The following is a 144179-nucleotide window of genomic DNA, read 5'->3' as shown; positions in this document are numbered from 1 at the left end:
GCGTGAACGGGAAAAGGAACATCAACAGGAATGAGGGGAATCCCTAACGCTAAACAAAACTTCTTATCAATAAAATTCCCAGCCGCGCCTGAATCTACCAGCGCCTTATGCTGGGAATGAGGTGCCACCTGTGGAAAACGTGACAGGCATACAAAAATGGGCAACAGTGAGCTCTGGGTGAGTGGGGCGCCTACTCACCTGGAGGAATCCCCAGTGCGGGACCTGTCGTCATCTCCCCTAGGAGGCCATCCCCATCACCTAGCCGCGGTGTGTCCTCCCCCGACCACAGTTGGTGCAGTGGATGGACCCCTAGCCTGCCGACTCCTCCTCTCTCTAGCGCCAGCGCCCCAGCTCCATAGGACAAGGCTCGGAGGCGCTGGAGGGTGGAATGGACGGGACCCTCCGCAGGACGTCCCGCGGGTAGCCAGCAGGGTATCCAGCCTGATGGACATATCAACCAGCTGGTCGAAAGTGAGGCTGGTGTCCCTACAAGCCAGCTCCCGACGGACGTCCTCTCGTAGGCTGCATCGGTATAGATCGATGAGGGCCCGATCATTCCACCCTGCATCTGCCGCTAGAGTCACGAATTCGAGCGCAAATTCCTGGGCACTTCTCCTCCCCTGCCGGAGGAAGACCAGACGCTCCCCCGCTTTCCCCTCCGGGGATGGTCAAACACTGCCCTGAAGCGGCGGAGAACTCGGTGTACGTAATCGTCGTGGCGTCGATCTTCCTCCACCCGCGTTGGCCCACTCCAACGCTTTTCCGGCCAGGCAGGAGATCAGGGCGGACACGCTCTCATGCCCTGAAGGTGCCGGGTGCACTGTGGCCAGGTATAGTTCTACCTGGAGCAGGAATCCCTGACACCCAGCCGCGGTCCCGTCGTAGGCCCTCGGGAGAGATAGTCGGACTCCTCGAGGTTCCGGCGCTGGAATGGGCGGGCTGGCCGATGGTGCTGGCAGGGCGGGCGGCGGTGGAGGCGGACCCCAGCCTCGGATTGTGGTCATCACCTCCCTGCAGGGCGGCCCCCATCTGCAGGAGCTGCTCTTGCTGGTCCCGAACCTGGGCTTCCAGTCTTGTCTGGGCTGCTTCGGCTCCTGCTGATTCCATTTGTGGTATATGATTCTGTCAGGGCGTGTTGTAGGTGTAGTGTAGGAATCAAACGCAGGAAGCAGACTGAATGTTCCAAAAGCTGTATTACTGGCCTAAACACAGGCAACAGGACAACTAAGCCCGACAGCAAAAAAACACGCACGAAGGCGAAGGTAAATGCGCACTAACAGGTCGACAAAATGAAACGGTGCACAAACAAGTGCAAATAAGCTCCAGCACAGTGGAGAAATATGCTCAACCGAGCAAGACACAAACACTGACGGAAACAATCATATACAACACTAGACAAACACAACGAGAAACTTATAGGACACTAATTACGTCAAAACAGAAACAGGTGTGAAACAAACAGACAAAAGCAAACGAACATGAAACATCTATCGGTGGCAGCTAGAATTCGGAGACGACGAACGCGAGGCCTGCCCGAACAAGGGAGAGAGAGCAGCCTCGGCCGAAACCGTGACATGGTCAGTGAGTTAAACAACACTGTCTCTAGTCATTTTTCCTCTCCCATTTTCCCATTTATTTTTGTTGTTTTCATAATCCATAGGCTAATCGTTTTTCCATTTTCATAGTCCTAAAACAATATTAAACCAACACTACATTCCCTCTCTGTGTGTGTGTGTGTGTGTGTGTGTGTGTGTGTGTGTGTGTGTGTGTGTGTGTGTGTGTGGCGTCGTGTGTGTGTGTGCGCGTGTGTGTGTGTGTGTGTGTGTGTGTGTGTGTGTGTGTGTGTGTGTCCCTGGAAGAGGAAATGTAATCTCATGTTTTGTCCACAGAAACCAACAGGAGAGATCAGAGTCAGAGATTCTCAGTGGTCAGTCTTCCCAGAGTCATCAAACAGACTGGCCTCCATATTCAGTGTATGTGGTCCTGTTAAATACATTTGTTTTTGTTTACCTCAAGTAAAAGTTGATCTGTCAATCATTCATTAATGTGTTAATGAGAAAGCATTTAGTTTCTTGCTTAACTGATTTACTTGATTTATTTCAGTTGCTTGAAGAGAATATTATGACATTTGTGAAGAACGAAAGCTGAAGATGTTCAAGAGGATTCTTAGTCCAGAACTCCCAGAAGGCTTTGAGAGTCAGAAGCAGGATAAGGAAGTGGTGGATGCTGAAGATGAGAAGCAGGAGAGCAATGCCAGAGAGGGGGCTCGAAGATCACACTGCACGTCCTGAGGAAAATGAACCAGAAGGAGCTTGCTGACACACTGGAGAAAAGTAAGAGCTGTCTGCCTCATGTTGAAAGCTGTTTTAGAACATTTAAAAGCTATAGCTAAAGTACAGCTAAAGTAGCTGTGTAACTAAATGATATTGTAGCAGCCTTAAACACAAACACCTAGTGACCTCATTAAGTAGCAGCAGGGATGTGTTGTGTTGATTAATTGAGAGAGAGAGAGAGAGAGAGAGAGAGTGAGAGAGAGAGAGAGAGAGATAGAGAGAGAGAGAGAGAGGGAGAGAGAGAGAGAGAGAGAGAGAGAGAGAGAGAGAGAGAGAGAGAGAGAGAGAGAGGAGAGAAGAGAGAGAGAGAGACACACACAATAATACTATAATCAGTCACACCAGTCTGTAATGCATTATGAAAACATTTAAACATTTATACAGTCAGTTAAGAGAATAAAGTATTATAATTTAAAATGTTATAACAGTCTTAGAATACTGTAGGCATTAAAACAGATGTAATATTAATATCCTCTGTGTTATTTCTAGATTCAGATGAGCTTGCTGTGATTTGCCAACGTGAACTCAAATCTAATCTAAAGAAGAAGTTTCAATGTGTATTTGAGGGGATCGCTAAACAAGGGAAACCCAACACTTCTCAATAAGATCTACACAGAGCTCTACATCACAGAGGGTGGAACAGGAGAGGTCAATAATGAACATGAGCTGAGACAGATTGAGACAACAATCAGGAAACAAGCAAGACCAGAGACTGCAATCAAATGTAACAACATCTTCAAACCTTTAACTGGACAAGACAAACATATCAGAACTGTGCTGACAAAGGGAGTCGTTGGCATTGGAAAAACAGTCTCTGTGCAGAAGTTCATTCTGGACTGGGCTGAAGGAAAAGCAAATCAGGATGTCCAATTTGTATTTTCATTCCCTTTTCGGGAGCTGAATTTGATGAAAAAGGAAAAACACACTTTGATTGAACTTCTCAATCACTTCTCAATGGAAACCAAAGAATCAAGAATCTCCAACTACGACAAGTACAAAGTTCTGTTCATCTTTGATGGTCTGGATGAGTGCCGACTGCCCCCTAGACTTCCAGAAGAACAAGATCTGTTGTGACGTCACAGAGTCCACCTCACTGGATGTTCTGCTGACAAATCTCATCAAGGGAAATCTGCTTCCCTCTGCTCTCCTCTGGATAACTACCCGACCTGCAGCAGCCAATCAGATCCCTTCAGGGTGTGTTGACCAGGTGGCAGAGGTACGAGGGTTCAATGACCCACAGAAGGAGGAGTACTTCAGGAAGAGATTCAGTGATGAGGACCTGGCAAGCAGAATCATTTCACACATAAAGACATCAAGGAGCCTCCACATCATGTGCCACATTCCAGTCTTCTGTTGGATCTCTGCAACAGTCCTTGAACACATGCTGAAACATAAGAGAGAAGAGATGCCCAAGACTCTGACTGAGATGTTCATACACCTTGTGGAGTTTCATACCAAACAGAAGAATGAAAAGTATCTTGGGAAAGAAGAGACAGGTCCACACTGGAATAAAAGAGAGCATTCTGTCACTGGGAAAACTGGCTTTTCAACAGCTTGTTGAGGGCAATCTGATTTTCTATGAAGAAGACCTGAAAAGGGCTGGCATTGATGTCAATGAAGCCTCAGTGTCCTCAGGATTGTGCACACAGATCTTTAAAGAGGAATGTGTGCTGTACCAGGAAAAGGTGTACTGCTTCGTGCATCCGAGCATTCAGGAGTTTATGGCTGCTGTATATGTGTTCCTCTCATTCATCAACAACAATGAGAATCTAATGGCCAAACCTCAATCAACCAGGAACTTTTTTGCACTGTTCAGAGACAAGCCTGAAGTTACTTTCTACAAGAGTGCTGTGGATAAAGCCTTACAAAGTGAGACAGGAAACCAGGACCTTTTCCTCCGCTTCCCTTCTGGGCCTCTCACTGGAGTCCAATCAGAAGCACTTACGAGGTCTACTGACAAAGACAAGAAGCAGCTCACAGAGCCATGAAGAAACAGTCAAGTACATCAAGGAGAAGATCAGGAGAATCCCTACAGAGAGGTGCATCAATCTGTTCCACTGTCTGAATGAACTGAATGACCATTCTCTAGTGGAGGAGATCCAAAGCTACCTGAGATCAGGAAGTCTCTCAGAAGAAGAACTGTCACCTGCACAGTGGTCAGCTCTGGTCTTTGTGTTGCTGACTTCAGAAAAGGAGCTGGATGTGTTTGACCTGAAGAAATACTCCAGATCAGAGGAAGGTCTTCTGAGGCTGCTGCCTAGTGATCAAAGCCTCCAGAGCTGCTCTGTGAGTACATCAAATGACATATAAGAACTAATCATCAGGAAGAAATATTCAGTTTAGAGAAATATATGTATTATTGAAAAACATATTGAATCAATGCATTGATGTTCACATTAGTATAACAATATGACCATATGATTCTAGGAGACGGAAGATGAATCTATAAGTTGTTTAAGAGAATAAACCAAATGCATCTGCCATTGTCCTACACTACTGGTGTTAAATTAACAGTGTTTTTGTGAAATCATGGATTATCTCTTTGCAGGCTGTCAGGCTGTGGAGTCACAGAGGAAGGCTGTGCTTCTCTGGTCTCAGCTCTGAAGTCAAACCCCTCACACACTGAGAGCTGGATCTGAGTAACAATGACCCGAAGGATTCAGGAGTGAAGCTGCTCTCTGCTGGACTGGGGAATCCCCACTGTAAACTGGAGACTCTGAGGTCAGTATTCCTGTAGTTGGTCAACAAGTGATAACTGTTCACCAGATCAACATGTGTTTACCAGGCACACATAATCCACACCATATGTGTTTGGACAGCGAAGCTTACAGTTTTAAATGTGGTTTTTAGATACAATGTTTCATATTATGCAACAGTACAGAATGTCACCTTTTATTTAAAGATTTTCATACACTATGTGAGGGAAAAAAGTATTTGATCCCCTGCTGATTTTGAACATTTGCCCACTGACAAAGAAATGATCAGTCTATAATTTTAATGGTAGGTTTATTTGAACAGTGAGAGACAGAATAACAACAAAAAAATCCAGAAAAACGCATGTCAAAATGTTATAAATTGATTTGCATTTTAATGAGGGAAATAAGTATCTGACCCCTCTCAATCAGAAAAGATTTCTGGCTTCCAGGTGCTCTATACAGGTAATGAGCTGAGATTAGGAGCACACTCTTAAAGGGAGTTCTCTAATCTCAGTTTGTTACCTGTATAAAAGACACCTGTCCACAGAAGCAATCAATCAATCAGATTCAAACTCTCCACATGGCCAAGACCAAAGAGCTCTCCAAGGATGTCAGGGACAAGATTGTAGACCCTACACAAGGCTGGAATGGGCTACAAGACCATCGCCAAGCAGCCTTGGTGAGAAGGTGACAACAGTTGGTGCGATTATTCGCAAATGGAAGAAACACAAAATAACTGTCAATCTCCCTTGGCCTGGGGCTCCATGCAAGATCTCACCTCGTGGAGTTGCAATGATCATGAGAACGATGAGGAATCAGCCCAGAACTACACGGGAGGATCTTGTCAACTGATCTCAAGGCAGCTGGGACCATAGTCACCAAGAAAACAATTGGTAACACACTACGCCATGAAGGACTGAAATCCTGCAGTGCCCGCAAGGTCCCCTGCTCAAGAAAGCACAACATGCCCGTCTGAAGTATGCCAATGAACATCTGAATGATTCAGAGGAGAACTGGGTGAAAGTGTTGTGGTCAGATGAGACCAAAATCGGCTCTTTGGCATCAACTCAACTCGCCGTGTTTGGAGGAGGAGGAATACTGCTCCTATGACCCCAAGAACACCATCCCCACCATCAAACATGGAGGTGGAAACATTATGCTTTGGGGGTGTTTTTCTGCTAAGGGGACAGGACAACTTCACAGCATCAGGGACGATGGACGGGGCCATGTACCGTCAAATCTTGAGTGAGAACCTCCTTCCTCAGCCAGGGCATTGAAAATGGGTCGTGGATGGGTATTCCAGCATGACAATGACCCAAAACTCACGGCCAAGGCAACAAAGGAGTGGCTCAAGAAGAAGCCCATTAAGGTCCCGGAGTGGCCTAGCCAGTCTCCAGACCTTAATCCCATAGAAAATCGAAGGAGCTGAAGGTTCGAGTTGCCAAACGTCAGCCTCGAAACCTTAATGACTTGGAGAAGATCTGCAAAAGAGGAGTGGGACAAAATCCCTCCTGAGATGTGTGCAAACCTGGTGGCCAACTACAAGAAACGCCTGACCTCTGTGATTGCCAACAAGGGTTTTGCCACCAAGTACTAAATCATGTTTTGCAGAGGGGGTCAAATACTTATTTCCCTCATTAAAATGCAAATCAATTTATAACATTTTGACATGCGTTTTTCTGGATTTTTTGTTGCTATTCTGTCTCTCACTGTTCAAATAAACCTACCATTAAAATTATAGACTGATCATGTCTTTGTCAGTGGGCAAACGTACAAAATCAGCAGGGGGATTAAATACTTTATTCCCTCACTGTATATTTTACCGTTTAGAAATGAAAGTACTTTATTATGTAGTTCTCCCATTTGAAAAAGTCATAATTATTTAGACAAATTAATTTAGTCAAATGTTTAGTATTTGGTCCCATATTCTTACCCACAGTGATTACATCAAGCTTGTGATTCTACAAACTTGTTGAATGCATTTGCAGTTTGTCTTGGTTGTGTTTTAGATTATGTTTTTCCCAATAGAAACTGAATGGTGAATAATGTCCTGTCATTTTGGAGTCACTTCACTTGTATTGTCAGTAAGAATAGAAGATGTTTCTGAACACTTCTACATTCATGTGGACGCTACCATGATTATGAATAATCATGAATGAATCGTGAATGATGATGAATGAGAAAGTTACAGAGGCACAAGGATCATACCCCTCTGTTATTGGTAATGGTGAGAGGTTAGCATGTTTTGCTGTAGCCTGACTATAAGCCGCGCTTTTCCAATTTTTTCGACCCCTGCGGCTTATATAACGGTGCGGCTAATCTATGGATTTTTACAGCAACAGCACTAGAAGACCTCCTACATCTATGGATTTACAGGTTACAGTCCACCAACTTTAACTCTATGGCTCTATGACCGGTCCGCGCCCCCACCTTTAGCGGCGGGCTCCAGCAGGAAAAGCTGGAGGCTGGAAAAGAGTGAGACAGGTAGCGCGCAAAAGTAAAAGTGGAACCGAGAGTGGTACGAGAGACAGAACGAGACAGAACGAGAGCAAGACAGACAGACATACGAGAGCGAGACAGTTTGTGTAAAGGATGTTTTCATGCACAAACCCTCATTTTGGAAAAACAAACGCAGAAATGCATATGATGCAGCTTAAAGGCAGTCAATCTGGCTGTAAAAAGAAGGAAATAGAGCTGCCGCACGTAGCCTTGGCATCAATGAGTCAATGGTGAGACGTTGAGACGCCAGCGAAGAACTGTCTCAATGCAAAAGTCAAAAAAAGCTTAGAGGTAATAAAAGCAGATGGCCCGAACGAAGACTTTCTTGAAGATTGGGTGAACACACAGAGAGCAGACGGCCGAGGTGTTTCCACCGTGCAGATCCGACTGAAAGCTGAAACAGTCGCCACCGAAATGAAAATTGAACATTTTAGAGGTGGACCATCCTGGTGTTTCAGATTTATGAGACGAAAGGGACTCTCCATCAGGCGCGGACGACTGTGTGTCGCAACTCCCCTCCCGACTACCAGGAAAAAATAACAAACTTTGGCGAATTCACACAAAGAATGATAGAGGAATATCTCCATCGGACCGACCAGAATCATAAATATGAATGAAGTTCCTTTGACGTTTGACCTGCCTCTCACTAGGACTGTTAACAAGAAGGTGAATCGTCCATCACGCTGAGAACCACTGGCCACGAGAGAACGAATTTCACTTGTGTTCTTGGCTGCACAACATCTGGATTAAAGCTTCCGCCAATGGTGATTTTAGCCGGATTACAATGCCAAAAGAAAAGATCCTGAACGGCATCTCCTTTAAAGTCAACAAGAAAGGGTTGATGATGGAAAGTATAATGAATGAGTGGCTGAATGAGTGCTACGTCAAAGCGCCCTGGAGGATTCTTTTCGCCAAAAAAAGCTTTGCTCGTTTTGGACAGCATGAGGGCCCATATAACGGATTATGTGAAAGCAGCCATCAAGAGCACAAACTCCATTCCAGCTGTGATTCCTGGGGGCACAACGAAGCATCTGCAGCCACTGACATCAGTGTCACGTGCGCTCAAAGTGGCACTACGCGCTCAGTGGGGGGCGGATGACTAGCGCCGATAAATCATTCACAAAACTGGTCGTATGCGAAAAGCAACTTTCGGTCAAGTTTGCAAGTGGATCCTGATAGCGTGAGGAGTGTCAAAACATCCACGATCATTAACGGGTTCCGAAAGGCTGGACTGCTGCGTGATGAAGAGGAGGACGCCGCCACAGCTGAGGCCCTTCAGAGGCTGTTCGATTCCGACAGTGACGAAGAGGAGTTCGTTTGTTTTGAGAGCATCAACGAAGGAGAGAGGAGAGTGGCTGACGAAGCCACCCCTGAGCCTGTTCATTTCGACACTGGAGATGAGGACTTTGGTGGTTTTAGTACGCAGGAAGAAGACGGAGATGAGGATTAATGACTTGACTTTTCTGGTTACAGCCGTTGTACTGCACCTTAGCCTAAAAGATGAAGACGAGGATTAATGACTTTTCTGGTAGGCTGATTACCGTATATTTTAAGCAGCCGTGTTGCTGCAACTTTAGGTTTACGGGCTTACTGTCGTGTTACAGGCACTTTTATTTTGCACTTTAAAAAAAACACATTTAATTTAGCCATTGATATTGCCTCGTCAAGCGCTGTAAGCTTTGTTTTTTGTTATGGTACTACTGTAGGCTATAATGTAGATACATATTCAAAGATGTGCACACTTTTTCAAGGTTTTTCAAAAATAACCAAAGTTAGTGGTTAAATGATTGTGACGCTATTAACTAATTTTGCTGGAATACGTTATGCAAATATGCAACTTGTTTGTTGAAATGTTAATAAATGGGAGCTTCCTCAAGCAGCCATCTCTTTCCCTGACAATCCCCTCTGTGCACGAACCCTTACATATGGTAATTAAACATTAAAACACCTGCGGCTTATAGTCCAGTGCAGCTTATATATGTACACATCATTCAATTTAGCTGCTGCGGCTTATACCGGTGCGCTTTATAGTGTGGAAAATACGGTAAATCTGATACCTCACTGTCTGTCTTTTGACTGATACTGCTTTTTAAACTGTTCTGGTCAGTCAACTCAAATATTCGTACTATACATGTTTCTCTCTACAAGCAATATTATGGTCATTTCTAATAATGATACATTAATTTATGAATGGATATGGTGGGTTTCAGGACACTGATATATATTTGAATATGTTGTAAAAAATATACTGCCACTATTTTCACCACCAAAGAATAGCAGTGTGCTTTGAATATGATTTTACTCTTTGCAGGCTGTCAGGCTGTCTAGTCACAGAGGAAGGCTGTGCTTCTCTGGTCTCAGCTCTGAAGTCAAACCCTCACACCTGAGAGCTGGACCTGAGTAACAATGACCTGGAGGACTCAGGAGTGAAGCTGCTCTCTGCTGGACTGGGGAATCCCCACTGTAAACTGGAGACTCTGAGGTCAGTATTCCTGTAGTTGGTCAACAAGTGATAACTGTTCACCAGATCCACATGTGTTTACCAGGCACACATAGTCCACACCATATGTGTTTGGACAGTGTAGCTTACAGTTTTACATTTGGTGTATGCTCCAGCATTTTGGATTTGAGATATAATGTTTCATATTAGGCAGCAGTACAGAATGTCACCTTTATTTAAAGGTATTTATAAAAATTTATTTTTACCGTTTAGAATTGAAAGCACTTTACGTATCTAGTTCGCCTTTTAAGTCGTAATTACTTTGGACCAATTCCATTAGTCAAAAGTTTAGTGTTTGGTCCAATATTCTTTGCCTGCAGTGATTACATCAAGTTTGTGATTCTGCAAACTTGTTGAATACATTTGCAGTTTGTCTTGGTTGTGTTTTGGATTATGTTTTTCCCAATAGAAACTGAATGGTGAATAATGTCCTGTCATTTTGGAGTCACTTCACTTGTATTGTCAGTAAGAATGGAAGATGTTTCTGAACACTTCTACATTCATTTGATGCTACCATGATTATGAATAATCATGAATGAATCGTGAATGATGATGAATGAGAAAGTTACAGAGGAACAAGATCATACGCAGGTAGCTTAGTGGGTAAGAGCATTGTGCCAGTAACCGAAAGGTCGCTGGTTCTAATCCCGAGCGACTAGGTGAAAAAATCTGTTGATGTGCCCTTGAGGAAGGCACTTAACCCTAATTGCTCCTGTAAGTCGCTCTGGATAAGAGCTTCTGCTAAATGACAAAAATACAAATAAATATCCCCTCTGTTATTGGTAATGGTGAGAGGTTAGCATGTTTTGTTGTAGCCTCTGTAACTCTCTCACTAATTATTATTAATAATTAATTCATTATTTTTCTTAATCATGGCATCATCAGGATTAATTTAGTAATGTTTAGAAACATGTTATCTACTCACTTAGACAGAAAATTACTCCAGACATCATCCACCATTCAGTTACTATTGGGCAAAACATAACCCAAAACACAACCAAAACAAACTGCAAATGCAACCAACAAGTTTGGACCAAATACTCAACTTTTGACTACTTTAACACACTATGAGTGAATTGGTCAGAATACTTATGACTTCTTCAAATGGGGGACTAGATACATAAAGTGCTTTCATTTCTAAATGTTGAAACAGATATGTATTAAAATACCTCAAATAAAAAGGTGACATTATATACTGTCACCTCATATGAAGCATTTGATCTCAAATCCAAAATGAGCATAGAGCCACATTTAAAATGTTAGCTTCACTGTCAAAATTGTCACGATCGTCTAATGAGGGAGTGGACCAAAGCGCAGCGCGTTGAGCGAACATGACTTTATTTAATTAAAGTGCAACACGAAAACCACAAAACAAATGACGATACGAGAAGTCCACAGTGACAATGACTGTACAGGAACAAAAACCCACAAACACAAGGTGAAAACACACAGACTAAATATGGCTCCCAATCAGAGATAACGAGCCGACAGCTGACACTCGTTACCTCCGATTGGGAGTCACATGACTACACAAGAACACAACCCAAATGAACACACCCTATAACCAACAAAACGAATACACCCTGGCTCAAATACAAGTCCCGGAGCCAGAGTGTGACAGTACCCCTAAAGGCGCGGACCACGACCGCGCCTAAATACAAGCAACACAGGGGAGGGCTGGTGGGCATTCCTCCTCGGCGGCGCCCCGGCTCGGGCTTGCCCACCACCCTCAACAAACCCCCCATAGCGCCCTGGTCCGGGTCTGGCCCCGCTGGCTGGAGCTGGACCGGACGTAGCAGGAGCGGGCTGACCAGGGCCCGACGACTGCACTTTGGCTTGGTGCGAGTAACAGGAACGGGCTGGACCAGGCTGTCAACTCGCACCCTTGGCTTGGTGCGGTAGCAGAACGAGCTGGACCAGGCTGTCAACTCGCACCCTTGGCTTGGTGCGAGTAGCAGGAACGAGCTGGACCAGGCTGTCAACTCGCACCCTCGGCTTGGTGCGAGTAGCAGGAACGGGCTGGACCAGGCCGACGCACACCGTAGGTTTTGGTGCGTGGAGCAGGAACCGGCCGGGCTGGGCTGGCGACGCACACCGTGGCCTGGTGCGTGGAGCAGGAACCGGCCGGGCTGGGCTGGCGACGCACCCCGTAGGCTTCGTGGCGTGGAGCAGGAACAGGCCGACCTGGGCTGGTGACGTACGCCACAGGCGTAGTGCGTGGAGCAGGAACAGGCCGGGTTGGGCTGGCGACGCACACCATGGACCTGGTGCGTGGAGCAGGAACCGGCCGGGCTGGGCTGGCGACGCACACCATGGGCCTGGTGCGTGAAGCAGGAACCGGCCGGGCTGGGCTGGCGACGCACACCGTGGGCCTGGTGCGTGGAGCAGGAACCGGCCGGGCTGGGCTGGCGACGCACCCCGTATGCTTCGTGCGTGGAGCAGGAACAGGCCGGGCTGGGCTGGTGACGCACACCACAGGCGTAGTGCGTGGAGCAGGAACAGGCCGGGCTGGGCTGGCGACGCACCCGTAGGCTCGTGCGTGGAGCAGGAACAGGCCGGGCCGGGCTGGTGACGCACACCACAGGCGTAGTGCGTGGAGCAGGAACAGGCCGGGCTGGGCTGGCGACGCGCACCGTACTCTTGGTGCGAGGAACAGGAACAGGCCGAGCCGGGCTGGCGACGCGCACCGGACATTTGGTGCGAGGGGCCGGAACAGTCCACACCGTACTGGGGACACACACCACTGGCTCTACCTCGGGATCTGAACGGGCCGGACCGGACTGGTTACACACCCCCAGTACCTCTCGCCGTGCCTCAACACCAACCTTCCCTGCCTTGACCAGTGGCCCCGTAACCTGGTGGCCTTCTGAACCCGCCCCTTCTCTGCCTCCGTCAGCCCCGTCTGCCCCTGCCGTGTGCCCCCCTAAAAATTTTTTGGGGTTGCCTCTCGCCTGTCCACTGTTGATCCTGCTGACGCCGCTGCTCCCACTTCCAGGCTGCCGATTCCTGGACACGCTGCTTGGTCCTGATTTGGTGGGTTTTTCTGTCACGATCGTCTAATGAGGAGTGGACCAAAGGCAGCGTGTTGAGCGAACATGACTTTATTTAATTAAAGTGCAACACGAAAACCACAAAACAAATGACGATACGAGAAGTCCACAGTGACAATGACTGTACAGGAACAAAAACCCACAAACACAAGGTGAAAACACACAGACTAAATATGGCTCCCAATCAGAGATAATGAGCCGACAGCTGACACTCGTTACCTCCGATTGGGAGTCACATGACTACACAAGAACAACAACCCAAATTGAACACACCCTATAACCAACAAAACGAATACACCCTGGCTCAAATACAAGTCCCGGAGCCAGAGTGTGACAAAAATAGATATGGTGTGGACTGTATACTCAATACAATCTAAATCTGATACCTCACTGTCTGTCTTTTGACTGATACTGCTTTTTAAACTGCTCTGGTCAGTCTACTCAAATAATTGTACAATACATGTTTCTCTCTACAAGCAATATTATGATAATATCTAATAATGATACATCAGTGTCCTGAAGCCTGCCATATCTATTCATAAATTAATGTATCTTAATATGTAGAAAAAATATACTGCCACTGTTTTCACCACCAAAGAATAGCAGTGTGGTTTTAATATGATTTGACTCTTTGCAGGCTGTCAGGCTGTCTAGTCACAGAGGAAGGCTGTGATTCTCTGGTCTCAGCTCTGAAGTCAAACCCCTCACACCTGAGAGCTGGATCTGAGCTACAATCACCCAGGAGACTCAGGAGTCAGACTGCTCTCTGCTGGACTGGAGGATCCACACTGCAGACTGGAGAAACTCAAGTATGTATAGGGTTTTATGTCAATGTTCATATCAGACATGTTGGAGTTATCAGGCTAGTTAAGACAAACATTCTGACCACCACTTGGACTAAGTTATATAAAGACTGTGTGTGTGTGTGTGTGTATGTGTGTGTGTGTGTGTGTGTGTGTGTGTGTGTGTGTGTGGGGTCCAGTGTGTGTGTGTGTGTCCAGTGTGTGTGTGTGTGGGTCCTGTGTGTGTGTGTGTGGGTTCAGTGTGTGTGTGTGTGTGGGTCCAGTGTGTGTGTGTGTGTGGGTCCAGTGTGTGTGTGTGTGTCCAGTGTGTGTGTGTGTCCGGTGTGTGTGTGTGTGTGTGTGTGTGTGTCTGTGTGTGTCCAGTGTGTGTGTGTGTCTTTGTCCAGTGTGTGTGTCCAGTGTGTGTGTGTCTCCAGTGTGTGTTTGTGTCCAGTGTGTGTGTGTGTCCAGTGTGTGTGTGTGTGTCCAGTGTGTGTGTGTCTTTGTCCAGTGTGTGTGTCCAGTGTGTGTGTGTGTCCAGTGTGTGTTTGTGTCCAGTGTGTGTGTGTGTCCAGTGTGTGTGTGTGTGTTCCAGTGTGTGTGTGTCCAGTGTGTGTGTGTGTGTGTGTGTGTGTGTGTGTGTGTGTCCAGTGTGTGTGTGTGTCCAGTGAGTGTGTGTGATCAGTGTGTGTGTCCAGTGTGTTTGTGTGTGTCCAGTGTGTTTGTGTGTCTAGTGTGTTTCTGTGTCTGTGGTCCAGAATGTGTGTGTGTGTGTGTGTGTGTGTGTGTCAGTGTATGTTTGTGTGTGTGCACAAACTGGACACTCACACACACTCACACTGGACACACACACACACTGGACAAACACACACACACACTGGACACACACACACACACACTGACACACACACACACAGGACACACACTGGACACACACACACACAGGACACACACACACACACACTGGACACACACACACACACATACACACTGGGCACACAAAGAGGACACACACACACACACACACACTGGACACACACAAACAGGGACACACACACATACACACTGGACACACACACATACCACACACACACACACACACACACATTGGACACACACACACACTGACACACACACACTGGATACACACACACACACACTGGACACACACTGGACACACACACACACACACAGACAAACATTCTACCACCACTTGTACAAAGTTATACACACTGGAAACATACGCACAAAGGACACAAACATACACACACAAAGGAAACACACACACACACACACACACTGGACACACACACACACACACACACCTGGACACACACATACACACACAAAGGAAACACACACACACTGGACACACACACACACACACACTGGACACACAAACACTGGACACACACACACACACACACACTGGACACACTGGACACACACACACACAGACAAACATTCTTACCACCACTTGTACAAAGTTATACACACTGGAAACATACGCACAAAGGACACACACATACACACACAAAGGAAACACACACACACACTCACACTGGACACACTCAAACTGGACACACACACACACACACACACTTGGACAAAGGTATATGCTGACTGTGTGTGAGTGTGAGTGTGTGTGTGTGTGTGTGAGTTCAGGTGTATCCCTCAATGACTGTCTGTTCTTCTGCTTACCCTACAGTGTGGAACATGGTGGAGAGAACACAATGAAACCTGGACTTAGAAAATGTGAGTGTTGACTGCTGTGAAGAATATGACTAAGAATAAGTCTTAATTCAAGTGAAGTCAAAGTCAAAGACCACCATCATTACTTACTTGGTCATATTAAATATCAGCTGTAGTTCTACAGAAGCACAAATCAGGGACACCAAAGTTTACAAAGAGTTGATTTGACAATGTGTGTGTCTGGGTGTGTGTGTGACGTGTTTGTGTTACTTTAGAAATGTGTGTGTGTGTTCATGCATGCATACAGGTGTGTGTCTGTGTATGTGTGTGGCGTGTTCGTGTTACGTTAGAAATGTGTGTGTGTGTGTGTATCCAGTGTGTGTGTATGTGTGTGTTCAGGATGTGTGTGTGTGTGTGTGTGTGTGTTCAGTGTGTGTGTTTTTGTGTGTGTTTTTGTGTGTAATTAATGGGAATAAGTGTGTTTTATATTACCATACAGTATAACATATGATCATTGAACAAATCTCAAGTTACCTTAACTTCTCCTTTTGATACTTAGAAACATCTACATTAAATGAATTAGTGAAAAGTGAGTTAACATTATAATGTGAATGATGATGATTTCTAATATTGTGTCTGGTTTCATCCATCAGATGTCTGTGATCTCACACTGGACCTAAACACAGTAGACAGATTCCTCTCTCTGTCTGAGGAGAACAGAAAGGTGACATGGAGGAGAGAGAAGCAGCCGTATCCTGATCACCCAGAGAGATTTGAGGGCTGTAGACAGGTTCTGTGTAGAGAGGGTCTGACTGGGCGCTGTTACTGGGAGGTAGAGTGGAGTGGGAGTGAGGCTGTTATAGGAGTGACATATAAAGGAATCAGCAGGAGAGGAGGGGGTGATGACAGTAGGATTGGATACAATGACAAGTCCTGGAGTCTGTTCTGCTCTGACAACAGTTACTCTGCCAGGCACAATCATAAGTCCACTACCATAGACGTCCCCTCCTCCAGCTCCCACAGAGTAGGAGTGTATCTGGACTGGCCAGCCGGCACTCTGTCCTTCTACAGAGTCTCCTCTGACACACTGACCCACCTGAACACATTCCACTCCACATTCACTGAGCCCCTCTATCCAGGGTTTTGGGCTTATGGTGTTGACTCCTCAGTGTCCCTGTAAATAATAACCATGGTAGCACTGACACACACACACACACTGGACACACACACACACACACACACACACACACACACACACACACACACACACACACACACACTGGACACACACACACTGGACACACACACACACACTGGGGACACACACTGGACACATACACACACAGGACACACACACACACACACACACACACTGGACAAACACACACTGGACACACACACACTGTGGACACACACACACACACTGGACACACACACACACACACACACACACACACACACTGGACACACACACACACACACACACACACACACTGAACACACACACACACCGGACACACACACACACTGGACACACACACACTGGGCACACACACGCTGAACACACACACACACACGAACACACACACACACACACACACACACTAGACAAACACACACACACACACTGGACACACACACACACACTGGACACATTTCCTTGTGTTGGATTTTGATGAAAGGAAATCCCATATAGCCTACTGGACAGGACTTTGCTATGGCATCTTCTGTTTGGGTGTCTCAGGTCAGGTCTGAGCAATGATCAGAATGTGTCTCTGTGTCTATTTCCAGCCCTGCCATTTCTACCTGTCCTGATCTAGTGTTTCACCCCTGACCTCCTTACACCGTCTCACTGTCCATGTCTGCTTTTAGCTCCCACCTCTACTTCACTGTGTTATAATAGACCTTATGCTTGTTATGTCACCTCTGGAACCAGTTATCAAACATACTGACCTTTCTGACCCTATCCCATGGCCCTACTTTCCACAACTGAACATTTAAATTCCTCTATGAGTTTTGTTTCGTGTCCATTTACTTATGTATGTATTTGTTGTATATTGGGGTTGTGCTGCAGAGCATCATGGGGGTTTGTATGTGTTGAGATGATCACGTTCCAGATAAATGGTTGAACTGATTCCTGTCTCCTGTCTCATCATTATTGAATTGTTGTACAGACGTGGTTATGAAACCCACGAGACATAACAAAAGATTGGTGATGAGTAAGTCTGAATCTACAGGAACTATTCTGTCTGGAAGAAGTGGGTTTTTACAACTGTTTAAAACTGTTATTTTCTGTGGTCCAGAATAGGCTATTGTTAGCACAGTGTATTGATAGCAGAGGCAAGTGCATAGTTCAGCTAACTAAGAAAGAGTTAACATCGTTATGGACGGCAGAAAAGGACTCGAGACGGACGTCGGAGCGGGAAAACAACTTGATTAAAAAGGAGGAATATACATTGATTAAAGGAAAGGACATTTATGCAACTGTGAAGACAAACCTTTTAATTAAATCTGCTAAATGAGCGAACTTAGGAGGAAACATCAGTGAGTGAAGTGAATGAAGATCACGTGACTGAGGAAAATATTGCTGTGGTTGAGGACAATACTGAAGTGAGTGACAATCAGGAGTCTATTGAGAAATTAACAATTATTGGAATTGTTGGAAACTTTGGACAGTTTGATGAAAGTATTGAGCAGTGGAGCTCATATACAGAACGGTTTGAATATTTTGTTCTTGTAAATTACATTGATGAGGACAACATTGTGCCTCCATGTTTCAGTGTAATGGGGCCAAAGACATTTAATTTACTAGGCAGCCTGCTACAGCCAGACTGTAACGTGAATGCTGGGAGTCAGGAAGCAAGTACAGGAAATGAATTTAATAATACATAGAACAAAACAAGAAACAGAAGTAGCGTACAGACATGAAGCACTGAAACAGAATCAATAACTCCTGGGGAAGGAACCAAAGGGAGTGACTGATATAGGGGAGGTAATCAGGAATGTGATGGAGTCCAGGTGAGTCTGATTGGGCGCAGGGGGTGTAACGATGGTGACAGGTGTGCATAATAATGAGCAGACTGGTGACCTGGAACGCCGGAGAGGGAGTATACGGGACACAGACAGAACAGGTAATAAGACGTGTGGGTATATTGGGGAGATACTTAAGTAGAATTTACCTGGTCCTGACTTCAATTAAACTCTGTCTGGGAAACCGCTCCTCAGTCTCTCATCTACTCTGAGCTCAGATGGGGAAACATGAGAAGAGTTTCATTCCAAAACGCTATATATCACTTTTCAGAAGTTTTAGTAAATTAGCCTTTATTGTTTAAAGAAATTATGAAAGAGATTGGTGCGTTTTTTCACTATCTAATCATGGCATGGGATTGTTCAATGACAGACATGTATTTGTTTAAAATCTATCACTTGATGGTTTCATTTCAGATAGACAAATAATCATGTATTTTTTTGTGCAAAATTGTCACGGTTTCGGCCGAGGCAGCTCCTCCTCCTTGTTCGGGCGGGTTTCGCGGTCGCCGTCTCCGGAGTACTAGCTGCCACCGCTCCTTGTTTCCTGTTTGATTAGTTTTGTCTGTTAGCCACACCTGTCTTGTGTTATGTCTAATTAAGCACCCTATTTCGTTTCCCTGTTGTTAGTGTAGTGTTGTGTGTAATTGTTTTGTGTCAGGTGTTTGTGCGTTACCCGTGTTTCGGTACGCCATAGCTATTTAGCTTCCTCCTCGGTTGAGGAGAGTTTTGCGCCCTGTGTTGTGCGCTCGTGTTTTGACGCCTGTGTGCGTCTTTTTGGCCTCTGGCTGTTTTGGATGTTATTTTGCACTCTCCAGTAAAGTCTTGTTGGACTGTCAATCTGCCTCTGCACCTGATTCCACACCACACCATTTCTAACATCGTGACAGAATTACACACCTCCAAATGGAATCAGCAGGAGCACACGTCGACAGCGTGGAGGAACGTCTCCTGGGACAAGAGCATCGCATAAATCGGATCGGGCACGCTTTGGATGGCGTCATGGATACACTTCGGCGATGGGAGATCAGCGGTGTTCCCACAGCCCCACCTGTCGCTCCTTCACCACCAGACAACCAGCCCACCCCTCTACCGGAACCCAGTGGAATTCGGCTCTCGGCTCCCGAGGGCGTACGACGGCTCCGCTGCCGGGTGTCAGGGGTTCCTTTTGCAAGTGGAGCTCTACCTGGCCACCAGACACCCGGCGCCCTCGGGATACGAGAGCGTTTCCGCCCTCATCTCCTGTCTCACCGGCAAGGCGTTGGAGTGGGCCAACGCCGAATGGAGGGGAATAGACTCCGCCACAGTCACCTATGCGGAGTTCTCCCGCCGTCCGTGCGGTCTTTGACCATCCACCAGAGGGAAGAGCGGCGGGGGAACGTCTATTCCACCTCCGACAGGGGATGAGGAGCGTTCAAGAATTTGCGCTGGAGTTCCGGACACTAGCGGCTGATGCGGGGTGGAATGAGAAGGCCCTCATAGACCACTTTAGGTGTAGCCTTAGGGAGGACGTCCGCAGGGAGTTAGCTTGTAGGGACGCTACATTAATGTTCGACCAGCTTGTGGACATGGCTATTCGTCTGACAACCTACTCACGACCCGCGGACGTCCCAGATGGGGGCCTCCCATTCCATCCTCCAGCGCCTCCGAACAGAGTCCGATGGAGCTTGGAGGGGCTGGCGCTAGAGGGAGAAGAGGTAGGAACCCGAGGGGGGCAGTCTCCCTGCACCATGTGTGGCCGCGGAGGGCACACCGCGGCTAGGTGCTGGGGAGGGTCCTCTGAGGAGGGAGATGGCAGGCCATACAGTGGGGGAGTCCTCCCAGGTGAGTAGGCGCCCTACTTACCCAGAGCTTTCTGTCGTCCACTTTACATTACCTGTTTGTTTTCCACAGGTTGCACCTCGTTCCCAGCATAAGGCGCTAGTCGATTCAGGCGCAGCTGGGAATTTTATAGATCATAAATTCTGTGTTAAGTTAGGGATTCCCCTCCTTCCAGTCGATAAGCCTTTCCCCCGTACATGCTTTAGATAGTCGTCCGTTAGGATCTGGGTGGATTGGGGAGCTTACAGCTCCACTTAGGATGATGACGCAGGGGGGTCATGAGGAGACGATTCAACTCTATCTGATTGACTCTCCTGCGTATCCGGTGGTACTGGGGCTTCCCTGGTTGACTACCCATGATCCTACTATTTCGTGGCGAGAGAAGGCTCTAAAGGGTGGTCTGCTCAGTGTGAGGGGTTATGTCTGGGTGTTTCCGTAGGGGCGACCTCGGTGGAAAGTCCGAACCAGATGCCAGCACTGCACATTCCTCCTGAGTATGAGGATTTGGCACTCGTGTTTAGTAAGACCCGAGCGGCACGGTTGCCACCTCATAGACAGGGGGATTGTGCGATAGACCTCCAGACAGGAGCCGCGCTTCCCGCTGGAGCCATGTGTATCCTTTGTCACAGGAGGAGAAAAGGGCAATGGAAACTTACATTGCCGAGTCTCTGAGACAGGGATACATACGGACCTCTACTTCTCCCGCGTCCTCGAGCTTCTTTTTGTGAAGAAGAAGGATGGAGGTTTGCGTCCGTGTATTGACTACGGCGGTCTCAATCAGGTGACTGTTAAATATAGTTATCCACTTCCGCTGATTGGGACTATGACGGAGTCATTACACGGGGCACGGTTCTTCACAAAATTGGACCTCAGGAGCGCATATAATTTGGTGCGCATTAGGGGAGGGGGTGATGAGTGGAAGACAGCATTTAGTACTACCTCCGGCCATTACGAGTATCTCGTCATGCCATATGGGTTAATGAATGCTCCATCAGTCTTCCAATCGTTTGTAGATGAAATCTTCCGGGACATGCAGGCGCAGGGAGTGGTGGTGTACATAGATGATATTCTTGTGTACAGTTCTACTCGGGCCGAGCATGTAGCCCTGGTGCGCAGGGTATTGAGGAGACTGTTGGAGCATGACCTGTATGTCAAGGCTGAGAAATGTCTGTTCTTTCAGGAGTCAGTTTCCTTTTTGGGTTACCAGTTGTCTGCGTCAGGGGTGAGAATGGAGGTGGACCGAGTGTCCGCCGTGCGTAATTGGCAAACCCAACGACGGTTAAAGAGGTGCAGCGGTTTTTGGGTTTTGCGAATTACTACCGGAGGTTTATCCGGGGTTTTGGACAGGTGGCAGCTCCCATTACGTCTCTTCTGAAGGGGGGTCCGGTGCGCTTGCAGTGGTCGGCTGAGGCGGACAGGGCTTTTGGGAGACTGAAGGACCTGTTTACCTCGGCTCCGGTGTTGGCGCACCCGGATCCCACTTTACCTTTCCAAGTTGAGGTGGACGCGTCTGAGGCCGGTATCGGGGCCGTTCTATCTCAACGCTCAGGTACACCACCTAAGCTCCGCCCCCTGTGCTTTTATTCTAAGAAGCTCAGTCCGGCGGAGCGGAATTATGACGTAGGAGACAGGGAGCTGTTAGCCGTAGTACAGGCCCTAAAGGTGTGGAGGCATTGGCTTGAGGGGGGCCCCAGCACCCTTTCCTCATTCTGACCGATCACCGTAACCTGGAATACATTCGGGCAGCTAGGAGACTGAATCCTCGCCAGGCTCGATGGACTATGTTTCTCGCCCGGTTTGTGTTTAAGATCACTTACATCCCTGGGTCCCAGAACGGGAAGGCAGATGCTCTGTCCCGCCGGTATGACGCGGAGGAGAGGTGCGTGGAGTCCATTCCCATACTACCGGAGTCCTGTCTGGTGGCACCGGTGGTGTGGGAGGTCGATGCGAGATCGAGCGGGCGTTCGTGCTACCGACCCTAGTCCTCCACTGTGTCCGGTGGGTCGGACGTCACGTCCGCTCGAGGTCCGGGATCGGTTGATTAATTGGGCTCACACGTCTCCCTCCTCTGGACATCCGGTTATTGGTCGGACAGTGCACTGCCTTAGTCACGAAGTACTGGTGGCCAACGTTAGCCAGGGATGTGAGGGTTTATGTCTCCTCCTGCTCAGTGTGTGCCCAGTGTAAGGCACCCAGACACTTGCCCAGGGGTAAATTACAGCCCCTGCCTGTTCCACAACGACCCTGGTCTCACCTATCGGTGGATTTTGTTACCGATCTTCCCTCCTCACAGGGGAATACCACCATCCTGGTCGTTGTGGATCGGTTCTCTAAGGCCTGTCGCCTCCTTCCCATGCCGGGTCTTCCTACTGCCCTACAGACCAATGAGGCTCTATTTACTCACGTCTTCCCGGCATTACGGGGTACCCGAGGATATAGTGTCCGATCGAGGCCCCCAGTTTACCTCCAGAGTCTGGAGAGCATTTATGGAACGCTTTGGGGGTCTCGTGAGCCTTACCTCGGGTACCACCCGGAAAGCAATGGGCAGGTTGAAAGAGTCAACCAGGATGTGGGTAGGTTTCTGAGGTCATATTGTCAGGGCCGGCCGGAGGAGTGGGCGAGATATGTGCCCTGGGCCGAGATGGCACAGAACTCTCTCCGCCACTCCTCCACCCAACTAACCCCTTTTCAGTGTGTATTAGGGTACCAGCCGGTTCTGGCACCGTGGCATGAGAGCCAGATCGAGGCCCCCGCTGTGGATGAGTGGGTAAGGCGCTCGGAGGAGACGTGGAACGCTGCTCACGTCCATCTGCAGCGTGCCATACGTCGACAAAAGACGAGCGCCGACCTACACCGCAGTGAGGGGCCAGTGTACGCACCTGGAGATCGAGTCTGGCTCTCAACCAGAAACCTACCCCTCCGCCTGCACCCTGCCGGAAGCTGGGTCGGCGGTTTGTGGGGCCTTTTAAAGTCCTGAGGAGATTGAATGAGGTGTGTTACAGGTTAGAACTACCTATTGATTACAAGAATATTAACCCCTCATTCCATGTGTCTCTCCTCAGGCCGGTGGTAGCTGGTCCACTCCAGGACTTCGAGATTGAGGAGACTCCTCCGCCCCCGTTGGAGATCGAGGGGGCTCCGGCGTACACTGTTCGGACCATCCTGGATTCGAGACGCCGGATGGGGGGTCTCCAATATCTCGTGGAGTGGGAGGGGTACGGTCCGGAGGAGCGGTGCTGGGTGCCGAGGAGGGACATTCTGGATCCGTCCCTGATGACCCGATCCCACCGTGGTCATCCTACGCGCCCCTGCTCCGCGTCCTCCTGGTCGTCCCGAGGCCGGAGGCGGCGCGCTGGCTGGTACCGCGCGTCAGGGGGGGGCACTGTCACGGTTTCGGCCGAGGCAGCTCCTCCTTCTTGTTCGGGGCGGGTTTCGCCGGTCGTCGTCTCCGGAGTACTAGCTGCCACCGCTCCTTGTTTCCTGTTTGATTAGTTTTGTCTGTTAGCCACACCTGTCTTGTGTTATGTCTAATTAAGCACCCTATTTAGTTTCCCTGTTGTTAGTGTAGTGTTGTGTGTAATTGTTTTGTGTCAGGTGTTTGTGCGTTACCCGTGTTTCGGTACGCCATAGCTATTTAGCTTCCTCCTCGGTTGAGGAGAGTTTTGCGCCCTGTGTTGTGCGCTCGTGTTTTGACGCCTGTGTGCGTCTTTTTGGCCTCTGGCTGTTTTGGATGTTATTTTGCACTCTCCAGTAAAGTCTTGTTGGACTGTCAATCTGCCTCTGCACCTGATTCCACACCACACCATTTCTAACATCGTGACAAAAATGCTATATATCTGCCTCACTCTCAGAGAAATAAGTAGTACTGATAGGTTTTACACAGTCAAATGTAAAAAGAACTACATTTTTAATAAAGAACTGTACAAATATAATATCTGTAAAATCAATACTTAAATTTTTTTCAAAAAATACAGTAATATGATATTTGTGTTTAAAACCTTACATTTTAAATTTTAGTCATTTAGCAGATGGTCTCATCCAGGGTCCGGTTTTCCAAAAGCATCTTAAGGCTAAGTTCATCGCTAGCACCTTTGTAGGAGCATCGTTAAATCTCTGAGCAGTTCCTCAAAACCATCTCTGAGCAGTTCCTCAAAACCATTGTTATTAACGTTACACTTGAAAACGCTTGTAATCTAACGCCTGCCTCAGACCATTCGTACTCGTGAGAACAGCCAAATATCAGGGGTTAAAGCAAAAAAATATATCCTTATGTCAGACCTCAGATTGATTGTCTTGTGCTAAATTAATCTCGCCTTTCATGTAAACAAGTCAGTGCAAATTTGACCAATTCCAGTCCCCTTGCTTAGGTTTCCCAGGGTGCTCCTGGGGAAACTTATTGAGAAGCTCAGTTCTAAGAAGCTCAGTTCTGGTGAAAAGAAAAAGGCCGTTCTACTCCAGAATGAATGAAAATACAATAATGCTGACACCATCTAAAATATCATTTCCACCTCCAAAAATGAGCCCAATAAGATATTGGTAAAGATGATGTTAAATTATTTTGATGTAGCCTGTAATATAGCCTGTATGCATGGTCTATTATCAGATGTTAAATGATTTTAACATATTGAACCATATAGCCTGTATGCATGGTCTATTATCAGATGTTAAATGATTTTAACATATTGAACCATATATCCTGTATTCATGGTCTATTATCAGATGTTAAATGATTTTAACATATTGAACCATATAGCCTGTATGCATGGTCTATTATCAGATGGTAAATTATTTTAACATATTGAACCATATAGCCTGTATTCATGGTCTATTATCAGATGTTAAATGATTTTAACATATTGAACCATATATCCTGTATTCATGGTCTATTATCAGATGTTCTATTAGCAATAAGCATGATCCCCTGTAGCCCAACGGATGCAGCATAGTGGATGCAGCATATTATTATTCACTCAGAATTGTTGTTGTTGGGGGTTTCTATTACAAAGTGTGCAATTGCCCTTTTAAGATGCCGTTGCCCCTTTAAGAGCTCTGTTGTGAATGTGCCTAAACCATGCTTGACACTCCGGTTGCAACTGTATTTTTAAAACAACGCATTAGCGCAATTGTAGGAGTATAGAAATAAACGTGTTATCAATGGAAAGCTTGGATCCCCATCTTTTTTAACAAAGGTCAAAACTGCTTTCAAAAGTGTTTTCCCCCGTGATTGCATTAAGAGTTGTTGTCCGTTGACTGCTTGAATAAACGGCCCTACAAAGGCAAAGAGCATCAACTAGAAAACAGTACAACTGAAGACAAAAAAGGCTTTAAAGTTGTTTTTGCTGTTCAGTCGAATATGTCGTAGGTAGATAAGTGTAAATGCACTGATGTATCATCTTATTATGACCACTGATCTGACCTATGACCCCTAAAATGCTGATACTGCACTCTGCCTTTGTATGACCTTAAACAGCTGTATGTGGCGCAGTGGTCTAAGGCACTGCATCGCAGTGCTAGCTGTGCCACTAGAGATCCTGGTTCGAATCCAGGCTCTGTCGTAGCCGGCTGCGACCGGGGAGACCCATGGGCGGCGCACAATTGGCCCAGCGTCGTCCAGGGTAGGGGAGGGAATGGCCGGCAGGGGATGTGGGTTCGATTCCTACGGGGGTATGAAAAAAAAAAAAAAAGTTATGTATGCACTAACTGTAAGTCGCTCTGGATAAGAGCGTCTGCTAAATGACGTAAATGTAAATGCAAAAGCACCAAGTGCGTTTGTTATCTAAAAAATCTAAATGTGTTTATCCAGCTTTCTTGTGGTTTTTAATGGTGTTGTGTAGTTGTGTTTTCATGTTTTGAATGTTGTATTGTAGCAACCCTCAAGCTGTTTTTATCCATAAGGTAAGAACTATTTCATCACGGAGAATGTTTATCCTTATGTGACTTTGTATTAATATCAATGCTGACCTTTTCTTTATGTTAGCGAGCGTTTCAATATTTTGTTTGCTATCTTTCTTACCATTATCTGGGTATTTTGCATTTCAATGCGAGTTACACCATAATGTTTCTGCGTGATTGTGCCATGTTTTATTCTGGTGATAACTGGATCACTGGCTGTCTCATGGAGTGTGTGAGGGTGAGTGTGATGGTCGGGATGGCCTGAACTCAGAGCCTGATAGAATACCAAGGAAAACCGTAGTAACTGCAGTAGAACATGGTGGAACAAAGCCAGATGGCAGTAACCTCACTTACTGCTGTTTCCTTGGTTTTTACTGGGATTTTGTAGTTACAGCAAATTTGACCCTCCATTTTCTCTGAAACAGAAGATAATTGAACCAGGACACTTTGTCACAAGATATAACAGATACTACGAAGCCTGATTTAGGTCTGAACTCATCTTTGACCAAATGTGTAGCAGCAGTTTGCAATTGTACAGCAGAATAGCTGTGTACATAATCCTAATACCTCTTCACGGACTACATTTGAACACTTGAACAGTGTCTTCTGTTAGGGCGTGAACTGGTATGGTATGATTACTTAGTGGGGACAGTAACTGAAAGGTTGCTGGTTCGAATACCTGAGCCGTCAAGGTAAAAATCTGTCTGTGCCCTTAAGCAAGGCACTTACACCTGATTTGCTCCAGGGGCGCCATACTACTATGACCCTGTAAAACAACAAATTTCACTGCATCTATCCGGTGTCTGTGACAATACATTTACAAATATTTTATTTCTTTATTACAACAGTTAATTTAACAATGCTGGTTATAAATCTTGTTGACATTCATCCAAGGACACCTTGACTTGCATTACACTCTCACTCCAGAAAAATATTCTCATGAAATCATATGACCTATAATTAGAGAAAAGGATTCCTGTGAACGCGGCCTGCTACAAGCAGGAAACAAGTTATGGATGTGTGATCTATCTTGGCATCTTTTTGGGGTAACCACATTGGAACATTCCAACATTCATCTTTAAGGACATGAACTGGCAGAACAGGTTTCAGCAAAGTATGGAGTCATTGTTTTCAGGAAGGTGTCTCCATGGCGATAGGAGGGACAGGAGGCAGACTAAGGGCAAGGGAAGCCACCTGAACTACTGCCCTACAAAGGCAAAGAGCAGTCTACGCAAACAGTGAATCTGAGACAAATGGCTTTAAAGTTGGGTTTTTTGTCCAATCATATCAACCATGACCACTGATCTGACCTATGACCCCTTAAATGCTGATACTGCACTCTGCCTTTGTATGACCTTAAACAGCTGTATGGGTAATGCAAAAGCAAAGTGCAGTATGTAGAAATCTAAATGTGTTTATCCAGCTTTCTTGTTGTTTTTCTGTATGATGGAAACAGTTTGAGTGTTGTAACTATATTCCAACTTTATTTAATGGTATTATGTAGTCGTGTTTTCATGTTTTCAATGTTGTATTGGAGTAGGCCTAACCCTCACCAATATTTCTGTTGATGGAGAGAGACACCAGACAAGACGAAAGACATCAATAGACGACACAGAGAAAGTGATGGAGAGAGACAGAGGAGGGGAGAACACACAGTAGACTGTCACTAAAAGCTGATATACTGTAGGGATTAATGCACTGTGTGTGTGTGTGAGAGAGAGAGAGAGAGAGAGAGAGAGAGAGAGAGAGAGAGAGAGAGAGAGAGAGAGAGAGAGAGAGAGAGAGAGAGAGAGAGAGAGAGAGAGTTTAGGTACTGTGGGATTCTTTAATCAGTTTGGCTCATTGGACAGGTCAGAGTCTATGTTTGAAGTTCTTGAGTGGTTTTTGGCAATACACTGGTGACGTATTCATGGATTTACCTGTTGAAATTCCTTCCGGACCCTCCTACTGGCTATTGGCTAGGAAGAGCTTATCGACTGGTGATTGTTGGGGCACGTTTGGCAGGAGCTTCAGTGATGAAGACTGCTGAACTTGCTGATGTTTCACAATATGCCATGGCCGTCTCAGTCACCAGGTCTCAACCCAATTGAAGACAACCATCAACAAAACACCAAATTATGGAATTTATTGTGGAAGAATGATGTCACATCCCTCCAATAGAGTTTTCTTTTTTCAACCTTGACAATAAACATTTTAATGAACCACAAACACTTGACGTTTAGGGATGGCACACACATAGGGAGACAGTTTGCGTTCCTTCTCACATATGCACCTAGGAAGATGCAGTGTTTCTCAACCTGTCATTTTACATAATGTCGCAAGACACATACCATCAAATGAATCCATAGACTTTTGTCCATATTTGCAGAAGGCTGTCATTTCACAAATTGTTCCTATATTGAAAGGACATAGGGAAAATAAAGTCAAACATTTCAATACGAAATAATTGTGACACTCTGGCTCTAGGACTTTTGTATGTGAGCTAGAGTGTATGTTGTTTTGTTGGGGATTTGGGTGTTTTTCTATGTTGGTAGTTCTGTCGGGTGTATTTCTATGATTGCAGGTCTGTGGGTTGTTTTTCTAGGTGGTTGTATGTTGTAGTCAATGACTCCCAATCGGAGGTAACGAGTGTCAGCTGTCGGCTCGTTATCTCTGATTGGGAGCCATATTTAAACTGTCAGTTTTCACCTTTGTTTTGTGGGTTATTGTTCCTGTTCCAGTGTTGTATGTTCTGTCGGTGTCACAGAGGACTTCACGTATCGTCATTTGTTGTTTTTTCGTGGTTGCTTTAATTAAATAAAGTCATCATGTTCACTCCACGCGCTGCGTATTGGTCCGCTCCTTCAGACGATCGTGACAGAATAACCCACCAAAAAAGGACCAAGCAGCGCGTCCAGGAGCAAAGGGTCTGGACATGGGAGGAACTGTTGGACGGTAAAGGGTCCTGGACGTGGGAAGAAATCCTGGACGGCATGGATCGCCGTCCATGGAGCGAAACAGAGGAGAGGCGACGGAGAGAGGAGCAACGGCGTCGGCAGAGCCAACGTCGGAAGGACGAGAGGCAACCCCAATAAATTTTTTGGGGGGCACATGGCTTGGGCGACGGAGCAGCAGGAGGCTGCCACAAGGCAGAGTCAGAGGGCTGCCAGGTTAAGGGGGGCTGACGGAGGCAGAGAAGGGACGGATTCAGTGGGCTACCAGGTCAAGGTGGCTACTGGGTAAAGCAGGGAAGGAAGGTGTTGAGGCACGGCGTGAGGTACTGGGGTGTGTAACCAGTTCGATCCGGCCCGTTCCTAGTCCCGAGGTGCAGCCAGTAGTGTGTGTTCCCCGTGACGGGTACGGCCTGTTCCGGTCCCTCGCACTAAGTGCAAGGTGCGCGCCGCCAGCCCGGGTTCGGCCTGTTCCTGCCATACGCACCAGAGTATGCGGTGCGCGTCGCCAGCTCAGCCCGGCCTGTTCCTACTCCACGCACCAGGGATACGGTGCGCTCGCCAGCCCAGCCCGGCCTGTTCCTACTCCACGCACCAGGGATACGGTGCGCTTCGCCAGCCCAGCCCGGCCCGTTCCTACTCCACGCACCAGGGATACGGTGCGCCGCCAGCCCGGCCCAGCCTGTTCCGGCCACTCGCACCAGGGATACGGTGCGCGTCGCCAGCCCCGCCCGGCCTGTTCCTGCTCTCCGCACTAGGCGTGAGGTGAGTCCCCAGGGTCCAGCATGCCCTGCTCCGGCTCCCCGCACTAGGCGTTATGGGAGTCCCCAGGGTCCAGCATGCCCTGTTCCGACTCCCCGCACTAGCCCTGAGATGCGTGTCCTCAGCCCGGTACCTCCAGTTCCGGCACCACGCATCAGGCCTACGGTGCGTCCCCCAGGGCCAAGCATGCCCTGTTGCTGCTTCCCGCACTAGCCCCTGAGATGCGTGTCCTCAGCCCGGTACCTCCAGTTCCGGCACCACGCATCAGGCCTACGGTGCGTCCCCAGGGTCCAGCATGCCCTGTTGCTTCTCCCCGCACTAGCCCTGAGATGCGTGTCCTCAGCCCGGTACCTCCTGTTCCGGCACCACGCACCAGGCCTACGATGCGCCTCAGACGGCCAGAGTCTGCCGTCTGCCCAACGGGGCCTGAACTGCCCGTCTGCCCAAAGCCTGCAAAGCCGCCCGTCTGCCATGAGCCATCAGAGCCGTCCGCCAGACCGGAGCCGCTAGAGCCTTCCGCCAGACAGGATCAGCCAGAGCCTTCCGCCAGACAGGATCAGCCAGAGCCTTCTGCCAGACAGGATCAGCCAGAGCCTTCTGCCAGACAGGATCAGCCAGAGCCTTCTGCCAGACAGGATCAGCCAGAGCCTTCCCGCCAGACAGGATCAGCCAGATCCGTCAGTCGGCCATGAGCAGCCAGATCCGTCAGTCGGCCATGAGCAGCCAGATCCGTCAGCCAGCCATGAGCAGCCAGATCCGTCAGCCAGCCACGAGCAGCCAGATCCGTCAGCCAGCCATGAGCAGCCAGATCCGTCAGCCAGCCATGAGCAGCCAGATCCGTCAGCCAGCCATGAGCCGTCCAGCCAGGATCCGCCAGAGCCGTCCAGCCGGGATCCGCCAGAGCCGTCCAGCCGGGATCCGCCAGAGCCGTCCAGCCGGGATCCGCCAGAGCCGTCCAGCCGGGATCCGCCAGAGCCGTCCAGCCAGGATCCGCCAGCCAGCCAGGATCCGCCAGAGCCAGCCAGCCAGGATCCGCCATTTAGTCAGGTGCTGCCCCTTAGCTCGGTGTTGCTCCTTATCCTGGTGCTGCTCCTTATCCTGGTGCTGTCCCTTATCCTGGTGCTGTCCCTTAGCCTGGTACTGCCCCTTAGTCCGGTACTGCCCCGTAGTCCGGTACTGCCCCGTAGTCCGGTACTGCCCCTTAGTCCGATGCTGCCCCGTAGTCCGGTGCTGCCCCTTAGTCCGGTGCTGCCCCTTAGCCCGGTGCTGCCCCTTGTCCCGGTGCTGCCCCTTATCCCGGTGCTGCCCCTTATCCCGGTGCTGCCCCTTAGGCCGATGCTGCCCCTTAGTCCGGTGTTGCCCCTTAGTCCAGGTGGGGTTAGTTGGAGGGTGGTCATTGGGAGGAGGCTACCGAAGCAGGTTGGGACTGTGGTGGGGTGGGGATCACGACCGGGGCCAGAGCCGCCACCGTGGACAGACGCCCACCCAGACCCTCCCCTAGTCTTGATGTTGGTGCGCCCGGAGTTCGCACCTTTAGGGAGGGGTACTGTGACACTCTGGCTCTAGGACTTTTGTATGTGAGCTAGAGTGTATGTTGTTTTGTTGGGGATTTGGGTGTTTTTCTATGTTGGTAGTTCTGTCGGGTGTATTTCTATGATTGCAGGTCTGTGGGTTGTTTTTCTAGGTGGTTGTATGTTGTAGTCAATGACTCCCAATCGGAGGTAACGAGTGTCAGCTGTCGGCTCGTTATCTCTGATTGGGAGCCATATTTAAACTGTCAGTTTTCACCTTTGTTTTGTGGGTTTGTTCCTGTTCCAGTGTTGTATGTTCTGTCGGTGTCACAGAGGACTTCACGTATCGTCATTTGTTGTTTTTTCGTGGTTGCTTTAATTAAATAAAGTCATCATGTTCACTCCACGCGCTGCGTATTGGTCCGCTCCTTCAGACGATCGTGACAATAATAAAAACAATCACAGCATTACTCAGTCTTAATGTATTTTAACCATATTAACCAGTTTAATCAAATTGTTTTTCATTTGGAACACTAAATCAGAACTACACTTGGAGTTCCAGACACTTGTAGAATGTATGCCAAGGCACATTGTAAGAGCTATAAAGAGACAGGGAGTGGGAGAGAACAGGTAGAACCTGATATGGAAATGAGCAGAACAAACTAAAGGAACTTTCCACGACCAAATGATCATTCCAGACTCTACTTCTATTGAGAGACATATAAAAGGTAAGACGATGATTGTTATGATATTAATATAGTTGATGATATTGTTATGTGTATTAATATAGTTGATGATATTGTTATGTGTATTCATATAGTTGATGATATTGTTATGTGTATTAATATAGTTGATGATATTGTTATGTGTATTAATATAGTTGATGATATTGTTATGTGTATTCCTATAGTTGATGATATTGTTATGTATATTAATATAGTTGATGATATTGTTATGTGTATTCATATAGTTGATGATATTGTTATGTGTATTAATATAGTTGATGATATTGTTATGTGTATTCATATAGTTGATGATATTGTTATGTGTATTAATATAGTTGATGATATTGTTATGTGTATTAATATAGTTGATGATATTGTTATGTGTATTCATATAGTTGATTATAGTGTTATGTGTATTAATATAGTTGATTATATTGTTATGTGTATTCATATCGTTGATGATATTGTTATGTGTATTCATATAGTTGATGATATGTTTTGTGGACAGTGTTATAATAGGCCTACTCTCCTTAACATGTGTTCAATATAAATTAGATGCGTGGGGTGAATTCGTTCTGTTTCCATCTGTGTGCCCCAGGGTGATCGCTCTACACTATCTAGAATCTAAAAGGGTTCTTTGGCTGTCCCCATAGGAGAACCCTTTGTAGAACCCTTTTTGGTACTAGGTAGAACCCTTTTGGGTTCCATGAAGAATCCTTTCCACAGAGGGTTCTACATGGAAGCCAGAAGGGTTTTACCTGGAACCCAAAAGCGTTCTCCTATGGGGACAGCCAGAGGACCCTTTTGGAACTCTTTTTTCTAAGAGTGTACTGTATCATAGGTCTTTAGACTTGTCTTCTCAAAACAGGCTTAAAAACACAACAAGCAACAAAATGTTCTCTTTATAATCTACTGTTAACTCTTTTCACTCAGGAAGGTATGTTGTGTGAAAGAGAGACAAATAAATATTGTGGAAAGACTGTGTGTTCATTAGTGCCCACCGCAGCAAAACATTTGGCAACAGAAACCATTTAGGTCACCTTGTACAGCGTTTGGAGTACATTTACGTCATTTAGCAGACGCTCTTATCCAGAGCGACTTACATTTAGTGAATACATATATATTTTTCATACTGGCCCCCCGTGGGAATCGAACACACAACCCCTGGCGTTGCAAACGCCATGCTCTATCAACTGAGCTACATCCCTGCCGGCCATTCCCTCCCCTACCCTGGACCAATTGTGCACCGCCCATGAGTCTCCCGGTCACAGCCGGCTGCGACAGAGCCTGGATTTGAACCAGGATCTCTAGTGGCACAGTTAGCACTGCGATGCAGTGCCTTGAGACCACTGCGCCACTCAGGAAACTGTTTACGCAACATTTTATAACTGTTGGCTGCGGAGTAAACTAATGAACACGACCCAGGTTGTAGCCTACAACTCGGCTGTTGATGTCTGCCTCATGCTGTAACCTGAACTTAGCCTGAGTGGTGTACTATGATGCAAGCTAGATATACTGGTTTTCTAAAGCTAGCTTCAGTTAGCTTCACATTCCAGCTCAGGCCTCACCCATACGAATACACAGAGTGCCAGTCATCAGGAAGGTGCTCTCTCAGCAGAACAGTAGATATCTCAATGACTTGACATGTTCTGGTTGTGAATTCAGGCTACAAGGTGAGAATCCTGCCAGGAATGATTGTAAAGTGTGTAGAGAAATTAAATGTATGGTGTAATTTTAGTCCAGTGAATGGAAGTAAAACACTCAGACCTAACAGTCGACTTCTACTGAGACAGGTTTGTGTCAGTCTAATCATACAAAATGGAGCTAACTGAACACGGGCAAGTCAAATTCAATATATTCATATATTATAGTTCTACATTTAACATTTCATATGGTAACTGTAATTGTATCATAGTTCCACTATAGTGTAGTGATCCTCGCTAAATGAGCCACGTCACAATTCCAACCAAGTAACCCAATTGGCGCTAGTGGCGCGATGCGTAGGTTGTTTGCCTTTTACACATGCAACCTGGGTTCGCTTCCCTGCCCCGCTGTTTGCTACATTGGTGTCAGAAGTAGTATGGTGTCTGTGAGGCCATCAGAATGCACGGCCCGGATGTGTGAGGGTCTGAGTAGTCGAAGCACAGGACTTGCTTTTATAGGGGGCAGTGTGAGACAGGTTACAAATAAGTTTAACCCTATTGCTGCGATGCTTAGGGTGTTTGCCTTTACGCCAGCAACCTGGGTTCACTGCCCTGCCCCGCTGTTTTCTACAATATTAATATCACAGGCTACCCAACGTCCGTTGAACAAAGAGACACAACAATATGAGTGGAAGGATTTTAGGATAATATCAGTTAGTGTTGATTTAGAGTTGTCTTCTGGGTTCAGCCTTCTAGCTTCCTTTATCAATAGGGTGAAATATAACAAATGACATGGTCTCAGAGTTTGGAGATAATCAGTCCCAGTTTAAATCGCCCATGATTTCCATTTCATTATTTCCCCAGAGCAGCAAGGGAATCTAGAGACTCAACCTTTGCAGAATCAGAATCACCTTTATTCGCCAAGTACATTTGCACATACATACAGTGGGGAGAACAAGTATTTGATACACTGCCGATTTTGCTGGTTTTCCTACTTACAAAGCATGACATAAGTATTTGATCACCTACCAACCAGTAAGAATTCCGGCTCTCACAGACCTGTTAGTTTTTCTTTAAGAAGCCCTCCTGTTCTCCACTCATTACCTGTATTAACTGCACCTGTTTGAACTCGTTACCTGCATAAAAGACACCTGTCCACACACTCAATCAAACAGACTCCAACCTCTCCACAATGGCTAAGACCAGAGAGCTGTGTAAGGACATCAGGGATAACATTGTAGACCTGCACAAGGCTGGGATGGGCTACAGGACAATAGGCAAGCAGCTTGGTGAGAAGGCAACAACTGTTGGCGCAATTATTAGAAAATGGAAGAAGTTCAAGATGACGGTCAATCACCCTCGGTCTGTGGCTCCATGCAAGATCTGACCTGGTGGGGCATCAATGATAATGAGGAAGGTGAGGGATCAGCCCAGAACTACACGGCAGGACCTGGTCAATGACCTGAAGAGAGCTGGGACCACAGTCTCAAAGAAAACCATTAGTAACACACTACGCCGTCATGGATTAAAATTCTGCAGCGCACGCAAGGTCCTCCTGCTCAAGCCAGCACATGTCCAGGCCCGTCTGAAGTTTGCCAATGACCATTTGGATGATCCAGAGGAGGAATGGGAGAAGGTAATGTGGTCTGATTAGATAAAAATATAGCTTTTGGTCTAAACTCCACTCGCCGTGTTTGGAAGAAGAAGAAGGATGAGTACAACCCAAATAACACCATCCCAACCGTGAAGCATGGAGGTGGAAACATCATTCTTTGGGGATGCTTTTCTGCAAAGGGGACAGGACGACTGCACCGTATTGAGGGGAGGATGGATGGGGCCATGTATCGCCAGATCTTGGCCAACAACCTCCTTCCCTCAGTAAGAGCATTGAAGATGGGTCGTGGCTGGGTCTTCCAGCATGACAACGACCTGAAACACACAGCCAGGGCAACTTAGGAGTGGCTCCGTAAGAAGCATCTCAAGGTCCTGGAGTGGCCTAGCCAGTCTCCCGACCTGAACCCAATAGAAAATCTTTGGAGGGAGTTGAAAGGCTGTATTGCCCAGCGACAGCCCCCGAAACCTGAAGGATCTGGAGAAGGTCTGTATGGAGGAGTGGGCCAAAATCCCTGCTACAGTGTGTGCAAACCTGGTCAAGACCTACAGGAAACGTATGATCTCTGTAATTGCAAACAAAGGTTTCTGTACCAAATATTAAGTTCTGCTTTTCTCATGTATCAAATACTTATGTCATGCAATAAAATGCAAATTAATTACTTAAAAATCATACAATGTGATTTTCTGGATTTTTGTTTTAGATTTATTTTTAATTTTTTTATTTCACCTTTATTTAACCAGGTAAGCCAGTTGAGAACAAGTTCTCATTTACAACTGCGACCTGGCCAAGATAAAGCAAAGCAGTGCGATAAAAACAACAACACAGAGTTACATATGGGGTAAAACAAAACAAAGTCAAAAATACAACAGAAAAATATATATACAGTGTGTGCAAATGTAGCAAGTTATGGAGGTTAGGCAATAAATAGGCTATAGTGCAAAATAATTACAATTAGTATTAACACTGGAATGATAGATGTGCAAGAGATGATGTGCAAATAGAGATACTGGGGTACAAATGAGCAAAATAAATAACAATATAGGGATGAGGTAGTTGGGCGGGCTAATTTCAGATGGGCTGTGTACAGGTGCAGTGATCGGTAAGGTGCTCTGACAACTGATGCTTAAAGTTAGTGAGGGGAGATAAGTGTCTCCAGCTTCAGAGATTTTTGCAATTTGTTCCAGTCATTGGCAGCAGAGAACTGGAAGGAATGAAGGCCAAAGGAGGTGCTGGCTTTGGGGATGACCAGTGAGATATACCTGCTGGAGCGCATACTACGGGTGGGTGTTGCTATGGTGACCAATGAGCTAAGATAAGGCGGGGATTTGCCTAGCAGTGATTTATAGATGGCCTGGAGCCAGTGGGTTTGGCGAACGAATATGTAGTGAGGACCAGCCAACAAGAGCGTACAGGTCACAGTGGTGGGTAGTATATGGGGCTTTGGAGACAAAACGGATGGCACTGTGATAGACTACATCCAATTTGCTGAGTAGAGTGTTGGAGGCTATTTTGTAAATGACATCGCCGAAGTCAAGGATCGGTAGGATAGTCAGTTTTACGAGGGCATGTTTGGCAGCATGAGTGAAGGAGGCTTTGTTGCGAAATAGGAAACCGATTCTAGATTTAACTTTGGATTGGAGATTCTTAATGTGAGTCTGGAAGGAGAGTTTACAGTCTAACCAGACACCTAGGTATTTGTAGTTGTCCACATACTCTAGGTCAGACCCGTCGAGAGTAGTGATTCTAATCGGGTGGGCGGGTGCAAGCAGCGTTCGGTTGAAGAGCATGCATTTAGTTTTACTAGTGTTTAAGAGCAGTTGGAGGCTACTGAAGGAGTGTTGTATGGCATTGAAGCTCGTTTGGAGGTTTGTTAACACAGTGTCCAATGAAGGGCCAGATGTATACAAAATGGTGTCGTCTGCGTAGAGGTGGATCTGAGAGTCACCAGCAGCAAGAGCGACATCATTGATATACACAGAGAAAAGAGTCGGCCCAAGAATTGAACCCTGTGGCACCCCCATAGAGACTGCCATAGGTCCAGACAACAGGCCCTCCGATTTGACACATTGAACTCTATCTGAGAAGTAGTTGGTGAACCAGGCGAGGCAGTCATTTGAGAAACCAAGGCTATTTAGTCTGCCAATAAGAATGCAGTGGTTGACAGAGTCGAAAGCCTTGGCCAGGTCAATGAAAATCGGCTGCACAGTACTGTCTATTATCGATCGCGGTTATAATATCGTTTAGGACCTTGAGCGTGGCTGAAGTGCACCCATGACCAGCTCGGAAACCGGATTTCATAGCGGAGAAGGTACGGTGGGATTCGAAATGGTCGGTGATCTGTTTGTTAACTTGGCTTTCTAGATTTTGTCTCTCACAGTTGAAGTGTTCCTATGATACAAATTACAGACCTCTACATGCTTTGTAAGTAGGAAAACCTGCAAAATCAGCAGTGTATCAAATACTTGTTCTCCCCACTGTATGTAGGATCTTAATTTGAGCCGGTTTGCTACAGCAGGAAAATATTCCTGCAGCAACAGGAAATGTGAATTATTATGTGAATTATAATTAATGTACATTTTTGTAGCGGTTGATACATTTTTATTTACCTTTAGTCTCTATGGGCCAGATGGCCAGTTGGTGAGGGCTACAGCATGGGGAAAGAAACTGTTCAGATGGGGGTCTATAACATCCAATCACATAGGTTTACAGCAGCTGACAGTTGCAACGTTATTGCTAATAACTCAAACTGCCTTATTTAGATAAAAACATAATCTCTGTACAGATGTATGATCTTAATTTGATCACCCTGTTGCAGGATAACTAAAACTTGTAGTGTATTTGAGTGTATTTAAGCTTTAAAAAAGGTTTCTGAAGATGATCAATTCCACTTTTCTATTAAAAGAATTGTTCATTAATTATAATCCACATAATAATTCAAATGTCCTGTTGCTGCAGGATTATTTTCCTGCTGTAGCAAACTGGCTAAAATTAAGATCCTACATCTGTAGCAATACACCTCTCTTTGATGTACATGGCTATATCAGGATTGACTTTTGACCATTTGACATCTTTTATTTACTGTTGTTTAGGCTGGTTGAATGAGTTGCCTATGAAAGCTACTTCATCTGCAAGAGAACAGGCGGCTGCACCAGCGACTGTAAGAAGTTATGTGATTTCCTCATATGAATGTGAAAGTAAGTGTGTAGCCTACGCAGTTACACAATGGCTGTTGAAACTGTGGCACGTATTTCTCGGGTAACATTAGCTGTCCTATCATAATATAATGTATCTTCATTATTTCTCTTCATATGAAAAGGATTAAAAGGATTTGCCAGTAGATTGTCGACTTGATTCATGATGATGACTGCTGGCTAAGATTTTGAAAGTATGATGTTGACATGGTCTATCCAGTCAAAGCTACTGTAGATATAATATGATTTGATGTCATTTTATCTGTGGCCAATGAACTTCTTGGATGGGCACTTCTAACGTAACTCTATGGCAGCACCCAAGGGGCTTGAATTTTCTAGCTCTACCCTTAGAATTGGCAGTGACGTAGTGTCCCCATGAGTGACAGAACAGTGAGCCAATCACGGCGCAGCGCTCCGTATTTTCCGCTGGCTGCCCCACCACCACAGAAAGCACTGAGCTAGGCTGAAACACCTGCATTTTGGAGCTGCCTTACTCAAGAAAACAAAAAAGAGACCACGTTTTTTTGCGGCTTTATTAACTCAATGATATATATATATTTATTTATTTAAAATTTTTTGCAAACTGATATGTGACACGTATTAATGCCAAAATAACATGCAAAACAGGAAAGGCCACCTGCCCTTAATGACGGGTCGTTGGTTGAGAGAATGCCAAGAGTGTGCAAAGCTGTCATCAAGGCAAAGGGTGGCTATTTGAAGAATCTCAAATATAAAATATATTTTGATTTCTTTAACACTTTTTTGGTTACTAAATTATTCCATATGTGTTATTTCATAGTTTTGATGTCTTCACTATTATTCTACAATGTAGAAAATAGTAAAAATAAAGAAAAACCCTTGAATGAGTATGTGTTCTAAAACTTTTGACCGGTAGTGTATATATTTTTTACATTGTTAGCAAACTGATATGTGACATGTATTAATGCCACAATAACATGCAAAACAGGAAAGGCCACCTGCCCTGAATGACGGGTCGCCACTTGCTGAGGTATAGACCTTGATCTGTTTTACACAACAACAAAAAAACGGTTGTACATTATAACCTACCCTACTTTAAATAATATAAAATCACTTAATTGTTGCAAAAAACCTTTCTGTATAGATCACTGATCGTCCCCCCCCCCGATCAATCAAGCCTGTTTTAGCCCTTCTGTCTACATTCTCAGATACGTTTAGAGAATAACAGATTCAAAGATAATAAATGGCAACTTTTAATGAATACAAATAAGTGTGAGACATGGCCTTGTGTTGCTGCACTGTCTATAACTACCTTAACAAACAGTAACTTATTATTATTATTGACAGTTAACATGGAGAAGATATGTCACAACTACATGTTCATGTGATTGCATTAAATCACCTGACTGTTTCGATATGTCTGTTAGTAAATGTTTTGTAAGAGATAATTAATAAATGATAACAATTCACATTCAAGAATTACTGTGTTAACTACAACCAACAAGTTGGATCTCTGTTTAGGGGTCAGTTCTCTAAAATGAGTCTCTCTGGGGGAGAGAGAGGAGGGGTCCCTGCCTCTAAAACGAGTCTCTCTGGGGGAGAGAGAGGAGGGGGGTCCCTGCCTCTAAAATGAGTCTCTCTGGGGAACATGACACCAAAGCTAAGAGGTGAGATGACAATTTTGCTTAAGAATTATTAAGAATGTATTTCCTAAATGCTATTTCCATAATTGTTCACGTGTTATTTAATCAGAAATGGTTGCTTATGGGTACCTTCAATATTACTGGTCTCAGGTGTTTAATTAATAGATTTTAAATGTGTATAATTATTATTAGTATTATTGCAAAACGCTATATATCCATTGTTTAGCTGAAATGAGATGAATGCACTTACTGTAAATCTGAATGACAGGTCGGCGCTGCTCCAAAGCAATTACATGTGGTACAGAAACCACTAATTCGCTGCATGTTTCTATTATCAAGACACCTGCTGGTACCTCTTAACTGGTTAGTACAGCTCGTGAGGTGTCCTAAAAATCTGCCAACTAGGTGGGACACTTATGAATAGAGGCTTCATGCATAGCTTTAATTTATACCCATAAGAGTAGGACTAAAACGGCTTTATTCTCAGCACTTATACGACACATTTTCTACTCTGAGACGCTTTTTTGGATATGGGCCCAGATCTCAAAATATTGTAACGACCCAGTATTAAATGAGTCTATCTGGGGAGAGAGAGGACCAATTTTACTACTCTGAGACGCTTTTGGATACGTGCCCAGATCTCAAAATATTGTTTTAAAAAACGATTTTCTTTTGTTTGACATAATAAAAAAGAATATTACTAATGTACCCGACTTTAAAGACTGCTTTTAGTTTATTGTGTGGCACTGCTCATGTCCGCGTTCTGAAACTGTCCGCGTCCCCGTACAGAACTGTCCGCGTCCACGTACGGTTTGGCGCCAAGCATATTGTCCAGTTACGCGCAGAGTGGGCTGAGGTGATGTTGGGGAATAACGACGGAGTTCGTTAAGTGTTGAGACACCCGAAGTTTATTGTTCAATTTGCTTTTGCGTAATGGTCAGTGACAGTATGAGTGTAGCCAGATCCTTTTCACTCGTAGCCAGATCCTTTTCACTCGCTATCCTTGTTTCATCTTGTGGTTCACCGGATTCGTCATCATCCTCGAGGGACACACGAACGACCTGCTAGCTATCCAAGCTAGTCGGTACAGCTAGCTAAGCTAGCTACTCTTTACCAGCAGCATCCTAGTTATCCTAGCTACCACTACATCATCACCGGCTGCCTGCATTTCTTGTGGACCGATGGAGCTCCCTGGTTGTTTCTTCCACCTGTTAAATACGGTGGAGGGCTTCTCCCTCTCTCGTTGACGGATGCTGGCTACCTACCATCCCTCTGTCCGGTTCTCCTCTCTTCACTAGATGGACGGTAACTTTAGTGTTTAACCCCTCTGTGTCCAAGGACTGAACTTTTGAATATTATTTTCGGGGCGCCTCAAGTGACATTTTTTACAACGTTTATTTCTGATCAAATTAGTTCATTGCATCCGCCATGGAGCCCAGTTTCATAATATTACCTTCTGTCCCTGGATATGAAGTAATCGCAAAAAAACAAGCCTTATGTTTGGGCATTTTTCACCCTACCAGCTCCTATTAGTTCTATTGAGCTCCGTGACACCGACTCGCCTTCAGAGCGTTCTATTCCCAGTCCATTGTGGCTGGCGGATAGCCATCAAACATTAAACATTTTCTGATCATGGTTAACCATATTTGTTTTAAGAAAAAAGTGTACAATCTAAACAAAACACATGTCCCTGTCCTCTTTTCCAAGATGTGGCCGATTTAAACTGCCAGAAGACATTTTTTAATTAAGAAATAACAATTTATGATTATTTTGTTGTTATTTTATTATATGTATAATTGCAAAACAGAACACTTGATAAATAAGACACATTTGTTTTATTTTTCAAATGTGTTTTGAATTGGGTGACCTAGTAACCTCTGTGTGAAGGTCCAGCAATTGGCGTGGGGCAGGTTTGAGACTGATCTAATACACTTGATTTCTCAGCTGCCTCACCAATGTCTGTACGTGAATTAATAACTTTTAATTGCTAAATATTTCCAATAGATGGCAGCATAAGACCACGAAGCGTCAGTTATAGGCTACAAGCAGCAATATGATTGACATAAAATAGCATGCAACCAAATACTATATGTCCCATGATTTTCTAAAATGGTCACTCATTACTTTAGTTAGCTATATATCTCGTATTAGGCCTGTGATGCTTTTGGAAGAGCAATTAAATAGTGACTATAGCAGGTGTTGAACCCCGGGTAAATAATCACTAGTCAGATGCGCTAATCTCAACCCTAGTATACATACATGATAAAAAATTATCTTAATATCTGATATTGGGAGTAAACAACCTCGGAATAGATAAGACAAGAGTGCGTCTTCCAGCCCGCCAATAAAATACATCATGCAACCCTCGCGGTTAGCAAATGTACCTCAACATGCCCCTCGCTTGTGCTAGAAGGCAGAGTGCTCGCTGCTGGTTGATGAGTCTGACAATGAATGTACTAGGAAAATACATTTTTCTCGACCAGAGATGACTAAATTAATATTCAGGCTTATTGATAATTGTTACAGTAATGAAGTATAATTTCAAAACATGAGCATAAAAACAGCTAATAATAAACATGAATCATCATTATATTATTTCACAGTAATGTGTTAAATGCTTTTTCAGAGCGTTCCTCTTGCGTTAGCAGTGTGGAAAGGGACAGTAAAAAGTGTGTGCAGGAGTTTTCCTGTGATGGGGAGTGGTGGTGTATCCAGGGAGAAAACTAAACTGAGCTTCTGAAATGTCATTTGTGGTCTTATGCTGCCATCTGATGGAATTATTTATTAACTGCAGTAGTACTGAATAAAGTATATCCTTACTAAAGTAGTAATTACTCAGAATTTCAAAACATGACATTTTCTAGTTCATTTTACCACTTACAACCATAACATTACAATTTATAGCATAACAAACAATGAAACTGACATAAACTAAAAACACCATACATTTAGTTAACTATATATATATATATATATATATATATACTATTTATTTAGATGGGTGACATTATCTGCCAAAGTAACACCACTGTAGATAAAGAAGAGCTCTCCAGTAGGTGAACCAAAACATTCAATGGCCATTTTCTCAAAATTGAGATTACAAGTTTATCATCTTTCAAAGCAGAATTACTTTCCCATTGTTCCTCAACTGTAATGTATGATATACCTTTTTCTAGCTGAGTCTCTACTTTTATCCAATGTAAAAAAACACAATTTCAAATTTTACTACATAAGTTCGAATCGAGCGGGTCGGCCACATTTTACTGTGTAAAACCTAGCAGTACTACTTATTTCTCTGAGAGTGAGGCAGATATATATTATTACTGTGTAAAACCTAGTAGTACTACTTATTTCGCTGAGAGTGAGGCAGATATATATTATTACTGTGTAAAACCTAGCAGTACTACTTATTTCTCTGAGAGTGAGGCAGATATACACTACTCAAAAAAATAAAGGGAACACTTAAACAACACAATGTAACTCCAAGTCAATCACACTTCTGTGAAATCAAACTCTCCACTTAGGAAGCAACACTGATTGACAATAAATTTCACATGCTGTTGTGCAAATGGAATAGACAACAGGTGGAAATTATAGGCAATTAGCAAGACACCCCCAATAAAGGACTGGTTTTGCAGGTGGTGACCACAGACCACTTCTCAGTTCCTATGCTTCCTGGCTGATGTTTTGGTCACTTTTGAATGCTGGCGGTGCTTTCACTCTAGTGGTAGCATGAGACGGAGTCTACAACCCACATAAGTGGCTCAGGTAGTGCAGCTCATCCAGGATGGCACATCAATGCGAGCTGTGGCAAGAAGGTTTGCTGTGTCTGTCAGCGTAGTGTCCAGAGCATGGAGGCGCTACCAGGAGACAGGCCAGTACATCAGGAGACATGGAGGAGGCCGTAGGAGGGCAACAACCCAGCAGCAGGACTGCTACCTCCACCTTTGTGCAAGGAGGACCAGGAGGAGCACTGCCAGAGCCCTGCAAAATGACCTCCAGCAGGCCACAAATGTGCATGTGTCTGCTCAAACGGTCAGAAACAGACTCCATGAGGGTGGTATGAGGGCCCGACGTCCAGAGGTAGCCTGACTGCCATTAGGTACCGAGATGAGATCCTCAGACCCCTTGTGAGACCATATGCTGGTGCGGTTGGCCCTGGGTTCCTCCTAATGCAAGACATTGCTAGACCCCATGTGGCTGGAGTGTGTCAGAAGTTCCTGCAAGAGGAAGGCATTGATGCTATGGACTGGCCCGCCCGTTCCCCAGATCTGAATCCAATTGAGCACATCTGGGACATCATGTCTCGCTCCATCCACCAACGCCACGTTGCACCACTGACTGTCCAGGAGTTGGCGGATGCTTTAGTTCAGGTCTGGGAGGAGATCCCTCAGGAGACCATCCGCCACCTCATCAGGAGCATGCCCAGGCGTTGTAGGGAGGTCATACAGGCACGTGGAGGCCACACACACTACTGAGCCTCATTTTGACTTGTTTTAAGGACATTACATCAAAGTTGGATCAGCCTGTAGTGTGGTTTTCCACTTTAATTTTGAGGGTGACTCCAAATCCAGACATCCATGGGTTGATACATTTGATTTCCATTTATAATTGTTGTATGATTTTGTTGTCAGCACATTCAACTATGTAAAGAAAAAAGTATTTAATAAGATTATTTCATTCATTCAGATCTAGGATGTGTTGTTTTAGTGTTCCCTTAATTTTTTTGAGCAGTGTATATTATTACTGTGTAAAACCTAGCAGTACTACTTATTTCTCTGAGAGTGAGGCAGATATATTATTACTATGTAAAACCTAGCAGTACTACTTATTTCTCTGAGAGTGAGGCAAATATATATTATTACTGTGTAAAACCTAGCAGTACTACTTATTTCTCTGAGAGTGAGGCCGATATATATTATTACTGTGTTAAACCTAGCAGTACTACTTATTTCTCTGAGAGTGAGGCAGATATGTAGCATTTTGCAAAAAAAAACATGATTATTTCTCTCTCTGAAATGAAACCATCAAGTGATAGATTTTAAACAAATGCATGTCTGTCATTGAACAACCCCATGCCATGATTAGATAGTGAAAAAAACACACCAATCTCTTTCATAATTTCTTTAAACAATAAAAGCTAATTGACCAACATTTCTGAAAATGGATATATAGCGTTTTTGAATGAAACTCTTGTTTCCCCATCTGAGTTCAGAGTAGATGAGAGATGTAATGTTTGTCTCTGTTGTGTTGAAGCCCAATCAAGCAGGAGAGACCAGCCTCCCCTGTACCCAGCTGTGTGTCCATGAAGAGTGACCGGTCTATGGATCAACCTATATTGTTTAGAGAGGGAGACTTTTCTACTGAACAAAGGTAAAAACTCATGGGTCATGGTCAGTGAGTTAAACAACACTGTCTCCAGTCATTTCTCCTCTCCCATTTTACCATTTATTTTAGTTGTTTTATGTTTAGCGGAGATCTTCTGTGTATAAAGTGACGCGGGAGGGCAAAAAAGCATCTAATGACGCACTTGGCTGTTCTATTAGTGGTCTGAGGCAGGTGTTAGAATATGAGCGTTTTCAAGTGCAACGTTAAAAACGATAGTTTTGGGAAACAGCTCAGAGATTTAACAATGCGCCTACAAAGGTTCTAATGATGAACTTAGCCTTATGATGCCCTGGATAAAAACATCTGCTAAATGACTAAAATGTTGAACGTAAATGTTTTCTTTGACTGGTACTGTATATGTATTACAAATGTAGTTATTTGTTACATTTGACTATGTACAACCCAGATTTTTATTTCTATGAGAGCGAGGCAATCTCTGAAATGAAACCATCAAGTGATAGATTTTAAACAAATATATGTCTGTCATTTTACATACCATGATTAGATAGTGAAAGAACACACCAATCTCTTTCCTAAATTCTTTAAACAAGAAAATCTAATTGACCAACATTTCTGAAAATTGATATAAAGCATTTTGGAATGAAACTCTTGTTTCCCCATCTGAGCTCAGAGTAGATGAGAGACGTAATGTTTGTCTCTGTTGTGTTGAAGTCCAATCAAGCAGGAGAGACCAGCCTCCCTGTACCCAGCTGTGTGTCCATGAAGAGTGACCGGTCTATGAGTCGTCCTATAGAGTTTAGAGAGGGAGACTTTTCTACTGAACAAAGGTAAAAAGAACTCATGGGTCATGGTCAGTGAGTTAAACAACACTGTCTCTAGTCATTTCTCCTCTCCCATTTTACAATTTTTTTTGTTGTTTTCATAATCCATAGGCTAATCCTAAACCAACAGGAGAGATCAGAGTCAGAGATTCTCAGTGGCCAGTCTTCCCAGAGTCATCAAACAGACCTGGCCTCCATTTTCAGTGTATGTGGTCCTGATATGTACATTTGTTTTTTGTTTACCTCAAGTAAAGTTGATCTGTCAATCATTCATTAATATGTTAATGAGAAAGTGTTTAGTCTCTTGCTTAACTTATTTAGTTGATTTATTTCAGTTGCTTGAAGAGAATATTATGACATATGTGAAGAACGAGCTGAAGATGTTCAAGAGGATTCTTAGTCCAGAACTCCCAGAAGGCTTTGAGAGTCAGAAGCAGGATAAGGAAGTGATGGATGTTGAAGATGAGAAGCAGGAGAGCAGTGCCAGAGAGGGGGCTCTGAAGATCACACTGCACGTCCTGAGGAAAATGAACCAGAAGGAGCTTGCTGACACACTGGAGAAAAGTAAGAGCTGTCTGCCTCATTTTGAATGCTGTTTTATAACAAACATTTAAAGGCTGTAGCTAAAGTACAACTAAAGTAGCTGTGTAACTCAATGATATTGTAGCAGCCTTAACACGACACCTAGTGACCTCATCAAGTAGCAGAAGACTGTGTTGTGTTGATTCATTTAGACAGATAGAGACAACATTAATGATGCCATCAATAATATGAATAATAATAATTTAATCAGTCACTCTAGTGTGTAATGCATTATGAAAACATTTACAAATTTATACAGACTAAATTATTATAATTTAAACTTTATAACACAGTCTTACAATACTGTAGGCATTAAATCAGACATAATATTAATAACCTCTGTGTTATTTCTAGATTCAGATGAGCTTGCTGTGATTTGTCAACGTGAACTCAAATCTAATCTAAAGAAGAAGTTTCAATGTGTATTTGAGGGGATCGCTAAACAAGGAAACCCAACACTTCTCAATAACATCTACACAGAGTTCTACATCACAAAGGGTGGAAAAGGACCAGAGACTGCAATGAAATGCAATGACATCTTCAAACCCTTAACTGGACAAGACAAACTTATCAGAACTGTATTGACAAAGGGAGTCTCTGGCATTGGAAAAACAGTCTCTGTGCAGAAGTTCATTCTGGACTGGGCTGAAGGAAAAGCAAATCAGGATGTCCAGTTTGTATTTTCATTCCCCTTTCGGGGAGCTGAATTTGATGAAAGGGAAAAAACACACTTTGATTGAACTTCTCAATCACTTCTCAAAGGAAACCAAAGAATCAAGAATCTCCAACTACGACAAGTACAAAGTTCTGTTCATCTTTGATGGTCTGGATGAGTGCCGACTGCCCCTAGACTTCCAGAAGAACAAGATCTGTTGTGACGTCACAGAGTCAACCTCAGTGGATGTTCTGCTGACAAATCTCATCAAGGGACATCTGCTTCCCTCTGCTCTCCTCTGGATAACTACCCGACCAGCAGCAGCCAATCAGATCCCTTCAGTGTGTGTTGACCAGGTGACAGAGGTACGAGGGTTCAATGACCCACAGAAGGAGGAGTACTTCAGGAAGAGATTCAGTGATAAGGACCTGGCCAGCAGAATCATCTCACACATAAAGACATCAAGGAGCCTCCACATCATGTGCCACATTCCAGTCTGCTGTTGGATTTCTGCAATAGTCCTTGAACACATGTTGAAACATAAGAGAGAAGAGATGCCCAATACTCTGACTGAGATGTACTCACACCTTGTGGTGTTTCATACCAAACAGAAGAATGAAAAGTATCTTGGGAAAGAAGAGACAGGTCCACACTGGAATAAAGAGAGCATTCTGTCACTGGGAAAACTGGCTTTTCAACAGCTTATGAAGGGCAATCTAATTTTCAATGAAGAAGACCTGAAAGAGGCTGGCATTGATGTCAATGAAGCATCAGTGTACTCAGGATTGTGCACACAGCTCTTTAAAGAGGAATGTGGGCTGTACCAGGACAAGGTGTACTGCTTCGTGCATCTGAGCATTCAGGAGTTTCTGGCTGCTGTATATGTGTTCCTCTCATTCATCAACAACAATGAGAATCTAATGGCCAAACCTCAATCAACGTCCAGGAACTTTTTTGCGCTGTTCAGAGACAAGCCTGAAGTTACTTTCTACAAGAGTGCTGTGGATAAAGCCTTACAAAGTGAGACGGGAAACCTGGACCTGTTCCTCCGCTTCCTTCTGGGCCTCTCACTGGAGTCCAATCAGAAGCACTTACGAGGTCTACTGACAAAGACAAGAAGCAGCTCACAGAGCCATGAAGAAACAGTCAAGTACATCAAGGAGAAGTTCAGGGAGAATCCCTCTCCAGAGAGGTGCATCAATCTGTTCCACTGTCTGAATGAACTGAATGACCATTCTCTAGTGGAGGAGATCCAAAGTTACCTGAGATCAGGAAGTCTCTCAGAAGCCAAACTGTCACCTGCACAGTGGTCAGCTCTGGTCTTTGTGCTGCTGACTTCAGAAAAGGAGCTGGATGTGTTTGACCTGAAGAAATACTCCAGATCAGAGGAAGGTCTTCTGAGGCTGCTGCCAGTGGTCAAAGCCTCCAGAGCTGCTCTGTGAGTACATAAAATGACATTTAAGTACTAATCATCAGGAAGAAATATTCAGTTTAGAGAAATATATGTATTATAATATATATATAATGTATAATATTAAATTGAAAAACTTACTGAATCAGTGCATTGGTGTTCACATTAGTATAACAATATGACCATACCATTCTAGGAGACGGAATATTCATCTATATGTTGTTTAAGAGAATAAACCAAATGTATCTGCCATTGTCCTTCTACACTACTGGTGTTAAATTAACAGTGTGTTGGTGAAATCATGATGATCTCTTTGCAGGCTGTCAGGCTGTGGAGTCACAGAGAAAGGCTGTGCTTCTCTGGTCTCAGCTCTGAAGTCAAACCCCTCACACCTGAGAGAGCTGGATCTGAGTAACAATGACCTGAAGGATTCAGGAGTGAAGCTGCTCTCTGCTGGACTGGGGAATCCCCACTGTAAACTGGAGACTCTGAGGTCAGTATTCCTGTAGTTGGTCAACAAGTGATAACTGTTCACCAGATCCACATGTGTTTACCAGGCACACATAGTCCACACCATATGTGTTTGGACAGTGAAGTTTACAGTTTTACATTTGGTGCTATGCTCCAGCAATTTGGATTTGAGATAGAATGTTTCATATTAGGCGACAGTACATAATGTCACCTTTTATTTGAGGGTATTTTCACACATATCTGTTTTACTGTTTAGAAATGAAAGCACTTTATGTATCTAGTGCTCCCATTTGAAAAGTCGTAATAATTTGGACATATTCACTTATATTGTATTAAAGTAGTCTTAAGTTTAGTATTTGGTCCCATATTCCTTACCTGCAGTGATTACATCAAGCTTGTGATTCTACAAACTTGTTGAATACATTTGCAGTTTGTCTTGGTTGTGTTTTGGATGATGTTTTTCCCAATAGAAAATGAATGGTGAATAATGTCCTGTCATTTTGGAGTCACTTCACTTGTATTGTCAGTAAGAATAGAAGATGTTTCTGAAGACTTCTACATTCATTTGGATGCTACCATGGTTATGAATAATCATGAATGAATCGTGAATGATGATGAATGAGAAAGTTATAGAGGTACAAGTATCATACCCCCCTCTTTTATTGGTAATGGTGAGAGGTTAGCATGTTTTGTTGTAGCCTCTGTAACTTTCTCACTCATAATTTTTCATGATTGATCCATGATTTTTCTTAATCTTGGCATTGTCAGGATTAATTAAGTAGTGTTTCGAAACATGTTATCTACTCACTTAGACAGAATATTACTCCAGTCATCATCCACCATTCAGTTACTATCGGGCAAAACATAACCCAAAACACAACCAAAACAAATTGCAAATGCAACCAACGAGTTTGGGACCAAATACTAAACTTTTGACTACTTTAATACATTATAAGTGAATTGGTCAGAATACTTTTGACTTCTTCAAATGGGGGACTAGATATATAAAGTGCTTTCATTTAAAATGTTAGCTTCTCTGTCAAAATAGATATGGTGTGGACTGTATACTCAATCCAATCTAAATCTGATACCTCACTGTCTGTCTTTTGACTGATACTGCTTTTTAAACTGGTCTGGTCAGTACTCAAATATTTGTATTATACATGTTTCTCTCTACACACAATATTATGATTTTTTTTTCTCCCTCACTGTACATGTTTCTATCTAGAAGCAATAATCTGATAATTTCTAATAATTATACATTAATTTATGAATAGATATGGCAGGTTTCAGGACATTGATATATCTGAATATGTTGAAAAAATATACTGCCACTATTTTGACCACCAAAGAATAGCAGTGTGGTTTTAATATGATTTGACTCTTTGCAGGCTGTCACGCTGTCTAGTCAGAGAGGAAGGCTGTGCATCTCTGGTCTCAGCTCTGAAGTCAAACCCCTCAAACCTGAGAGAGCTGGATCTGAGTAACAATGACCTGAAGGATTCAGGAGTGAAGCTGCTCTCTGCTGGACTGGGGAATCCCCACTGTAAACTGGAGACTCTGAGGTCAGTATTCCTGTAGTTGGTCAACAAGTGATAACTGTTCACCAGATCTACATGTGTTTACCAGGCACACATAGTCCACACCATATGTGTTTGGACAGTGAAGCTTACAGTTTTACATTTGGTGCTATGCTCCAGCCTGTTGGATTTGAGATAGAATGTTTCATATTAGGCAACAGTACAGAATGTCACCTTTTATTTGAGCTTTTTCATACATATATATGTTTCACTGTTTAGATACTGAAAGCACTTTATGTATCTAGTTCTCCCATTTGAAAAAGCCGTAATAATTTTGACAAATTCACTGATATTGTATTAAAGTAGTCATAAGTTTAGTATTTGGTCCCATATTCCTTACCTGCAGTGATTACATCAAGCTTGTGATTCTACAAACTTGTTGAATACATTTGCAGTTTGTCTTGGTTGTGTTTTGGATGATGTTTTTCCCAATAGAAAATGAATGGTGAATAATGTCCTGTCATTTTGGAGTCACTTCACTTGTATTGTCAGTAAGAATAGAAGATGTTTCTGAAGACTTCTACATTCATTTGGATGCTACCATGATTATGAATAATCATGAATGAATCGTGAATGATGATGAATGAGAAAGTTATAGAGGTACAAGTATCATACCCCCTCTTTTATTGGTAATGGTGAGAGGTTAGCATGTTTTGTTGTAGCCTCTGTAACTTTCTCACTCATAATTTTTCATGATTGATCCATGATTTTTCTTAATCTTGGCATTATCAGGATTAATTAAGTAGTGTTTCGAAACATGTTATCTACTCACTTAGACAGAATATTACTCCAGTCATCATCCACCATTCAGTTACTATCGGGCAAAACATAACCCAAAACACAACCAAAACAAACTGCAAATGCAACCAACGAGTTTGGGACCAAATACTAAACTTTTGACTACTTTAATACATTATAAGTGAATTGGTCAGAATACTTTTGACTTCTTCAAATGGGGGACTAGATATATAAAGTGCTTTCATTTAAAATGTTACTTCTCTGTCAAAATAGATATGGTGTGGACTGTATACTCAATCCAATCTAAATCTGATACCTCACTGTCTGTCTTTTGACTGATACTGCTTTTTAAACTGCTCTGGTCAGTCTACTCAAATAATTGTACTATACATGTTTCTCTCTACACACAATATTATTATTATTTTTTTTCTCCCTCACTGTACATGTTTCTATCTAGAAGCAATAATCTGATAATTTCTAATAATTATAAATTAATTTATGAATAGATATGGCAGGTTTCAGGACACTGATATATCTGAATATGTTGAAAAAATATACTGCCACTATTTTGACCACCAAAGAATAGCAGTGTGGTTTTAATATGATTTGACTCTTTGCAGGCTGTCACGCTGTCTAGTCAGAGAGGAAGGCTGTGCATCTCTGGTCTCAGCTCTGAAGTCAAACCCCCTCAAACCTGAGAGAGCTGGATCTGAGTAACAATGACCTGAAGGGATTCAGGAGTGAAGCTGCTCTCTGCTGGACTGGGAATCCCCCACTGTAAACTGGAGACTCTGAGGTCAGTATTCCTGTAGTTGGTCAACAAGTGATAACTGTTCACCAGATGTACATGTGTTTACCAGGCACACATAGTCCACACCATATGTGTTTGGACAGTGAAGCTTACAGTTTTACATTTGGTGCTATGCTCCAGCCTGTTGGATTTGAGATAGAATGTTTCATATTAGGCAACAGTACAGAATGTCACCTTTTATTTGAGCTTTTTCATACATATATATGTTTCACTGTTTAGATACGAAAGCACTTTATGTATCTAGTTCTCCCATTTGAAAAGCCGTAATAATTTTGACAAATTCACTGATATTGTATTAAAGTAGTCATAAGTTTAGTATTTGGTCCCATATTCCTTACCTGCAGTGATTACATCAAGCTTGTGATTCTACAAACTTGTTGAATACATTTGCAGTTTGTCTTGGTTGTGTTTTGGATAATGTTTTTCCCAATAGAAACTGAATGGTGAATAATGTCCTGTCATTTTGGAGTCACTTCACTTGTATTGTCAGTAAGAATAGAAGATGTTTCTGAAGACTTCTACATTCATTTGGATGCTACCATGATTATGAATAATCATGAATGAATCGTGAATGATGATGAATGAGAAAGTTACAGAGGAACAAGGGATCATACCCCCTCTGTTATTGGTAATGGTGAGAGGTTAGCATGTTTTGTTGTCAGCCTCTGTAACTTTCTCACTCATTATTATTCATGATTCATTCATGATTTTTCTTAATCATGGCATCATCACGATTCATTCAGTAGTGTTTAGAAACATGTTATCTACTCACTTAGACAGAATTAATCCAGTCATCATCCACCATTCAGTTACTATCGGGCAAAACATAACCCAAAACACAACCAAAACAAACTGCAAATGCAACCAACGAGTTTGGGACCAAATACTAAACTTTTGACTACTTTAATACACTATAAGTGAATTGGTCAAAATACTTATGACTTCTTCAAATGGGAGGACTAGATACATAAAGTGTTTTCATTTCTAAATGTTGAAACAGATATGTATTAAAATACCCTCAAATAAAAGGTGACATTATATACTGTCACCTCATATAAAACATTTGATCTGAAATCCAAAATGCTGGAGTATAGAGCCACATCTAAAATGTTAGCTTCACTGTCAAACTAGATATGGTGTGGACTGTATACTCAATACAATCTAAATCTGATACCTCACTGTCTGTCTTTTGAATGATACTGCTTTTTAAACTGGTCTGGTCAGTCTACTCAAATATTTGTAATATGTTTTTTTCTATCTACAAGCAATATTATGATAATTTGTCATTTCTAATAATGATACATTCATTTATGAATAGATATGGCAGGTTTCAGGACACTGATGTATCTGCAAATGTAGAAAAAATATACTGCCACTATTTTCACCACAAAAGAATAGGTGTGGTTTTAATATGATTTGACTCTTTGCAGGCTGTCAGGCTGTCTAGTCACAGAGGAAGGCTGTGCTTCTCTGGCCTCAGCTCTGAAGTCAAACCCCTCACACCTGAGAGAGCTGGACCTGAGCTACAATCACCCAGGAGACTCAGGAGTCAGACTGCTCTCTGCTGGACTGGAGGATCCACACTGCAGACTGGAGAAACTCAAGTATGTAGAGGGTTTATGTCAATGTTCATATCAGACATGTTGGAGTTATCAGGCTAGTTAAGACAAACATTCTGACCACCACTTGGACTAAGTTAGATGCTGACTGTGTGTGTGTGTGTGTGTGTGTGTGTGTGTGTGTGTGTGTGTATGTGTGTCCAGTGTGTGGGTCCTGTGTGTGTGTTTGTGTGTGTGTGTGTATGTGTGTGTCCAGTGTGTGTGTGTCCAGTGTGTGTGTGTCCAGTGTGTGTGTGTTGGTGTGTGTGTGTTTGTGTCCAGTGTGTGTGTGTCCAGTGTGTGTGTTGGTCCAGTGTATGTTTCCGTTTGTGTGTGTGTCCCCAGTGTGTGTGTATGTGTGTGTCCAGTGTGTGTGTGTTTGTCCTTTGTGTATGTCCAGTGTGTGTGTGTGTGTCAGTGTCTGTGTCCAGTGTGTGTGTGTGTGTGTGTGTGTGTGTGTGTGTGTGTCCAGTGTGTGTGTGTGTGTGTGTGTGTGTCCAGTGTGTGTGTGTCCCAGTGTGTCTGTCTGTGTCCAGTGTGTGTGTGTGTGTGTGTGTGTGTGTGTGTGTGTGTGTCCAGTGTGTGTGTGTGTGCGTGTTGGTCAGTGTGTGTCCAGTGCGTGTGTGTGGGTCCAGTGTGTGTCCACACACTCACACTGGACACAAACACACACACACACTGGACACACACACACACACTGGACACACACACACACACTGGATACACACAATGGACAGACACACACACACTGGACACACACACACACACACTGGACACACACGCACACACACACTGGACACACACAATGGACACATACACACACACAGGACACACACACACTGGACACATACACTCACATTGGACACAAACACACACACACACTGGACACACACACTGGACACACACACACACACACACTGGACACACACACACACACACACTGGACACACACACACACTGGACACACAGACACACACACACACACATACTTGACACACACACACACACACACACACACACCTGGACACACACACACACACTGGACACACAAACACACACTGGACACACACACACACACACACACACACACACACTGGACAAACGGACACACACACACACACACACACACCTGGACACATAGACACTGGACACATACACACACAAACTGGACACACACACACACACAAACTGGACACACACACACACCCTGGACACACACACACATACACACACACATGGTGGACACACACACGCATTGGACACACCCACTGGACACACACACACACCGCTGGACACACACACACACACACACACTGGACACACACAAAGTTATATGCTGACTGTTTGTGTGTGTGTGTGTGTGTGTGTCTAATGTGTGTGTGTGTGTATCCATTGTGTGTGCATGTGTATCACTCAATGACACACAGACACACACCGCTGGACACACACACACACACACTGGACACACACTGGACACACACACACTTGGACAAAGTTATGTGCTGACTGTTTGTGTGTGTGTGTCCATTGTGTGTGTCCAGTTTAGTGTGTGTGTGAGTGTGTGTTGACACTGGACACACACACACACACACACACAGGACACAGGACACACACTGGACACAGACACTGAACACACTGGACACACACACAAAAACACACACTTGACACATACACACTGGACACATGCAAACGCACACACACACACACACACACTGGACACACACACACACACTGGACACAGATACACACACACTGGACCCACACACACACACACACACACTGGACACACACACACTCACACTGGACACACACACAAACACACACTCACACTGGACACACACACACACTGGACACACAAACAAACTGGACACACACACACACACACACTTGACACACACCTGGACACACACACTGGACACACACACACACTGGACACACACACACACACTGGACACACACAATGGACACACACACACACACACAGGACACACACACACTGGAGACACACACACACACTGGACACACACACACAAGCACACACACACACACACACACACACTAGACACACACACACACACACACACACACACACACCTTTCCACACACACACACACTGGACACACACAAACACACACACTGGACACACAGACACACACACACACACAAACACACACACAAATACACACTGGACACAAACACACACACTGGACACACACACACACTGGACACACACACACTGGACACACAGACACACATACACACATTGTTTGACATCCTTGACACACACACATACACACACTGGACACACACACACACACACACACACACTGGACACACACACACACACACACCTGGACACACAGACACACACACACACACACACACACACACACACACAACACACTGGACACAAACAATGGACACACACACACACATTGGACATATCCTTGACACACACACACACACACCGCTGGACACACTCACACTAGACAAAAACACACACACACAGGACACACACACACTGGAGACACACACACACACTGGACACACACACACACACACACACACACACACACACACACACACACACACACACACACACACACACACACACACACACACTTGACACACACACACACAAACCCACTTGACACACACACACACTGGACACACACACACACACTGGACACACAGACACACACACACACACACACACACACACACACACACACACACATACACACACTGGACACAAACACACACTGGACACACACACACACTGGACAAACACACACTGGACACACAGACACACATACACACACATTGTTTGACATCCTTGACACACACAAACACACACACTGGACACACACAGACACACAAACTGGACACACACACACACAAACTAGACACACACACACACACACACACACCGAACACAAACACAAACACACTGGACACACACACACAAACTGGACACACACAATGGACACACACACACTGGACACACACACACAAACTGGACACACACACACACACTGGGCACACACACACATGCTGGACACACACACAAACACTGGAAACACACACACACACATACACACACACACATGCTGGACACACACACACAAAATGGACACACGCACTAGACACGTACGCTGGACACACACACACACTAGACACACACACACACGCGCTGGACACACAAACACTCTGGACACACACACACACACATACTGGACACACACAAAGTTATATGCTGAATGTTTGTGTGTGTGTGTGTGTGTATGTGTTTAATGTGTGTGTGTGTGTGTGTGTGTGTGTGTGTGTGTGTGTGTGTGTGTGTATGTGCATGTGTATCACTCAATGACACACAGACACACACACGCTGGACACACACACACACACACACTGGACACACACACTGGAAACACACACACAAAGTTATGTGCTGACTGTTTGTGTGTGTGTGTCCAGTTTGAGTGTGTGTGTGAGTGTATGTGGACACTGGACACACACATACACACACACACAGGACACAGGACACTCACTGGACACAGACACTGAACACACTGGACACACACACACACACACACTTGACACATACACACTGGACACATGCAAACACACACACACACACACACACACACTGGACACACACACACTGGACACAGATCACACACACACTGGACCCACTCCACACACACACACTGGACACACACACACTCACACTGGACACACACACACACACACACACACACTCACACTGGACACACACACACACATTGACACACACACTGGACACACACACATACACACACACTGGACACACACACACACACACTGGACACACACAATGGATACACACACACACACACACACACGCTGGACACACTCACACTGGACACAAACACACACACACAGGAAACACACACACTGAGACACACACACAAACACACACACACACACACACACACACACTGGACACACACACACACACTGGACACACACACACACACACACACACACACACACACACTGGACACACAGACACACACACACACACACACACACACACACACACACACACACACACACACACACTGGACACAAACACACACACTGGACACACACACACTGGACACACAGACACACATACACACACATTGTTTGACATCCTTGACACACACAAACACACACACTGGACACACACACTGGACACACACACACACACTGGACACACACACACACACTGGACACACACAATGGACACACACACACACACATTGGACATATCCTTGACACACACACACAGACACACTGGACACACTCACACTGGGCACAAACACACACACACAGGACACACACACACTGGAGACACACACACACACACACACACTGGACACACACACACACACACACACTTGACACACACATACACACACACACTTGACACACACACACACACTGGACACACACACACACTGGACACACAGACACACACACACACACACACACACACACACACACTGTACACAAACACACAATGGACCCACACACACACTGGACACTCACACCTGGACACACAGACACACATACACACACATTGTTTGACATCCTTGACACACACAAACACACACACTGGACACAGACACACAAACTGGACACACACACACACAAAATAGACACACACACACACACACACTGAACACACACACAAACACACTGGACACACACACACAAACTGGACACACACAATGGACACACACACACTGGACACACACACACAAACTGGACACACACACACACACTGGACACACACACACACACACATGCTGGACACACACACAAACACTGGAAACACACACACACACATACACACACACACATGCTGGACACACACACACAAAATGGACACACACGCATTGGACACACACACTGGACACACACACACACACTAGACACACACACAAGACAAACTGGACACACACACACAAAATGGACACACACGCATTGGACACACACACTAGACACACACACACACCTAGACACGTACGCTGGACACACACACACACACTCTGGACACACACACACACACACTACTGGACACACACAAGTTATATGCTGAATGTTTGTGTGTGTGTGTTTGTGTGTCTAATGTGTGTGTGTGTGTGTGTGTGCATGTCTATCACTCAATGACACACAGACACACACACGCTGGACACACACACACACACACAGTGGACACACATTGGACACACACACACTTGGACAAAGTTATGTGCTGACTGTTTGTGTGTGTGTGTCCATTGTGTGTGTCCAGTGTGAGTGTGTGTGTGAGTGTATGTGTGTGTGTGTGTGTGTGTGTGTGTGTTTGTGTGTGTGTGTGTGTGTGTGTGTGTGTGTGTGTGTGTGTGTGTGCACGTGTATCAGTACACACACACACACACACACACACTGGACAAACACACACACACACACACACACACACACACACACACACACACACACACACACTGGACACACACACACTGGACACACACACACACACACACACAGACACACACACTGGACACACACACACACATTGTGTGTACGTTTATCACTCAATGACTGTCTGTTCTTCTGCTTACCGCTACAGTGTGGAACATGGTGGAGAGAACACAATGAAACCTGGACTTAGAAAATGTGAGTGTTGACTGCTGTGAAGAATATGACTAAGAATAAGTCTTAATTCAAGTGAAGTCAAAGTCAAAGACCACCATCATTACTTACTTGGTCATATTAAATATCAGCTGTAGTTCTACAGAAGCACAAATCAGGGACACCAAAGTTTACAAAGAGTTGCTTTGACAATGTGTGTGTCTGTGTGTGGCGTGTTCCTGTTACATTAGAAATGTGTGTGTTCAGTGTGTGTGTGTGTAATTAATGGGAATATGTGTGTTTTATATTACCATACAGTATAACATATGATCATTCAACAAATCTAAAGTTACCTTAAGTTCTCCTTTTTGATACCTAGAAACATCTACATTAAATGAATTAGTGAAAAGTGAGTTAACATTCTAATGTGAATGATGATGATTTCTAATATTGTGTCTGGTTTCATCCATCAGATGTCTGTGATCTCACACTGGACCCAAACACAGTAAACAGATTCCTCTCTCTGTCTGAGGAGAACAGAAAGGTGACATATAGGAGGAGAGAGGAGCAGCCAGTATTCTGATCATCCAGAGAGATTTGAGGTCTGGAGACAGGTGCTGTGTAGAGAGGGTTTGACTGGGCGCTGTTACTGGAGGTAGAGTGGAGTGGGAGAGGGGCTGATATAGGAGTGGCATATAAAGGAATCAGCTGGAGAGGAGGGGTAGTGACTGTAGGATTGGATACAATGACAAGTCCTGGAGTCTGAGCTGCTCTGACAACAGTTACTATGCCTGGCACAATGATAACCCCACTGCCATAGACGTCCCCTCCTCCAGCTCCCACAGAGTAGGAGTGTATCTGGACTGGCCAGCCGGCACTCTGTCCTTCTACAGAGTCTCCTCTGACACACTGACCCACCTGAACACATTCCACTCCACATTCACTGAGCCCCTCTATCCAGGGTTTAGGGTTGATCATTACTTTTTTGACTCTTCAGTGTCCCTGTGTCAAACATAACACACTGGACTCACACACACACACACACTGAATGGACACACACACACTGAACACACACACACACACTGAACACACACACACTGGACACATACACACTGAACACACACACACTGACTGGACACACACACACACTGAACACACACTGGACACACACTGAACACACACACACCTGGACACACACACACTGAACACACACACACAGGACACAAAACACACACATACACACTGGACACACACACACACACACTGGACGCACAGACACACACTGGACACACACACACATACACACTGGACACACACACACACACACACACACACACACCTGGACACACACAAACACACTGGACACACACACACACTGGACACACACAGACACACTGGACACACACATAATAATAATATAATAATAATATGCCATTTAGCAGACGTTTATCCAAAGCGACTTACAGTCATCCGTGCATACATTTTTTTTTTTTTTTGTATGGGTGGTCCCGGGATCGAACCCACTACCTTGGCGTTACAAGCGCCGTGCTCTACCAGCTGAGCTACATTGGACACACACAGACTGTGTGTGTCCACACACTGGACACACACAGACACACACACACAGACACACAGACACACACACACACACACACACACACACACACACACACACACACACACACACACACACTGGACACACACAAACATACTGGACACACACACACACTGGACACACACAGACACACTGGACACACACACACACACTGGGAAACACACACACACTGGACACACACACACCTGGACACATTTCCATGTGTAGGATTTTTGATGAAAGGAATCCCATATAGCCTACTGGACAGGACTTGCTATGGCTTCTTCTGTTTGGGTGTCTCAGGTCAGGTCTGAGCCATGATCAGAATGTGTCTCTGTGTCTATTTCCAGCCCTGCCATTTCTACCTGTCCTGATCTAGTGTTTCACCCCTGACCTCCTCACACCGTCTCACTGTCCATGTCTGCTTTTAGCTCCCACCTCTACTTCACTGTGTTATAATGGACATTATGCTTGTTATGTCACCTGTGTAACCAGTTATCAAACATACTGACCTTTCTGACCCTATCCCATGGCCCTACTTTCTACAACTGAACATTTAAATTCCTCTCTGAGTTTTGTTTCGTGTCCATTTACTTATTTATATATTTGTTGTATATTGGGGTTGTGCTGCAGAGCATCATGGGGGTTTGTATGTGTTGAGATGATCACGTTCAGATAAAAGGTTGAACTGATTCCTGTCTCCCGTCTCATCATTATTGAATTGTTATACAGACGTGGTTATGAAACCCACTGAGACATAAAAACAGATTGGCGATAAGTAAGTCTGAATCTACAGGAACTATTCTGTCTGGAAGAAGTGGGTTTTTACAACTGTGTGCATAGTCAGCTAGCTAAGAAAGAGCGTTAACCAGTGGTGTAAAGTACTTAAGTAAAAATACTTTAAAGTACTACTTAAGTAGTTTTTTGGGGGTATCTGTACTTTACTTTACTATTTATATTTTTGACTACTTTTACTTTACTTCACTACATTCCTAAAGAAAATAATGTACTTTTTTACTCCATACATTTTCCCTGACACCCAAAAGTACTCTCACATTTTGAATGCTTAGCAGGACAGAAAATGTTCCAATTCACGCACTTATCAAGAGAACATCCCTACTGCCTCTGATCTGGCAGACTCACTAAACTTTGTTTGTAAATTGTCTGAATGTTGGGGGTGTACGTAAATTTGTGGCTGGCTGAACGTAAATTTTAAAAACAAGAAAATCGTCTGGTTTGCTTTATGTAAGGAATTTGAAATGATTTATACTTGTACTTTTACTTTTGATACTTTAGTATATTTGAGCAATTACATTTACTTTTGATACTTAAGTATATTTAAAACCAAATACTTTTAGACTTTTACTCAAGTAGTATTTTACTGGGTGACTTTCACTTTTAGTTTAGTCATTTTCTATTAAGGTATCTTTACTTTTACTCAAGTATGACAATTGGGTACTTTTTTCCACCACTGGAGTTAACATCGTCATGGACTGGCAGAAAAGGACTGGAGACGGACATCGGAGCGGAAAACAACGTGATTAAAAAGGAGAAATACAGTGATTAAAGGAAAGGACATTTATTCATCTGTGAAGACAAACCTTTTAATTAAATCTGCTAAATGAGCGAATTTAGGAGGAAACGTCAGTGAGTGAAGTGAATGAAGATCACATGACTGAGGAAAATATTGCTGTGGTTGAGGATAATATTGAAGTGAGTGACAATCAGGAGCTTATTGAGAAACGAAAATGGCTGGAATTGTTGGAAACATTGGACAGTTTGATGAAAGTATTGAGCAGTGGAGCTCATATACAGAACAGACATGTATGGGACAACATTGTGCCTACATGTTTTTAGTGTAATGGGGCCAAAGACATTTAATTTACTAGGCAGCCTGCTACAGCCAGACAGAACAGGTAATAAGACGTATGGGGATATTGTGGAGATACTTAAAGGACATTTTTCACCAGAACCACTAATTCATGCTGAAAGGTTCAGGTTCCACAGGAGAGACATCAGGAAGAGGGAGAATCAGTAACAATGTTTGCTGCTGCATTAAAGAAACTACCAGAACACTGAGTTTAATGCTGTTCTAAATGACATCATTAGAGACAGACTAGTATGTGGGCTGCGGGTGAAGCTACACAAAAGAGACTGTTGACTGAAAGTCATCTGACCTTGGCAAAGGACATTGAAATCAGTGTGTCCATGGAACTAGCTGCTAAAGAGGCTCACCAGTTGAGTTCATCAGGAACTTAGTGGGTTCATCTAACAATCCTAATTATCAGCTGATACATTTTAATCTCATACACAGGGTAAACCTTCCACCTAGAAAACATAATTTAATGAAAATCATAACCTCTCTGTAAGATCTATGAATCAAGGTGCCTTGGACTCATTTAATCATATGTACTGGGAGTGACCAGGGGACATTGTTTTGGAAAGTGATACCCTCTGTCTTATATACTGCAGTGGATATCATCATACTTTGTTCCCCAAAACTGTTATCACTTAATGATAATTCACCACTATCATTACAGAAAAGACGTTTAATGTTGTCAGGTTTGACAGCAGCTAAAAATATGTTGTCACCACCACGCCTCATTGGATCAGCACTTTTATAGATACAGTTGAAGTCGGAAGTTTACATACACCTTAGCCAAATACATTTAAACTCAGTTTATCACAATTCCTGACATTTAATCCTAGTAGAAATTCCCTGTCTTAGGTCATTTAGGATCACCACTTTATTTTAAGAATGTGAAATGTCAGAATAATAGTAGAGAGAATGATTTATTTCAGCTTTTATTTCTTTCATCACATTCCCAGTGGGTCAGAAGTTTAGATACACTCAATTAGTATTTGGTAGCATTGTCTCTAAATTGTTTAACTTGGGTCAAACGTTTCGGGTAGCCTTCCACAAGCTTCCCACAATAAGTTGGGTGAATTTTGGCCCATTCCTCCTGACAGAGCTGGTATAACTGAGTCAGGTTTGTAGGCCTCCTGCTCGCTCACGCTTTTTCAGTTCTGCCCACACATTTCTATAGGATTGAGGTCTAGGGCTTTGTGATGGCTCCACTCAATACCTTTACTTTGTTGTCCTTAAGCCATTTTGCCACAACTTTGGAAGTATGCTTGGGGTCATTGTCCATTTGGAAGACCCATTTGCGACCAAGCTTTAACTTCCTGACTGATGTCTTGAGATGTTGCTTCAATATATCCGCATAATTTTCCTTCCTCTTGATGCCATCTATTTTGTGAAGTGCATCAGTCCCTCCTGCAGCAAAGCACCCCCACAGCATGATGCTGCCACCCCTGTTCTTCACGGTTGGGATGCTGTTCTTCGGCTTGCAAGCGTTCCCCTTTTTCCTCCAAACATAACGATGGTCATTATGGCCAAACAGTTCTATTTTGTTTCATCAGACTAGAGGACATTTCTCCAAAAGGTATGTTCTTTGTCCCCATGTGCAGTTGCAAACCGTAGTCTGGCTTTTTATGGAGGTTTTGGAGCAGTGGCTTCTCCCTTGCTGAGCGGCCTTTCAGGTTATGTCGATATAGGACTCGTTTTACTGTGGATATAGATACTTTTGTACCTGTTTACTCCAGCATCTTCACAAGGTCCTTTGCTGTTGTTCTGGGATTGATTTGCACTTTTCGCACCAAAGTCGTTCATCTCTAGGAGACAGAACGCTCTCATTCCTGAGCGGTATGACGGCTGCGTGGGTCCCATGGTGTTTATACTTGCGCACTATTGTTTGTACAGATGAACGTGGTACCTTCAGGCGTTTGGAAATTGCTCCCAAGGATGAACCAGACTTGTGGTCTACAATTATCTTTCTGAGGTCTTGGCTGATTATTTGTTTTGATTTCCCCATGATGTCAAACAAAGAGGCACTGAGTTTGAAGGTAGGCCTTGAAATACATCCACATGGACACCTCCAATTGACTCAAATTATGTAAATTAGCCTATCAGAAGCTTCCTAAAGCCATGACATCATTTTCTGGAATTTTCCAAGCTGTTTAAAGGCACAGTCAACTTAGTGTATGTAAACTTCTGACCCACTAGAATTGTGATGCAGTGAATTATAAGTGATATAATCTGTCTGTAAACAATGACTGTCATAAACAAAGTATATGTCCTCACCGACTTGCCAAAACTATAGTTCATTAACAAGAAATGTGTGGAGTGCTTGAAAAATGAGTTTAAATGACTCCAACCTAAGTGTATATAAACTTCCGACTTCAACGGTAGATATAGATTTATATATATATCCCATCACCCAGCAGGGTTAGGGTTAGGACAACTGTCTATAATATAGATATAGATGTATATATATATACCATCACCCAACAGGGTTAGGGTTAGGACAACTGTCTATAATATAGATATAGATGTATATATATATACCATCACCCAACAGGGTTAGGGTTAGGACAACTGTCTATAATATAGATATAGATGGATATATAACCATCACCCAACAGGGTTAGGGTTAATACAACTGTCTATAATATAGATATAGATGGATATACAGTGGGGAGAACAAGTATTTGATACACTGCCGATTTTGCAGGTTTTCCTACTTACAAAGCATGTAGAGGTCTGTAATTGTTATCATAGGTACACTTCAACTGTGAGAGACTAAACAAAAATCCAGAAAATCACATTGTATGATTTTTAAGTAATTCATTTGCATTTTATTGCATGACATAAGTATTTGATACATCAGAAAAGCAGAACTTAATATTTGGTACAGAAACCTTTGTTTGCAATTACAGAGATCATACGTTTCCTGTAGGTCTTGACCAGGTTTGCACACACTGCAGCAGGGATTTTGGCCCACTCCTCCATACAGACCTTCACCAGATCCTTCAGGTTTCGGGGGCTTTCGCTGGGCAATACGGACTTTCAGCTCCCTCCAAAAATGTTCTAGTGGGTTCAGGTCTGGAGACTTGCTAGGCCACTCCAGGACCTTGAGATGCTTCTTACGGAGCCACTCCTTAGTTGCCCTGGCTGTGTGTTTCGGGTTGTTGTCATGCTGGAAGACCCAGCCACGACCCATCTTCAATGCTCTTACTGAGGGAAGGAGGTTGTTGGCCAAGATCTCGCGATACATGGCCCCATCCATCCTCCCCCTCAATACGGTGCAATCGTCCTGTCCCCTTTGCAGAAAAGCATCCCCAAAGAATGATGTTTCCACCTCCATGCTTCACGGTTGGGATGGTGTTCTTGGGGTTGTACTCATCCCTTCTTCTTCCTCCAAACACGGCGAAGTGGAGTTTAGACCAAAAGCTCAATTTTTGTCTCATCAGACCACATGACCTTCTCCCATTCCTCCTCTGGATCATCCAGATGGTCATTGGCAAACTTCAGACGGGCCTGGACATGCGCTGGCTTGAGCAGGGGGACCTTGCGTGCACTGCAGGATTGTAATGTGCAGGCCCGTAAAGTGCATAATATCCACTTCATGGATTGTGTTAATGGTGAAGATGCATAAAGATGGTGGCCCCCATGTACTTACCACAAATACCTTGTTTGCTAAGTTTGCCGTATTGTACAGTGCTCTCCATTACTAATTTTTGTTTTGTCATGAACACAGTATACTTGATCCCAATTTTAGCTCCAAGGTGGTGGACCGAGTGGCGCAGCGGTCTAAGGTACTGTATTGCAGTGCTAGAGGTATACTTATAGACCCGGGTTCAATCCCTGGCTGTATCGTGATCGGGGAGTCCCATAGGCGGCGCCAGCGTTGTCCAGGTTAGGGGAGGGTTTGGCCGGGGTAGGCCGTCATTGTAAATAAGAATTTGTTCTTAACTGACTTGCCGAGTTAAATACAATTTAAAAGTAGATTGTGCTGATTTACTGGTACACTGAACCATGTTGCACACCGTAGTTTAAGAACTCTGTGGACCAGTAGTAAAAACAATGCCGTCATATCTGAATTCTTCCATCTTTATGCACCTTGAAAAGTGTAACTCTGGTATGGAGTGGTTTGCTGTGTGTTGGATTCAATGTATTGGACTGTAGAGAAAGGTTGTTAAGGTAACGATATGCTATCATTGGATCATTAAAGAAATCATCAGTTCAAGTGTACATGTCAAATGTGTGTGTACAGGATGGATGACTTTTTATAGTTTCCTACGAGGCAGGAAAGTTCCGGAGGAGACTATAAGAGAGATGGAGAAAGAGAAGGTGCAAAAGTGAAGATAAATCCAGATAGTGTTGTTTTCCCTGGAATCAAGCTGTTTATTCAATACATTTCCACTGGTTCAAATTACATATATTTTGTAATAACTCCCCACTTGAAGTAAATTATGGTTATGAACTTATACAACTATTGATGTTTTATGTCAATGGAAAATATATTATTTAGATTTTCTTCCCTGCATTAGAGTGATGAAAGTGTGCTTCCACTCACGAGTGATGACCAGCTAAGCGCCTACCAACCGTCCTACGGGGATCGCCTTGCCGTTCTCACATACTGCAGGCAGAAGACTAAAAGCCTTGCCATACGAAAATCTAAACTGTTTGACTACCGAGCTTGCACAATAGTTGACACTGACTTGACATATTGCTTAAGAGAGTCTTAAAAAAGTTGCTTACCAGAAGAAAATATTATTGATGCATAAAGTTGGGAATTCGTAGGGAAGTAAAAAATACTGAAATTAAATCTGACTTGGAATACACACGGTACAATGACATGCTGACTGAGTCCAGACTACTGAACTACCTATATGAACCAGACTACTGAACTAACTATATGAACCAGACTACTCAACTAACTATATGAACCCAGACTACTGAACTAACTATATGAACCAGACTACTGAACTAACTATATGAACCAGACTACTGAACTAACTATATAGAACCAGACTACTCAACTAACTATATGAACCAGACTACTCAACTAACTATATGAACCAGACTACTGAACTAACTATATGAACCAGACTACTCAACTAACTATATGAACCATACTACTGAACTAACTATATGAACCAGACTACTCAACTAACTATATGAACCAGACTACTGAACTAACTATATGAACCAGACTACTGAACTAACTATATGAACCAGATTACTCAACTAACTATATGAACCAGACTACTGAACTAACTATATGAACCAGACTACTCAACTAACTATATGAACCAGACTACTGAACTAACTATATGAACCAGTCTACTGAACTAACTATATGAACCAGACTACTGAACTACAGTGGGGAAAAAAGTATTTAGTCAGCCACCAATTGTGCAAGTTCTCCCACTTAGAAAGATGAGAGAGCCTGTAATTTTCATCATAGGTACACGTCAACTATGACAGACAAATTGAGAATTTTTCCAGAAAATCACATTGTAGGATTTTTTATGAATTTATTTGCAAATTATGGTGGAAAATAAGTATTTGGTCACCTACAAACAAGCAAGATTTCTGGCTCTCACAGACCTGTAACTTCTTCTTTAAGAGGCTCCTCTGTCCTCCACTCGTTACCTGTATTAATGGCACCTGTTTGAACTTGTTATCACTATAAAAGACACCTGTCCACAACCTCAAACAGTCACACTCCAAACTCCACTATGGCCAAGACCAAAGAGCTGTCAAAGGACACCAGAAACAAAATTATAGACCTGCACCAGGCTGGGAAGACTGAATCTGCAATAGGTAAGCAGCTTGGTTTGAAGAAATCAACTGTGGGAGCAATTATTAGGAAATGGAAGACATACAAGACCACTGATAATCTTCCTCGATCTGGGGCTCCACGCAAGATCTCACCCGTGGGGTCAAAATGATCACAAGAACGGTGAGCAAAAATCCCAGAACCACACGGGGGACCTAGTGAATGACCTGCAGAGAGCTGGGACCAAAGTAACAAAGCCTACCATCAGTAACACACTACGCCGCCAGGGACTCAAATCCTGCAGTGCCAGACGTGTCCCCCTGCTTAAGCCAGTACATGTCCAGGCCCGTATGAAGTTTGCTAGAGTGCATTTGGATGATCCAGAAGAGGATTGGGAGAATATCATATGGTCAGATGAAACCAAAATATAACTTTTTGGTAAAAACTCAACCTCGTCGTGTTTGGAGGACAAAGAATGCTGAGTTGCATCCAAAGAACACCATACCTACTGTGAAGCATGGGGGTGGAAACATCATGCTTTGAGGCTGTTTTTTCTGCAAAGGGACCAGGACGACTGATCCGTGTAAAGGAAATAATGAATGGGGCCATGTATCGTGAGATTTTTAAGTGAAAACCTCCTTCCATCAGCAAGGACATTGAAGATGAAACGTGTCTGGGTCTTTTAGCATGACAATGATCCCAAACACACCGCCCGGCAACGAAGGAGTGGCTTCGTAAGAAGCATTTCAAGGTCCTGGAGTGGCTCTAGCCAGTCTCCAGATCTCAACCCCATAGAAAATATTTGGAGGGAGTTGAAAGTCCGTGTTGCCCAGCGACAGCCCCAAAACATCACTGCTCTAAAGGAGATCTGCATGGAGGAATGGGCCAAAATACCAGCAACAGTGTGTGAAAACCTTGTGAAGACTTACAGAAAACGTTTGACCTGTGTCATTGCCAACAAAGGGTATATAACAAAGTATTGAGAAACTTTTGTTATTGACCAAATACTTATTTTCCACCATAATTTCCAAATAAATTCATTAAAGATCCTACAATGTGATTTTCTGGATTTTTTTCCTCATTTTGTCTGTCATAGTTGACCTGTACCTATGATGAAAATTACAGGCCTCTCTCATCTTTTTAAGTGGGAGAACTTGCACAATTGGTGGCTGACTAAATACTTTTTTCCCCACTGTAACTATAAGAACCAGACTACTGAACTAACTATATGAACCAGACTACTGAACTAACGATATGAACAAGACTACTGAACAAACTATATGAACCAGACTACTGAACTAACTATATGAACCAGACTACTGAACTAACTATATGAACCAGACTACTGAACTAACTATATGAACCAGACTACTGAACTAACTATATGAACAAGACTACTGAACAAACTATATGAACCAGACTACTGAACTAACTATATGGAACCAGACTACTGAACTAACTATATGAACCAGACTACTGAACTAACTATATGAACCAGACTACTGAACTAACTATATGAACCAGACTACTGAACTAACTATATGAACCAGACTACTGAACTAACTATATGAACCAGACTACTGAACTAACTATATGAACCAGACTACTGAACTAACGATATGAACCAGACTACTGAACTAACGATATGAACCAGACTACTGAACTAACTATATGAACCAGACTACTGAACTAACTACTTATAGAACCCAGACTACTCAACTAACTATATGAACCCAGACTACTGAACTAACTATATGAACCAGACTATTCAACTAACTATATGAACCAGACTACTGAACTAACTATTTGAACCAGACTACTGAACTAACTATATGAACCAGACTACTGAACTAACTATATGAACCAGACTACTCAACTAACTATATGAACCAGACTAATGAACTAACTATTTGAACCAGACTACTGAACTAACTATATGAACCAGACTACTGAACTAACTATTTGAACCAGACTACTGAACTAACTATATGAACCAGACTACTGAACTAACTATATGAACCAGACTACTCAACTAACTATATGAACCAGACTATTGAACTAACTATATGAACCAGACTACTGAACTAACCTATATGAACCAGACTACTCAACTAACTATATGAACCAGACTACTGAACTAACTATATGAACCAGACTATTCAACTAATCTATATGAACCAGACCACTGAACTAACTATAGAACCAGACTACTGAACTAACTATATGAACCAGACTACTCAACTAACATATGAACCAGACTACTGAACTAACTATATGAACCAGACTACTCAACTAACTATATGAACCAGACTACTGAACTAACTATATGAACCAGACTACTGAACTAACTATATGAACCAGACTACTGAACTAACTATAGAACCTGTCACACCCTGGCTCTGGGACTCATTATGTTGAGCCAGGTTGTGTTCATTTCTATGTGTGTATTTCTATGTTGGTGTTCATTCTAGTTTGTTGTATTCTATGTTTGCTCTGAGTGACTCCCAATCAGAGGCAACGAGTGTCAGCTGTTGGCTGGTTGTCTCTGATTGGGAGCCATATTTAAACTGTATGTTTTCCCTTTGTGGTTGTGGGTTTTTGTTCCGTGTTCGGTCATTGATACTGTGGACGTCACGTAGTCGTGTTTTGTTTTGTATTTTTGACGCTTTAACTAATTAAAGTCATGTTTGTTCATCACGCTGCGCCTTGGTCTACTCCTTACCCTCGACCTTGACAGAAAAACCCACCATGCAACGACCAAGCAGCGTGTCCAGGGGCAGCTCTTGGGCTGGACATGGGAGGAAGCACCCGGGAGAAGAGACGGTGGAGGCGCGCCGTGAGAGGAGCTACGGCGTGATCAGGGTCGTCGTCGGACGGTCGTGAGAAACCCCAGAACATTTTTAGGGGGCACACGGCATGGACGACGGGGCTGACGGAGGAGAAAAGGGGCGGATCCAGAAGGCCACCAGGCCAGGGTACACCGCCCTGTCGTCCTGTCGGGGGATGCCTCACACAGAGTGTGTGAGGTAGGCATTCAGCCAGGACGGGTGGTGGCCGCTCTTCACTCCAGGCCTCTATCTGTCTCCCACAGCCCGGTTCGGCCTGTCCCTGCTCCACGCACCAAGCCTACGGTGTGCGTCGACAGCCCAGCCCGGCCTGTTCCTGCTCCACGCACCAAGCCTACGGTGTGCGTCGCCAGCCCAGTCCGGCCTGTCCCTGCTCCACGCACCAAGCCTACGGTGTGCGTCGACAGCCCAGCCCGGCCTGTCCCTGCTACACGCACCAAGCCTATGGTGTGCGTCGACAGCCCAGCCCGGCCTGTCCCTGCTCCACGCACAAGCCTCACGGTGTGCGTCGCCAGCCCAGTCCGGCCTGTCCCTGCTCCACGCACCAAGCCTACGGTGTGCGTCGACAGCCCAGCCCGGCCTGTCCCTGCTACACGCACCAAGCCTACGGTGTGCGTCGACAGCCCAGCCCGGCCTGTCCCTGCTCCACGCACCAAGCCTACGGTGTGCGTCGCCAGCCCAGTCCGGCCTGTCCCTGCTCCACGCACCAAGCCTACGGTGTGCGTCGCCAGCCCAGCCCGGCCTGTCCCTGATCCACGCACCAAGCCTACGGTGTGCGTCGACAGCCCAGCCCGGCCTGTCCCTGCTCCACGCACCAAGTCTACGGTGCGCGTCGCCAGCCCGACCCGGCCTGTTCCTGCCACTCGCACCAAACCTACGGTAGCGCGTCGCCCAGCCCGGGTCCGGCCTGTTCTGCCACCCGCACCAAGTCTACGGTGCGCGTCGCCAGCCCGACCCGGCCTGTTCCTGCCACTCGCACCAAACCTACGGTCGCGCGTCGCCAGCCCGGTCCGGCCTGTTCCTGCCACTCGCACTTCAAGCCAGGGGTGCGAAAGTCAGCCTGGTAAGGCCCGTCCCTCTTCCACGCACCAAGCCAGGGGTGCGAGTCGTCAGCCTGGTAAGGCCCGTCCCTCTTCCACGCACCAAGCCAGGGGTGCGAGTCGTCAGCCTGGTAAGGCCCGTTCCTCCTCCACGCACAAAGCCAGGGGTGCGAGTCGTCCAGCCTGGTAAGGCCCGTTCCTCCTCCACGCACCAAGCCAGGGGGTGCGAGTCGACAGCCTGGTAAGGATCGCTCCTGTTAAGTCCAGTCCTGCGGGGCCAGACTGGACCAGGGGCACTATGGGGGGTGTATTGGAGGGTGGTGGTCAAGGCCGGAGCCAGAACAGCCGCAGAGGAAGTATGCCCGCCCAGCCCTCCCCTGGTTTGTTTAGTTGGTCGCGGTCGCAGTCCGCACCTTTAGGGGGGGGTACTGTCACACCCTGGCTCTGGGACTCATTATGTTGAGCCAGGGTGTGTTCATTTCTATGTGTGTATTTCTATGTTGGTGTTCATTCTAGTTTGTTGTATTCTATGTTTGCCTGAGTGACTCCCAATCAGAGGCAACGAGTGTCAGCTGTTGGCTGGTTGTCTCTGATTGGGAGCCATATTTAAACTGTATGTTTTCCCTTTGTGGTTGTGGGTTTTTGTTCCGTGTTCGGTCATTGATACCGTGGACGTCTACGAGTCGGTGTTTTGTTTTGTATTTTTGACGCTTTAACTAATTAAAGTCATGTTTGTTCATCACGCTGCGCCTTGGTCTACTCCTTACCTCGACCTTGACAGAACCAGACTACTGAACTAACTATATGAACCAGACTACTGAACTAACTATATGAACCAGACTACTGAACTAACTATATGAACCAGACTACTGAACTAACTATATGAACCAGACTACTGAACTAACTATATGAACCAGACTACTCAACTAACTATATGAACCAGACTACTGAACTAACTATATGAACCAGACTACTCAACTAACTATATGAACCAGACTACTGAACTAACTATATGAACCAGACTACTGAACTAACTATATGAACCAGACTGCTCAACTAACTGAGAGATGATATTACATGTATTGTGTTTTGGAAACAAAACTGGATTAGAGATTTGTCCAGGAGAGATTCTGCAGAGTGTCCATCTCCTCTGAGCTGGTCAAATATAGTCCATCCAAAACTCTCAACATTGACTTCTCAGAGTGAGCCACCAACGCTCAATTCTTTGATTTCCAGTGTTGGGGCCCAAAGTGACGCAGTCTGTTCCAGCCTCATCCACAGAGTGACGCAGACATTTTTGAATCTCTGCAATATTTGTGTTTTCAGTTCCATGATCAAGCCTCAATCTATAGCTGTATCCGTTTCTGTCATTCACAGCGTCCATGAAATACCCAGAGACGACCCAGAGACGACCCAGAGACGACCCAGAGACGACCCGGGGGTCATTGTTTGTCATTGTTTGTCTCGTAGCCTTCTAGCCATATCATTTTAGGTGAAAACCCGTCGATGCATCCACTGGTACATATTCCATAAGGTTTTAACTTGTCGTAACCACCCACATGCCAAACATAAGGCGGTTTCTCAGGCCGTTTCTTGCTCGCAGGTTGACACCCTGACCATCCTGAAGGCACAGAAGTTGACGGACAGTTTCTCTGTCGGTAACTATTCTGGCCATCCAACATTTCTGGTGCAGCCAGCAGTAGCCATGTTGTCGACCTGATGTTTGAAGCTGCTGGTGTCTGAAGGAGAGCACCTCTGCTTCATCTGTTCTGTTTTTAACCCACCAGAGATGATTCCTACTTAGAACTATTTCTGTCTGAAGATTATTGTTATGTTGAGTGATTCCTCCAATAATAACATTTCGTTGTTGGTGAATCCACGCTGAAGTAGTCCTCAATGATATTGTCCATTGTCTATGTAGGAAGTTAAGACAATTAGGCTCTTATCAGGGCCACCAATACACCCCAACCAATCAATGTAGACACAGGGAATCTTGAGACTCAGACAAATTAGGTAAGCCCTCCCCCTCTAATTACACATATTATTACATCACAATATCAGCTAAACAATGTAAAAATAATAACCCAGTTTATCATAAACTATACAGACTCTTATAGGTCGGGGTGTGGCCTCCTTTTCACAATTCAGAACCAGCCCTGTACATCCGTTTAACCTTACAAATCAACTAAAAACATTGAACATCAATCAGAATATAGTGGTTAAACCAGCAGATAAGGGGGCTCAGGTTGTTGCAATGGATAAAGTGAATATCTTCTTGAAACCAATATACAATAGGATAATGGTAAACACTATGTGCTACATGGCCCCCAGGGTATATGAATATAAAGAGCCATGAGACAAAACAATGGACCTGTAGAATGGAATAAGTTATAAGACCTCTATGATTCATTTAATTTGTCAGTTCTTCCAGCTAATGTGAGATGTTTAGATGACATAACATTTGAGGACACATACTGTAATTTAGCTGGCCATCTTTTCCCCTCCCTTTCTGGCTGTCCTCCCCCTTTCCTTCTAAGTTCAAGTTGGTTTATGTGTCATATACATGGAGTTAACAGTGCAATGAAATGCTGACTAGCAGGTTAACCTCTTGACAACAACAATAGAACAAGTCAGTAGCTAAGTTAATATAAAGAGTAATACAATAGTAATAAACCCTGCATTCATAACTATCCTTAACATACCTGGAGTGTTTCTGGGATAGAGGTTTGATATAAAAGTCAATATAATCAGCAATACAGTAAGATTCTGAGACACAATCACTTACTATTGGTCAGCCACGAGGGAACCGCCAACGTCTCAGGAGATATGTATTTTAGGCAGTAAGTAAAACTACCTAGGCCTTGGAGAATCTGCCCCAAAAGATAGACCATCTGTTTATCTGTAATGTACTGATCCTCATATAGTTTACTCACTATCTCCTGGATTAATCTTTGTGTTTTCCGGTTGTGTTGAGTGGGACAATGGAACATAGTGTTTACCATTATCCTATTGTCTATCGGCTTCAAGAAGATATTCACTTTATCCATTACAACAATCTGAGGACCCTTATCTGCTGGTTTAATCACTATATTCTGACTTGATGTTCAATGTTTCTAGAGCTTGATTTTTTGAAAAGTGTAAGGTTAAGCTGATATACAGGTTGGGTTCTGAATTGTGAAAAGGAAGCCACATCCCTACGTACAGTGGGGAAAAAAAGTATTTAGTCAGCCACCAATTGTGCAAGTTCTCCCACTTAAAAAAGATGAGAGAGGCCTGTAATTTTCATCATAGGTACACGTCAACTATGACAGACAAATTGAGGAAAATTTTTCCAGAAAAATCACATTATACGATTTTTAATGAATTTATTTGCAAATTATGGTGGAAAATAAGTATTTGGTCACCTACAAACAAGCAATATTTCTGGCTCTCACAGACCTGTAACTTCTTCTTTAAGAGGCTCCTCTGTCCTCCACTCGTTACCTGTATTAATGGCACCTGTTTGAACTTGTTATCAGTATAAAAGACACCTGTCCACAACCTCAAACAGTCACACTCCAAACTCCACTATGGCCAAGACCAAAGAGCTGTCAAAGGACACCAGAAACAAAATTGTAGACCTGCACCAGGCTGGGAAGACTGAATCTGCAATAGGTAAGCAGCTTGGTTTGAAGAAATCAACTGTGGGAGCAATTATTAGGAAATGGAAGACATACAAGACCACTGATAATCTCCCCCTCGATCTGGGGCTCCACGCAAGATCTCACCCCCGTGGGGTCAAAATGATCACAAGAACGGTGAGCAAAAATCCCAGAACCACACGGGGGACCTAGTGAATGACCTGCAGAGAGCTGGGACCAAAGTAACAAAGCCTACCATCAGTAACACACTACGCCGCCAGGGACTCAAATCCTGCAGTGCCAGACGTGTCCCCTCCTGCTTAAGCCAGTACATGTCCAGGCCCGTCTGAAGTTTGCTAGAGTGCATTTGGATGATCCAGAAGAGGATTGGGAGAATGTCATATGGTCAGATGAAACCAAAATATAACTTTTTGGTAAAAACTCAACTCGCTCGTGTTTGGAGGACAAAGAATGCTGAGTTGCATCCAAAGAACACCATACCTACTGTGAAGCATGGGGGGTGGAAACATCATGCTTTGGGGCTGTTTTTCTGCAAAGGGACCAGGACGACTGATCCGTTAAAGGAAATTATGAATGGGGCCATGTATCGTGAGATTTTGAGTGAAAACCTCCTTCCATCAGCAAGGGCATTGAAGATGAAACGTGGCTGGGTCTTGATCCCAAACACACCGCCCGGGCAACGAGGAGTGGCTTCGTAAGAAGCATTTCAAGGTCCTGGAGTGGCCTAGCCAGTCTCCAGATCTCACCCCCATAGAAAATCTTTGGAGGGAGTTGAAAGTCCGTGTTGCCCAGCGACAGCCCCAAAACATCACTGCTCTAGACGAGATCTGCATGGAGGAATGGGCCAAAATACCAGCAACAGTGTGTGAAAACCTTGTGAAGACTTACAGAAAACGTTTGACCTGTGTCATTGCCAACAAAGGGGTGTATAACAAAGTATTGAGAAACTTTTGTTATTGACCAAATACTTATTTTCCACCATAATTTGCAAATAAATTCATAAAAATCCTACAATGTGATTTTCTGGATTTTTTTCCCTAATTTTGTCTGTCATAGTTGACGTGTACCTATGATGAAAATTACAGGCCTCTCTCATCTTTTTAAGTGGGAGAACTTGCACAATTGGTGGCTGACTAAATACTTTTTTCCCCACTGTAAGTGAATTGGTCAGATAGTCTGTATAGTTTCTGACACTGACTCCAACTGAGGTTCCCAATGTGAGGGGTTTGGAAATAGTATATGAGGAAAATCTGTTTCATAATCAAATGATCTAATAACTTCAATCTTCTATGATAGAAGTGTAGATCCCACCGAGCTCCCCGCAGTCCACCTGTTTAGGAGTTGGTATGAAAGTCAGTCCTCTTTCTAGAACCTCACTCTCGGCTTGGTTGAGCCCAATGGGACGTTGCTGGTCAAGACCTCAAATCGGTTGTGAAGTAGTATGGACATATTGATGGAACAAGGTCACTAAACTGGTGGTTAGACAGGGTAGATCCAAGAGCAGGCCTCTGCTGTCATCTAGAGGGCGTTTCTCTGTACTGCTTGACACATGGAGACTCAATGGAGGCACATTGCAAAGTGCTCAAAGTAAGGCCCAAACAATTGTTTGTCAGGCTGGGATCTATAAAGCAGTATGTTCTTCAATTAGATGCCAACTAATATTCATACAGGGACAATAGGTGGGGCAGGAGGAAGAATGGTGTTCCTGATTTTCAGAAGAATTCCCCTTTTTTCTTTGTAGCTTCAGATTGAGATTGTTGTTATTCTCCAATATGTTTTTCTTCAGTGAGCCATTCTGGATTCTCCAAGGGGAATACTCCCTCTATTCTCCACTAGAGAGTTGGAGCTCCATGCTTTTGCTGGGAATTGTCCACTGTTGGTATACATTTATTTGGTCCCCAAAATACCAAAACAAAAAGGTGTATTTGTCTAGTTTTAGCTGAGTACCCAGTTAGCATCCATGTGGCTCATTTAAAAGTTTCAACAACAAAAAAAACGTACTCCTGACATTTCACCACAATAGGCTTCTTCAGACAATGGACAAAAAGTAGCCAAACAAAGCCAAAGTGGGAGCTGTGGTGCTTGGGGAAGAGGAGAGCAGGACCTGCTGACTTGACATTGTGTATTTTTTTCCCCAGTGGGAGCACTGTGGTTCTTGGGGAAGAGGGAGAGCAGGACCTGCTGTCTTGACATTGTGTCTCCTTTTTCCCCAGTGGGAGCTGTGGTGCTTGGGGAAGAGGAGAGCAGGACCTGCTGTCTTGACATTGTGTCTCCTTTTTCCCCAGTGGAGCTGTGGTGCTTGGGGAAGAGGGAGAACAGGACCTGCTGTCTTGGCATTGTGTCTTCTTCCCCAGTGGGAGCTGTGGGGCTTGGGGAAGAGGAGAGCAGGACCTGCTGTCTTGGCGGCCTGCTTGGTGACTGTAGCTTCTTTCTCTCTGCGTTCATGTGGTTCTCACCAAGCTCACATGCCAGATCCATGATGAAATGTCTCCTGCTGACTGTCTTGTCAAGGCATTGCTTGTACAACACGTGTTGATAGCAGTCATGTCGAGCACATTGTAGAACACCTCAACAGGCCAGCGGAGAGTACCCCCTTTTACAGAGTACAGTCAACAGGCCAGAGGAGAGTACCCCCTTTTACAGAGTACAGTCAACAGGCCAGAGGAGAGTACCCCTTTTACAGAGTACAGTCAGCAGGCCAGAGGAGAGTACCCCTTTTACAGAGTACAGTCAACAGGCCAGAGGAGAGTACCCCCTTTTACAGAGTACAGTCAACAGGCCAGAGGAGAGTACCCCCCTTTTATAGAGTACAGTCAACAGGCCAGAGGAGAGTACCCCCTTTTGCAGAGTACAGTCAACAGGCCAGAGGAGAGTACCCCCTTTGACAGAGTACAGTCAACAGGCCAGAGGAGAGTACCCCCTTTTACAGAGTACAGTCAAACAGGCACAGGAGAGTACCCCCTTTTACAGAGTACAGTCAACAGGCCAGAGGAGAGTACCCCTTTTACAGAGTACAGTCAACAGGCCAGAGGAGAGTACCCCCTTTACAGAGTACAGTCAACAGGCCAGAGGAGAGTACCCCTTCACAGAGTACAGTCAACAGGCCGAGGAGAGTACCCCTTTTACAGAGTAGAGTCAACAGGCCAGAGGAGAGTACCCCTTTTACAGAAGTACAGTCAACAGGCCAGAGGAGAGTACCCCCTTTTCAGAGTAGAGTCAACAGGCCAGAGGAGAGTACCCCCTTTTACAGAGTACAGTCAACAGGCCAGAGGAGAGTACCCCTTTACAGAGTACAGTCAACAGGTCAGAGGAGAGTACTCCCCTTTTACAGAGTACAGTCTGGACATCTGGTCTAGCATCCACACCAACCTTTAACATAAAATAAAATAGAATAGAAAAGGTTATAATTATATAGAATGATAATACTAATAGTAATAATATAAATGTAATATAATAAAAGGGGATCCTATTTGGTGTTTGGCAGATGGGGAGGCTATCTGTATATGGTAGAGATACTGTATATACCTTTGTGTGATTGTAGTCTGTCACTGTCTCCGGTTTCTTCTTCTGGTCACAGCCGGTGGCAACAGTGGGGTGCATGGTGCTGAGGAAGCTAACACTTATTTATTTAACATCTGTACACCGTGAGTGTTGCTTTATCACTCTCCATCACACCGTGAGTGTTGCTTTACCACTCTCCATCACACCGTGAGTGTTGCTTTACCACCCTCCATCACACCGTGAGTGTTGCTTTACCACTCTCCATCACACCGTGAGTGTTGCTTTACCACTCTCTATCACACCGTGAGTGTTGCTTTACCACTCTCCATCACACCGTGAGTGTTGCTTTACCACTCTCCATCACACCATGAGTGTTGCTTTACCACTCTCCATCACACCGTGAGTGTTGCTTTACCACTCTCCATCACACCATGAGTGTTGCTTTACCACTCTCCATCACACCGTGAGTGTTGCTTTACCACTCTCCATCACACCGTGAGTGTTGCTTTACCACTCTCCATCACACCGTGAGTGTTGCTTTACCAGCAGCTTCTGCCTTTGTTTGTTCACTGTTCTGAGCAGCTAGTCTTCTTTACGTTCTGTTTCAGCTCAACCGTCTCCCCCACCCCCTGATAATCAAGTGTTTTATTGGTATCTTCCACTAGATGGCAGTAAACACCTGCTGTAACTAGACTTTTTTATTTTATTTTTTATTTCACCTTTATTTAACCAGGTAAACCAGTTGAGAACAAGTTCTCATTTACAACTGCGACCTGGCCAAGATAAAGCAAAGCAGTGCGATAAAAACAACAACACAGAGTTACATATGGGGTAAAACAAAACAAAGTCAAAAATACAACAGAAATACATATATATACAGTGTGTGCAAATGTAGCAAGTTATGGAGGCAAGGCAATAAATAGGCTATAGTGCAAAATAATTACAATTTGTATTAACACTGGAATGATAGATGTGCAAGAGATTATGTGCAAATAGAGATACTGGGGTGCAAAATAGCAAAATAAATAACAACTTTGCAACAGTATGCTGTAGCTAAACTTTACAACTGTATGTGTCCGGTTTCTTGGTCCTGGTGACTCCTGGGCCCTTATTCATAAAGGCAGTGTCTCAGAGGAGGAGTGCTGATCTAGGACCAGGTCCCCCTGTCCATGTAATCTGTTTCATTATGATCTAAAAGGAAAAACTGATCCCAGATCAGTACTCCTACTCTTTATGAATACTGTCACAGGTGACTCCTCAAGATGAGGCTCATGATTTATAAGTTATATTCTTTAAGAATCAATTAATATCATTAATTGAACTGCTTTTGCCATGAACAGATCTGTGAGGTCTTAACTTAAAGGTACTATATAGACTTTATGGTCATTTTAATGGGGTGGAACATTCATCCCATCAGATTGTGTAAAGGATTTTATGAGTTCAGAAAAATACTGACTTGGAAGCATCTCTCTGACCTCACCCTGCTGAAACACACCCAAGTAAAGACCACATAGCTACAGTTATATGCTTTTCTGTTCTCTCCGCTGGCCTGTTGACTGTGCTCTGTAAAAGGGGGTACTCTCCTCTGGCCTGTTGACTGTACTCTGTAAAAGGGGGTACTCTCCTCTGGCCTGTTGACTGTACTCTGTAAAAGGGGGGTACTCTCCTCTGGCCTGTTGACTGTACTCTGTAAAGGGGGTACTCTCCTCTGGCCTGTTGACTGTACTCTGTAAAAGGGGGTGCTCTCCTCTGGCCTGTTGACTGTACTCTGTAAAAGGGGTACTCTCCTCTGGCCTGTTGACTGTACTCTGTAAAAGGGTCACTCTCCTCTGGCCTGTTGACTGTACTCTGTAAAAGGGGGTACTCTCCTCTGGCCTGTTGACTGTACTCTGTAAAAGGGGGTACTCTCCTCTGGCCTGTTGACTGTACTCTGTAAAAGGGGGTACTCTCCTCTGGCCTGTTGACTGTACTCTGTAAAAGGGGGTACTCTCCTCTGGCCTGTTGACTGTACTCTGTAAAAGGGGGTACTCTCCTCTGGCCTGTTGACTGTACTCTGTAAGAGGGGGTACTCTCCTCTGGCCTGTTGACTGTACTCTATAAAAGGGGGTACTCTCCTCTGGCCTGTTGACTGTACTCTGTAAAAGGGGGTACTCTCCTCTGGCCTGTTGACTGTACTCTGTAAAAGGGGGTACTCTCCTCTGGCCTGTTGACTGTACTCTGTAAAAGGGGGTACTCTCCTCTGGCCTGTTGACTGTACTCTGTAAAAGGGGGGTACTCTCCTCTGGCCTGTTGACTGTACTCTGTAAAAGGGGTACTCTCCGCTGGCCTGTTGAGGTGTTCTACAATGTGCCTCGACATGACTGCTATCAACACGTGTTGTACAAGCAATGCCTTGACAAGACAGTCAGCAGGAGACATTTCATCATGGATCTGGCATGTGAGCTTGGTGAGAACCACATGAACGCAGAGAAAGAAGCTACAGTCACCAAGCAGGCCGCCAAGACAGCAGGTCCTGCTCTCCCTCTTCCCCAAGCACCACAGCTCCCACTGGGGAAAAAGGAGACACAATGTCAAGACAGCAGGTCCTGCTCTCCCTCTTCCCCCAAGAACCACAGCTCCCACTGGGGAAAAATACACAATGTCAAGTCAGCAGGTCCTGCTCTCCCCTCTTCCCCAAGCACCACAGCTCCCACTGGGGAAAAATACACAATGTCAAGACAGCAGGTCCTGCTCTCCCTCTTCCCCAAGCACCACAGCTCCCACTGGGGAAAAATACACAATGTCAAGACAGCAGGTCCTGCTCTCCCTCTTCCCCAAGCACCACAGCTCCCACTGGGGAAAAATACACAATGTCAAGACAGCAGGTCCTGCTCTCCCTCTTCCCCAAGCACCACAGCTCCCCACTGGGGAAAAATACACAATGTCAAGACAGCAGGTCCTGCTCTCCCTCTTCCCCAAGCACCACAGCTCCCACTGGGGAAAAAATACACAATGTCAAGTCGGCAGGTGCACACCAAACAAGGCCCATGAAAACTGTGTGCAGGGCAACCGATTTGATTTGTTTGTGGACCCGAAACATTAAGAGAAGATGTGATTGATTCATGTGTAAAGGCGCGGTACAGTGTCTGATACAAGCAACAAATGATTGTTTTTATAACTTGTCATGAATATATTTCCACAAAATGTATTTATGCAATTCATCCTTTACAATTGTTCATGCACTGGTACTTTTGTTTAGGAATACAGCAAATCATTTCACCTGAACACCTGGCTAGTTATATTATTATTATTATACTTTTTTAATTTGTACTTTGTCAAAATAAACTGTAAATCGACTTTATTAACTCTATTACTAATTGAATCTACAAATACAGTTGATTAAATGGTTTACACTGTAATGTTTTTTATTGTAGTGAAACATAAATAGGCTATAGGCCTATTTTGTAGAATTAACTATTGTTGTTATTTTTTTTATTGATATATTTCCACAAATATTTCTTCATGCAATTAATCCTTTACAATAGTTTATGCACTATTTATCAAGCGTTTATTTAACAAACCATGTTTGCACACCTTGCACCTTGCAGGTTGATATGCATCTGATGCATATGCTAAAGTGGACGCCTGGTAACTTTCTCTAGCGGGTTCTTATATGCTGAAAGAACAGGCGGTTCTAGTGTTAAGGACTGGTAGATGGGTGTTGCTCAGCATTCACTCATGCTGACCACGGCTCCAGTACTTTGTTCTTGACTAAAGCGTCCAAGTCAGCCTTGACTTATGGTCTGATAGCATAAGGTAAGCAGGTCCTGCTTTCAGAAACGTTGGTTTGCTGTCTGGCTTAATGCTAAGCTTCCCTGTAATGTCGTTCATACTACCCAGATGTCCATTAAAGACTTCTCCATGTTTCTTTAAGATGGCAGGTAGGTCTGTGTCTCCATGTGCCATTGTATGCCCTGATGGCCAGTCCAGTGTGATTTTCTCCAACTATGAACATCCCAGTAGTGATGCATAGTCTCCTTTCACAACATAGAGTGGCAGCTTTTCAGATTTTCTGTTTACCTGAACTGTGACATCAGTGATGCCTCTCACAGCAACAGATTCACCTGTGTAAGTCTTTAACACGCAGGTGCGCTGGTTGAAGTGGAAGGTGTTTCAGTGTATTTATTCTGACACAAGAGATACAGCTGCCCCTGTGTCAATCTCCATACCCACCGGCTGTCCCTCTAGCAAGGGGGAGACATAGTATCCGTGCGGCCCGCCAGGAAAAGTCAGGATTTTCAGTGTGACTTCCTCGTCTGATGAGTCACTCACCTCAGTGTTCTCTTACTCAACAGTGTGAACATGTCTATGTGTCTTTCGTTGGAATGTCTGTTTCTTGTTTCAGTCTGTTCTCTTTTTTGTTTCTGGAGACTTGTCCGATGTTGCCCTTTTACCACAGGCTGGACAATCCATGTCCTTACACCAGCATGTGACTTGATTTCCCGGTCTCTGATTTTCAGTTGAAACTCTGTGATCAACTTTTCATTTATTTGAAAGGAACACAGACAAGAACAAATAGCAGCAGGAATGGTTATACAGCTAGAAACACAATACTGTAAAAAATATATATCAGAACAAATAGCAGCAGGAATGGTTATACAGCTAGAGACACAATACTGTTAAAAATATATATCAGAACAAATAGCAGCAGGAATGGTTATACAGCTAGAGACACAATACTGTTAAAATATATATCAGAACAAATAGCAGCAGGAATGGTTATACAGCTAGAGACACAATACTGTTAAAAATATATATCAGAACAAATAGCAGCAGGAATGGTTATACAGCTAGAGACACAATACTGTTAAAATATATATCAGAACAAATAGCAGCAGGAATGGTTATACAGCTAGAAACACAATACTGTTAAAATATATATCAGTATATTATGGAAACTAGCTATTGCAGATAAATACAATCATAATAAACCACATATACAATCACCCACCTCAGCTGCATCAACCCACCCCTCCAACCCCTCCTGGGACCACCCCCAACCCACCCTCCAACCCCTCCTGGGACCACCCCAACCCACCCTCCAACCCCTCCTGGGACCACCCCAACCCACCCTCCAACCCCTCCTGGGACCACCCCAACCCACCCTCCAACCCCTCCTGGGACCACCTCAACCCACCCTCCAACCCCTCCTGGGACCACCCCAACAATTCCTCCAACCCTCCTCCTGGGACCACCCCCAACCCACCCTCCAACCCCTCCTGGGACCACCTCAACCCACCCTCCAGCCCCTCCTGGGACCACCCCAACCCACCCTCCAACCCCTCCTGGGACCACCCCAACCCACCCTCCAACCCTCCTGGGACCACCCCCAACCCACCCTCCAACCCTCCTGGGACCTACCCCAACCCACCCTCCAACCCTCCTGGGACCACCCCCAACCCACCCTCCAACCCCTCCTGGGACCACCCTAACCCACCCTCCAATTCTATTAAATGATATTTTCTAGGTGGAAGGTATACGCTGTGTATGAGATTAAAATGTATCAGCTGATGATTAGGATTGTTAGATGAACCCACTAAGTTCCTGATGAACTCAACTGGTGAGCCTCTTTAGCAGCTAGTTCCATGGACACACTGATTTCAATGTCCTTTGCCAAAGGTCAGATGACTTTCAGTCAGCAGTCTCTTTTTGTGTAGCTTCACTCCGTAGCCCACATACTAGTCTGTCTCTAATGATGTCATTTAGAACAGCATTAAACTCACAGTGTTCTGGTAGTTTCTTTTAATGCAGCAGCAAACATTGTTACTGATTCTCCCTCTTCCTGATGTCTCCTGTGGAACCTGAACCTTTCAGCATTAACTAGTGGTTCTGGTGAAAAATGTCCTTTAAGTATCTCCACAATATCCCCATATGTCTTATTACCTGTTCTGTCTGGCTGTAGCAGGCTGCCTAGTAAATTAAATGTCTTTGGCCCCATTACACTAAAACATGTAGGCACAATGTTGTCCTCATCCATGTCATTTACAAGAACAAATTATTCAAACTGTTCTGTATATGAGCTCCACTGTTCAATACTTTTATCAAACTGTCCAATGTTTCCAACAATTCCAATAATTGTTTGTTTCTCAATAAGCTCCTGATTGTCACTCACTTCAATATTGTCCTCAACCAAAGCAATATTTTCCTCAGTCACGTGATCTTCATTCACTTCACTCACTGACATTTCCTCCTAAGTTCGCTCATTTAGCAGATTTAATTAAAAGGTTTGTCTTCACAGTTGAATAAATGTCCTTTCCTTTAATCACTGTATATTCCTCCTTTTTAATCACGTTGTTTTCCCGCTCCGATGTCCGTCTCCAGTCCTTTTCTGCCGTATGACGATGTTAACTCCAGTGGTGGAAAAAGTACCCAATTGTCATACTTGAGTAAAAGTAAAGATCCCTTAATAGAAAATGACTCAAGTAAAAGTGAAAGTCACCCAGTAAAATACTACTTGAGTAAAAGTCTAAAAGTATTTGGTTTTAAATATACTTAAGTATCAAAAGTAAATGTAATTGCTAAAATATACTAAAGTATCAAAAGTAAAAGTACAAGTATAAATCATTTCAAATTCCTTACATAAAGCAAACCAGACAATTTTCTTGTTTTTAAAATGTACGTTCAGCCAGAGGCACACTCCAACACTCAGACAATTTACAAACGAAGCATTTGTGTTTAGTGAGTCCCCCAGATCAGAGGCAGTAGGGATGTTCTCTTGATAAGTGTGTGAATTGCTGCTAAACATTCACAATGTAACGAGTACTTTTGGGTGTCAGGGAAAATGTATGGAGTAAAAAGTACATTATTTTCTTTAGGAATGTAGTGAAGCAAAAGTAAAAGTAGTCAAAAATATGAATAGTGAAGTCAAGTACATATACCCCCAAAAAACTACTTAAGTAGTACTTTAAAGTATTTTACTTAAGTACTTTACACCACTGGTTAACTCTCTCTTAGCTAGCTCGACTATGCACTTGCCTCTGCTAGTAATACACTGTGCTAACATTAGCCTATACTGTACCCCCAGAAAATAACAGTTTTAAGCAGTTGTAAAAACCCACTTCTTCCAGACAGAATAGTTTCTGTAGATTCAGACTTACTCATCACCAATCTGTTGTTATGTCTCGTGGGTTTCATAACCACGTCTGTATAACAATTCAATAATGATGAGACAGAGACAGAATCAGTTCAACCATTTATCTGGAACGTGATCATCTCAACACATACAAACCCCCATGATGCTCTGCAGCACAACCCCAATATACAACAAATACATGGATAAGTAAATGGACATGAAACAAAACTCATAGAGGAATTTAAATGTTCAGTTGTACAAAGTAGGGCCATGGGATAGGGTCAGAAAGGTCAGTATGTTTGATAACTGGTTACAGAGGTGACATAACAAGCATAAGGTCCATTATAACACAGTGAAGTAGAGGTGGGAGCTAAAAGCAGACATGGACAGTGAGACGGTGTGAGGAGGTCAGGGGTGAAACACTAGATCAGGACATGTTAGAAATGTCAAGTGTGTGAGTGTGAGTGTGTGTCCAGTGTGTGTGTGTGTGTTAAGTGTGTGTGTGTTCAGCGTGTGTGTGTCCAGTGTGTGTGTGTGTGTGTGTGTCCAGTGTGTGTGTGTCTAGTGTGTGTGTGTCCAGTGTTTGTGTTCAGTGTGTGTGTGTGTGTCCAGTGTGTGTGTGTGTGTGTGTCCAGTGTGTGTGTGTGTGTGTGTGTCCTGTGTGCATGTGTGTTCAATGTGTGTGTGTCAAGTATGTGTGTGTGTTCAGTGTCAGTGTGTGTGTGTGTGTTCAGTGTGTGAGTGTGTGTGTTTCCAGTGTGTGTGTGTGTGTGTGTGTGTGTGTGTCCAGTGTGTGTTTGTCCAGTGTGTGTGTGTGTGTGTGTTTGTGTGTGTGTGTGTGTGAGTCCTGTTTGTGTTTGTCCAGTGTGTGTGTGTGTCCAGTGTGTGTGTGTGTGTGTATCCAGTGTGTGTGTGTCCAGTGTGTGTGTGTGTGTCCAGTGTGTGTAGTGTGTGTGTAAGTGTGTATGTGTGTGTGTCCAGTGTCTGTGTGTGTGCCAGTGTGTGTGAGTGTGTGTGTCCAGTGTGTGTGTGTGTGTGTCCTGTGTATGTGTCCTGTGTGTGTGTGTGTGTCAGGTGTGTGTGTGTCCAGTGTGTGTGTGTGTGTGTGTGTGTGTGTGTGTGTGTGTGTGTGTGTCTTGTGTGTGTGTGTGTCAGGTGTTTGTGTGTCCAGTGTGTGTGTGTCCAGTGTGTACATGTGTGGGTCCAGTGTGTGTGTCCAGTGTGTGTGTGTGTGTGTGTGTGTGTGTGTGTGTGTGTGTGTGTGTGTGTCCAGTGTGTGTGTGTGTCCTGTGTGTGTGTGTGTACCAGTGTGTGTGTGTGTGTGTGTGTGGTGTGTGTGTGTGTGTGTGTGTGTCCAGTGTGTGTGTGTGTCCTGTGTGTGTGTGTGTGTCAGGTGTGTGTGTCCAGTGTGTGTGTGTGTGTCCAGTGTGTGTGTGTGTGTCCAGTGTGTGTGTGTGTCCTGTGTGTGTGTGTCCTGTGTGTCCTGTGTGCCTGTGTGTGTGTGTGTCCTGTGTGTGTGTGTGTGTGTGTCAGGTGTGTGTGTCCAGTGTGTGTGTGTGTGTCCAGTGTGTGTGTGTGTGTGTGAGTGTGTGTGTCCAGTGTGTGTGTGTGTGTCCAGTGTGTGTGTGTGTCCTGTGTGTGTGTCCAGTGTGTGTGTCTCCAGTGTGTGTGTGTCCAGTGTGTGTGTGATCAATGTATGTGTGTCCTGTGTGTGTGTGTGTGTGTGTTCAGTGTGTTTGTTCAGTGTGTGTGTGTGTCCAGTGTGTGTGTGTCTCTCTCTGTGTGTGTGTGTGTGTCCAGTGTGTGTGAGTCCAGTGTGTGTGTGTGTGTCTAGTGTGTGTGTGTTCCAGAGTGTGTGTGTCCAGTGTCCAGTGTGTGGGTGTGTTTGTCCAGTGTGTGTCCAGTGTGTGTGTGATCAATGTATGTGTGTCCTGTGTGTGTGTGTGTGTGTGTGTGTTCAGTGTGTTTGTTCAGTGTGTGTGTGTGTGTGTCCAGTGTGTGTGTTTGTCAGTGTGTGTGTGTGTGTCCAGTGTGTGTGTGTGTGTGTGTCTAGTGTGTGTGTGTGTGTACAGTGTCCAGTGTGTGGGTGTGTTTGTCCAGTGTGTGTGATCAATGTATGTGTGTCCTGTGTGTGTGTGTGTGTGTGTGTGTGTGTGTGTGTGTGTGTGTGTGTGTCCAGTGTGTGTTTGTCCGGTGTGTGTGTGTTCAGTGTGTTTGTTCAGTGTGTGTGTTTGTGTGTGTGTGTGTGTGTGTGTACAGTGTGTGTGTATCAAGTGTGTTTGTGTGTCCAGTGTGTTTTAGTGTGTGTGTGCCAGTGTGTGTGTGTGTCAGTGTGTCAGTGTGTCTGTGTGTGTGTGTGTGTCTAGTGTGTGTGTGTGTGTGTGTACAGTATCCAGTGTGTATTTAACATAGGGGACACCGAGTCCCAAACCCCAAACCCTGGATAGAGGGGCTCAGTGAATGTGGAGTGGAATGTGTTCAGGTGGGTCAGTGTGTCAGAGGAGACTCTGTAGAAGGACAGAGTGCCGGCTGGCTAGTCCAGATACACTCCAACTCTGTGGGAGCTGGAGGGGCGGACGTCTATGGCAGTGGGCTTATCATTGTGCCAGGCAGAGTAACGGTTGTCAGAGCAGATCAGACACCAGGACTTGTCATTCCATCCAATCCCACAGTCATCACCCCCATCCTCTCCTGCTGATTCCTTTATATGTCACTCCTATATAAACCCTTCTCCCACTCCACTCTACCTCCCAGCAACAGCGCCTCAGTCAGACCCTCTCTACAAAGCACCTGTCTACAGTCCTCAAATCTCTCGGGTGATCAGGATACTTCTGCTTCTCTCTCCTACGTGTCACCTTTCTGTTCTCCTCAGACAGAGAGAGGAATCTGTTTACTGTGTTTAGGTCCAGTGTGAGATCACAGACATCTGATGGATGAAACCAGACACAATATTAGAAATCATCATCATTCACATTAGAATGTTAACTCACTTTTCACTAATTCATTTCATATAGATGTTTCTAGGTATCAAAAGGAGAAGTTAAGGTAACTTGAGACTTGTTGAATGATCATATGTTATACTGTATGGTAATATAAAACACACTTTTTTCCCATTAATTACACACACACACAAATCCTGAACAAACACAAACACACACACACACACACACACTGGACACATACACATCCTGAACACACACACACACACTATACTGAACACACACACACACACACACACACATACTGACACACACACATCTTTAACACACACACAAACAGCATCCTGAACACACACACACACACTTATACTGAAGCCACACACACACACACACACACTCGCTTAACACACACATACACATTTCTAATGTAACAGGAACACGCCAGACACAAACAGACATACACATTGTCAAAGCAACTCTTTGTAAACACACACACACACACACACACATCCTGAACAAACACAAACACACACACACACACTGGACACACATACACATCCTGAACACACACACACACACTTACACTGATCACACACACATACACACACACACACAGTCATAGCAACTCTTAGTAAACTTTGATGTCCCTGATTTCTGCTTCTGTAGAATTACAGCTGATATGTAATATGACCAAGTAAGTAATGATGGTGGTCTTTGACTTTGACTTCACTTGAATTAAGACTTATTCTTAGTCATATTCTTCACAGCAGTCAACACTCACATTTTCTAAGTCCAGGTTTCATTGTGTTCTCTCCACCATGTTCCACACTGTAGCGGTAAGCAGAAGAACAGACAGTCATTGAGGGATACACCTGAACTCACACACACACACACAAACACCGGACACACACTGGACACACACACACACACACACACACATTGGACACTCACACTCAGAATATAACTTTGTACAAGTGGTGGTAAGAATGTTTGTCTGTGTGTGTGTCCAGTGTGTGTGTGTGTGTCTGTGTGTGTGTTTGTGTGTGTCCAGTGTGCGTGTATGTGTGTCCAGTGTGTGTTAGGTGTGTGTGTGTGTCCAGTTGTGTGTGTCCAGTGTGTGTGTCTAGTGTGTGTGTGTGTGTGTGTGTTTGTCCAGTGTGTGTCCAGTGTGAGTGTGTGTGTCCAGTGTGTGTGTGTGTCTGTGTGTGTGTCCAGTGTGTGTGTGTGTGTGTCCAGTGTGTGTACTGATACACGACAAACACACACACACACCACACTGGACATACACACACATACACACACTGGACACACACACACACACTCACACACACACACACATGACATACACTCACACACACACACACACACACTGGACACACACTCACAAACACACACAAACACACACACACACACACACACACACACACACACACGGGACACACACATACACAGTCTTTATATAACTTAGTCCAAGTGGTGGTCAGAATGTTTGTCTTAACTAGCCTGATAACTCCAACATGTCTGATATGAACATTGACATAAACCCTCTACATACTTGAGTTTCTCCAGTCTGCAGTGTGGATCCTCCAGTCCAGCAGAGAGCAGTCTGACTCCTGAGTCTCCTGGGTGATTGTAGCTCAGGTCCAACTCTCTCTCAGGTGTGAGGGGTTTGACTTCAGAGCTGAGACCAGAGAAGCACAGCCTTCCTCTGTGACTAGACAGCGTGACAGCCTGCAAAGAGTCAAATCATATTAAAACCACACTGCTATTCTTTGGTGGTGAGTAATTTTCTTTCTGTGAGTAGATAACATGTTTCTAAACACTACTGAATGAATCCTAATGATGCCATGATTGAGAAAGATCATGAATGAATCATGAATAATAATGAGTGAGAAAGTTACAGAGGCTACAACAAAACATGCTAACCTCTCACCATTACCAATAACAGAGGGGGTCTGATCCTTGTTCCTCTGTAACTTTCTCATTCATCATCATCCACCATTCATTCATGATTATTCATAATCATGGTAGTATCCACATGAATGTAGAAGTGTTCAGAAACATCTTCTATTCTTACTGACAATACAAGTGAAGTGACTCCAAAATGACAGGACATTATTCACCATTCAGTTTCTATTGGGAAAAACATCATCCAAAACACAACCAAAACAAACTGCAAATGCATTCAACAAGTTTGTAGAATCACAAGCTTGATGTAATCACTGTGGGTAAGGAATATGGGACCAAATACTAAACTTATGACTACTTTAATACAATATAAGTGAATATTTCCAAATTATTAAGACTTTTTCAAATGGGAGAACTAGACACATAAAGTGCTTTCATTTCTAAACAGTAACACAGATATGTATGAAAATATCCTGAAATAAAAGGTGACATTATATACTGTCACCTCATATGAAACATTTGATCTCAAATCCAAAATGCTGGAGCATAGCACCAAATTTAAAACTGTAAGCTTCACTGTCCAAACACATATGGTGTGGACTATGTGTGCCTGGTAAACACATGTGGATCTGGTGAACAGTTATCACTTGTTGACCAACTACAGGAATACTGACCTCAGAGTCTCCAGTTTACAGTGGGGATTCCCCAGGACAGCAGAGAGCAGCTTCACTCCTGAATCCTTCAGGTCATTGTTACTCAGATCCAGCTCTCTCAGGTGTGAGGGGTTTGACTTCAGAGCTGAGACCAGAGAAGCACAGCCTTTCTCTGTGACTCCACAGCCTGACAGCCTGACAAAGAGATCATCATGATTTCACAAACTGTTAATTTAACACCAGTAGTGTAGAAGGACAATGGCAGATGCATTTGTTTTATTCTCTTAAACAACATATAGATTCATCTTCCGTCTCCTAGAATTGCATGGTCATATTGTTATACTAATGTGAACACCAATGCACTGATTCAGTAAGTTTTTCTATTTAATATTATATATTATATACATATTATAATACATATATTTCTCTAAACTGAATATTTCTCCCTGATGATTAGTACTTAAATGTCATTTTATGTACTCACAGAGCAGCTCTGGAGGCTTTGACCACTGGCAGCAGCCTCAGAAGACCTTCCTCTGATCTGGAGTATTTCTTCGGGTCAAACACATCCAGCTCCTTTTCTGAAGTCAGCAACACAAAGACCAGAGCTGACCACTGTGCAGGTGACAGTTCTTCTTCTGAGAGACTTCCTGATCTCAGGTAGCTTTGGATCTCCTCCATTAGAGAATGGTCATTCAGTTCATTCAGACAGTGGAACAGATTGATGCACCTCTCTGGAAGAGGGATTCTCCCTGATCTTCTCCTTGATGTACTTGACTGTTTCTTCATGGCTCTGTGAGCTGCTTCTTGTCTTTGCCAGTAGACCTCGTAAGTGCTTCTGATTGGACTCCAGTGAGAGGCCCAGAAGGAAGCGGAGGAAAAGGTCCAGGTTTCCTATCTCTACTTTGTAAGGCTTTATCCACAGCACTCTTGTAGAAGGTAACTACGCTTGTGTCTGATCCTCACAGAAAAGTTCCTGGACGTTGATTGAGGTTTGGCCATTAGATTCTCATTGTTGTTGATGAATGAGAGGAACACATATACAGCAGCCAGAAACTCCTGAATGCTCAGATGCACGAAGCAGTACACCTTGTCCTGGTTCAGCACATTCCTCTTTAAAGAGCTGTGTGCACAATCCTGAGTACACTGAGGCTTCATTGACATCAATGCCAGCCTTTTTCAGGTCTTTTTCATAGAAAACCAGATTGCCCTTCATAAGCTGTTGAAAAGCCAGTTTTCCCAGTGACAGAATGCTCTCTTTATTCCAGTGTGGAGCTGTCTCTTCTTTCCCAAGATACTTTTCATTCTTCTGTTTGGTATGAAACTCCACAAGGTGTGAGTACATCTCAGTCAGAGTCTTGGGCATCTCTTCTGTCTTATGTTTCAACATGGGTTCAAGGACTGTTGCAGAAATCCTACAGAAGACTGGAATGTGGCACATGATGTGGAGGCTCCTTGATGTCTTTATGTGTGAGATGATTCTGCTGGCCAGGTCCTCATCACTGAATCTCTTCCTGAAGTACTCCTCCTTCTGTGGGTCATTGAACCCTCGTACCTCTGTCACCTGGTCAACACACCCTGAAGGGATCTTATTGGCTGCTGCAGGTCGGGTAGTTATCCAGAGGAGAGCAGAGGGAAGCAGATTTCCCTTGATGAGATTTGTCAGCAGAACATCCACTGAGGTTGACTCTGTGACGTCACAACAAATCTTGTTCTTCTGGAAGTCTAGGGGCAGTCGGCACTCATCCAGACCAAAAGATGAACAGAACTTTGTACTTGTCGTAGATGGAGATTCTTGATTCTTTGGTTTCCTTTAGAAGTGATTGAGAAGTTCAATCAAAGTGTGTTTTTTCCTTTTTCATCAAATTCAGCTCCCGAAAAGGGAATGAAAATACAAATTGGACATCCTGATTTGCTTTTCCTTCAGCCCAGTCCAGAATGAACTTCTGCACAGAGACAGTTTTTCCAATGCCAGCGACTCCTTTGTCAGCACAGTTCTGATAAGTTTGTCTTGTCCAGTTAAGGGTTTGAAGATGTCGTTACATTTGATTGCAGTCTCTGGTCTTGCTTGTTTCCTGGTTGTTGTCTCAATCTGTCTCAGCTCATGTTCATTATTGACCTCTCCTGTTCCACCCTCTGTGATGTAGAGCTCTGTGTAGATCTTATTGAGTAGTGTTGGGTTTCCTTGTTTAGCGATCCCCTCAAATACACATTGAAACTTCTTCTTTAGATTAGATTTTAGTTGACGTTGAAGAATCACAGCACGCTCATCTGAATCTAGAAAAAACACAGAGGATATTAATATTACATCTGTTTTAATGCCTACAGTATTGTTAGACTGTCTTATAAAGTTTAAATTATAATCATTTATTCTCTTGTCTGTATAAATCTGTAAATGTTTTCATAATGCATTACACACTGGTGTGACTGATTTATATCATTATTGGTATTATTGATGGCATTAATAATGTTCTCTCTCTCTCTCTCTCTCTCCTCTGTCTCTCCTCTTCTCTCTGTCTAAATTAATCAACACAACACATCCCCGCTGCTACTTGATGAGGTCACTAGGTGTTGTGTTAAGGCTGCTACAATATCATTGAGTTACACAGCTACTTTAGCTGTACTTTAGCTACAGCTTTTAAATGTTCTAAAACAGCATTCAACATGAGGGAGACAACTCGTACTTTTCTCCAGTGTGTCAGCAAGCTCCTTCTGGTTCATTTTCCTCAGGACGTGCAGTGTGATCTTCAGAGCCCACTCTCTGGCACTGCTCTCCTGCTTCTCATCTTCAGCATCTACCACTTCCTTATCCTGCTTCTGACTCTCAAAGCCTTCTGGGAGTTCCGGACTAAGAATTCTCTTGAACATCTTCAGCTCGTTCTTCACAAATGTCATAATATTCTCTTCAAGCAACTGAAATAAATCAAGTAAATAAGTTAAGCAAGAGACTAAATGCTTTCTCATTAACACATGAATGAATGATTGACAGATCAACTTTACTTGAGGTAAACAAAAACAAATGTACATAACAGGACCACATACACTGAATATGGAGGCCAGGTCTGTTTGATGACTCTGGGAAGACTGACCACTGAGAATCTCTGACTCTGATCTCTCCTGTTGGTTTCTGGGGACAAAACATGAGATTACATCTCCTCATCCAGGAGTGCACACACACACACACACACACACACACACACACACACACACACACACACACACACACACACACACACACACACACACACACACACACACACACACACAGGGAGGGAATGTTTTGTTTATATCCAGGAGTGCACACACACACACACACACACACACACACACACACACACACACACACACAAGGAGGGAATGTAGTGTTTGTTTAATATTGTTTAGGACTATGAAAATGGAAAAAGGTTTAGCCTATGGATTATGAAAACAACAAAAAGAAATGGGAAAATGGGAGAGGAGAAATGACAAGAGACAGTGTTGTTTAACTCACTGACCATGACCCATGAGTTCTTCTACCTTGTTCAGTAGAAAAGTCTCCTCTCTAAAGTTTAGAGGTTGACTCATAGACCGGTCACTCTTCACGGACACACAGCTGGGTACAGGGGAGGCTGGTCTCTCCTGCTTGATTGGGCTTCAACACAACAGAGACAAACATTACATCTCTCATCTACTCTGAGCTCAAATGGGGGAACATTAGAAGAGTTTCATTCCAAAACGCTATATATCCATTTTCAGAAATGTTGGTCAATTAGCTTTTATTGTTTAAAGAAATTGTGAAAGAGATTGGTGTGTTTTTTCACTAGCTAATCATGGTATGCGATTTGTTTAAAATCTATCACTTGACGGTTTCATTTCAGAGAGACAAATAATCATGTATTTTTGCAAAATGCTACATATCTGCCTCAATCTCAGAGAAATAAGTAGTACTGCTAGGTTTTACACAGTAATAATATATCTGCCTCACTCTTAGAGAAATAAGTAGTACTACTAGGTTTTAGACAGTAATAATATATATCTGCCTCACTCTCAGAGAAATAAGTAGTACTGCTAGGTTTTACACAGTAATAATATATCTGCCTCACTCTCAGAGAAATAAGTAGTACTGCTAGGTTTTACACAGTAATAATATATATCTGCCTCACTCTCAGAGAAATAAGTAGTACTACTAGGTTTTACAAAGTCAAATGTGGCCGAACGGCTCGATTCGATCTTATGTAGCAAAATTTGAAATGGTGTTTTTTTACATTGGATAAAAAGTAGAGACTCAGCTAGAAAAAGGTATATCATACACTACAGTTGAGGAACAATGGGAAAGTAATTCTGCTTTGAAAGATGATAAACTTGTAACCTCAATTTTGAGAAAATGGCCTTTGAATGTTTTGGTTCACCTACTGGAGAGCTCTTATTTATCTACAGTGGTTTTACTTTGGCAGATAATGTCACCCATCTAAATAAATAGTATATATATATATATATATATACAGTGGGGAGAACAAGTATTTGATACACTGCCGATTTTGCATGTTTTCCTACTTACAAAGCATGTAGAGGTCTGCCATTTTTATCATAGGTACACTTCAACTGTGAGACCTGAACCCAATAGAAAATATTTGGAGGGAGCTGAAAGTCCATATTGCCCAGCGATAGCCCCAAAACCTGAAGGATCTGGAGAAGGTCTGTATGGAGGAATGGGCCAAAATTCCTGCTGCCGTGTGTGCAAACCTGGTCAAGACCTACAGGAAACGTATGATCTCTGTAATTGCAAACAAAGGTTTCTGTACCAAATATTAAGTTCTGCTTTTCTGATGTATCAAATACTTATGACATGCAATAAAATGCAAATTAATTACTTTAAAATCATACAATGTGATTTTCTGGATTTTTGTTTTAGATTCCGTCTCTCTCAGTTGAAGTGTACCTATGATAAAAATTACAGACCTCTACATGCTTTGTAAGTAGGAAAACCTGCAAAATCGGCAGTGTATCAAATACTTGTTCTCCCCCACTGTATAAGATATCTAGCTATATAAGTTAATTAACTAAATGCATGGTGTTTTTGGTTTATGTCAGTTTCATTGTTTGTTATGCTATACATTGTTATTTTATGGTTGTAAGTTGTAAAATGAACTAGAAAATATCATATTTTGCAATTCTGAGTAATTACTACTTTAGTAAGGATATACTTTATTCAGTACTACTGCAGTTACTAAATAATTCCAATAGATGGCAGCATAAGACCATTAATGACATTTCAGAAGATCAGTTTAGTTTTCTCCCTGGATACACCACCACTCCCCCTCACAGGAAAACTCCTGCACACGCTTTTTACTGTCCCTTTCCACACACGCAAGAGGAACGACTGAAAAAGCATTTAACAGATTACTGTGAAATAATATAATGATGATTCATGTTTATTATTACCTGTTTTTATACTCATGTTTTGAAATTATACTTCATTACTATAACGATTATCAATAAGCCTGAACATTAATTTAGTCACCTCTGGTCGAGAAAAATGAATTTTCCTAGTACATTCATTGTCAGATTCATCAACCAGCAGCGAGCACTCTGCCTTCTAGCAAAAGCGAGGGGCATGTTGAGGTACATTTGCTACCCGGGAGGGTTGCATGATGTAATTTATTGGCGGGCTGGAAGACGCACTCTTGTCTTTTCTATTCCGAGGTTATTTACTCCCAATATCAGATATTAAGATAATTTTTTATAATGCATGTATACTAGGGTTGAGGTTACCGCATTGACTAGTGAATATTTACCTGGGGTTCAACACCTGCTATAGTCACTATTTAATTGCTCTTCCAAAAGCAACACAGGTCTAATACGAGATATATAGCTAACTAAAGTAATGAGTGACCATTTTAGATAATCATGGGACATATAGTCTTTGGTTGCATCCTATTTTATGTCAATCAATATTGCTGCTTGTAGCCTATAACTGATGCTTCGTGGTCTTATGCTGCCATCTATTGGAAATATTTAGCAATTCAAAGTAATTAATTCATGTACAGACATTGGTGAGGCAGCTGAGAATTAAGTGTATTTTTCTTGTTAATTCCTTAGATCAGTCTCAAACCTGCCCCACCTATCCCACGCCAATTGCTGCTTTCACATAGAGGTGACTAGGTCACCCAGTTCAAACCACATTTGAAAAATAAAACTAATGTGGCTTATTTATCAAGCGTTCTGCCTTGCAATAATAAATATCATAAAATAACTAATAACAACGAAAAAAACAGCTAAACGCTTGACAGGTGTTGATTAACAAAATAATCAAAATGTTATTTAATACTATAATTGTATTTACTAAGATAATATTATTACTAAAATAGTTTCTAAAAGTGTTCTAGGCTACCCTACCCTAGAATTAGGGTTATGGTTAAGGCTACAAATAGGTTAAACATATGGTTAGAGTTTCTGTATAGCACTTTGTGACATCTGCTGATGTAAAAAGGGCTTTATAAATACATTTCATTGATTGTTAGGTTTAGGGTTTATATGGCAAAAAACAGTATGGGTTTATAGCACTCTTGCTCCGCCCTCTGTGGCCTTCTGCGGGTACTACATACCTCATTCTGACACCTGCTAGGCTCATAATCTGAGGACGCAACTGCATCCGATCTACAAATCAATGAGCAAGCCCTCCCGATTAGACAACAATCACCCCATTATATCCATTTGGTTTGCAACTCAGTGAACCTGGGCAGCATTCACTCAATTTGATGCCTACAAACAAAGATGTCGATGCATATCAAATTACCCAGCAGCCACTTAGAAACAACAAGTCGTCAAAAAAATTGTTATTTCTTAATTAAAAAATGTCTTCTGGTTGTTTAAATCGGCCACATCTTGAAAAAGAGGACAGGGACATGCGTTTTGTTTAGATTGTACACTTTTTTTCTTAAAACAAATATGGTTAACCATGATCAGAAAATGTTTAATGTTTGATGGCTATCCGCCAGCCATCGCGGGAGGTACGGTTCACCACAACGTGTAATCAGGTGAACAGTGAGTGCGCCACCAAGTAGCAACACATACAAACCCCCATGATGCTCTGCAGCACAACCCCAATATACAACAAATACATAAGTAAATGGACATATAACAAAACTCATAGAGGAATTTAAATGTTCAGTTGTAGAAAGTAGGGCCATGGGATAGGGTCAGAAAGGTCAGTATGTTTGATAACTGGTTACAGAGGTGACATAACAAGCATAAGGTCCATTATAACACAGTGAAGTAGAGGTGGGATCTAAAAGCAGACATGGACAGTGAGACGGTGTAAGGAGGTCGGGGGTGAAACACTAGATCAGGACAGGTAGAAATGGCAGGGCTGGAAATAGACACAGAGACACATTCTGATCATGGCTCAGACCTGACCTGAGACACCCAAACAGAAGATGCCATAGCAAAGTCCTGTCCAGTAGGCTATATGGGATTTCTTTAATCAAAATCCAACACATAGAAATGTGTCCAGTGTGTGTGTGTCCAGTGTGTGTGTGTGTGTTCAGTGTGTGTGTGTCCAGTGTGTGTGTGTGTGTCAGTGTGTGTGTGTGTGTGTGTCCAGTGTTTGTGTGTCCAGTGTTTGTGTGTGTCCAGTGTGTGTGTGTCCAGTGTGTGTGTGTCCAGTGTGTGTGTGTCCAGTGTGTGTGTCAAGTGTGTTTGTGTGTGTGTGTGTCCATTGTGTGTGTGTGTGTGTGTCCAGTGTGTGTGTGTGTGTGTGTGTTCAGTGTGTGTGTCCAGTGTGTGTGTGTGTGTGTGTGTGTGTTCAGTGTGTTTGTGTCCAGTGTGTGTGTCCAGTGTGTGTCCAGTGTGTGTGTGTGTGTGTGTGTGTGTGTGTGTTCCAGTGTGTGTGTGTGTTCAGTGTGTGTGTGTTCAGTGTGTTTGTGTTCAGTGTGTGTGTGTCCAGTGTGTGTGTGTCAAGTGTGTTTGTGTGTGTTCCATTGTGTGTGTGTGTGTGTGTGTGTCCAGTGTGTGTGTGTGTGTGTGTGTGTGTTCAGTGTCTGTGTGTACAGTGTGTATGTCAAGTGTGTTTGTGTGTGTGTGTGTCCATTGTGTGTGTGTGTGTGTGTGTGTGTGCCAGTGTGTGTGTGTGTGTGTTTCCAGTGTATGTGTGTACAGTGTGTGTGTGTGTGTGTGTGTTACAGTGTGTGTGTGTGTATTAGCAACGGTATAATTATTTCACGCCTGAGAGTGCCTAGTCACGCCAGCTGGCTGCCTACAATAATTACATACAATAATTGCCTACCATTCAGCTGTTTCCTAACCTCATTGTCTGAACTCGTTAACGTTAGGTAGCAAGTGGCTACTGTGCTTGAAATATTAGCTAGCTTGTTGCTACCTGGATAGCTACTAGTAAACAATAGCTGGAACGACCTAGCGAACAGACGCGAACTGGCTGAGTCAATTCAGTGGCTAGCTTTGCACTTGGCTAGCTAACAGTAGCTGCTAGGGGTAAGTCATAACCTACATTAGTGTTTTGTTTTTTACATATTGATAGCCCGAGTCGTTCAAGGAATTCGGGACATGGGTGACTAGTTGACGCTTAGTTTGGCTCTCTCTGTGTGTTCGTGCCGTGAAAGGAGGGGTTCTTCTTTGTCTGAAAGCAATGGCTAGCTAGTTTGCTAACTATTCTAGCTAACTAACTGGCTGAATAAGTTGACGACGGTCTCGCTCAAGCTGTCGGGACTAACCTACAACGTTAGACACGGACACGAACGATCTGCTTGTGTGTTGATACACTGGTGGTTTGTTGTGGCAGAGTATTGGCGCTAAACCGTGTTGCTGGAGTCCGCATGCTAGCTGGCTGTGGCATCATATGACTTGATGCCCGGACGATTTTCACGGAATAATACTGCACCTAGTTAGCTAGCTGAATAAACTGAGTTAGTCTATTCCTAGAAACATTGAACCGCGAGTTTACAACAATTATAGTTTCTGAGGTGGAAGTTGGGAGAGTTATATTTGGGAGCTGAGGGAGGCCCCGCTCTCTCCTTTCCCAGATGTTTAGTTCATTTCATTCGATCTCCTCTGCATTATTGTAGCCATTTGCTGCAGCCTGTCAACTATGCCTCTGCCTATCCCTGTTCTCTCCCCTCTCCGCATAGGCTACACAAACGCCTCACACCGCGTGGCTGCTGCCTCTCTAACCTGGCGCATACCCCGAGAGCATCTGGTCCCTCCAATCTCCTGAATCTGCCTCCTCAACCCTCCTCTCATCCCTTTCTGCATCCTTTGACTCTCTATGTCCCCTATCCTCCCGGCTGGCTCGGTCCTCCCTTCCAGCTCCGTGGCTTGATGACTCATTGCGAGCTTACAGAACAGAGCTCCGGGCAGCTGAGCGGAAATGGAAGAAAACAAGACTCCCTGCGGACCTGGCATCTTTTCACTCCCTGCTCTCTACATTTTCTTCATCTGTTTCTGCTGCTAAGGCCACTTTCTACAACGCTAAATTCCAAGCATCTGCCTCTAACCCTAGGGAAGCTCTTTGCCACATTCTCCTCCCTGCTGAATCCCCCTCTCCCTCTCTGTGGATGACCCCTCACAACCACTATGAAAAGAAGGTTGACGACATCCGATCCTCGTTTGTTAAGTCAAATGACACTGCTGGTCCTGCTCACTGCCCTACCCTATGCTTTGACTTCTTTCTCCTCTCTCTCCAGTTAAAGTCTTGCGACTTGTGACTGCAGGCCGCCCAACAACCTGCCCGCTTGACCCTATCCCCTCCTCTCTTCTCCAGACCATCTCCGGTGACCTTCTCCCCTACATCACCTCGCTGATCAACTCATCCTTGACCGCTGGCTATGTCCCTTCCGTCTTCAAGAGAGCGAGAGTTGCACCCCTTCTCAAAAAACCAACACTCGATCCCTCTGATGTCAACAACTACAGACCAGTATCCCTTCTTTCTTTTCTCTCCAAAACTTTTGAGCGTGCCGTCTTTAGCCAACTCTCTTGCTATCTCTCTCAGAATGACCTTCTTGATCCAAACCAGTCAGGTTTCAAGACTGGTCATTCAACTGAGACTGCTCTTCTCTGTGTCACGGAGGCTCTCCGCACTGCTAAAGCTAACCCTCTCCTCTGCTCTTGTCCTTCTAGACCTGTCTGCTGCCTTTGATACTGTGAACCATCAAATCCTCCTCTCCACCCTCTCCGAGCTGGGCATCTCCGGCGCGGCTCACTCTTGGATTGCGTCCTACCTGACCGGTCGCTCCTACCAAGTGGCGTGGCGAGAAGCTGTCTCCGCACCACGTGCTCTCACCACTGGTGTCCCCCAGGGGCTCAGTTCTAGGCCCTCTCCTATTCTCGCTATACACCAAGTCACTTGGCTCTGTCATATCCTCACATGGCCTCTCTCTATTACTGCTACGCTGACGACACACAACTAATCTTCTCCTTTCCCCTTCTGATAACCAGGTGGCGAATCGCATCTCTGCATGTCTGGCAGACATATCAGTATGGATGACGGATCACCACCTCAAGCTGAACCTTGGCAAGATGGAGCTGCTCTTCCTCCCGGGAAGGACTGCCTGTTCCATGATCTCGTCATCACAGTTGACAACTCCGTTGTGTCCTCCTCCCAGAGTGCGAAGAGCCTTGGCGTGACCCTGGACAACACCCTGTCGTTCTCCGCTAACATCAAGGCGGTGACCCGATCCTGTAGGTTCATGCTCTACAACATTCGGAGAGTACGACCCTGCCTTACACAGGAAGCGGCACAGGTCCTAATCCAGGCACTTGTCATCTCCCGTCTGGATTACTGCAACTCGCTGTTGGCTGGGCTCCCTGCCTGTGCCATTAAACCCCTACAACTCATCCAGAATGCCGCAGCCCGTCTGGTGTTCAACCTTCCCAAGTTCTCTCACGTCACCCTCCTCCGCACACAGCACTGGCTTCCAGTTGAAGCTCGCATCTGTTACAAGACCATGGTGCTTGTCTATGGAGCTGTGAGGGGAACGGCACCTCCGTACCTTCAGGCTCTGATCAGTCCCTACACCCAAACGAGGCATTGTGTTCATCCACCTCTGGCCTGCTGGCTCCCTTCCTCTGCGGAAGCATTGTTCCCGCTCAGCCCAGTCAAAACTGTTCGCTGCTCTGGCACCCCAATGGTGGAACAAGCTCCCTCACGACGCCAGGACAGCGGAGTCACTCACCACCTTCCGGAGACATTTGAAACCCCACCTCTTTAAGGAATACCTGGGATAGGGATAAAGTAAACCTTCTACCCCCCCTTTACAAAAAAACAACAACATTGTAAAGTGGTTATCCCACTGGCTATAAGGTGAATGCACCAATTTGTAAGTCGCTCTGGATAAGAGCGTCTGCTAAATGACGAAAATGTAATGTAAATGGTCGAGAAAACGTATTTTCCTGGTACATTCATTGTCAGATTCATCAACCAGCAGCAAGCACTCTGCCTTCTAGCACAAGCAAGGGCATGTTGAGGTACAGTTGCTAACCGCAAGGGTTGCATGATGTAATTTATTGGTGGGCTGGAAGACGCACTCTTGTCTTATCTATTCCGAGGTTGTTTAATCACAATATTAGATATTTAAAAATGCATGTATACTAGGGTTGAGGTTGGAGCATCTGACTAGTGATTATTACCAGGGGTTCAACACCTGCTATAGTCACTATTTAATTGCTCTTCCAAAAGCATCACAGGCCTAATACGAGATATATAGCTAGCTAAAGTAATGAGTGACCATTTTAGAAAATCATGGGACATTTAGAATTTGGTTGCATGCTATTTTATGTCAATCATATTGCTGCTTGTAGCCTATAACTGATGCTTCGTGGTCCTATGCTGCCATCTATTGAAAAATATTTAGCTATTAAAAGTTATTAATTCACGTACAGACGTTGGTGAGGCAGCTGAGAAATAAAGTGTATTAGATCAGTCTCAAACCTGCCCCACGCCAATTGCTGGACCTTCACACAGAGGTTACTAGGTCACCCAATTCAAACCACATTTGAAAAATAAAACAAATGTGTCTTATTTATCAAGTGTTCTGTCTTGCTATTATACATATAATAAAATAACAACAAAATAATCAAAACAATATTTAATACTATAATTGTATTTACTAAGATAATATTATTACTAAAATAGTTTTTTAAAAGTGTTCTAGGCTACCCTACCCTAGAATTAGGGTTACGGCTAAAATAGGTTATAAGTAGGGTAAGAGTTTCTGTATAGCACTTTGTGACATCTGCTGGTGTAAAAAGGGCTTTATAAATACATTTGATTGATTGTTAGGTTTAGGGTTTTTATGGCAAAAAACAGTATGGGTTTATAGCACTCTTGCGCCTCCCTTTGGCCATCTGTGGGTACTACATAACTCATTCATGACATTTTTTACATTTACATTTTACATATTTAGCAGACGCTCTTATCCAGAGCGACTTACAGTTAGTGAGTGCATACATTTTCATACTGGCCCCCGTGGGAAACGAACCCACAACCCTGGCGTTGCAAGCGGCATGCTGTACCAACTGAGCTATATGACACTTGCTAGGCTCATAATCTGAGGTAGCAACTGCGTCAGATCTATAAATCCATTAGCTAGACCACCCGATTAGACAACAATCACCCCATTATACCCATTTGGTTTGCAACTCAGTGAACCTGTGCAGCATTCGCTCAATTTGATGCCTATGAACAAAGATTTCGATGCATATCAAATTACCCAGCAGCCATTTAGAAACAACAAGTCATCAGAAAAATTGTTATTTCTTAATTAAAAAATGTATTCTGGCTGTTTAAATCTGCCACATCTTGAAAAAGAGGACAGGGACATGCGTTTTGTTTAGATTGTACACTTTTTTCTTAAAACAAATATGTTTAACCATGACCAGAAAATGTTTAACGTTTGATGGCTATCCGCCAGCCATCGCCTCTTATGCAGTGTCTCACTTCACTTTGCGCCAGACAACACCTCTTAGAATGTGGCTCACCACAACATGTACTCAGGTTAACTGTGAGCGCGCTCACCAAGTAACCGTAAACTTGTTAATAATAAGTTACCTGAGGTTTTTTCTCTGGATCGCGGTGGTCGGGAGAGGTTGTGTTTTCTCTAGCAGGAGGTAAGCTTGGCCTTTATATGATGTTGAGTAAAGCTTAAACCATGTATTTATATTGTAGGTAGGTATTGTAGTCAGGTATTATAGGTAGTTTACTTAGGTAGTTATTGTAGGTTATTGTAGGTAATTATTGTAGGTAAGTATTGTATTCGACGGACCCAGCAGCAAACGCAGTGCTAGCTTGGACCAACAAATCTAGCTAGCTAGCTGGGTAGCTACTGGTAACTTTTAGCAACTGTGGTTAGTTGTTTCCAATGTTATTTCACGCTTAAGAGTACCTGTAATTGAGCCAGCTAGCTACCTACCATTCAGCTGTTTTTCTAACCTCATTATCCGAGGCATTAACGTTAGGTGGTTGGTAGCTGCTGTACTTAATTACAGCTACTGATTGCAGTCTGCCACCCAGTTAGCTGGCGTTGGTAAGTTTGGCCTTATACATAGCTTGGGCTTTGTCGAGTAAGGCTTAAACTATGTATTTAGATTTTAGTTAGGTATTATAGGTAGGCATCGTGGGCTGTATATTATTAGGTATTATAGGTAGGCATCGTGGGCTGTTGTGGGTAGTTGTTGTATGTAGTTATTGTAGGTTACTTTTTGTATTCGGCGGTGCCGGTGTAGCACTGAAGCTAGCTAGCTAACTCACCTCCTGGACTAGCTGGCTAGTAGCTATTAGCAACGGTAGCAACTAAATACAATATCCTTTTAGCCAGCTACATTCGTTCGCAGCGACGCCGTTTTTCAAACAAAGTCAACACAGCAGCCATTGCTAGCTAGCCAACACTACCAGCTGGCTGTACTGTGGTAGCTAAATACAATATCTTTGTGATAGCTAGCCAACGTTTAATCATTGCTGCGTTATGAAAGAACTAGACACGGACACTAATTATCTGTTTAGTGTGTTAACAAACTATTGGTAGTTTGTTGTAACCAAGTATTGGTGCTAAACTGTGTGTTGTTGGATGCTAGCATGCTAGTTAGCTATGGTGTCATAGTTAGCTAGCTGAATAAAGTAAGTTGAGTCTAGTCCTTGAAACATTGAACCGCTGTAGTTTACAACAATTCTAATTTCTAAAGTGGAAGTTGGGAGAGTTTTATTCGGGTGGTTCAGTGAAACAATTATAGTTTCTGAGGTGGAAGTTGGGAGAGTTATATTTTTTTGGTGAGGGAGGCCTTGCTCTCTCCTTTCCCCAGATGTTTAGTTCATTTCATTCCGATCTCCTCTGCATTATTGTAGCCATCGCTACAGCCTGTCAACTATGCCTCTGCCTATCCCTGTTCTCCTCTCCGCACAGGCTACACAAACGCCACACCGCGTGGCTGCTGCCTCTCTAACCTGGTGGTCCCTGCACGCACCACACACCTGGAGTTCCAGGTCTCAGGCAGCCTCTGGAACTGCTGTTCTGCTGCCAACAAGGCTGACTTCATCCCAGCCTATGCTACCCTCCAGTCCCTCGACTTCCTGGCGCTGACGGAAACATGGATTACCACTGAAAACACTGCTACTCCTACTGCTCTCTCCTCGTCTGACCATGTGTTCTTGCATACCCCGAGAGCATCTGGTCAGAGGGGTGGTGGCACAGGAATCCTCATTCCTCCCAAGTGGTCATTCTCAATTTTTCCCCTAACCCATCTGTCTATCTCCTCATTTGAATTCCACGCTGTCACAGTCACTAGCCCATTTAAGCTTAATATCCTTGTCATCTATCACCCTCCAGGTTCCCTTGGAGAGTTCATCAATGAGCTTGACGCCTTGATAAGTTCCTTTCCTGAGGATGGCTCACCCTTCACAGTTTTGGGGGATTTCAACCTCCCTACGTCTACATTTGACTCATTTCTCTCTGCCTCCTTCTTTCCACTCCTCTCCTCTTTTGACCTCACCCTCTTCCGTCCCCCCCCTACTCACAAGGCAGGCAATACGCTTGACTTCATCTTTACTAGATGTTGCTCTTCTACTAATCTCACTGCAACTCCCCTCCATGTCTCCGACCACTACTTTGTATCCTTTTTCTCTCTCGCTCTCCTCCATCACTACTCACTCTGCCCCTACACAGATGGTAACGCGCCGCCGCAACCTTCGCTCTCTCTCTCCCACTACTCTCTCCTCTTCCATCCTATCATCTCTTCCCTCTGCTCAATCCTTCTCCCTCCAATCTCCTGATTCTGCCTCCTCAACCCTCCTCTCCTCCCTTTCTGCATCCTTTGACTCCCTGTGTCCCCTATCCTCCCGGCCGGCTCGGTCCCCCCCTCCAGCTCCGTGGCTTGACGACTCACTGCGAGCTCACAGAACAGAGCTCCGGGCAGCTGAGCGGAAACGGCACCTCTGTACCTTCAGGCTCTGATCAGTGCCTACACCCAAACGAGGGCATTGCGTTCAACCACCTCTGGCCTGCTGGCTCCCCTTCCTCTGCGGAAGCATAGTTCCCGGCTCAGCCCAGTCAAAACTGTTCGCTGCTCTGGCACCCCAATGGTGGAACAAGCTCCCTCACGATGCCAGGACAGCGGAGTCACTCACCACCTTCCGGAGACATTTGAAACCCCACCTCTTTAAGGAATACCTGGGATAGGATAAAGTAATCCTTCTACCCCCCCAAAAACAAAAATAAAAAATAAATAAAAAATTGGAAAGTGGTTATCCCACTGGCTATAGGGTGAATGCACCAATTTGTAAGTCGCTCTGGATAAGAGCGTCTGCTAAATGACGTAAATGTGCCCTTGAGCAAGGCACTTAACCCTAATTGCTCCTGTAAGTCGCTCTGGATAAGAGCGTCTGCTAAATGACTAAAATGTAAATGTAAATGTAAACCTACAGGGTTAACGCTCACCAAGTAACCTTAACCTTGTTAATAATAAGTTACCTGAGGTAAACCTACAGGGTTAATGCTCACCAAGTAGCCGTAACCTTGTTAATACTAAGTTACCTGAGGTAAAACCTACAGGGTTAACGCTCACCAAGTAGCCGTAACCGTGTTAATAATAAGTTACCTGAGGTAAACCTACAGGGTTAACGCTCACCAAGTAGCCGTAACCTTGTTAATAATAAGTTACCTGAGGTAAACCTACAGGGTTAACGCTCACCAAGTAGCCATAACCTTGTTAATAATAAGTTACCTGAGGTAAACCTACAGGGTTAACGCAGGCAGGTCTCATTGATAACAATAGTGAAGCTGGCACTTGTGACGCAGAACAATGGGCTGGGAATAGAACGTCTGAAGGCGAGTCGGTGTCACGGAGCTCAATAGAACTAATAGGAACTGGTAGGGTGAAAAATACCAAAACATAAGGCCTGTTTTTTTCGCGATTACTTCAAACCAGGGACAGAAGGTAATATTATGAAACTGGGCTCCATGTCGGATGCAATTAACTAAGTTTATCAGAAATAAACGTTGTAAAAATGTAACTTGAGGCACCCGAAAATAATACTCAAAAAGTTCAGTCCTTGGACACAGAGGGGTTAAACACTAAAGTTACCGTCCATCTAGTGAAGAGAGGAGAACCGGACAGAGGGAGCGTAGCCAGCATCCGTCAACGAGAGAGGGAGAAGCCCTCCACGGTATTTGACAGGTGGAAGAAACAACCCGGGAGCTCCATCGGTCCACAAGAAATGCAGGCAGCTGGTGATGATGTAGTGGTAGCTAGGATAACTAGGATGCTGCTGGTAGAGTAGCTAGCTTAGCTAGCTGTACCGACTCAGCTTGGCTAGCTAGCAGGTCGTTCGTCTGTCCCTCGAGGATGATGACGAATCCGGTGAACCACACAATTAAACAAGAAGAGCGAGTGCAAAGGATCTGGCTACACTCATACTGTCACTGACCATTACGCAAAAAAGCAAATTGAACAATAAACTTCGGCGTCTCAACACTGTAACGAACTCCGTCGTTATTCCCCAAAATCACCTCAGCCCACTCAGCGCGTAACTGGACAATATGCTTGGCGCCATACCTTACGTGGACACGGACAGTTCTGTACGTGGACGTGGACAGTTCCAGAACGCGGACATGAGCAGTGCAACACAATACATTTACATTTACATTTTAATCACTTAGCAGACACTCTTATCCAGAGCGACTTACAGTTAGTGAGTGCATACATAACCCAGTCTTTACACCGGCTTACATTAGTAATATTCATTTATTTATTTTTATATGTAAAAGAAACATTCAAAGTTTTTTTATAACAATATTTTGAGATCTGGGCCCATATCCACAAAGTGTCTCAGAGTAGAACATTGGTCGTATAAGTGCTGAGAATAAAGACATTTTACACTTATGGGTATAAATTAAAGCTATGCATGAAGCCTCTAGTCCCACCTAGTCGGCAGATATTTAGGACACCTCATGAGCTGTCCTAACCAATTAAGAGTTAACAGCAGGTGTCTTGATAATACTATAGAATAATGCAGCGAGTCAGTGGTTCCTGCGCCACATGTAATTGTTTTGGAGTAGTTCAAAATAATGTTTCTATATTTCTATATGATCAATCCATAAATAATATAGACCTACATGGAACAGTTTCTCTTCAGCTTTTGACAATGATTTCTGTATAATAATTATGTATAATAAGTGTTGGTGATTCAATAGCCTAGTTAATCATTACATGTCTTTTAACACACTATCTATGTTTTGCTCAGTCTGGCAGTTACCCAGAACTATCAGAGGCTCTCTCTTGTGGCTGCTGCTGATGACAACTGCATGTATGTTATCATAATAATGATGTCTGCATAACATTTTGTCTTCATTTTGGCAGATTAACTCATGCTTATCTCTGAATATTAACTCAGGTTTTCGCCCAGCGGCAAATGAGTTGGAGCTGTGGCAGGCGTTGGACCTGTGGCCGAAAAGTGTCCAGTTTGAATCCCGGGCCAGGCGCTGGAAAGAAGGGGCGTAATTGATAGGGCTGCTGGGTCCACGTCCTCAAAACATTCACCTTTCCTTGGGCCCTTGAGCAAGGCCCTTAACCCCACAACATGCTCTCCATCCAGGGGCGCTGCACTGCAACTTGAACCTGTGCTGGTCTCAACTGTATGTGTGAGGTCTGCTGTTTGGGGGGGTTAAGAACGGAGCAGAATACATGTTTTTGTTGTTTGCTGTAACTAATGGACAAAGTTGTACTGTATTGTAATGTATTGTATTGTAAAGAAGTCAGCCAGAGTTGGACCATCGTTCGAACAAAGAGATGCCTCTCTGGCCACCAGTGTGTTTGAATATAACGAAGATCAATTCTACCCCCCATACAATACTTTTATACACAGTAATTACTTTTTTTATATATAATAATAATAATAATTAATTATACACATTACATTTTGGATAGATAGTACTCAGACATCTATAGTGTTTACAGTAATGACTATTACCCGATCATTATCTTTTTTAATCCCACCCCTCTGCTACTCTCAGCCCCGTAACCTATCTCCGTAGAACATCCTCTTTTGATTTCCACCTGCCATATTTTTTTCAAATGTGCTGTGATGTCATACATGCATTTTTAACCTTTTAGTCGCATAGTATCCACAGACTGTAAGTTAAAGATCAATATTTTTCATAAGAGTATTATTTTATTGTTGATTGACTGACTATGGTTTTCCAAATCCCCAGCACTGCTATTTCTAAGGATCATTCTAAATGAATATTGGGATTTTTTCAACCATTCCTATTGTCCTATAAATTATAATCGTAGCAAAAAATATTCCTATTTAATAGTAGTAGACATCATTCATAAATGGCACCATGCAGGGTTCTATATGGAGCCATTTTGGTTCAGGGAAGAATAACCTCTAGAGTTCTGATTAAAGAACCCTATAAAAGGTTTCTATATAGAACTTTTAGTGGTTCCATATATTAAGCAAGCGATAGAACCCTTGTTGTTTAAAACAGGAGTGAAGAGTGTGTTGATTTGACCGTAGTATTGTCAAAATTCCGCTTGTAACAACGATCAGATTTAGTAAAAACAATAAGGTTCTGCATGACAACATATTAGACAATAACTAAGAGTAGGATAAATGATTGTGTCATGCAAAACTTCTATAGATGTGTGTGTGTATGATGGTAAAGATGTGTGTGTATGATGGTAAAGATGTTTGTTTGTGTGTCTGTGTGTGTCTGTGTGTGTGTGTGTGTGTGTGTGTGTGTGTGTGTGTGTGTGTGTGTGTGTGTGTGTGTGTGTGTGTGTGTGTGTGTGTGTGTGTGTGTGTGTGTGTGTGTGTGCTGGTGAGACAACCACATATCACAGTCAAATAACAGGATACAAACATTTCATTCCAGCTATATAGCGTTTTGTTTAACAAAAATTAATACGAAAAATCTATTAATTAAAATCTTAGAACAACAATATTTGACAGACACATGAAGGTACCATAAGCAATCATTTCTGATGTAAAATAACAAACGTGAAAAAAATTGTGGATATAACGTTTTAGAAATAAACTCCTTATAAATTCTTAAACAACATTGTCATCTCACCTCTTAGCTTTGGTGTCATGTCCCCCAGAGAGACTCATTTTAGAGGCAGAGCCCCCTCCTCTCTCTCCCCAGAGAGACTCATTTTAGAGGCAGAGCCCCCCCTCCTCTCTCTCCCCAGAGATACTCATTTTAGACCACTGACCCCTAAACAGAGATCCAACAGTTTGGTTGTGGTTAACACAGTGACAACTCATTATTGAAGGTCAATTGTTCTATTTTATTCATTATCTCTTAGAAATAAAACATTTACTAACAGACACGTCCAAACAGTCAGGTGATTTAATGCAATCACGTCAACACGTAGTTTAGTGAGCAGGTAGCTTAGTGGGTAAGAGCGTTGTGCCAGTAACCGAAAGGTCGCTGGTTCTAATCACCGAGCCGACTAGGTGAAAATCTGTCGATGTGCCCTTAAGCAAGGCACTTAACCCTAATTGCTCATGTAAGTCGCTCTGGATAAGAGCGTCTGCTAAATGACTTAAATGTAAATGTCATGACTGATATTTTTAACCTTTTCTCCATGTAGTGGAACTAATAATAATAGTAGTAATAATAATAATGGGGGATTGATGGAAGTTACAATCTATCTGAAATATTAAAGCTGATCTAAAACTAAAATAAAAATGATAATAATGTCTCACTTTCTCTTGTAATAATTCCACTCATTCTAGTGTGTTGCTTTGTTCAACAGGTCTGCTATAATTATGATATTATTTAATTTAATTCATAATATCAATGTTAAGAAAAATACGTTCAGGTTTCATACCAAATTACACAGGAAGCAGGAGCTCATTGTAATTTAGAAAACAACAAATGTTCTGATATTCTGAAAGATGATTTAGAACTATGATACATAACATTTTACAAATTATAAAATATAACGAATCGAATATACGAATCCTATAATACGAGATATGAACAATATGTTTTTGAATTTGACTTGCCTACGCCCAGTTAGCGCCATTTTGTATGATTGAACTGTCACGTACCTGTCCCAGGTGAAATGGACTGTTAGATCTGGAGTGTTTTACTGTCATTCTCTATACTATAATAACACCATATATTTAATTTCCCTACACACTCTACAATAATCCAGAAATACAGAACTAAGAACCGATATAGCCCCTGGTTCTCCTCAGACTTGACTGCCCTTGACCAGCACAAAAACATCCTGTGGCGTACAGCATTAGCATCAAATAGCCCCCGCGATATGCAACTTTTCAGGGAAGTTAGGAACCAATATACACAAGCAGTCAGGAAAGCAAAGGCTAACTTTTTTCAAACAGAAATTTGCATCCTGTAGCACTAACTCCAAAAAAGTTTTGGGACACTCTAAAGTCCATGGAGAATAAGAGCACTTCCTCCCAGCTGCCCACTGCACTGAGGCTAGGAAACACTATCACCACCGATAAATCTACAATAATCGAGAATTTCAACAAGCATTTTGCTACAGCTGGCCATGCTTTCCATCTGGCTACCACTAACCCGGCCACCAACTCTGCACCCTCTGCTGCAACTTGCCCATGCCCCCCCGCTTCTCCTTCACACAAATTCAGACAGCTGATGTTTTGAAAGCGCTGCAAAATCTGGACCCCACAAATCAGCTGGGCTAGACAATCTGGACCCTTTCTTCCTAAAACTAGCCGCTAAATTGTCGCAACCCCTATTACTAGTCTGTTCAACCTCTCTTTCATAACGCCTGAGATCCCCAGATTGAAAGCTGCCGCGGTCATCCCCCTCTTCAAAGGGGGTGACACTCTAGATCCAAACTGCTACAGACCTATATCCATCCTGCCCTGCCTTTCAAAGTATTCGAAAGCCAAGTTAATAAACAGATCATCGACCATTTCGAATACCACCGTACCTCTCCGCTATGCAATCTGGTTTCCGAGCTGGTCACGGGTGCACTTCAGCCACGCTCAAGGTCCTAAACGATATTATAACCGCGATTGATAATAGACAGTACTGTGCAGCCGTCTTCATCGACCTGGCCAAGGCTTTCGACTCTGTCAACCACCGCATTCTTATTAGCAGACTAAATAGCCTTGGTTTCTCAAATGACTGCCTCGCCTGGTTCACCAACTACTTCTCAGATAGAGTTCAGTGTGTCAAATCGGAGGGCCTGTTGTCTGGACCTATGGCAGTCTCTATGGGGGTGCCACAGGGTTCAATTCTTGGGCCGACACTTTTCTCCGTGTATATCAATGATGTCGCTCTCTTGCTGCTGGTGACTCTCAGATCCACCTCTACGCAGACGACACCATTTTGTATACATCTGGCCCTTCATTGGACACTGTGTTAACAAACCTCCAAACGAGCTTCAATGCCATACAACAATCCTTCAGTAGCCTTCAACTGCTCTTAAACACTAGTAAAACTAAATGCATGCTTTTCAATCGAACGCTGCTAGCACCCGCCCACCCGACTAGAATCACCACTCTCGACGGGTCTGACCTAGAGTATGTGGACAACTACAAATATCTAGGTGTCTGGTTAGACTGTAAACTCAACTTCCAGACTCACATAAAGAATCTCCAATCCAAAGTTAAATCTAGAATCGGCTCCTATTTCGCAACAAAGCCTCCTTCACTCATGCTGCCAAACATGCCCTCGTCAAACTGACTATCCTACCGATCCTTGACTTCGCGTGTCATTTATAAAATAGCCTCCAACACTCTACTCAGCAAATTGGATGTAGTCTATCACAGTGCCATCCGTTTTGTCTCCAAAGCCCCATACACTACCCACCACTGTGACCTGTACGCTCTTGTTGGCTGGTCCTCACTACATGTTCGTCTGTCAAAACCCCACTGGCTCCAGGCCATCGATAAATCACTGCTAGGCAAATCCCGCCTTATCTTAGCTCATTGGTCACCATAGCAGCACCCACCCGTAGTCTGCGCTCCAGCAGGCATATCTCACTGGTCATTCCCAAAGCCAACACCTCCTTTGGCCGCCATTCCTTCCAGTTCTCTGCTGCCAATGACTGGAACGAATTGCAAAAATCTCTGAAGCTGGAGACTCTCTATCTCCTCAATAACTTTAAGCATCAGTTGTCAGAGCACCTTACCGATCACTGCACCTGTACACACCCCATCTGAAATTAGCCCACCCAACTACCTCATCCCTATATTGTTATTTAATTTGCTCTTTTGCACCCCCAGTATCTCTATTTGCAATAATCTCTTGCACATCTAGCATTCCAGTGTTAATACTATTGTAATTATTTCTGCACTATAGCCTATTTATTGCCTTACCTCCATAACTTGCTACATTTGCACACACTGTATATATATTTTCTGTTGTATCTCTGACTTTTTTTTTTTTTTACCCCATATGTAACTCTGTGTTGTTTTTGTTGCACTACTTTGCTTTGTCTTGGCCAGGTCGCAGTTGTAAATGAGAACCTGTTCTCAACTGGCTTACCTGGTTAAATAAAGGTGAAATAAAAAAAATAAAAAAAATAATCCCTTGGAAGATTCTTACCTTGTAGCCTGTATTCACAACCAGAACATGTCAAGTCATTGAGATATTTTCCGTTGTGCTGAGAGAGCACCTTCCTGATGACAAGTGGCTCTGTATCTGTGTTCTAGGTACAGTTGATCTTTGGATGCACATAATATCTGGTCAAAGTCTAGTGGCACAACACCATGTATATCATTAACATAACAGTAGTTTAACCATTGGCCAGTAATGGCCATGGCATACTATAAAATGTAGAATCATTATGAGGGACCCAGTTTCAACATATCTCTAACTTTGAACCATAAAGTGGGGTCCCAAATTATTGACACTCATTGATAAAGATGAGCAAAAATGACTGTATAAAATAAATAATTCAAATACTGAGCTATATTGTATGCTCAAAAAATTGTAAATTAAATGATTTTATACTAATACATTTGCTCAGAGAATGATTTTGTTTAACAAGTAATACTTGTTTTCTCAAAAAGTAGCGGTCAAAATTGACACCCCCCGTTCATTACCTCCCTTGGGAGAAAACATTGGGAGTGATATTAGACCATTCCTACATACAGAATCCTTCCAAATGGCCAACTACAGGAAGGTAAAGGTACAACTAAACACACAATAAAGAAACAAATCTCCCCTAACTGACGGGAGGCTTGAATCTTAGTAATTTACCCACCGGCCTCTTACTACTATCCCAATGTATACATTCTACCAACATCATACATAAATAATCCCTGGTAGGATCCTTACTACTATCCCAATGTATACATTCTACCAACATCATACATAAATAATCCCTGGTAGGATCCTTACTACAGTCCCAATGTATACATTCTACCAACATCATACATAAATAATCCCCTGGTAGGATCCTTACTACTATCCCAATGTATACATTCTACCAACATCATACATAAAATAATCCCTGGTAGGATCCTTTACTACTATTCCAATGTATACTTTCTACCAAAGTCATACATAAAAATCCCTGGTAGGATCTACTACTATCCCAATGTATACATTCTACCAACATCATACATAAATAATCCCTGGTAGGATCCTTACTACTATCCCAATGTATACATTCTACCAACATCATCATAACTAATCCCTGGTAGGATCCCTTACTACTATCCCAATTGATACATTCTACCAAAGTCATACATAAATAATCCCTGGTAGGATCCTTACTACTATCCCAATGTAAACATTCTACCAACATCATACATAAATAATCCCTGGTAGGATCCTTACTACTATCCCAATGTATACATTCTACCAACATCATACATAAATAATCCCTGTTAGGATCCTTACTACTATCCCAATGTATACATTCTACCAACATCATACATAAATAATCCCTGGTAGGATCCTTACTACTATCCCAATGTATACATTCTACCAACATCATACATAAATAATCCTTGTAGGATCCCTTACTACTATCCCAATTTCCATACATTCTACCAACATCATACATAAATAATCCTGGTAGGATCCTTACTACTATCCCAATGTATACATTCTACCAACATCATACACTAAATAATCCCTGGTAGGATCCTTACAACTATCCCAATGTATACATTCCACCAACATCATACATAAATAATCCCTGGTAGGATCCTTACTAGTATCCCAATGTATACATTCTACCAACATCATACATAAATAATCCCTGGTAGGATCCTTACTACTATCCCAATGTATACATTCTACCAACATCATACATAAATAATCCCTGGTAGGATCCTTACTACTATCCCAATGTATACATTCTACTAACATCATACATACATAATCCCTTGTAGGATCCTTACTACTATCCCAATGTATACATTCTACCAACATCATACATAAATAATCCCTGGTAGGATCCTTACTACTATCCCAATGTATACATTCTACCAACATCATACATAAATAATCCCTGGTAGGATCCTTACTACTATCCCAATTGATACATTCTACCAAAGTCATACATAAATAATCCCTGGTAGGATCCTTACTACTATCCCAATGTAAACATTCTACCAACATCATACATAAATAATCCCTGGTAGGATCCTTACTACTATCCCAATGTATACATTCTACCAACATCATACATAAATAATCCCTGGTAGGATCCTTACTACTATCCCAATTGATACATTCTACCAAAGTCATACATAAATAATCCCTGGTAGGATCCTTACTACTATCCCAATGTAAACATTCTACCAACATCATACATAAATAATCCCTGGTAGGATCCTTACTACTATCCCAATGTATACATTCTACCAACATCATACATAAATAATCCCTGTTAGGATCCCTTACTACTATCCCAATGTATACATTCTACCAACATCATACATAAATAATCCCTGGTAGGATCCTTACTACTATCCCAATGTATACATTCTACCAACATCATACATAAATAATCCCTTGTAGGATCCTTACTACTATCCCAATGTATACATTCTACCAACATCATACATAAATAATCCCTGGTAGGATCCTTCTACTATCCCAATGTATACATTCTACCAACATCATACATAAATAATCCCTGGTAGGATCCTTACAACTATCCCAATGTATACATTCTACCAACATCATACATAAATAATCCCTGGTAGGATCCTTACTAGTATCCCAATGTATACATTCTACCAACATCATACATAAATAATCCCTGGTAGGATCCTTACTACTATCCCAATGTATACATTCTACTAACATCATACATACATAATCCCTTGTAGGATCCTTACTACTATCCCAATGTATACATTCTACCAACATCATACATAAATAATCCCTGGTAGGATCCTTACTACCCTATCCCAATGTATACATTCTACCAACATCATACATAAATAATCCCTGGTAGGATCTCTCTCAACCCCCCTAACCCAACTCAATCCCTAACCCAACTCTATCCCTAACCCTAACCCAACTCAATCCCTAACCCAACTCAATCCCTAACCCTAACCCTAACCCAACCCTATCCCTAACCCTAACCCTAACCCAACTCTATCCCTAACCCTAACCCAACTCTATCACTAACCCAACCCTAGCTCCAAGCAGCAGCACTGTGGCAAGGACTGGATGTTGTTTGGATGAATAGTGATCTGTATGATTTTTAACAAGCAACTCCACTCTACTACAAAGTTAATATTCAATGTGATAAAAACAACTTGTTCCTTACTTTTTATTTTGTTTTTAGAAACCACTTTTCAGACCTTGTTTTTCCATGACCACATTTAAATGTACCCCTTGATTTCTGTTGAAATATTTAGTGTTTGTGTGTGTATCTTGTTGCATGTTTCCAGCAGAAGGGATCCAGGTGGGTATCGAAGTTCAATTGATCCTGATTGTTTACTGGTTTGATGCCAGGAACAACTAGTGAAGATATCGACACACAAGAGCTTTCATTGGTTCTATGGTTGGTTCAACCAGATATGTTTGCTGTACCTCATTATAGATCCATCTGTGGTTGGTTCAGCTAGATATGTATTATATACCTCATTATATATCCATCTGTGGTTGGTTCAACTAGATATGTATTCTGTACCTCATTATAGATCCATCTGTGGTTGGGTCAGCTAGATATGTATTCTGTACCTCATTATAGATCCATCTGTGGTTGGTTCAGCTAGATATGTATTCTGTACCTCATTATAGATCCATCTGTGGTTGGTTCAACTAGATATGTTTGCTGTACCTCATTATAGATCCATCTGTGGTTGGTTCAGCTAGATATGTATGCTGTACCTCATTATAGATCCATCTGTGGTTGGTTAAACTAGATATGTATTCTGTACCTCATTATAGATCCATCTGTGGTTGGTTCAACTAGATATGTATTCTGTACCTCATTATAGATCCATCTGTGGTTGGTTCAGCTAGATATCTATTCTGTACCTCATTATAGATCCATCTGTGGTTGGTTCAACTAGATATGTATTCTGTATCTCATTATAGATCCATCTGTGGTTGGTTCAACTAGATATGTATTCTGTACCTCATTATAGATCCATCTGTGGTTGGTTTAGCTATATATGTATTATGTACCTCATTATAGATCCATCTGTGGTTGGTTCTAACTAGATATGTATTCTGTACTCATTACTAGATCCATCTGTGGTTGGTTCAGCTAGATATGTATTCTGTACCTCATTACAGATCCATATGTGGTTGGTTCAGCTAGATATGTATTCTGTACCTCATTATAGATCCATCTGTGGTTGGTTCAGCTAGATATGTATTCTGTACCTATTATAGATCCATCTGTGGTTGGTTCAACTAGATATGTATTCTGTACCTCATTATAGATCCATCTGTCAGCATCGTAAACAATGTCACGTCTAGAGTGTAACACACACACACACACATCTGTATGAATGTCACACACACACACTTTATGGAACTCACAAAGTTCCTCTGCATTACAGCCCCCCCCTTGTGGTCAGGATCAGTACTGCAGATGTGTCATTCAGGACAGTTTGGAGTGAATGAATGAATTATTATTTCAAGGGTTTTTATTTATCTAAACATTTTCTTAGTTTTTTTTTGCTGCAAAATTGTCTTTGTACGGAAAGTGCACACGTACAAGACACACGTAACTAGTATTATTAAAATAATTTAATAACTCCAACAACCCGGCTATACAGTAAAAGAACAGCAGAGACAAAACACCATTTACATTTCAGAATCCTAGTAGTCAATACAGTAGTTGTATTTGGCGTATCACAAAGATTTAAAACAGTAATGCTCATTCGTTCATTAACACAATTATAATTTGTTGGTTCCTAAACATATCCCCATTTTCCTGCATCAAGAAAACTGTTGTTGTTTATGAATTAACTTTGTCTGAAGGAGTTGACTAGCCTGATGGCCAGTCTGTTCTTGCTTTCTTGACAACTCTTTATGGAAATGATTTCCCTTCAGATCAATCATGCCCGTTTTAGCCCTTCTGTCTACATTCTCAGATTGAAAGACAACAAATGGCCGACTTTTAATGAATACAAATAAGTGTGAGACATGGCCTTGTGTTGCTGCACTGTCTATAACTACCTTAACAAACAGTGACTCATTATTATTATTGACAGTTACCATGGAGAAGAGATGTCACAACCAGATGTTCATGTGATTGCATTAAATAGCCTGACTGTTTCGATATGTCTGTTAGTAAATGTTTTATTTCTAAGAGATCATGAGTAAAAGAGAACAATGGACATTCTATAATTAGTTGTCACTGTGTTCACCACAACCAACATGCTGCATCTCTGTTTAGGGGTCAGTGGTCTAAAATGAGTCTCTCTGGGGAGAGAGAGAGGGGGCCCTGCCTCTAAAATGAGTCTCTCTGGGGAGAGAGAGGAGGGGGCCCTGCCTCTAAAATGAGTCTCTCTGGGGGAGAGAGAGGAGGGGGGCCCTGCCTCTAAAATGCATCTCTCTGGGGAACATCACACCAAAGCTAAGAGGTGAGATAACAATTTTATGAAGAATTTGTTAAGTATATTTCTAAAATAAATAGCTATCTTAAGAGCTATCGTAAATCGCTCTGGATAAGAGCATCTGCTAAATCAGGAGTTCTCAATCCGGGGTCAGCGGAGGTACTGCAGGGGTTCTGCAGCATCCTGACTGGACTCGTTGCAATGGAAGACATTTGATAGAATTTTAATACGACACGACCACTTTGCCTACTCTTCATTATTGCCTAATATAATGGAATGCATATTTCTTTAACCAATTCTGATGGTTGTTACAAGCGGAATTTTGACAATATTACCGTTATACCAACACACTCTTCACACCCGTTTAACAACTCTAAATAGCTTTGGCATCGTAGGCATCAGGGTCCCTTGTCAATAATGTTGCCTACAACGTTGCATACAATGTTCATTTTCATCTAACACATATTTCGCCCTAGATGCCTTCAATTGGCCATTTTATAGCCATGCCCAAATTAGAAGTATTTTTTAACAACGTGATGTTGCGCTCCAAAGGGATAACTTGAAAAAACATGACGTAGGTAATTAAATAATTGTGTTTATTATACACTTAGAAAAGAAGGTTCCTTATAACACCAAAAAGGCTTCTATCACTTCCTTAATATATGGAACCACTAAAAGTTAGATATATTGTTGGGTTTAGTGAAGAAGAACCTCTAGAGTTCTGATCAACAAAAGGTGGTCAGATCAAGCCCGCCTGTTTTTCCAGCGCCCGGACCGGGATTCGAACCAGCCACCTTTCTGCCATAGGTCCATCTCCTGCCACAGCTCAAACTCCTTAGACGCTGGGCGAAAACCTGAGTTAATCTTCAGAAATAAGCATGAGTTAATATGCCAAAATGAAGACAACATGCTATGCAGACATTAATGGTATCACTTATACATAATTATTATACATAAATCATTGCCAAAAACACAAAACATACTGTTGCATGTAGGTCTATATTATTTCTGGATTGATCATATAGAAATATAAAAATATTATTTTGAACTACTCCAAAGCAATTACATGTGGTGCAGGAACCACTGACTCACTGCATTATTCTATAGTATTATCAAGACACCTGCTGTTAACTCTTAACTGGTTAGGACAGCTCATGAGGTGTCCTAAATATCTGCCCGACTAGGTGGGACTAGAGACTTCATGCATAGCTTTAATTTATACCCATAAGAGTAAAATGTATTTATTCTCATCAAGACCAATTTTCTACTCTGAGACTTTGTGGATATGGGCCCAGATCTCAAAACTTTGAATGTTTGTTTTACATATAAAAAATAAAAAAATGAATATTATTAATGTAAGCCACTGTAAAGACTGGGTTTGGTTTATTGTGTTGCTCTGCTCATGTCCGCGTTCTGGAACTGCCCGCGTCCCCGTACAGAACTGTCGTCCGGTGTCGTCCACAACGTCCGGTGTGGCGCCAGGATATTGTCCAGTTAGGAGCAGAGTGGGCTGAAGTGATCTTGGGTAATAACGACAGAGTTCGTTTCAGTGTTGAGATGCCGGAGTTTATTGTTCAATTTGTTTTTTGATTAAGGACAGCATGTATATAGTTAACACTGTAGGCTTACCTCAAGTAACTTATTATTATCAAGGTTATTGATACTTGGTGAGAGGGTTACAGCTCCCCTGAGTACACGTTGTGTTCACCGAACATGTAAGCGATGGCTGGCGGATATCCATCAAACGTTAAACCGTTTCTGGTCATGGTTAACCATATTTGTTTTCAGAAAAGGGTGTACAACCTAAACAAAACACATGTCCCTGTCCTCTTTTTCAAGATGTGGCTGATTTAAACAGCCAGAAGACATTTTTAGTTAAGAAATAACCATTTTTCTTTGACGCATTTGTTGTTTCCTAAATGGCTGCTGGGTAATTTGATATGTATCGAAACCTTTGTTCAGGCATCAAATTGAGCGAATGCTGCGCAGGTTCACTGAGTTGCAAACCAGATGGGTATAATGGGGTGATTGTTGTCTAATCGGGTGGTCTAGCTAATGGATTTGTAGATCTGACGCAGTTGCTACCTCAGATTATGAGCCTAGCAAGTGTCATGAAATAGGTATATAGTACCCACATACGGCCACAAGGAGGAGCAAGAGAGCTATAAACCCATACTGTTTTTTGCCTTAAAAATAGTAAACCTAACAATCAATCAATCAAAAGTATTTATAAAGCCATTTGTACTTCAGCAGATGTCACAAAGTGCAATACAGAAACTCTAACCCTAGGTATAACGTATTTTAGCCTCAACCCTAGGTCTAACCTATTTTAGCATCAACCCTAGGTATAATGTATTTTAACCTTAACCCTTAACCCTAATTCTATTTTAGCCTTAACCCTAACCCCTAACCCTAGTTATAACCTATTTTAGCCTTAACCTTAACCCTAATTCTAGGGTAGGGTAGCCTAGAACACTTTTAGAAACTATTTTAGTAATAATATTATCTTAGTAAATACAATTATAGTACTAAATAGCATTTTCTATTTTTTGTTAATCAAAACCTGTAAAACATTTTGCTTTTTTTTTGTTATTAGTTATTTTATGATATTTATTATTGCAAGACAGAACACTTGATAAATAAGACACTTTTGTTTTATTTTTCAAATGTGGTTTGAACTGGGTGACCTAGTAACCTCTGTGTGAAAGTCCAGCAATTGGTGTGGGGCAGGTTTGAGACTGATCTAATACACTTTATTTCTCAGCTGCCTCACCAATGTCTGTACGTGAATTAATAACTTTGATTTGCTAAATATTTCCAATATATGGCAGCATAAGACAACGAAGCATCAGTTATAGGCTACAAGCAGCAATATGATTGACATAAAATAGCATGCAACCAAATACTATATGTCCCATGATTTTCTAAAATGGTCACTCATTACTTTAGTTAGCTATATATCTCATATTAGGCCTGTGATGCTTTTGGAAGAGCAATTAAATAGTGACTATAGCCGGTGTTGAACCCCTGGTAAATAATCACTAGTCGATGCTCCAACCTCAACCCTAGTATACATGCATTTTGAAATATCTAATATTACGATTAAACAACCTCGGAATAGATAAGAGAAGAGTGTGTCTTCCAGCCCGCCAATAAATTACATCATGCAACCCTCCCGGTTAGCAAATGTACCTCAACATGCCCCTCGCTTGTGCTAGAAGGCAGAGTGCTCGCTGCTGGTTGATGAATCTGACAATGAATGTACTAGGTAAACACGTTTTTCTCGACCAGAGGTGACTAAATTAATGTTCAGGCTTATTGATCATCGTTATAGTAATGAAGTATAATTTCAAAACATGAGCATAAAAACAGCTAATAATAAACATGAATCATCATTATATTACTTCACAGTAATCTGTTAAATGCTTTTTCAGTCGTTCCTCTTGCGTTAGCAGTGTGGAAAGGGACAGTAAAAAGCGTGTGCAGGAGTTTTCCTGTGAGGGGGAGTGGTGGTGTATCCAGGGAGAAAACTAAACTAACCTTCTGAAATGTCATTCGTGGTCTTATGCTGCCATCTATTGGAATTATTTAGTAACTGCAGTAGTACTGAATAAAGTATATCCTTACTAAAGTAGTAATTAATTAATTAGTTAATTTTACCACTTACAACCATAAAATAACAATTTATAGCATAACAAACAATGAAACTGACATAAACCAAAAGCACCATACATTTAGTTAACTATATATTTATATATGCTCTTTATTTAGATGGGTGACTGTAACACCCTGGCTCTGGGGCTCTATATGTTGAGCCAGGGTGTGTTCTTTCTAGTTTGTTTATTTCTATGTTGGCCTGAGTGACTCCCAATCAGAGGCAACGAGTGTCAGCTGTGGCTGGTTGTCTCTGATTGGGAGACATATTTAAACTGTCTGTTTTTCCCTTTGTGTTTGTGGGTTCTGTTCCGTGTTGGTCTATGTTACCTAGGACGTTACGTAGTCGTTGTTGTTTTTGTTTACTGTCCGTGTTTATCGCTAATGATAAATAAACATGTTCGTTCATCACGCTGCGCCTTGGTCCTCCTCTCTTAACGACGATCGTGACAGTGACATATACCGTTTTCAAGCTGAGTCTCTACTTTTATCCAATGTAAAACACACAATTTCAAATGTTGCTAAATAAGTAAGATAATAAGAATCGAGCCGGTCGGCCACATTTGACTGTGTAAAACCTAGCAGTACTACTTATTTCTCAGAGAGTGAGGCAGATATATATATTATTACTGTGTTAAACCTAGCAGTACTACTTATTTCTCTGAGAGTGAGGCAGATATATATTATTGCTGTGTAAACCTAGCAGTACTACTTATTTCTCTGAGAGTGAGGCAGATATGTAGCATTTTTGCAAATAACATGATAATTTGTCTCTCTGAAAAAGTGATAGATTTTAAACAAATACATGTTTGTCATTGAACAATCCCATGCCATGATTAGCTACTGAAAAAACACACCAATCTCTTACATCATTTCTTTAAACAATAAAAGCAAATTGACCAACATTTCTGAAAATGGATATATAGCGTTTTGGAATGAAACTCATGTTTCCCCATCTGAGCTCAGAGTAGATGAGAGATGTAATGTTTGTCGCTGTTGTGTTGAAGTCCAATCAAGCAGGAGAGACCAGCCTCCCCTATCCCCAGCTGTGTGTCCATGAAGAGTGACCGGTCTATGAATATACCTCTAAACTTTAGAGATGGAGACTCTTCTACTGAGCAAAGGTAAGAAGAACTCATGGGTCATGGTCAGTGAGTTAAACAACACTGTCTCTAGTCATTTCTCCTCTCCCATTTTCCCATTTATTTTTGTTGTTTTCATAATCCATAGGCTAAACCTTTTTTCCATTTTCATAGTCCTGAAACAATATTAAACAAACACAACATTCCCTGTGTGTGTGTGTGTGTGTGTCTGTCAGTGAGTGTGTGTGTGTGTGTCAGTGAGTGTGTGCTCTCCCTGGAAGAGGAGATGTAATCTCTATCCTGATTGCCTAGTCATTTTACCCCTACGTACATGTACATATTTCCTAAATTACCTCAACTACCTTATTGTTATTTTATTATGTTACTATTTCCTTTTTTATTTAGATAATTTTTGTGACTTTTTAACTCTGCATTGTTGGGAAAGGGCTCGTAAGTAAGCATTTCACGGTAAAGTGTACCACTGTTGTATTCGGCGCATGTGAGAAGCTCATGCGCAGAAATACGTCATTGGGTCTAATGGTCGTCTTGTGCCGAACTGCACATGTGCAGGCCGTCAAATCAAAGGCACTTTTTCGATATAAAGTTGTTTATGACTAACATGAAAATGTGTCAGTTTGTTAAACTACTTAAGACAGAACATTTTCAAAATTAACAACTAAGGAAGTCATTTTTACCTCTCATTGACTTCTCAATCCCCAAACCCTGGCCTGGTCTGCTTCATATGTATTCCCAGAATACATTTTTTACATCAGCAGTTGTCACATAGAGTTTATATAGAAACCCAGTCTAAAACCACAAAGAGCAAGCAATGCAGATGTAGAAGCACGGTGGCTAGGAAAAACTCCCTAGAAAGGCAGGAACCTAGGAAGAAACCTAGAGAGGAACCAGGCTTTGAGGGGTGGCCAGTCATCTTCTGGCTGTGCTGAGAGGAGATTATAACAGTACATGGCCATTAAGGCCAGATCATTCTTCAAGATGTTCAAATGTTCATAGATGACCAGCAGGGTCAAATAATAATCACAGTGGTTATAGAGGGTGCAACACGTTAGCACCTCAGGAGTAAATGTCAGTTGGCTGTTCATAGCCAAGCATTCAGAGGTCAAGAGAGCAGGTGTTGTAGAGAGAGAGAAGGAGAGGGAGAGAGAGAGAGAGAGGGTCGAAACAACAGGTTCGGGACAAGGTCGCACGTCCGGTGAACAGGTCAGAGTTCCAGATCCGCAGGCAGACCAGTAGAAACTGGATCAGCAGCACGACAAGGTATCACGTCCGGTGGAGCATGTATCGATACTGATAGGATCGAAAGAAAGGGAGCACTGCTCTCGGATCAGTTTTCTCCATTCAAATCGTTCCTTATAATTATAATTATTTCACAATACTGACCACGGATCAGCTTCTAGAAAGATATTACTACCTACGGCTGCAAATATTGAGGTAGTTTATTCTAATGCTTACACAATAAAAATGCACTAAATCACAGATTCGGCACATCATTGGGCACGTTAGGCTACACATCATGAAATATATTGAGACAAATTACAGACAGTAGCCTACAAGTAGCAACATATAACTAAATATATTGAACATTGAATATATTTCAATATGATTGAAATAGGCCTATAGCCTACTGTTTATATTGTAATGCAGTTATCTCGGTTTTCATTTGAAGCAAATTGTTATACGTCCCTTGTTTGAATCAATTGCAAAGACATTGGCAACTTTTTATTTGTATTCAACTTTGTTCTGAATTTATCTGCGGTCACAGAGAGACGGATAAACCATGTGATTCTATGTTTAGCGGAGATCTTCTGTGTATAAAGTGACGCGGGACGGCAAAAAAGCATCTAACGACGCACTTGGCTGTTCTACAAGTGGTCTGAGGCAGGTGTTAGAATATGAGCGTTTTCAAGTGCAACGTTAATAACGATGGTTTTGGGGAACAGCTCAGAGATTTAACAATGCTCCTACGAAGGATCTATCAATAAACTAGATAGATTCTAATGATGAACTTAGCCTTAAGATGCTTTTGGGATACCAGGCCCTGGACAAAAACATCTGCTAAATTCAAAGGTAAATGTTTGACATACAGATCTCATATTACTGGATTTATTTAAAAATATATATATATATTGATGTTACAAATGTATCATGTGTACAGTTCTTTATAAAAAATGTAGTTATTTGTTACATTTGACTGTGTAAAACCTAGCAGTGCTACTTATTTTTCTGAGAGTGCGGCAGATGTACATTCAAGAATTAGTTGTCACTGTGTTAACCACAACCAACATGCTGTATCTCTGTTTAGGGGTTAGTGGTCTAAAATGAGTCTCTCTGGGGAGAGAGAGGAGGGGGCCCTGCCAACATGCTGTATCTCTGTTTAGGGGTTAGTGGTCTAAAATGAGTCTGTCTGGGAGAGAGAGGAGGGGGGCCCTGCACCAATTTTCTACTCTGAGACGCTTTGTGGATATGGGCCCAGATCTCAAAATATTGTTTTAAAAAAATAATAATTTTTGTTTGACATAATAAAAAAAGAATATTACTAATGACTTTAAAGACTGCTTTTAGTTTATTGTGTGGCAGTGCTCATGTCCGCGTTCTGAAACTGTCCGCGTCCCCGTACAGAACTGTCCGCGTCCACGTACGGTTTGGCGCCAAGCATATTGTCCAGTTACGCGCAGAGTGGTCTGAGGTGATGTTGGAGAATAACGACGGAGTTTGTTACAGTGTTGAGACACCGAAGTTTATTGTTCAATTTGCTTTTTTGCTTAATGGTCAGTGACAGTATGAGTGTAGCCAGATCCTTTTCACTCGCTAGTCTTGTTTAATTGTGTGGTTCAACGGGTTCGTCATCATCCTCGAGGACAGACGAACGACCTGCTAGCTATCCAAGCTAGTCGGGTACAGCTAGCTAAGCTAGCTACTCTTTACCAGCAGCATCCTAGTTATCCTAGCTACCACTACATCATCACCGGCTGCCTGCATTTCTTGTGGACCGATGGAGCTCCCTGGTTGTTTCTTCCACCTGTTAAATACCGTGGAGGGCTTCTCCCTCTCTCGTTGACGGATGCTGGCTACCTACCATCCCTCTGTCCGGTTCTCCTCTCTTCACTAGATGGACGGTAACTTTAGTGTTTATTCCCTCTGTGTCCAAGGACTGAACTTTTGAATATTATTTTCGGGCGCCTCAAGTGACATTTTTTACAACGTTTATTTCTGATAAAATTAGTTCATTGCATCCGCCATGGAGCCCAGTTTCATAATATTACCTTCTGTCCCTGGTTATGATGTAATTGCGAAAAAACAGGCCTTATTTTAGGGTATTTTTTCACCCTACCAGCTCCTATTAGTTCTATTGAGCTCCGTGGCACCGACTCGCCTTCAGAACGTCTATTCCCAGCCCATTGTTCTGCGTCACAATGCCAGCTTCACTATTGTTATCAATGAGACCTGCCTGCATTAACCCTGTAGGTTTACCTCAGGTAACTCCATTATTAACAAGGTTACGGCTACTTGGTGAGCGTTAACCCTGTAGGTTTACCTCAGGTAACTTATTATTACCAAGGTTACGGCTACTTGGTGAGCGTTAACCCTGTTGGTTTACCTCAGGTAACTGATTATTAACAAGGTTACGGCTACTTGGTGAGCGTTAACCCTGTAGGTTTACCTCAGGTAACTGATTATTAACAAGGTTACTGGCTACTTGGTGAGCGTTAACCCTGTAGGTTTACCTCAGGTAATTTATTATTAACAAGGTTAGCGTTAACCCTGTAGGTTTACCTCAGGTAACTTATTATTACCAAGGTTACGGCTACTTGGTGAGTGTTAACCCTGTAGGTTTACCTCAAGTAATGTATTATTAACAAGGTTACGGCTACTTGGTGAGCGTTAACCCTGTAGGTTTACCTCAGGTAACTTATTATTACCAAGGTTACGGCTACTTGGTGAGCGTTAACCCTGTAGGTTTACCTCAGGTAATTTATTATTACCAAGGTTACGGCTACTTGGTGAGCGTTAACCCTGTAGGATTACCTCAGGTAACTTATTATTAACAAGGTTACGAATGCTGCACAGGTTCACTGAGTTGCAAACCAAATGGATATAATGGTGTGATTGTTGTCTAATCGGGTGGTCTAGCTAATGGATTTGTAGATCTGACACAGTTGCTACCTCAAATTATGAGCCTAGCAAGTGTCATGAAGTGTCAGGTCTCCCGAGTGGTGCAGTGGTCTAAGGTGCCACTAGAGATCCTTGTTGTTGTAGCCGGCAGCAACCGGGAGACCCGTGGGTTCGCTTCCCACTGTGGGCCTGTATGAAAAAATAAATACATAATGTATGCACTCACTAACTGTAAGTCGCTCTGGATAAGAGCATCTGCTAAATGATGTAAATGTAATGAGTGAGTTATATAGTACCCACATACGGCCACAAGGAGGAGCAAGAGTGCCATAAACCCATACTGTTTTTTGCCATATAAACCCTAAACCTAACAATCAATCAAATGTATTTATAAAGCTCTTTTTACACCAGCAGATGTCACAAAGTGCTATACAGAAACTCTTACCCTACTTATAACCTATTTTAGCCGTAACCCTAACCCCTAATTCTAGGGTAGGGGTAGCCTAGAACACTTTTAGAAACTATTTTAGTAATAATATTATCTTAGTAAATACAATTATAGTATTAAATAGCGTTTTTGATTATTTTGTTGTTATTTTATTATATGTATAATTGCAAAACAGAACACTTGATAAATAAGACACATTTGTTTTATTTTTCAAATGTGGTTTGAATTGGGTGACCTAGTAACCTCTGTGTGAAAGTCCAGCAATTGGCGTGGGGCAGGTTTGAGACTGATCTAATACACTTTATTTCTCAGCTGCCTCACCAATGTCTGTATGTGAATTAATAACTTTTAATTGCTAAATATTTCCAATAGATTGCAGTATAAGACCACAAAGCATCAGTTATAGGCTACAAGCAGCAATATGATTGACATAAAATAGCATGCAACCAAATATTATATGTCCCATGATTTTCTAAAATGGTCACTCATTACTTTAGTTAGCTATATATCTCGTATTAGGCCTGTGATGCTTTTGGAAGAGCAATTAAATAGTGACTATAGCAGGTGTTGAACCCCAGGTAAATAATCACTAGTCAGATGCTCCAACCTCAACCCTAGTATACATGCATTTAAAAATATCTAATATATCGATTAAACAACCTCGGAATAGATAAGACAAGAGTGCGTCTTCCAGCCCGCCAATAAATTACATAATGCAACCCTCCCGGTTAGCAAATGTACCTCAACATGCCCCTCGCTTGTGCTAGAAGGCTCGCTGCTGGTTGATGAATCTGACAATGAATGTACCAGGAAAATACGTTTTTCTCAACCAGACGTGACTAAATTAATGTTCAGCCTTATTGATAATCGTTATAGTAATGAAGTAGAATTTCAAAACATGAGCATAAAAACAGCTAATAATAAACATGAATCATCATTATATTATTTCACAGTAATCTGTTAAATGCTTTTTCAGTCGTTCCTCTTGCGTTAGCAGTGTGAAAGGACAGTAAAAAGCGTGTGCAGGAGTTTTCCTGTGAGGGGGAGTGGTGGTGTATCCAGGGAGAAACTAAACTAACCTTCTGAAATGTCAATCGTGGACTTATGCTGCCATCTATTGGAATTATTTAGTAACTGCAGTAGTACTGAATAAAGTATATCCTTACTAAAGTAGTAATTACTCAGAATTGCAAAATATGACATTTTCTAGTTCATTTTACCACTTACAACCATAACTTAACAATTTATAGCATAAAAAACAATGAAACTGACATAAACTAAAACACCATACATTTAGTTAACTATATATATATATATATATATATATATATATATATATATATATATATATATATATATATATATATATATATATATATATATATATACTATTTATTTAGATATGTGACATTATCTGCCAAAGTAATACCACTGTAGATAAAGAAGAGCTCTCCAGTAGGTAGAACCAAAACATTCAAAGGCCATTTTCTCAAAAGTGAGGTTACAAGTTTATCATCTTTCAAAGCAGAATTACTTTCCCATTGTTCCTCAACTGTAGTGTATGATATATCTTTTTCTAGCTGAGTCACTACTTTTATCCAATGTAAAAAACACAAATTTCAAATTTTGCTACATAAAATTGAGCTGATCGGTCACATTTGACTATGTAAAACTTAGCAGTACTACCTATTTCTCTGAGAGTGAGGCAGATATATATTATTACTGTCTAAAACCTAGCAATACTACTTATTTCTCTGAGAGTGAGGCAGATATATATTATTACTGTCTAAAACCTAGCAATACTACTTATTTCTCTGAGAGTGAGGCACTTATTTCTCTGAGAGTGAGGCAGATATATAGCATTGTGCAAAAAAACATGATTATTTGTCTCTCTGAAATGAAACCATCAAGTGATAGATTTTAAACAAATACATGTCTGTCATTGAACAACCCCATACCATGATTAGATAGTGAAAAAACACACCAATCTCTTTCATAATTTCTTTAAACTATAAAAGCTAATTTACCAACATTTCTGAAAATGGATATATAGCGTTTTGGGAGGGGAGCCTTTTTCTACTGAACAACGGTAAGAACTCATGGGTCATGGTCAGTGAGTTAAACAACACTGTCTCTAGTCATTTCTCCACTCCCATTTTCCCATTTCTTTGTTGTTTTCATAATCCATAGGCTAAATCTTTTTCAATTTTCATAGTCCTGAAACAATATTAAACAAACACAACATTCCCTCCCTGTGTGTGTGTGTGTGTGTGTCTGTCAGTGAGTGTGTGTGTGTGCACTCCCCAGATGAGGAGATGTAATCTCTATCCTGATTGCCTAGTCACTTTTACCCCTACTACATGTACATATTACCTCAACTACCTGGTACCCCTTATTGTTATTTTATTATGATCATTATTGAAATTTTATTATGTTACTATTTCCTTTTTTATTTAGCTAATTCTTGTTACTTTTTAACTCTGCATTGTTGGGAAAGGGCTCTTAAGTAAGCATTTCACGGTAAAGTGTACCACTGTTGTATTCGGCGCATGTGAGAAATACAATTTGATTTGATTTGAAGCTCATGCGCAGAAATACGTCATTGGGTCTAATGGTCGTCTTGTGTTGAACTGCACATGTGCAGGCCGTCAAATCAAAGGCACACCTTCGATATAAAGTTGTTTATGACTAACATGAACATTTGTCAGTGTGTTAAACTACTTAAGACAGAACATTTTCAAAATTAACAACTAAGGAAGTCATTTTTACCTCTCATTGACTTCTCAAACCCTAAACCCTGGCCTGGTCTGCTTCATATGCGTTCCCAGAATAATTTTTTTACATCAGCAGTTGTCACAAAGTGCTTATATAGAAACCCAGTCTAAAACCCCAAAGAGCAAGCAATGCAGATGTAGAAGCACGGTGGCTAGGAAAAACTCCCTAGAAAGGCGAAAACCTAGGAAGAAACCTAGAGAGGAACCAGGCTTTGAGGGGTTCCCAGTCCTCTTCTGGCTGTGCTGGGGGGAGATTATAAGAGGATATGGCCATTAAGGCCAGATCGTTCTTCAAGATTTTCAAATGTTCATAGATGACCAACAGGGTCAAATAATAATCACAGTTGTTATAGAGGGTGCAACAGGTCAGCACCTCAGGAGTAAATGTCAGTTGGCTTTTCATAGCCGAGCATTCAGAGGTCGAGACAGCAGGTTCGGGACAAGGTCGCACGTCCGGTGAACAGGTCAGAGTTCCAGATCCGCAGGCAGACCAGCAGAAACTGGATCAGCAGAATGACAAGGTATCACGTCCGGTGGAGCATGTATCGATACTGATAGGATCAAAAGAAGGGGAGCGCTGCTCTCGGATCAGCTTTCTCCATTCAAATCTTTCCTTAACATTAGAATTATTTCACAATACTGATGACGGATCAGCTCCTAGAGAGATATTACCACCTACGGCTGCAAATATTGAGGCGCCTTATTCTAAATCACAGATTTGGCACATCATTGTTCACATGTTAGGCTACACATCATGAAATATATTGAGACAAATTACAGACCGAAGTCTACAAGTAGCAAAATAAAACTCAATTAATTGAACATTGAATATATTCCAATATGATTGAAATAGGCCTATAGCCTACTGTTTATATTTTAGTGCAGTCATCTCGGTTTTCATTTGAAACAAATTTGTATAGGTCCCTTGTTTGAATCAATTGCAAAGACATTGGTAACTTTGTATTTGTACTCAACTTTGTTCTGAATTTATCTGCGGTCACAAAGAGACGGATAAACCATGTGATTCTATGTTTACTGGAGATCTTCTGTGTATAAAGTAATGCTGGAGGGCAAAAAGCATCTATGATGCTCCTAGGAAGATTCTAACGATGAACTTAGCCTTAAGATGCTTTTGGGAAACCAGTCCTGGATAAGAACATCTGCTAAATGACTAAAATGTCAAATATCGGGTCTATGCGTCTACCTATATCCTTTAGAGAGGGAGACTTTTCTACTGAACAAAGGTAAGAAGAACTCATGGGTCATGGTCAGTGAGTTAAACAACACTGTCTCTAGTCATTTCCTCTCCCATTTTCCCATTTATTTTTGTTGTTTTCATAATCCATAGGCTAAACCTTTTTTCCATTTTCATAGTCCTGAAACAATATTAAACAAACACTACATTCCCCTCCTGTGTGTGTGTGTGTGTGTGTGTGTGTGTGTGTGTGTGTGTGTGTGTGTGTGTGTGTGATGTGAGTGTGTGTGTACTCCCTGGATGAGGAGATGTAATCTCATGTTTTGTCCACAGAAACCAACAGGAGATATCAGAGTCAGAGATTCTCAGTGGTCAGTCTTCCCAGAGTCATCAAACAGACCTGGCCTCCATATTCAGTGTATGTGGTCCTGTTATGTACATTTGTTTTTGTTTACCTCAAGTAAAGTTGATCTGTCAATCATTCATTCATGTGTTAATGAGAAAGCATTTAGTCTCTTGCTTAACTTATTTACTTGATTTATTTCAGTTGCTTGAAGAGAATATTATGACATTTGTGAAAAACGAGCTGAAGATGTTCAAGAGGATTCTTAGTCCAGAACTCCCAGAAGGCTTTGAGAGTCAGAAGCAGGATAAGGAAGTGGTGGATGCTGAAGATGAGAAGCAGGAGAGCAGTGCCAGAGAGGGGGCTCTGAAGATCACACTGCACGTCCTGAGGAAAATGAACCAGAAGGAGCTTGCTGACACACTGGAGAAAAGTAAGAGCTGTCTGCCCTCATGTTGAATGCTGTTTTAGAACAAACATTTAAAGGCTGTAGCTAAAGTACAGCTAAATTAGCTTTGTAATGATATTGTAGCAGCCTTAACACAACACCTAGTGACCTCATCAAGTAGCAGAAGACTGTGTTGTGTTGTGTTGTGTTGTGTTGTGTTGTGTTGTGTTGTGAGAGAGAGAGAGAGAGAGAGAGAGAGAGAGAGAGAGAGAGAGAGAGAGAGAGAGAGAGAGAGAGAGAGAGAGAGAGAGAGAGAGAGAGAGAGAGACAATAATAATATAATCAGTCACACCAGTCTGTAATGCATTATGAAAACATTTATACAGTCAGTTAAGCGAATAAATTATTATAATTTAAAATGTCATAACAGTCCTAGAATACTGTAGGCTTTAAAACAGACGTAATATTAATATCCTCTGTGTTATTTCTTCATTCAGATGAGCTTGCTGTGATTTGCCAACGTGAACTCAAATCTAATCTAAAGAAGAAGTTTCAATGTGTATTTGAGGGGATCGCTAAACAAGGAAACCCAACACTTCTCAATAAGATCTACACAGAGCTCTACATCACAGAGGGTGGAACAGGAGAGGTCAATAATGAACATGAGCTGAGACAGATTGAGACAACAACCAGGAAACAAGCAAGACCAGAGACTGCAGTCAAATGTAACGACATCTTCAAACCCTTAACTGGACAAGACAAACTCATCAGAACTGTGCTGACAAAGGGAGTCGCTGGCATTGGAAAAACAGTCTCTGTGCAGAAGTTCATTCTGGACTGGGCTGAAGGAAAAAGCAAATCAGGATGTCCAATTTGTATTTTCATTCCCTTTTCGGGAGCTGAATTTGATGAACGGGAAAACACACTTTGATTAAACTTCTCAATCACTTCTCAATGGAAACCAAAGAATCAAGAATCTCCAACTACGACAAGTACAAAGTTCTGTTCATCTTTGATGGTCTGGATGAGTGCCGACTGCCCCTAGACTTCCAGAAGAACAAGATCTGTTGTGACATCACAGAGTCAACCTCAGTGGATGTTCTCCTGACAAATCTCATCAAGGGAAATCTGCTTCCCCTCTGCTCTCCTCTGGATAACTACCCGACCTGCAGCAGCCAATAAAATCCCTTCAGCGTGTGTTGACCAGGTGACAGAGGTACGAGGGTTCAATGACCCACAGAAGGAGGAGTACTTCAGGAAGAGATTCAGTGATGAGGACCTGGCCAGCAGAATCATCTCACACATAAAGACATCAAGGAGCCTCCACATCATGTGCCACATTCCAGTCTTCTGTTGGATTTCTGCAACAGTCCTTGAACACATGTTGAGTACAGACCAGAGAGAAGAGATGCCCAAGACTCTGACTGAGATGTACTCACACCTTGTGGTGTTTCATACCAAACAGAAGAATGAAAAGTATATTGGGAAAGAAGAGACAGGTCCACACTGGAATAAAGAGAGCATTCTGTCACTGGGAAAACTGGCTTTTCAACAGCTTGTGAAGGGCAATCTGATTTTCTATGAAGAAGACCTGAAAGAGGCTGGCATTGATGTCAATGCAGCCTCAGTGTACTCAGGGTTGTGCACACAGATCTTTAAAGAGGAATGTGGGCTGTACCAGGACAAGGTGTACTGCTTCGTGCATCTGAGCATTCAGGAGTTTCTGGCTGCTGTATTTGTGTTCCTCTCATTCATCAACAACAATGAGAATCTAATGGCCGAACTGCAAGTTACTGAAGATACTGTCTACAAGAGTGCTGTGGATAAAGCCTTACGAAGTGAGACAGAAACCTTGACCTTTTCCTCCGCTTCCTTCTGGGCCTCTCACTGGAGTCCAATCAGAAGCACTTACGAGGTCTACTGACAAAGACAAGAAGCAGCTCACAGAGCCATAAAGAAACAGTCAAGTACATCAAGGAGAAGATCAGGGAGAATCCTCTCCAGAGAGGTGCATCAATCTGTTCCACTGTCTGAATGAACTGAATGACCATTCTCTAGTGGAGGAGATCCAAAGCTACATGAGATCAGGAAGTCTCTCAGAAGCCAAATTGTCACCTGCACAGTGGTCAGCTCTGGTCTTTGTGTTGCTGACTTCAGAAAAGGAGCTGGATGTGTTTGACCCGAATAAATACTCCAGATCAGAGGAAGGTCTTCTGAGGCTGCCCAGTGGTCAAAGCCTCCAGAGCTGCTCTGTGAGTACATAAAATGACATTTAAGTACTAATCATCAGGAAGAAATATTCAGTTTAGAGAAATATATGTACTATAATATGTATATAATAAATAATATTAAATTGAAAAACATACTGAATCAGTGCATTGGTGTTCACATTAGTATAACAATATGACCATACAATTCTAGGAGATGGAAGATGAATCTATATGTTGTTTAAGAGAATAAACCAAATGCATCTGTCATTGTCCTTCTACACTACTGGTGTTAAATTAACAGTGTGTTTGTGAAATCATGATGATCTCTTTGCAGGTTGTCATTCTGTGGACTCACAGAAGAAGGCTGTGCTTCTCTGGTCTCAGCTCTGAAGTCAAACCCCTCACACCTGAGAGAGCTGGACCTGAGTAACAATGTCATGAAGGATACAGGAGTGAAGCTGCTCTCTGCTGGACTGGGGAATCCCCACTGTAAACTGGAGACTCTGAGGTCAGTATTCCTGTAGTTGGTCAACACGTGATAACTGTTCACCAGATCCACATGTGTTTACCAGGCACACATAGTCCACACCATATGTGTTTGGACAGTGAAGCTTACAGTTTTAAATTTGGTGCTATGCTCCAGCATTTTGGATTTCAGATTGAATGTTTCATTATAGAATGTCACCTTTTATTTGATGTTAATGGTGAGAGGTTAGCATGTTTTGTTGTAGCCTCTGTAACTTTCTCACTCATTATTATTAATGATTCATTCATGATCTTTCTCAATCATGGCATCATTAGGATTAATTTAGTAATGTTTAGAAACATGTTATCTACTCACTTAGACAGAAAATTACTCCAGTCATCATCCACCATTCAGTTACTATAGGGCAAAACATAACCCAAAACACAACCAAAACAAACTGCAAATGCAACCAATGAGTTTACAACCAAATACTCAACTTTTTACTACTTTAATACACTATAAGTGAAATGGTCAGTATACTTATGACTTCTTCAAATAGGGGGACTAGATACATAAAGTGCTTTCATTTCTAAATGTTGAAACAGATATGTATTAAAATACCCTAAAATAAAAGGTGACATTATATACATTTACATTTTAGTCATTTACAGTTACAGAGGAACAAGGATCATACCCCCTCTGTTATTGGTAATGGTGAGAGGTTAGCATGTTTTGTTGTAGCCTCTGTAACTTTCTCACTCATTATTATTCATGATTCATTGATGATTTGTATTAATCATGGCATCATCAGGATTACTTTAGTAGTGTTTAGAAACATGTTATCTACTCACAGAAAGAAAATTACTCAACACCAAAGAATAGCAGTGTGGTTTTAATATGATTTGACTCTTTGCAGGCTGTCAGGCTGTCTAGTCACAGAGGAAGGCTGTGCTTCTCTGGTCTCAGCTCTGAAGTCAAACCCCTCACACCTGAGAGAGCTGGATCTGAGTAACAATGACCTGAAGGATTCAGGGAGGAAGCTGCTCTCTGCTGGACTGGGGAATCCCCACTGTAAACTGGAGACTCTGAGGTCAGTATTCCTGTATCACTCAATGAACACACACTCATTGGACACACACACACACACACACAATGATTAATTTAGTAGTGTTTAGAAACATGTTATCTACTGTTAATAAGGATACATTAATTAATGTATATACAGTACCAGGTCAAAAGTTTGGACACATCTACTCATTCAAGGGTTTGTCTTTATTTTTACTATTTTTTCCATTGTAGAATAATAGTGAAGACATCAAAACTATGAAATAACACATATGGAATAATGTAGTAACCAAAAAAGTGTTAAACAAATGAAAAAAATATTTTATATTTGAAATTCTTCAAATAGCCACCCTTTGTCTTGATGACAGTTTTGCACACTCTTGGCATTCTCTCAACCAGCTTCACCTGGAATGCTTTTCCAACAGTCTTGAAGGAGTTTCCACATATGCTGAGCACTTGTTGGCTGCTTTTCCTTCACTCTGCCGTCCGACTCATCCCAAACCATCTCAATTGGGTTGAGGTCGGGTGATTATGGAGGCCAGGTCATCTGATGCAGCACTCAATCCCTCTCCTTACACAGTCTGGAAGTGTGTTGGGTCATTGTTCTGTTGAAAAATAAATGATAGTCCCACTAAGCCCAAACCAGATGGGATGGCGTATCGCTGCAGAATGCTGTGGTAGCCATGCTGGTTAAGTGTGCCTTGAATTCTAAATAAATCACAGACAGTGTCACCAGCAAAGCACCCCCACACCATAACACCTCCTCCTCCATGCTTTACGGTGGGAACTACACATGCCGAGATCATCCGTTCACCCACACCACTTCTCACAAAGACACGGCGGTTGGAACCAAAAATCTCAAATTTGGACTCCAGGCCAAAGGACAAATGTCCACCTGTGTAATGTCCATTGCTCGTGATTCTTGGCCCAAGCAAGTCTCTTCTTATTATTGGTGTCCTTTAGTAGTGGTTTCTTTGCAGCAATTCGACCACGAAAGCCTGATTCACACAGTCACCTCTGAACAGTTGATGTTGAGATGTGTCTGTGACTTGAACTCTGTGAAGAATTTATTTGGGCTGCAATTTCTGAGGCTGGTAACTCTGATGAACTTATCCTCTGCAGCAGAGGTAACTTTGGATCTTCCATTCCTGTGGCGGTCCTCATGAGAGCCAGTTTCATCATAGCGCTTGATGTTTTTTGCGACTGCACTTGAAGAAACTTTCAAAGTTGTTGAAATGTTCCGTATTGACTGGCCGTCATGTCTTAAAGTAATGATGGACTGTCATTTCTCTTTGCTTATTTGAGCTGTTCTTGCCATAATATGGACTTGGTCTTTTACCAAATAGGGCTATCTTCTGTATACCCCCTACCTTGTCACAACACAACTGATTGGCTCAAACACATTAAGAAGGAAAGAAATTCAACAAATTAACTTTTAAGAAGGCACACCTGTTAATTGAAATGCATTCCAGGTGACTACCTCAAGAAGCTGGTTGAGAGAATGCCAAGAGTGTGCAAAGCTGTCATCAAGGCAAAGGGTGGCTGTTTGAAGAATCTCAAATATAAAATATATTTGGATTAATTTAACACTTTTTTGGTTACTACATGATTCCATTTGTGTTATTTCATAGTTTTGATGTCTTCACTATTATTCTACAATGTATAAAATAGTAAAAATAAAGAAAAACCCTTGAATGTGTAGGTGTGTTCAAACTTTGGACTGGTAGTAGTGTGTATATATACATACAGTGGGGAAACTTTTTATTTAGTCAGCCACCAATTGTGCAAGTTCTCCCATTTAAAAAGATGAGAGAGGCCTGTAATTTTCATCATAGGTACACGTCAACTATGACAGACATATTGAGAATTTTTTTCTCCAGAAAATCACATTGTAGGATTTTTAATGAATTTATTTGCAAATTATGGTGGAAAATAAGTATTTGGTCACCTACAAACAAGCAAGATTTCTGGCTCTCACAGACCTGTAACTTCTTCATTAAGAGGCTCCTCTGTAGTCCACTCGTTACCTGTATTAATGGCACCTGTTTGAACTTGTTATCAGTATAAAAGACACCTTTCCACAACCTCAAACAGTCACACTCCAAACTCCACTATGGCCAAGACCAAAGAGCTGTCAAAGGACACCAGAAACAAAATTGTAGACCTGCACCAGGCTGGGAAGACTGAATCTGCAATAGGTAAGCAGCTTGGTTTGAATTAATCAACTGTGGGAGCAATTATTAGGAAATGGAAGACATACAAGACCACTGATAATCTCCATCGATCTGGGGCTCCACGCAAGATCTCACCCCGTGGGGTCAAAATGATCACAAGAACGGTGAGCAAAAATCCCAGAACCACATGGGGGGACCTAGTGAATGACCTGCAGAGAGCTGGGACCAAAGTAACAAAGCCTACCATCAGTAACACACTCGCCGCCAGGGACTCAAATCCTGCAGTGCCGGACGTGTCCCCTGTTAAGCCAGTACATGTCCAGGCCTGTCTTAAGTTTGCTAGAGTGCATTTGGATGATCCAGAAGAGGATTGGGAGAATGTCATATGGTCAGATGAAACCAAAATAGAACTTTTTGGTAAACACCCAACTCGTCGTGTTTGGAGGACAAAGAATGCTGAGTTGCATCCAAAGAACACCATACCTACTGTGAAGCATGGGGGTGGAAACATCATGCTTTGGGGCTGTTTTCTGCAAAGGGACCAGGACGACTGATCCGTAAAGGAAAGAATGAATGGGGCCATGTATTGTGAGATTTTGAGTGAAAACCTCCTTCCATCAGCAAGGGCATTGAAAATGAAACGTGGCTGGGTCTTTCAGCATGACAATGATCCCAAACACAACGCCCGGGCAATGAAGGAGTGGCTTCGTAAGAAGCATTTCAAGGTCCTGGATTGGCCTAGCCAGTCTCCAGATCTCAACCCCATAGAAAATCTTTGGAGGGAGTTGAAAGTCCGTGTTGCCCAGCGACAGCCCCTAAACATCACTGCTCTAGAGGAGATCTGCATGGAGGAATGGGCCAAAATACCAGCAACAGTGTGTGAAGACTTACAGAAAACGTTTGACCTGTGTCATTGCCAACAAAGGGTATATAACAAAGTATTGAGAAACTTTTGTTATTGACCAAATACTTATTTTCCACCATAATTTGCAAATAAATTCATTAAAAATCCCACAATGTGATTTTCTGGATTTTTTGTCTGTCATAGCTGACGTGTACCTATGATGAAAATTACAGGCCTCTCTCATCTTTTTAAGTGGGAGAACTTGCACAATTGGTGGCTGACTAAATACTTTTTTCCCCCACTGTATATGAATAGATATGGCAGGTTTCAGGACTCTGATGTATCTGAAATTGTTGAAAGAATATATTTTCATATCAAAGAATAGTAGTGTGGTTTTAATATGATTTGACTCTTTGCAGGCTGTCAATCTGTCTAGTCACAGAGGAAGGCTGTGCTTCTCTGGTCTCAGCTCTGAGGTCAAACCCCTCACACCTGAGAGAGCTGGATCTGAGTAACAATGACCTGAAGGATTCAGGAGTGAAGCTGCTCTCTCTGCTGGACTGGGGAATCCCCACTGTTAACTGGAGACTCTGAGGTCAGTATTCCTGTAATTGGTCAACAAGTGATAACTGTTCACCAGATCCACATGTGTTTACCAGGCACACATAGTCCACACCATATGTGTTTGGACAGTGAAGCTTACAGTTTTACATTTGGTGCTATACTCCAGCATTTAGCATTTCAGATAGAATGTTTCATATTAGGCAACAGTACAGAATGTCTCCTTTTATTTAAAGGTATTCATATATATATATTTTACCGTTTAGAAATGAAAGCACGTAATGTGTCTTGTTCTCCCATTTGAAAAAGTTGTAATAATTTGGACATATTCACTTATATTGTATTAAAGTAGTCATACGTTTAGTATTTGGTCCCATATTCCTTACCCACAGTGATTACATCAAGCTTGTGATTCTACAAACTTGTTGAATGCATTTGCAGTTTGTCTTGGTTGTGTTTTGGATGATGCTTTTCCCAATAGAAACGGAATGGTGAATAATGTCCTGTCATTTTGGAGTCACTTCACTTGTATTGTCAGTAAGAATAGAAGATGTTTCTGAACACTTCTAGATTCATGTGGATGCTACTATGATTATGAATAATCATGAATAAATCATGAATGATGATGAATGAGAAAGTTACAGAGGAACAAGGATCATACCCCCTCTGTTATTGGTAATGGTGAGAGGTTAGCATGTTTTGGTAGCCTGTAACTTTCTCACTCATTATTATTCATGATTCATTCATGATTTGTCTTAATCATGACATCATCAGGATTAATTTAGTAGTGTTTAGAAACATGTTATCTACTCACTTAGACAGAAAATTACTCCAGTCATCATCCACCATTCAGTTATTATCGGGCAAAACATAACCCAAAACACAACCAAAACAACCTGCAAATGCAACCAATGAGTTTACAACCAAATACTCAACTTTTGACTACTTTAATACACCATAAGTGAAATGGTCAGAATACTTTTGACTTCTTCAAATGGGGGGACTAGATACATAAAGTGCTTTCATTTCTAAACGGTGAAACAGATATGTATTATAATACCCTCAAATAAAAGGTGACATTATATACTGTCACCTTATATGAAACATTTGATCTCAAATCCAAAATGCTGGAGTACAGAGCCACATTTAAAATGTCAGTTTCACTGTCAAAATAGAGATGGTGTGGACTGTATACTCAATACAATCTAAATATGATACCTCACTGTCTGTCTTTTGACTGATACTGCTTTTTAAAACTGCTCTGGTCAGTCTACTCAAATATTCGTACTATAAAATATTTTGTTATTGTTAATAATGATACATTCATTTATAAATAGATATGTCAGGTTTCAGGACACTGATATATCTGAATATGTTGTAAAAATATATTGCCGCTATTTTCACCACCAAAGAATAGCAGTGTGGTTTTAATGTGATTTGACTCTTTGCAGGCTGTCAGGCTGTCTAGTCACAGAGGAAGGCTGTGCTTCTCTGATCTCAGCTCTGAAGTCAAACCCTCACACCTGAGAGGCTGGACCTGAGCTACAATCACCCAGGAG

Source organism: Coregonus clupeaformis, unplaced genomic scaffold (assembly GCF_020615455.1).
Source record: "Coregonus clupeaformis isolate EN_2021a unplaced genomic scaffold, ASM2061545v1 scaf0582, whole genome shotgun sequence".
Lineage (NCBI taxonomy): Eukaryota > Metazoa > Chordata > Actinopteri > Salmoniformes > Salmonidae > Coregonus > Coregonus clupeaformis.
The sequence above is the reverse complement of the archived record's forward strand: the minus strand, read 5'-3'. Positions refer to the sequence as shown.